General features: G+C 38.6%; 1 protein-coding gene, 1 non-coding gene and 2 pseudogenes across 3 annotated transcripts; 1 reads left to right on the forward strand and 3 right to left on the reverse strand.

Annotated features, from left to right (window-relative positions):
- Positions 1-24,808: 24,808 nt before the first annotated feature.
- LOC144251789 (transport and Golgi organization protein 1 homolog) lies at positions 24,809-110,910 on the reverse strand (annotated as a pseudogene).
- On the forward strand, positions 51,824-51,930 carry LOC144251794 (U6 spliceosomal RNA). Its single transcript, XR_013342751.1, has one exon. It is a non-coding gene; the product is annotated as a U6 spliceosomal RNA (small nuclear RNA).
- On the reverse strand, positions 56,279-57,588 carry LOC144251791 (transport and Golgi organization protein 1 homolog; annotated as a pseudogene).
- Positions 110,911-110,913: 3 nt separating the features above from the next.
- Positions 110,914-121,140, reverse strand: LOC144251790 (adhesion G-protein coupled receptor V1-like). 2 transcript variants are annotated; one of them, XM_077794517.1, is made up of 7 exons: positions 121,040-121,140; positions 119,418-119,559; positions 116,324-116,586; positions 113,671-113,846; positions 112,851-112,975; positions 111,101-111,259; positions 110,914-110,998 (listed from the first exon to the last, which is right to left on the reverse strand). In XM_077794517.1, exons 2-7 carry the CDS (start codon positions 119,512-119,514, stop codon positions 110,976-110,978), a joined length of 843 nt encoding a protein of 280 aa, XP_077650643.1. In that variant the 5' UTR covers positions 119,515-119,559; positions 121,040-121,140; the 3' UTR covers positions 110,914-110,975. The 2 variants fall into 2 exon arrangements, with proteins under 2 accessions (XP_077650643.1, XP_077650644.1); XM_077794518.1 differs by lacking the exon at positions 121,040-121,140 and adding an exon at positions 119,966-120,010.
- Between the last annotated feature and the right edge of the window lie 19,731 nt (positions 121,141-140,871).

The following is a 140,871-nucleotide window of genomic DNA, read 5'->3' on the forward strand; positions in this document are numbered from 1 at the left end:
TTAAAAGGATATTTATCTTGGTTTAATGAGGTTTATCTATGTATTCACACTTATTTTTGTATATAATTAAGTTACTGATGGACAGAAACCACAAGTCAACTCTGCTAACTCACTAGATATTATGACACAAATGATTAAGGCCATAGAGTGAAGTGACATGTGGATATATTAACATCTTGTTAACACTATTAGACTTTATTAGCAAAAACTCCTCCTCTGGCTAGTAATGTTTCTGATATGGGGCTCTGGCTCCAACATCTAAATGGAGAATCTCCATTGTGACCTGAGCTGCAGAAGAACAGTTCTTCCAGCTAATAAAGACTGAGCTGACTCAGAGCAGAACATTCAGTTGGGTTTCTTGGAGGCTTGTTTATAAAGACCATTCTCTGATGGAACAATTCCATCTTCAGGAAGCCAGAGAGCAGCAGGGCTTGCAGACTGGCAGGCTGTTGGTGAGGACAATTATGCCCATCTTCAGAGGAGTTACTAACACCCCCCCCAGGACTTTACCCTCCGTGTGCCTTGAAATCTGGGGCTTGGGAGGGGTCCCCAGTGGCATCTGCCTCCTCCTCCTCCTCTAGCCTGCCTCAGAGAGACTGGTGTCTCTTGTTCTCCTTGATCTTCAGAGAGGATCTTACAAAACCCTCTAATACTTTTTTTGGCATTTCTAAAAGGAAATCATTATAATGCCAACTTCTTCTTAGCATTCCTGTGGTTTTAAAGCCTGGGCATTTAGGCCACCTATTAGAGACTGGACCAACAAACCTTCAAAGAAAACAAATTTCCTCTTGGTCCATTTGGCAGAATTATACTGGTCTGGGCTAACAATTGCAAAGCAATGAACCCCCAAAGAAAATCATCAGAGTTCTCATGTAATAGAGATATTTTCCCCTTTGAACTACCTTTTTAGAAGGTCATCAGAACACTAGACAATCAGCTTTCTTCAACTACTTGCTCAATGTTTTTAGCGAGACTCCTTTGGTATGAGTTTCTCTCTCCCAAATAATCCTCTAGTCCTTTTAACTTTTAGTTCAGCACTAGCTACTCTAATATTGCTATCTGTGGATGTTACATTTTGCCTATTGAATTTCTGAAGGCCAAGTTCCTGATTTGTTTTTCCTTCTATTACACTCCAGTACCTAAAATAAACTTTCCTCCATTTGAGTGGAATTGGAAAGCCTGTAGACATTTCCCTTATTTATAGAGGAAGATGATTTAAAAGGATATTTATCTTGGTTTAATGAGGTTTATCTATGTATTCATATTTATTTTTGTATATAATTAAGTTTCAGAGGTCTCAGTCCATCGACAGACGACTCCATTGCTCTGAACTGGAAGTAAAGCAGAACATCATGGCAGAAGGGTGTAGAGGAGGAGAAACAGCTCAGGAGGTGACCATCAGGAAGCAGAGAGTGCTCTCACTGAGCAGGGACAGAGGCATACTCCAGTGACCTAGTCACATCCTACCTGTGGATTTAGTTACCACCTAGCTAATTCCTATTGTTAATATATCCACATGTCACTTCACTCTATGGCCTTAATCATTTGTGTCATAATATCTAGTGAGTTAGCAGAGTTGACTTGTGGTTTCTGTCCATCAGTAACTTAATTGTCCTCTGCCTCAGAGCATGTCACATTTTCCATCTTGTAGTAAAGCTGTGTATGTATATTTTGTCTCCCCAGTATAGGGACAAAAGATATTTATGGAAGTGTAGGATAGGTATTTCTGTAGTTCAAATTCAGAAGTTAAAAAGGGTAAACAGAAACTCTTAAGCATGACACCATAGTACCCAATTCCTTTTCCCCCAGACTACCAATGGGACCAGTTTCTTCGAAATTGTTGATGTAAAATAATAACTCAACTTTAAAGGAAATAAGAAAATAGTTTACTTTGAGCCAAATATCAGTGTGACCATGGCCTTGAAACACAGATTCAAGTTAGTTTGGATGACGTTCCACTGTGAAAGAGGTTACATGAACTTTCATAGTCACAGAATAAAAAGTCATGAGTCAGTGTACTTACTAAATACATGGGTGAGGTCCTCCAGCACGTGAACCCCAGTGAGATGGCGCAGTCTCCTCCACAGGGTTCAGGTGTCTCAGCTTTGAGGTTGGTGGAGGCTAGAGGTGTTTCAAGCTTAGCAATACATTCTGAGAGTTTTTTCTGTAAGTCACAAGGGTGTCAGATACAGAGGTTGATAAGAAGTGACTGTTAAAAGGGACAAAAGTAGCCCAAGATAACTTTGACTTCCAATCTACACCACACCTCTGATGTTCCACTTAGCCAGGGTCACATGTCTGTAGGGTCTTTGGTACACAGATGCAGCTTCTTCAACCTCAGTCCATAGCAGAACCGTACTCATCATGCCATGTATTATTTATTCCCTCTATCAAAAAGCAGAAATGCTAATGTGGAGGAGGAAAATGTTTTCTACTCATCTTGGGTTCATGATTAAGATCTTATAACCAAAAATCAAAACAGAAAACAGAAAAGCATACAAATTATAACTTCCGCATGACTTGAGAGCCTTTATAACAAAACGGGAACTCAGTTAAATTAAAGTGATTTTTATAGTGGACTTGATGAGGAACGGTCAGTCATGGAGAAATATGATTGAAGGCAAAAGGATATGAGGTACCAGTGATCAACAAGGGACTTAGGAAGGCCTGTTCGGATTCTTCTTGGCTCATAGTCCTGGAGGGAGGATGCTCTTTCCTCCAGGTAGCCAGGAGGGCACTTCCTATAGGAAGGTCTCATGACCTGTGTTTTAGTCAGATTTCTCACTGCTGTGACTAAAAGACCAGACAAGAACAATTTTAAAGGAAATATTTATTTGGGAGCTCATAGTCTTGGAGGTCTTAGTCCATAGACAGCTATTTTTTCTTTCTTATAGAAAAGGTAGCATATCATGCATGTTTTTCTTCACTTTGCTTCCCTCAACACTGTCCCCTGGCAATCACTGTAGTGAGAAACCCTCCTTGGTGTTTCTACAGTGTATTTTGCTGTGTGGTGGAAGCTCTGCCTATTTAACTATTGACCCATCGGTTCCAGCTGCTGCTAGTCTTTATCACCAATAGTGTTGCAATGGTACCTGCACATCTTGTCTTGTGCTATTCTTGCTAGTATGTTTTTGGGATAGTGTTGTAGAATTTCGATTCCCAAAAGACTAACTTCCAGGGTGACTGCTTTGTCAAATGGTATCTTTCTGCTAGGTTTGGCCAAGTTCCTCTTCATCTGAATTGTGCCATTCTCCCCTCCCTCCAGCAGTGCCAAAGGGCCCTCCTGCATCACGGTTGCCTCACCAGTAGAGCACGTGCCACATTTTAGTTGTTTGCCAACCTAACCGGCAAGCAATGGTATCTTACTGTAGTTTCAATTTACATTCATCTTGTGATAAGAGAAAGTGATATTGGGCACCTTTTCAAAGGGCTAACAGTCACTTTCACTTATTTTCTGTGCATTGCCTGTTCATATCCTTGATGAAGCTTTTCTTTTTATTTTGAATTATTACCTTTCTGTAAACAGTATCAAATCCTAGCAAAAATACTCTGTCCAAGAGACCTCAGCTCCTGTGAAATACAGTGGAAGGTGGCATGGGACTCTAGAGTGTAATAAGGAATATTGGATTTCTTGGGTATTTTAATTCACATAATTAACTAATCAATTCAACTAATAATGTTTGCATACACACTGTGTCTGAGCACTGTTCTCTCTCAAAGAGTGGTGGAGAAGAGTTTCCTCCACAATTTGTTCTTGTCAGGATTTTTGTCACATATAGCAACAAACCACAGGGTCTTGAGAGGGGAAATCAAAGGATCCCATCAGGACTTGACAGGGGCCTATTACACTCAGTGAAGAAGATCCTCTGAGGATCTTTGGAGATAGGGCAGGAAGAAGGGTCGCTCATGTTCTCCTGGTTGAAATCCTATATAAAGAGGTTTAACTGAATTTGTGACACAGGAATGAAAGAAAGGCAAATGTGAATCAAAGGCCCCATCCCATTATTCCCACCCTAACCTCAGATCCCCTCCCAGCGCCTCTAAATCCAGGGAAGCCATTTCACACTACTCTCTAAGACTGTCTTTAAGCCCACCCACCATACACATGCACAGCAATTCTCTCACACTCTCCAGATGAGCCACTTCTGGAGGGTAAGCCTGGCTCAGGGGATAGGGCTGTGGTGTACAATGGGAAGCCCTTTCCTCCCCTTCCCACTAGGTGTTTATGATTATGCACAGCTTCCCTCTGGAAAGGAAAGGCATGAAGTCATGTCTCCATTTAGGGTCTGTGTGGCTTTGAGCTCCTTCTCAGCCCTTCTCATACTATCTGTTACCCCAGACAAACACAGGACTGAGACTGCACCTGTCCTCACAAGTCTACCTGACATGTGGACAAGGACATTCTCACGCCCATGGGTTTCCTGGTCACTAGAAACTACTAGTGTTTTTTCAGCTACTTGTGGTGATAGGGACAATTGTCCTGGGCTGGGCTGGAGAATCATTATGCAGGAGTGAGAATTTATGTTTTTATGTATGTCTATTTCTCTATTTTTTTAAGGTACTGAGACTGAATTCAGAACCTCACCATACCAGCAGGTGCTCTACCACTCAATGTACTAGTGAAGCCAGACTTTGAGAGCAAACTCCATTCTCCTCTTCTCCTGGCAGGTGGAATCAGCTCAAAGTGTGGCACCTGGAAGAGCCAGCTTCTTCCTCTGGTATTGAGAGTGTGTTACGGCTCTCAGGGTGGGAGCTCAAGATGGTGGGCCATGCCCACCACTGTTGCCATGGACACCATTGCTCATCACCAACTTTTCCCTGGGTTCTTGTCTTACAAACACGACAACAGAATCCAAGGGTGGAAAGAGCAGGATTTATTCAAGTGTGAAAAAGAACAGAAAGTATATCTAAAATGAACAAATAAAATTAGAAAATAGAAACAGAACTCTCACAGGGACAACAGGTGAGCCTAATAGAGGTTGCCGCCTGAATGTGCTAGTCTAGGGGGCTTTTCTACACTTGGGTTAACACCATTGGTCCAAATTCATGCTCATCAGGGCTTGGGAAAGTGCCATGCTATTGGCTAGCCCTACAATCCCATTCAGCTCTGCCTCACTTGTTTTATACCCATTTGTTGGGAAGCGAGAGGTTCGTGAAATTGGGGATGTTGCAGGGTGTGGGTGTATGTAGAGCAGGTGTCCACACCAGGCCAGCCTGCCCCTGTGAGGTGACAGGTCTGCACCCTCTGGCTCCCAGCTCCTGAGACCCACACTGTGATGGTGGTTCTGTGGCCCTCCAGGGCCACAGCTCCAGGACAAGGACTTGGCTTCATTGTTTAAATATACTTCAGTGGCACTAGAAGGAGCTTCTCACCTCTGTGTTCAAGTCGTGTTCAGAGCACTGTGGCCTCTGACATTTTGTTTTGGTTGGGGGTAGGTTAAAAACAGGTCCCAGAAAATGAGAAAAGTTGAAAAAGGCTGTTGACAGCATTTGGTAGAGTCAGGGTCTGAGGTCATTAGTTAGAGGCCTCTTAAGTGCTTGCCAGCCTCCTCTGTGACCTGTCCAACGTTCAGGTAGCTGTGCTGAACACCAGGGTGTGCCAGCAGGACCTTGCTACTCCCATGGCACCCCTGGCCTTTGCATGTTGTCGTGTACAAATGTTTGTCATGTACATGTTTGTCATGTACAAATTTCCTGAAATATTTGTGCACTCAATTATCCTCCCTTAACTATCTGACTTTTATTCATCTTTCATATCTACTCTGAAAAATCCAGCCTGGGTTAAGTGTTCCTGCTTCCTGTTCCCATGGCGTCTTATACTCTCAGTGTCATATCATTGACCTCACTGCATTATAATTGCCCATTTATTTGTCTGTATCCTTCACTAAGCTGTAAATTCCATGACAGGGACTCCTTTCTATCTTATATGTGGCTGTATTTTTATAGCCAATCATGTCAGTAAATTATAGGCTTTTGGTTAAATAAATAAATATTTTGGAGACAAGATTTCTCTCTACAATATGTGATAATTCATAAGCATCAATTAAATATTTATTCTTATCAAATACATTTAATATTTTTAGTCACTAAAATGTATAGCTTCAAATTGTCACACACTTGAATTTCATTTGGAGACATTTGAGATGTTATAAATTATATCAAGAGTGACACTCTACTCCAGGCACAAATGCACACAGCCAAACACAAGAAGTGTTATTAGACACAGCACTGCACAGGAAATTGGGACATTTAAATTCAGATCCCCATTTCACCACAAACATTGTGTCTTTGGCAAATCTCATCCTTTTCAGGATTCATCCTCATTTGTAACATAAAGGGATTATATTAAAATGTTCCACTTGGTTCTCAAAGATCTAGCCTTAAAATTCTGAGTACTAACAATATTAGCTTTGAAATCTGGTATGTCTTAGTTCAAAATCTGGTCCTTAAACTTACTGGCAGGATTTCCTAGTCTGTATAATGGGGGTAATTGCTACTCAATAATGTTGTCATTGATGAATTAAATAAGATCAAGTTAGTTCTTGACCTGGATCAGGTACTTAGTAAGTGTTCATTTCTTTTCCCTTTAGGAAATGTGAAATATCATAAATAGGATTTAACTGGGATAAAAGAAGATAGTTTATGTAATAAGTTCTGTTTTTCACCTTGCTAACTGCTAACACTGCAGGTGTGACTAGGGAGCAAATACCACTTGACTTTTGGTTTCATTTTCTTAGAACCCTATTCTATTGCCAGACACCCTGGTGTTGGTCATCTTGCTTAGGAGGTAATTAAACCTGGAAATTTGAACATGACAGGATAACAAGTACCAAGCCGTTGATGTATGTATATAATGGGGGAAAGGAGAATCTAAATTGATGACCTTATACCACCTCCAAAGATAAGTAAAATCATACTTGATCATTCAAAAGAAGGACACAGATTAAAGTGATTCATAAAAAAAAGACCCAGATACTGGTGAAATCTGTTTACCAAGCCTTAAAATTTGGATACCATTATTAAGTCATTTCCAAGCAATAAGGAAATATAGGAAAAAAATGGTCTTCTGATTAGAGCCAGTTCCAGAAGATAGACACCAAAAGGGTTCCCATTGTCAGATTAGCAGTTGAAAGATATCAGCAAAGTTGCTGAATTTTTTTTTCTATTTTCAAGCTATTCTTAGTTTTATATAGTGATTTTAGCCTTTATTTATTTGGTAATATTGAGAGCAATTTCATGTAGAATGTATTTTTGCCTTGCTGAAGTTCCTTGTTATCAATAGTTTCCAGAGAGTCCCACCAGGCCCACCTCTTGGCTTTTGACTGACAGCAGGGTGACATCAGAATTTCAAGTCTGCTCTGCCATGACAACTCTGTCACCTTGGCCCATGCTGACTGGTTCTATCTGGATTCTTAATCATTTTTACAGGTTTTATGGTTAGGAGGAATTATCTTTATCTTCCAGAATCTGGTCTGTGAAGGGACACATAACTTGGGTTCTTCTTGTCAATGTTACTTCCTGCCTGAATTTCCTTGTAGATAATAATTTGCTGAAGAATAAGACATATCCTTTCCACTTTGGTTAGGCAGAGCTGCAGGTAAATTGTTTTTTGGCAAAGAAAGCATGTGGGGGTGAAGAAAGCATGTGGGAGTAAGCACAGTGGGACATTTCATAGAATTATTCTCTTAATGTGTGTTCCCACCCTCCTCATCTGTCTGTCCCCTAACAGCAATGGTACATCTATACATTTCTGTAGTAGCATCTATAGACTTCTGATCTTGGATCCTAGGCTCATCTAACTCTTGAAGATCCAGCATCATATAAGGGTATAAAGTAGGCACAAGTTGTTTACTTTCTCCGTAAAGGCAGATAGTAAGGGGTGGCAGGCCTCTGCAGGCCACACTATAACTGTCTCTATATCAAGTACTCATGAGAGCAACTGAAGACCACATGCCAATGAATGGGGCACTGGCATAGTTTTCTATGCCCTAGTTTTCTGACCCTAGATTAGGGTATCTCCTGTGTCTCCAGTGTTGGTGCCCATCCTTATGCTGTCTTTCCCAAGTGATTCTGCAGATGCATATTTTAGAGTGAGCAGCAGGTCTTATGCTCCTGTGGCTTCAGATGGTCTGGTTTTTAGGAGGGGTTCCTGTAGATTGAGGCCTACTGTACCCCCACCCACACTCACACCCTTTGCTGCCCAGTGGATTCTTCGGTTCATGTTGATTATAGGGTACACTTTCTAAAGCCACAGGTGTGAGCTCAAGGTGAAGTGATACACTTAGTAGAGGACAAATGTGTGTTCTCCAGGATGAGATACTATTTTAAGCATTGGTCTGGGGAAAGTAGTGTCAGAAGATTGTACTTGACCTTCTCTACCAGGGTATCCCTGACCCCACAGGTGACTCACTAAGTCCATGGATGATTCATTTCAGTTACAAATTCAGAGAATTTGAAATAACCATTGAATGGATCTGTGGCCCCAGACCTCTAGGAGAAGAACCTGGGACAGGTCCATTTATTCCTTATTCCTGGCCCCATGTGAACCTTGTCAGAACCAGGGGGCCATCATGATGCATCTTGAGACAGGGTCTCCCTATGTTGCTTAGGCAGATGAACTTCTAGTCCTCCTGACTCAGGGTTTTGGTACCTGGGATTACAGACACATGCCACCATAACAGGATCAACTTTTAAAAATTATTGTTATATACATTTTTAATGGTTGATTTTTTTGCCCATTTCATTAAACTCTTATTACAATATGATCATTTCTGTGTTTTTGTTTCTGATATGAGTGAGACATGATCTTTTTGTTACCTGCTCCCCATTCTTGGTATCTATTCCATTGTTGTGTAAGTGATAAATATTTATTAATATTACTTATTAATATTGAGTTGATTTAATAGTTTAGTAACAATGATCATGCAGAAGTATAGAAAAGATGTTCTTGTATTAAAAAATAAATAGTACTTCTTAGTGAGATAAGAAATATTAGGATTCTAGTCAACTAGATCAAGAAGGTCATGGAGAGAGTGAATGTCCATTTTAGATTTTCCCTTGCCATTTTGTATAAATTTATTTAGGCTGTAATTCTCTCAATAGCCTGTAAAGGAAGTAGCATTTTCATTTTAGAACTGGGGAGATTAGAGTATTTATGTAAATGTTCAAGTTATTGTTGTAATTGTAGGGCTAGGTTTTGATTTAAACCTTCTACTTTGATCTTCTGCTGCTTCCCCTTTGCTTGTCAGACTTAAGTTCCCACAGTCCTTTCTGTGCCTCGAATAAGGCAAACTGTTTCCTACTTGGAAACTTTGTTGTTGCTCCAGCCTGTTCTCTAATACCTGGGAAGCCCTTATGCTAGAGCCACTTGTGGATGATTCCTCTCATCTCAGGTCTTGGCTCAAATGTCTTCTTACAGTTTAGTTTTGAAAGGCACCCTGTCTACCTTAGCTACTCTACCAAGTTCTCTCTGCTTTTACACAGCATCCTGTTTGTATCCTTCATACCACTAATCACATCTTACATTATCTTGTTTATTTGTTGGCATATTTATTGTCTACTTTTCCTTAGTAAGGTCTAAGGTCCAAATATGAGTTCTTGATTACTGTGTATCTTTAGCACCTAAAACAGTGATTGGAACATTGTGAGTACTCGGTATGCATTTATTGAGAAGAAGAAAGAGATAAAGGATGAGGAAGAGCTAAAGGGAGAGAGAATAAGAGTGAGTAATGAGAATCTAGGTACAAGTTTCCAACTTCTTTCTCACTGGATGATTGACTCCTATTGGAATAAGTTATGTAATTACAACCTGTTCTTTTTGAATTTCCTTATTTAGGAATCCAATATGCCATACTCCTTTTAACTCAAATCTGCAAGACTCCAAAATTAAAGTCTGAGTAATTAGAGTAAAAACCATGGGTTGCACAATTAATAATGCTAAATATTCACCTTGAAATAATTGCAGGTAGTCACTAGAACCCATAAATTGGGGAATGAAACAATAAATTTCATAAAATACTTTTCCAGATACAGATAGAATTGTAGATCAACCAGGACACAAGAGGTGAGAGCATTATGTTGTTTGATGACTTCCCTGAGGAGAAAGTCTGCTGTGTGTGTGTGTGTGTGTATGTGTGTGTACACAAGTGTAAATATATATATATATATATATATATATATGCACACACATATATGCATGTATATATGTGTGTACACATATACAATAAATTTCATCATAAAAGGAATATTAGAATTATAACCTTGCTGCTACAAACCTTACCAGTGTGATAAGTATTGAGGGAAATCTACTTAGGATAAAGAATAAGATGTGATTATCTATTTCTCTTTAATTAGTCATCTTCAGTATCAATCTTTTAATTAAAATACTTCAGGAGAAGAGGTATTCTCTTTCACTGGTACCCCATATCACCTAGGAACTTGTACATTGGAGAACTATTTTATGGTTCATTTTCTATGAGGGCTCTGAGACTTTCCTTGGAGATCTTACAGTACCTGCAGTCCACAATGGACATTTTTATTTTGCTATGACACTCAGTAGTCAATTGCAGAGTCTTGAAATGATAGTGAAGCTCGGAATTTAAAATACATATATTAATGTGTGGTTAATACACTATAAAATATGATTAAAAGTATCAGTTTAAGATATAACATATAAGACTAACTAATATATAAGTCTTACATAACATGTAAGATTAAGATATAAGACTAATGTTGGTCTATGTCTTTATTCTAGTCCTAAAGAATATTCTCACATATAATAAAGAATTTCCATTTGATGTTCGGCCTGTCCCATTAAGGTAAATAAATAAGCATCCATATTTTGTCTTCTGATTTTATTATCTATTTTATGCCTGTTTTTCAAATATTTCTGGATTTTTTCCCTATCAAATTTGGTATTGGTGATATGGCTGATACCATTGGTAGCAATGAGATGATTGACATTGACATTGATATCAACATTAACCTAATAATCAGCATCTTATCTGGGAAGTTAGTGGCTCTGAGGGTTAGCTGGTATATTAAGTGGAGTAGCTCACTATTTTTTCTATCCTTTTTTATATAGGAGAATTTCAGCCCCTGGTGAGGAAGAGCATTTGGAATTTGAAGAAGATGAAGAAGAAGGTGGCGCTGGAGCAGGGTCTCCTGATTCTTTTCCTGCTAGAGTGCCTGGTGGGTACAAAAAATGTACATTATATAATTAAAGGTCAGGTGTTTGGAACTTACTTTTGTACTTGTTAGTGGCAGGTAAAACATCTCCAGTTTTGCCAATCTTAAGCAAATTATCATGGCCATTCTGTTAGCAGTAGCTATCGGTTTATTGTGAAAGTATCTTACTATTTGTGTCAGGGATCCTCAAAACATCCCGTGTTTAGTGATTGGCTAGGAAGAACCACAGGACTCAGCATATAGCTGTACTCACAGTTGTATTCTGAGTCATTACAACAAGAAAACACAAGAACAAAATCAGCAAAGGGTAAAGGCACACAGGCAAATTCCAGAGGAAACCAAACTTCTAAGAGTCCTCTCCCAGCAGAGTCAAATATGTACTTGATTCTCTCAACATTCTTTCACACCTGTGAAATGAAAAATATTGTCTATTGGGGAAACACTGTAGAGATTCAGTGCACAAGACACTTATTGGGGTTAGCATGAACCAAAACTACAGACTCCAGGAAGAAAGCAAGTGTTCAGCAGAAACCATATTGTTTGCATGGATGGTTTAGGCACAGTGATCTTCTTAACAGGGCATGATAGGAATCCTGCTGAAATCCAGGTTCCCAGATGCTAGCCATGGGCCAACATTGTAAGTAGGCTTTCTAGAGTAACTGTTTGCTATGTTAATTTTTTTCTTTATATATCTAGCTGTTCTTTAAATAATCATATATGATTGTGAAACCTGGACCTGGAGGAAAGGATACTAAACAGTTGCCCTTAACGGGGAAATAAAGAATACATAGCAAGTCCTTTTTATTTGTGGAAGATCTTGACAAGGTTGTAAAATACCCTGGTCAAGCACCCTGAGTAAATTTTTTGCCTCTTCCACTTCTATACTTTCTTCTGTTCTTATACAGTGCACAGTTTTTACTTCTGATGAACTAGTTCATTTTTTGGAAGTGTGGATATAACACTGTACTATTGTGATGCATTTTTTATGCTTTATGGTATAATTAGATATAATATACATATCATCCAGAAAACTTCATAATTAAAGTCATATTCCAGTAATTTAAATACTCTTTGGTAGAAGACGTTTGAAATATAAACAGTATAGGCTTAGACAAACAAGATACCTGCACTTTTGAGTCTATCATCTGCCAATCAGTAGTTAAGTGACTGTACGTAATTCTTTATAAAAGGAGATGTTGACAATGCCTAATTCATAGGGTTACAATGAAAATTAAGGCACCACATACAAAGCATTTGGCATGATACTTTTCATTTGCTGGAGTAGTGGTGGCTACTGTATTTTCATTATCACTTCTAAATGGTGCTAACAGTCCTACACCATAGGATTACTGGAAAAATTACAATCACTATAATATGTTATTGTTAGTGTTTCTTTGATACAAGGTAATTATTTTCAATCTGCTTGTCCTTATGAAGAAAGAGCTATATTTTACTTGTCATATTTGTAGGAAATTTCAAGATTGCTGAGATGATGAGGTAAATAAATTTGCTAAAATTTTTCTGTATTTTTTATTTCCTTTTCAAACCACATGCTGTACTTGAAATAGATTCCAGTTCTATAAATTTCTGGTTTGATTATTTGTTCACTAGCTATACTTCTGTAGCAAACAAGATCCTTGAAGCAGATGATGTAAGTCATGAAATGGACAGATTAAGGTCTTTATGGGTTTCAGGTTGCTGAGTTGAAAAGAAACTCTGTAAATTAAGTCTATTTGCTATGAAAGATTAATCCCAAAGTAATTAGATTTTTGTATTCTGATATAGCATTTTGGTATTTTATTTCAGAGATACAGAAAGCTCACTAAACCCTTCTATTCCCTGAATTATTTTCCTCAAAGTAAGAAAGAGTACATATAGTTCAATTGGCAATATTTGATTTGTAATCATATTTTCCAGGGCCTATGTCATTATAAAATTGAAAATGTCATTGAAGGACAATTTAACCTTTAACTTAATTGTAGAATGGGAAAAAATTGTTATACTGTGGACATCCAAGATTTCAGTCGTGATAAGGCTGTTGTGTCTATATTATCATGGAAGGGTGCTTCTAAGAATTATAACATTTTTATTACCTTTATTTTATGTAATTTATATAATTGTAAGTTTGTTGTACTTTTTTTTTTGGTACTGAGGATTTAACACAGGGGTACTTTACCAGTGAGCCACATCCTCAGCCCTTTTTACTTTTTATTTTGAGACAGGATTTCACTTAGTTGCTTAGGGCCTCACTGAGTTGCTGAGATTAGTCTTAAACTTGGGATCCTCCTGCCTCATCCTCCCAAGTCACCTGGATTCCAGGCTTGTGCCATAGCATCTAGCTTATTATGATCTTTTGAAAAAAAATATTTATTAAGGTGTCCCTTGCATATATAAAAGGCATCTTTTTTAGTGTGCAGCTTTATGAGTTTTGACAAACACACATGCTAAACACTACTACTGTTAAGCTAATGAGATGAAGTATAATATATGACTATGGTATGACCAAGAGTAGTTTATTCCCATTTAAAATTAAAAATGGATTTTTATCCAACCTTTCTTGAAAAGAATAAAAAATTGTTAAACCTTTCTTTGACATTAATATCATTTTCAAAGCCTTCAATTCTCATAAGACAAACAGTAACTTTTGTGTACTGCTTTAAACACTAACTGGCTTAAGTACATATAGTAGTTTAATTTTCTTAAGGTAATCTCAGTAGATTTCATTTAAATAGAGGATATAAATTTATAACCTATTATTTATTACCTGAAAACTTATTTATCATGTTGAATATTAAAGCTTCTAAATGATAAACCAAAGTAATACAAATTAAAAAAAAATAGCTGGCCAGGATTATATGCTTATAATCCTAGCTACTTAAGAAATTGAGGCAGGAGGATTGCAAGTTTGAGGCCAGTGGGGGCAATTTAGAGAGACATTGTCTCAAAATAGAAAGAACTAGGGATGTAGCTCAGTGGTAGGGTGCTTGCCTCACCTGTGTGAAGCCCTACATTCGTTTCCTAGTACCACATGCAGAAATAGCCATGACATAATTTTAGACAAAATTAAAAAAAAAACATTTCTGAGTGACCTAAACATAAGCCTAGCAATCTCAACATTATTCTAGATTTGTATTGGTTATTCATCTTTTATATAGTCTTAGATATGTACCAAAAATGTTTTTTTGAAACTCAAAATGAAGAGTGAATCTTACTTCTTTAATATCAAACCTGTACTTGTTTCTTTCCTGCATAAATATTCAATTCTGAGTTGAACTTGAGAGTTAAGCAAATATGGATTTCATTTTCAGCTAAAGTGCAGTTTTTTTCTTACCCATGCATATAGGAAGTTGAAAACTGCAACAAAATATTCATTGCTGTTCCATGAATATTAGGGCATCCTTATTTCACAGAATTTTAGAATATATTTAGGGTTAAGCAGTAAATACCCTCAAAGTGTGCAGTTAGACTCTGGCTCTCCGTGCACTTCCTTTCTCTCAAAGTCTCAAATTCTCAGACTGAGCCGAACAGTCAGAGCCAGAGTCCCTCATCCAGTCATGTACTTATTTTTTTTTTAAAGGAACAGTTTCTTTTTTTTTTTAATATTTATTTTTTAGTTTTTGGCGGACACAACATCTTTGTTTGTATGTGGTGCTGAGGATCGAACCCGGGCCACACGCATGCCAGGCGAGCGCGCTACCACTTGAGCCACATCCCCAGCCCCAGTCATGTACTTATATTGAAAGGAAAGGAAAATACCATTCAATGTTATCTGGTAGTTCTCCTAGCTGTTTTTCAATAGTTTTAAGGCTTGCTAATATTCTATTACTCTCAAGCAGTTTTGGAAACATTTTAAGATTTCTTTTTTATAATTTGTTTCTTGTTTGTTTGTAGTACTGGGGATTGAATTCGGGGGTGCTCTACCACCTAGCTACATCCCCAGCTCTTTGACTTATTTTTTTTTTTATTTTGAAACAGAGTTTTGCTAAGTTGCCCAGGCTGGCCTCTTCTGCCTTAACTTGCCAAGTTCCTGGGATTACAGGCATGCACCACTATGTCTGGCTCAGTTTTTTTTTTTTTTTAATCCATGAATCTTGTCACTTGAAGTCAAAAGGTTTTCTCCAGAGCTTTGCAGATATTGGTTCATAGGAAATGTCTATTGAGTAGGCTCTTCATCAAGGCTCTAAGCAACATCTGGCCTGCTTTTTCTTGAAAGTCCTCTGGCCACTCAAATTTTTAACCCAACACCTGTAGTAACTCTTCCTTGCATGCTAAATGGCAACTGCGTATGAAGCATATACCCACTGATTCATCTTAGGTTTTGTGAGAGTATTTATTATTTTTTTCCAGATATGATGGTGACACTTAAGAATTCAGCCATTATCCAAAACACATATTTCTGAACATAGAAAAATACATATTTCTAGTACCAGTCAATAAAGAAAATAAAAACAAGAATATATTCATATAACTTATATACAAGCAACTTTAATCAGGTATAATTTTTAACAGACCTAGAAATATTATTATTTGAATGCTAATGAACCCTAAGATTTTTATCAAACTTTTAATATAATTTCAAATTGAACAAACTTCTTATGATTTTACTCTTTATCTTGAAAGGTTGGACCAGTTTCTCAACTACTAATCAGTTACCAACCAAAAGAAATTGTGCATGTGTTTTCATATTTTCACACAATTTGTATGTGTGTACAAATTGCAGATGTGCAGTGCAAATTGCAAAATTTTTCTCTTGCTAGATTTTTAAGACCCATTTCATGTTTTGTGCCATCTACAAAATGTTATGACCAAATAATGATTTGACAATACCATTATTTTAAATTATGTTAAAATTATCCCAAAATAATAGAAAATATTATTTTATATATATCCTTTTTATTGGATTTTAAAATTACAAAGAAATGTGCACTTAAAAAATGTGTGTGACAGACTTTGAATTGGTAGTATCAACCATCTGAATTTAATTGCAAGTATGATAAATCTAAAACAAAGAAGACATAAATATATAATCACACACATATGATAATGCTGAGTTTACATTTTAGATATTAGGTTCATCTCTGTCCTAAAAGTATGGACAACAAATTTTGTACTCCTTATTCATGACATTTAATTCACCAAGCACCAAGGCAAAATGAAGACTGACTCACCTCTTATTGAAGTAAATGCCTGTGACAAACATTTGTACGATATCATGTAAAAAGCAAATAAATTCAAATCAGTGTTTTGAAAAAATATAATCTTTGGTAATTTTCCTCTTTTAATGTTCTGACCTAGACAATAATGTACTATTTTGGAACAAAGACTGTCATGCCATTTCCAATTTTGGACTAGAAATTGTCCTTATGGTATGATATGAGATATAAACAATAGCAATTTTAAAAAGCAAAAATAAAAAGTTGAAAGAAAAGAATGACTTCCTCTTCTGCATGTGAGGACAGGGTCTTAAGGATCCCACTGACCTTCATATCCATGTCACTCCAGACTCATTCTCAGGCTGGTGGTCCTTTCATTGTCTGATTCTCCATGATCTCTATGGCTACACAGAGACTATTGAATGTGAGGCCATCCTACTTGATACTCAGACCTTCATTTTTTCTCAGCATCCTCTTGTAACAAAGAAGTTGTGGGCGATGGGCGGGGGGTGGGGGGCTTCAGATGCTCTCCCATTGTTTTTCTGTACCTGTTGCAGGTAGAGTGGTGCTTCATTTCTTGGTCTGTGTCAGTGCTGTGGGGTGCCCAGCAGAGGCAGAGGCCTTACTTGCACAATTCCCTTTCCTCTCCACAGTGGCAGTGGCTGTAACATTCTTGGCTAGGTCAGACGCTTTTACACAGTTTTTAAAACATTCTTGAGCGAACTTGTCTATGTTTAACAAACAGCCATTTGGGGGATCCATAGCTACCTTCATAAATTGTTTTCCACAGATGAAGCACAATGAAATAGAGCAACTTGAGTTTTTACCCAAGTACCACCTGTTAATAAACAGTTTCCATCAACAAGATGGACTTTTTGGTGTCCCCTATTACAGTAGTGTGGTGAAATGGTTCCAAACCTTCTAATTCATTGTCATTACTTTATCAGAGTTGTCTTTAGGTTTAGGCTTAGAATCTTACTCTCGCAGAAAAATCACACTGAATTGAGTAATTCCTTCCAACTCTTTTTGACACCAGTGAGAGCATGCCTGCTCTGGTTGGTGCATAAGAGGTGGTTGGGGCAGATAAGTCAGAAAAAGACGTGCTTTCTGTGTTCAGTACAACTTGGGGCTCACCAGCTACCAATGGCTTCCTTTGTCTTGCAGTAAAAACTGAAAGTGGAATTAACCAAATGAACACAGTCCTGCTGCTCACTGCTATATGAGTGTTAAAGACCTATCATATTGCTATCTGGGCTACTCAGTCTCTGTCCATTCCTGTGAATGTGCATTGCCCAGTGTACAAAGTTCAAATGTTACTCTTTTTTAATCACTCCCTTACTTGGAGTTCTTAGTGACAGCTCAATAACATCCCTGGGATGTTATTGAAAACTTGGTTTGGACAGCAGTAGCCATTTAGAGTTTTCCATATTTAAAAGTATGAGGCATAAATAGTGGCCTCACAAAAATGTCTATATTCTAATCCTGGGAACCTGTGACTGTTATGTTACATGGCAAAAAGAACTTTGCAGAAGCTTGAGATGGGGAGGTTCTGCTGCAGTTCCTTTTAAGGCTTTAGGGACAATTAAAATAAAGATGTTAAAATGGAACATGATGGTTAAAAGCATGGACTCTGTAGCCAAACTGCTGTGTGATTATGGATAATTTGTTTTTCTATGTCTCAATTTTCACCTCTGAAAAATAGAACTAAACTATTGTTGTGAGGATTAGATGAGAGGATTAGGATAGTATGTGGCACATCACAAATACTCACAAGTGTTAGCTATTTCTTATTTACATAGCAATTCCATGTGGAAGAACATTTCTTCTGATCTTTGCTCTAGATCTGAGAGCAGATGATCTAGCTGGAATAGCACAGGTTACACTGGATTGTGTGTAGGGATTTCTTTCTTATCCTTGTTAGTCTTTGAATTTTATGAATGTAGTTGACTTGTTCTCATATTACACTATGTAATTGGATATGTTAATTCTTCACTTAGAAATCTTCCTTTTAATGCATTGGCTCAATTTACAACTATCATGGTTTTATCTTTGATGCAGAAACATGCACCCTTTTTCATCTAACCTGGGAGCTATTGATGGTATGGTATTATTTTAGTATTTGATCTTCTTTTATGTTTATTATTTCTTCACTCATTGATATAGATTTTCTAGCCATTTTTTTTTTTACTAGACAATGATAACCTCTAGAACTGGAAATTCAGTCATTCATTCAATAAAATATTTCTTCAACAAAGATCTGTTTAATCCTTGTGCATACTACAAAAGGAACAGTTCCCACACCTTTCAGGATGCTTATTGTGTAGTCAGCAAGACAGAGCCAAAAGCACATGATTATGATTAGAGATGTGTACCAATGTCATAGGTTGGCAAAAAGAAGGACTGAGGGAGTTCAGTAAATCTAGACAGATTTAGGACTCACTGAGTATATAGGAGTTGACCATGCAGAGAGAGAGCACATCATAGACCATTCTGAAACACCTAGGCACCTTTCTATGTAATCTATGATCTTAATTACAGTCAGCTTCCTTCATCATGAAGCACAAGGTTTGACATTCTACCTTGAATTAAAAAAGAAATTCAGACTTGAAATCACTGCCTCCATATTAAATTATTTGAAGCATAATGATTACATTAAACCTTACTGTGTAGTCTCAGGCAAAAAGATTGTTGGTAAGGAATGTAGCATCAGCCCTACCATTTCAACTGAAAGATCTAGATGATGATAGGTTATAAAATTGACTTACCCCAAAGTAACAAGTTTAATATCAACTTAGAAAAAATAATCTTAACATCAAAAAGACTTTGAAAGTTGTAAAGCAATCATCTTTTGACTGTCAAAAAAAGTAGTAAAGAGGTAAGACATAAAAGAGGTAACATTCTTGGGGGTTTCTTAGGGTGGGGTGGGGTGGGTTCTTTTTTTGTCTTTTTGGGAACTGGAGGCCGAATCCAGGATTTTGCAAATGCAAGGCAGACACTTTGCCACTGAGCTACATCCCAACCCAACATTCTTTTTTTTTTTTTTTTTTTTTTTAAAGAGAGAGTGAGAGAGAGAGACAGAGAGAGAGAGAATTTTAGCATTTATTTATTTATTTTTCTTAGTTTTCGGCGGACACAACATCTTCGTTTTGTATGTGGTGCTGAGGATCGAACCTGGGCCGCACGCACGCTAGGCGAGCGCGCTACCGCTTGAGCCACATCCCCAGCCCCCCAACATTCTTAATATATAAAGAAAAAATTTAATTGTAATAACCAAAGCAGAATACATGAGAGGAACAGACAACATGAGCGAGTGCGCACTCGTGCACACACACACACACACACACACACACACACATACACACACACACATTTAAAAATACCCGTTAAACATATAAAAAGATACTAAACTTTATTTTTAATAAAAAACATAAATTAAAGCTACTGTTGGTGAGTCTTAGGAGAAATAGGTACTTATTAATCACTGGTGGGAATAGAAAAATGGTGCAGTTTCTTTGGAGGGGAATTGAGCATTCTCTAACATATAAGTACATATTTTTATTTTTCCTTAGCAATCCCATTCCTGAGAATTTACTCTGAAGATGCACCCATAAAATACAGGAAAAAGAGGGGGAAACACTTGCATATACACCAGATTCTCTGTTGAGGTGTTTTTTATAATGATAAAAAGTTAGAAATAATGTAATTGCCATATGAAGATTGACTGAATAAACTATGATAAATAGGATACTGTAGAAAATAATTCAGAAAATCTCCATGAACTAATGAGTGATTTTTCAAAATATATTATTAGCAGAATTTATCAAGATAGTTCACATTAGCAGATTAAGGGGAAAGATTTCATAATGTTGTCAACAATGCAGAAAAAGTTTTCAGTTAAGTTTGAAATACAGCCTTGATTTTAAACAATTCTTGGCAAAGGACAGAAAAACATTCTTAACTTGATAAAACATGGCTACATGACATTTACAGCCCAAAATCATTTAATGATGAATTTGAACAAAACAAGAGTGTCTATTACTTCTTTTCATCAGCATTGTTTTGGAAGCCCTAGCTACTGCACTAGGACAAGAAAAATGAAATATAAAAGGGGGGATGTTCTTTATTTGCATATTTATGAATATATAGAGAATATGCAAAAAAACCTATTCATAACTCATTAATAAGATAATGCAGTTCCTGGATATAAAATTTGTACAGACAAATCAATTCTATCTCAAACAAGTAATAGTTGCTTAGAAAATGAACTATTATAATATTTATAGTAGTATTAAATAATATCAAGGACCTTATTATAAATTCAACAAAAGAAATATAAGAATTTTATGTAGAAAATAAACCTTTGTTGAAAGAAATAAAAGAATATCAAAAGGAAAAGGAAACTGGAACAATCTTGAAATTAGGGAAAAAGATGGAAGAGTGACTTAATAATTGTTATGGTTGGTGAGATGTTAAATTGTACATTCTCTTTTACTTTTTTCATTTCTCTCAATTGAATTGTTTATGAGAATGCATTTTATAAAAACAGTGAAGTCATTATTCTTTTTTTTCATTTGTTCATAATAGGTATTCTTGACATTAGATTTATTTGGACTAATTATAAATGCATGGAATATAATTTGCTCCAATTCAGTCCCTTCACCCTCCCCATCCTCCCTCCCACTGTTCCCTTTCATCCACTTTACTGATCTATTTACATTTTTTAAAATTAGTATCTTATAGATATTCAAAATGATGAGTTTCATTATAGTATATTCACATATGTGCATTGGAAAGTTAGTTTGGGTTTATTCCACAGTTTTTCCCTACCCACTCCCCATTCCCTTCTTTTTCTTTTACTGATTTTATTTTTTTTAAATACACGACAATGGAGTCTATTACAATTTTTATTACACATATAGAGCACAATTTTTTATATCTTTGTATAAAGTATGTTCATGCCAATTCACGTTATACATGTACTTGTTTTTTTGCATTACAATTCTTATTACACATATATACCACAATTTTTCATATCTCTGTTTGTATATAAAGTAGGTTGACACCCAATTTGTGTCTTCAGACATGTACTTTGGATAATGATGTCCATCAATCACATTCATTCCACATTCATTAGGAGGCTAATCCCCTGCCTCCTCCCTTTCCCTCACTCCCCTCTTCCCTATCTAGAATCCAACTATTCATCCCATGTTCCTCCTCCTTACCCTATTATGAGTCAGCCTCCTTATATCAGAGAAAACATTTGGCATTTGTTTTTTGGGGATTGGCTAACTTCACTTAGCATTATCTTCTCCAACTCCATCCATTTACCTGTAAATGCCATGATTTTATTCTCTTTTAAAAAAGTTCATTGAGTGTAATATATCACATTTTTTAAAATCCATTCATCCACTGAAGGGCATGTAGGTTGGCTCCAGTTTAGCTATTGTGAATTGTGCTGCTATAAACATTGATGTGGCTGTGTCCCTGTAGTATGTTGTTTTTAAGTCCTTTGGGTATAGTCCAAGGAGAGGAATAGCTCAGTCAAATGGTGGTTCCATTCCCAGATTACCAAAGAATCTCCATACTGCTTTCCAGATTGGCTGCACCAATTTGCAGTCCCACCAGCAATGTATGAGTGTGCCTTTTTCCCCACATCCTTGCCAACACTTATTGTTGTTTGTCTTCATAATAGCTGCCATTCTGACTATAGTTGTATCTTAGTTTTGATTTACATTTCTCTGATTGCTAGAGATGTTGAAAATTTTTTCATATATTTGTTGATTGATTGTATATCCTCTTCTGAGAAGTGTTTGTTCAAGTCCTTGACCCATTTTTTGATTGGGTTACTTGTTTTTTGTCAGGGCTTAGCTTTTTGAGTTCTTTATAAACCCTAGAGAGTAGTGCTCTATCTGATGTGTGAGGGGTAAAGATTTTCTCCCAGGATGTAGGCTCCCTGTTCACCTCACGGATTGTTTCTTTTGCTGAGAAAAAACTTTTTAGTTTGAATCCATCCCATTAATTGCTTCCTGGTTTAAATTCTTGTGCCATAGGAGTCTTATTAAGTAAGTTGGGGCCTAACACACATGATGAAGATTAGGGCCTACTTTTTTCTTCTGTTAGATGCAGAGTCTCTGGCTTAATTCCTAGGTCCTTGATCCATTTTGAGTTAAGTTTTGTGCATGGTGAGAGTTATGAGTTTAATTTCATTTTGTTGCATATAGATTTCCAGTTTTCCCAGCACCATTTGTTGAAAATGCTATCTTTACTCCAGTGCATGTTTTTGGCACCTTTGTCTAAAATAAGATAATTGTAATTTTGTGGGTTAGTCTCTGTGTCCTCTATTTTGTACCATTGGTCTACCAGTCTGTTTTAGTGACAATACCATGCTGTTTTTGTTACTGTTGCTCTGTAGTATAGTTTAAGGTCTCATATAGCGATACCACCTACTTCACTCTTCCTGCTAAGGATTTCTTTAGCTATTCTTGGTCTCTTATTTTTCCAGATGAATTTCATGATTGCTTTTTCTATTTCTATGAGGAATGCCATTGAGATTCTGATTGGAATTGCATTAAATCTATATAGTGCTTTTGGTAGTATGGTCATTTTGATAATATTTTGATTTGAATTAACTTCAAACTTTTGAATTGAAGTGGGTAGGATAGTACCAGATTGCTTTGAAGGGAGATTGGATCAGTTATGATCTGTCTTATAGGCTGTTCCTTAGAGCTGGCCTAAATTCACCCTCATCTGATAGTTCTACTTAGAAATAGTGTGCCTTAATCAGATCAATATCTTATATGGGAGTGTTCCCCAGATTGTAGCTGTGATTTTTTTCCAGATGACCAGATTGTTTTTCTGAAAGTGAGCACATTTTTAGTCATGTTGATTAGTTGTTCTACATCACATTGCTATTGTTTCTAGGGTTAACATTAATGATTCTAGGGTTAACATTAAAACCATCTCTCTCAGAATAATTACAAATTTTTGGGTGGTTTACGTCTTCTAAATCATGTCATCTAAAAATAATTGAGTGAGATGCTAATGAGATACTGCAGGAACAACTGCTGTTTTTCTGACAACTGATTGTGAAACCTTAAAACCTGCATACCTTGTCTTTATAAAGTGATGAGTATGCAAAATCTGGAAAGATATTCTATTTTTTAAATATAGGTAGATATGACTGCCATTTATTTCCTATTTAGATATATTGACATTCATATGAAAATATGCAGGTCATTAGCCTATTATAATTTCACTATTTACATTACTTTTAACTTGATGAGACATAAATAAAACTTTCATAGTACACAAGGTGGATATTTGATACACAGAACATAAAGATTTGTGAGGAGCTTTTTTGTGGGTTACATGTAGAACCCACGTATTTTAATATTCACTATTTTAAATGAACAATGCATGAAGGGAATGCAATACTTGGCCTATTTTTAAACTAGTGTAAAACCTAATGATACCATCCGTTTGCTTTTTAAAACGAATAACAGTTATTTTAGCCCTTGCACTTCAAGAGATCTAGTCTTTAATTTTTCAGTTGTCTGTTAGGTCAGTTTTGTTTACTAGATGAATGTTAACAAAACTATATGAGCCTGAAAGAATTATCAACCAAATTTAGTCTTTTCTTTCATCTGGATTGGGTTAATTTCACAAGTACAAAAGTAGTTCAGTCTACAGTAGTTCTAGGAAATGAAGAATTTGCCTTAATAAAATGTTCACTCAACTGAAACTCTGAGTAGTCAAAATTTCCAGACTCTAAACTTCTCAAGAGAAGGGCCTCATGTTCTCCATGTCATGTAAACTTTCCAAGGTGCTTGGCAGCACTCTGTACCCTGTGGAATACTCAGTACCTTTTTGTTTGATGTTACTGATGTTTGATGTTGCTCCCTTACAATCTACTATTAAAATGTAGCAAAACTGATACATTGTTCTTTCTGTTTTCTCATACTATAAAACATGTATATCAAAGTGATAATTTAAAAAAAACCTTTTTTTTTTGGTTGTAAATGGACACAGTACCTTTATATTTATATGTGGTGCTGAGGATCAAACCCAGTGCCTCACATGCAACCCCAGCCCCTCAAAGTGATAATTTATATGAAGAAACATTTAGCATCCTTCACATAAGAATGCTTTTTTAACCTCTATTTATTTATGTGGCGCTGAGGATTAAACCCAGGGCCTTGCCTGTGCTAGGCAAGTACTCTACCACTGAGCCACAACCCCAGCTGCCACCAAAGAATGGGATTATATGGAAAAAAAGGATGCTTTGTATGAATGTCTGTTTCATCAGCATTAAACAAACTTAAATTGAACATTGTCATCAGCTTAGCTTTAATTAAGATATGAATGACCAAACCTCCCCCCCAAAAAAAGGTGATTTTATCTTGAAGCAATTAACACAAAGCAATCTGTATCTCACAAATTAGTTGTTTAAATTTACTTTCTAGTGTGGGAGGGGATGAGTCACTGGACAATAATTACAACTATAGCAGTAATACTTTCAGGTTGAAACACTACTGCTTCACAAATGAAATGATTTTAGTAACTAAATTCAAACACAATTTGCTGGAGAGGACTTCTAAAACTTTTGATACAAAAGTATAATTGAATCAAGGGACAGTATTCTCTACACAACCTGTACGTGGGCAGCTACCTTGGGCTTTGCTACAGAAGTGGTACAATCAGATGGATGTAAGGAGAGGCAACTATGGGTGGGTTCAGAACTGCTCAGATAAACTACATAGAACACATTATAACTTACTAATAGAATAAATACAAAAAAGGCTTTAGAGGGAAAACTACTGTTGCTTTGAATAAAATAATAAATCTGCCTTTCCTTGAAAATCTATCTTCCTAGCTGACATCACCTTTATTTAAATGCTATTTTAAAATTAGGAGTTATAGTAACTTCAGCATTGCCTTGTGTCCTGTAGAGGTTGAAAGATACATTCAAAATGTGTTTGTGACTTAAATTTTATTTTACATGGTTAAAAATGGCATAAGCTATTATATGGTTTTCCTCTTACACACAGCTGCTGCTTCTACTATTAAATGGAGGTTATGTAGATTGAATTCTTCCTAAAGGACTCAAATTCTTTTTGATTCTGAGTTATCTTCAGTAGTTTAGAGATTTTGTTTCACAGAGATTTTGTTTCACACTGAAGCTTTTGCCCCTATTTTGAGAATACTTAGGGGACATAAAAAGAACAATGATATGTTATGTTCTAGGTTTCAACAATCCTATTACTTTCTAGAATTTAAAAGAATGGAAGAATCTGGTCTAGCAGTAAGCAAAAGTACCAGGCTTTTATAATTTTATTTAAATCTTAAACCTCTTTAAAATGTACTGTTAAAATTGCCGTAATTAAAATTACAGTTCTGGAGAGCTAGTTCTTAGAAACATTGTTTTAAAGACAGTAGTTACAGATTCAGGACTTGCTTTAATTGATTTTTAAATAAAATATATTTGAGTATCTATCAAAAAAAAGAATTTAATTCAGCCCATAGTTGCTGATTAAAGACATTATAAGCCTTAGAGTTTCATTCATTCTTAGAGGATTATACTTTTCTAATTTTTTTTATCATATTCCTTGAAAATCAGTGGCAAGGTATGGGAAAGAGAAGAGTGTGTTGTGTACATTTTTAAAAAGAAATTTCCTAATTTTTTATAGACACAACATACCACCTTATATTTTACTGTTATAATGCAATAATGGCAAAAGCAGTAGAACTTCAGGTCAAACAACTCTTGCTACCAATGTAAACTCATTCTCAGAAAACCATTCTCACATGGACAGTGGTTAGAAAAAAGTACATGAATGTGCTACAAAAATAGAGCCACAAGACTTCTCACAAGTAAAAGAAATCCTTTGTAGAAGTCCACAGTTGACCAAGGTCCAGCCTCCTTAACAGTGAGCAACAGGGAATATGCTGACAAGTCACCATCTTCAGTTCTGAGAGTGAGTTGACATGCTTCCCCAATGGCACAAAGTCTCATGACGATCCAATGAATCAACAGACACTTGGGAAATATTAATAAACATTTTTTATGAACTATTACAACAAAGAACTTCAGCAAGAAGGAAAATGAAGTTTATGATCTTTGAGTAAAAATTTTTAGTGTAGCAGTCTCTGCGACCAGATATTGAAAGAGAAAAAAAAATCAAGCTTATAAAACACCATTTCTCTGTTATCAACTGGAATACACTAAAAATAGGATAATGGAAATACATGTTCTTAAAGCATTTCCACAGGAAATGTCCATAATTATGACACTCTAAATCATTTAGCAATTGTATATGCTACATTAACTAAAACAAATGTATTCCTTATTGCACATTTTAAAATTGGAAGGATACTCTAGCTTAAGTGGGGGATATTTAGGGGGAAAATATTTTGGCTCAAAATGTATACTGCACCAAGGCAGCTTCATTCTAAAAACATAAACCATTTAAAATAAACTTTTATATTTTGAAGCCAATAATCCTTTAACTTGATGAATAGTTTATAGTCCATTTTCTGACTAAGTGTCAAAGGTTAATTTTATGGGCCCTGTTTTAAGGCCTGTGAACAGCCCTCACTAATCTGAGAATTAGGTGTAGGTGGAGGTTCATCTTTAAAGCCTGAAGGCATTAAGTCTTTTGCAGCAGGTGGTGGCCCATAGTCTTGGGGACCATGAGTTGGAGGTGGTAATGGGGCACCAGGAATGAAGTACTCTCTTGGGCCAAATGAGCCTAAAGGTCTAAATGGTGCTGGTGCGGGTCCTGGAAAAAAATCACGAGGGTCAAAAGGCAAATCCCATTTTCCAGGTGGAACACCTGGTGCATATTCTCTGAAGCCTATTGGTGGACACATACCAGGACCTGGAAAATAAAAAGGAAGTTATGTAAATACCCAGAAATTTCTGAACTAGGGTGATTTCAAGTATGTTAATATAGTCTTTAATTTCTCCCAAGCCTAGAACATCAACTGGTGAACATCCTGACTTGCCAGATGAGGCAAACTGAGATGGAACAAGTTTAGTTATAGCCTTTGACCAACCAGCCATGAAGCAACATATTAAGGATTTAAACATGGCTCTACCTAGCTCCAGGCTTGTCTTTTTTCTTTCCCTACTATATAATTGCAGAATTATTTCTATCTCACAAGAGCTCCATTTATATTTGGAAGTACTATATTACCATGACAAGATGATAGATCATGAAATAAGAACTTCACTACATCAAAGAAATATTGATAAAAGGAAATTCCACTATAATTACTGTATCCATTAAAAATTCATGAAGTATTTCAGCATGGACTTTACACATGCCATCAGAATCAAGGTGCATGCCCTCCTGAAAAAGGCCTTCCAAAGCCACCTAATTAAATCAGCAATATTTATTAGGTCACTGTTAAATCCTCCTCTTTAACACTTCCCTCTGACTTTTCTCAAGGTAAGGAGGGTTTGACTTTTCTATATTCTATAACCTACTGCTTATGCTTCCATTATGGGTGATTACAAACTTTATGTTATAGGATTTTCATATCTGTGACAAAATTTTAAGTTATGGCATGTGTCTCATCCACCTTTCCATCTATTGCAGTGCATATCAACAGATTTTCAACAAACATCTGCAGAAGTAATATTTCTGGCTTTTCTGTATATAGCCCCTTATCCTTGTCTATGAGAGATAGCTATTGCCTATCTCAGTATAAGATTATGTAGTGTCCCATATGTCCCAGAAAACTGGAGGAAAAGTTAAAATGTACTCAGCTTTATCCTTCCATTGTTAAGACCTGAGATAGCAACCAACTGTTTTAGCAAGCAATAGAAATGAAAGATGAATGTGATTTATAAGTCAATCACTACTGTTCAGATCATCATACCAAACGGTGGAGGAATTGGCCGAGGCCCAAAAGGCCCACCAAGCTGACGTGGCGGTCCATACCAAATGGGAGGTGGTGGAGGCCGTCCCATCGGGGGTCCCATGAAGGGTACCCCTGAGAAAGGAGGGGGCCCTTTCATAGCCATATGAACCTGCAATTTAAGATTTGAAAGCAGTTAAAAGTTTTAAAATTCCTATGTATTAAGACAAAGTACCAACACCGATAAAAGCTAAAACCCAAAACAGGCACCTGTCCAGAGAACACCATCAGTGCAACAAAACTACCCACCCCTCCTGTGTATTCCCACCGACAGCTTACAGAAGTTGGAAGGATGCCACAAGAGGGAGCAGTTTGTTACTGATTATATCTGCACAGGAAAGGGAAAGGCAAGAGGACTGGCAGAGGTTATTAACAGAGGTGATTTCTGACCAGTATGTCATGCTGTATTCACTACAATCTATTTCAAAGGGAGTCCCCCCCCTCCCCATCACTTCCCTTTCATCACAATAGCTCATTACTTCCATATTAAGAATGAACAGAATAAAATGAAAAATCCATTCTCTACCCATGTAATAATAGCTACTATTCAGAGTATCTTCAGTAAGTCTTTCATATATTATTCAACCTCTGAGATCTTTAAGTAGACTGTCTTATTTTAAATAAGAGGGAACAAAAGCAAATGGAATATCATAATTTGTTGAAGGCCACACTGCATATTAAAGGAACTCAATCCCAGGTTTGCCTCCAAGCCATGCTTTTCCCACCTCTACTCCTCTCTAACAATGGGTCTTTTCTCTCTTTTAAATCTTCTACTACAAAGGGATTTGGGGTCTTATCTAAGGTGCCCTTAGATTTCTCTAGAGATGTATATTCCTGGAATATATATACACTGGAACTTGAGAAGTATTTTCCATCACAGTGCTATATACACAAATTAGGAAGACAAAGCTTTAATATTTACATTCATTTACTGTACACCATTTGAGATATTGATTTATCATTTCCTATGAGTAGTGGGTTTGAAACTAAACAATTAAAATTTATTTTGTTATAGAGCTGCAGAAGACCTACCAGATATAATAGCAACACAGTTACAAGAGAATACACTTATGTGAACAAATGAGACCATTTCTTGGGACTGGCTCAAGAGGTCATTTTAGATGATCATTGTTTCATTGAAACAGTATTTCAATTTCAGAAAATCTGATACCAATCTAATTCAAATCACTCAAAATAGGGTTTGCACAAATGGAGGAATTCTTAAATAACATTCTTCCAAAAAAATAAAAAAAATATATGAATTATATAATTTATAATGAATTTACTTTGCCTTAGAACATTCAACACAAAACACCATATAAAGTTAGAGTGATAACTTTTCACATTCTGTAGTTCATTACAGTTGTACACACTTAAGCAACATTCCCAAGTTAAGGAGAAAAGTAAGCTCAATATTGCATGCAGTTTACAGCAAACAAGATCAGTGTCATGCTCTGAATATCCTTCCCAGAAATGCACAGAATAAAACCCAATTCAGTTCTCAACCTCTAAGCATCCAACTGGATGCTCAGTCAAAGAAGTAATGGTGGAGACTGAGGGGGTCTCAGGTTCTTGGGGAACAGTTTGCTTTTTAAAAAACAAATGGGATTGTACAAATAGAACACAAAGAAGGATAAAGCAAAGAGCAAGTACTGTAGGAAAGCTACATGTTCCTGCATGACCACATGATTCACAGTAACTACAGAACTTACCTTGCCCTCATTCGTAACCTTAGCTGGAGAAGAACTTCTGGAGCTGCTGTTCATGTGAGGTGGAACACATCCTGGGTCTGTTAGAGATCAAAGAATGGATTCAGACTTATTCTAACATGAAAAGAATAAAAATCATCCATCCACAATTACAGATTCTTTGAAATTACTTGGTCCCTTTACCAGAGGCAACAGGTTTCCCAGATGCCTCAGAAGACCAGTACGAGGTAAAGGTCCATCCATTGACCCTTGGGAAAGAAAGATCAGAGCCCTTGTATGTATTTTTCAGAAGAAATAAACCACTGGTGGACAGGTCAGGATTCAACAATACCTAGAAAGCAAAATGAAAAATGGGTTGCCCAGAGGTTGGGGTCATACCTCAGTTGTAGAGTGTTTGCCTAGCATGTGTGAGGCACTGGGTTTGATTCTCAGCACACATTTAAAAAATAAATAAAGATATCATGTCCATCTACAATTAAAAATATTTTTTTAAAAAAAATGGGCTGCCCAATACGTAAATCACAATTTATGAAGAGACTTAAGTAAAATAAAGAACTGCCTTGGGTTGATAGAACAGCAGATTAATAAGTATTGGTCCTAAACTTTAAGCTATAGACTTGAAGTATGTGTAGGCTGGCTTTTCTTTAGTCTGTATAACCTGACTTCCAATCTTACCAAGACTACAGTCCTATTTAGAATTGGAAATAAGACTCAGTATTTTCATGTAGGAAATAAAGTATGCTACATAAAGTTTAAGGCTACTTTTATAATATTTGGGAAAGGAACACCATAGAGATTTAATTTAAAGATAAAGGTTTACACTTCACAGAGTAAAATTTAAAAGAAAAAAACAATACAGAGACCTCCAGGAAAAAAAAAATGTTTTCTATTCTAGAACAGATTTTACAGAAAACATTCACTAAGATAAAGTAAGAAATTATCTTCTATATATTGTACAGGCCCAAATTATATGTTTTCATTAAAATATTCAAAAGGGAAAAAAAAAACCAAAACCTTGAAGCAACATGTGAATGCTAACCAAATCCGTTTCTAGGCATATCTTTTCGATTAAGAGTAGCAGAAGGAGGTCTCCCAGCTGGCTCTGCTGTCAGTGGAGGGGAACATTCACCACCACTCAAGGGGGATGGACCAAAAGAGCCATTATGGCTCAGTGGACCTAAAGACAACAATGCCGTGCTACTACTTTAAGGCAGCCTTCTCCCTGACACCAACCCTCACCTCCCGCTTTAGCAAATCATTCAGATTATTTCATAACCATTACACACAGAAATAAAAAGTAATTTACATACATTATGCACCAAGAAATAAAATAGCTCCTTTTACAAAGTGCCCCCTACCTCTCCGAGGAGGATTTTGTAAATTTGGTCTTCCCGGCATAGGTTTTACAATCACGGGTTCATCTTGCCGCACTGCCATCTTTTGGGTCATTTCCAATAGTCTTGAATATTGAGAAAGAATGGGCTGAATTATGAAACAGCAATCTATTCCTTCATAGATAATATCTAGGATAACCTTAAAACACTATAAAACATATAGTAAGATACCAAAATCACATACTTCTGTCTCAAATCAGCAGCTTCCCTTTTCTCTTCAGCTATAGCTCTTTCTGCAGAACGAGCTTTGAGCTATTAAAGAGAAAATATTCAAATTCAGTTGCGGTAGGCTATGCACAAAATAAAGAAAAGGGGGAAAAAATCTTACCCAATTATCATGAGCTTTCTTCTCATGCATAGCAATCTGAAAAAGACAACACATTAAAAAAATATGTTTTTAGGGACTCATTATAATAGCCTATAATTGTCTGTATTAGATATCAAAGAATTCTGCAACTACAGGACAGTATTAATTACTACCTGGTTTTTAAATGAGCGCTCAGTTTTCTGTAGTTCTTTTTCCATCTCTTCAATTCTCCGCCTAAGAATTACAACAATTGAATAACATTTGAAACATTCTGACAATTTTCCCTTTATTCCATCAGCTATACTTTTAAAGACGTTATCATACATAAGAAAAACATTTCTATGGTTATATGAATCCAGTGTGATCAAAACTAATACTACAGGCCAGGTGCAATGCCACATGCCAGTAATCCCAATGATTGGGAAGCTGAGGCAGGAGGATCACAAGTTCGAGGTCAGTCTCAGCAATTACGTGGGAACCTATGCAACTGAGACCCTGGCTCAAAGTAAAAAAAAGGTCTAAGGATGTAGCTTAGTAGTAAAGCACCAAAAATAAATAAATAAATAAATAAATAAATAAATAAATTAAATAAAAACCTAATACTAATAACTTCTTTATCATTTAATTGCTAGAGATTCTGAATGATAAATTATAGTTTCCTTAACTGTTCATGAGTGTGTTCTCAAGTAATTCTGCTAGAAATATCTTCCTCCTTAAAACTTTTTTTGTTTTTTTCAAATTATATCCATAGAAGATTTCCAAGGTCTATCAAATGCCACACTTTTGTGGGTCTTGATACATCACACAGCAAACTGATTTCTTAAAGAATTACTACAACATACAAAACCCCCAGAACTGTTTGCATTGACCAAGTTCCCTACGGTCTTGCCCATTAGGTATAAGTAAATCTTTGTTAACATTTTTCATTTGTTAAGTTGAAATTTATTTTTTCTCCTGTGTGAATTGAATGTATTCATATCCTCTCGTTATTTATACTTCCAAGCTATTTTCTTCTATCTACACAATGTAAAAAAAGATTAAAAAGAAAGCTAACACTAGTTCATTAGACACTGACACCCTCCTTTAGAAACTGAACTCACTTGTAATTTTTAACTTCCTGTACAGCGGAAACCACCTTTTCATCTGCAGCTGACAGCTGCTGCTCTTTTTCTAGTCTCTCGTATTCTTCTTGGCTCAGTTTCCTAAAATAAAGCCAGTTATCAAATCAAAAGTTTTTCTTTGTGAATATCACTTCCCACAATTCTATAAAATGCTTAGGCACATAAAATAGAAATTCAAACCTGCAATTTCGTAAATCAAACTCTGGCAAATCACTTACATTTTCTAACTTCTCCTCTTAATTCTCTACTTACCAGTAAATAAAATAAATGTGAAAACAACATGTGCCCCAAGGGCAAGTCTCCTGTGTGTAAGATAATAAAAACTCACGTTACTTCAATGTGGAAGATCAGGACTGATCAACCTAACATAATTAAACATATTAGGATAAAGCAGGGGATAATTCTTTTCTCGTTTCTGCCATGGGTAGGACATTAAGTATATCTTTGTCATGGGGGAACTCTTCTCAATCCAAGACTGGTACCATAATAAAGATATAGTCAGTCAAAGAAAAAATCTTCTAGAATATGTCTTTTAGCTATGCAATTTACCACAGAACATTTTTCACACTTTAGATATCTATTTCAAAAGAATTGTAATTAAGCAAAAAGACCAATCTGAGTTTTGATAATGCCTGTCAACCAGAAAAAGAAGCCAAACTGACCTACAATCAGAGTATTATCTACTGACAAGTTTTAACTCTGATCATGAAACTCAAGATGTTCATCTACTGAGACAAAGGTAGACACATTTAATGATTTAAAAAATACTATTTTCTGCTATCCTTGTACTACCCTCTTTAGCCATAGTTCCAATTCAAAAGATAATTAACTTGAAACTTAATTTTCCATAAATCAGAAGAACTATAGTAAAAAAGGATTATTGATACCAAATAGAAAAAGGGGATTATATATTCTTATATAGCTTCTCATTTAATTCTTCAGCAAGTATTTTATGAGTGGCTATAATATACTAGTTACCTTGTAAGATGCTAAAGAATAAAAGAGTTCACTGTTTCAGGTATAAATGATGCCTAAAGGAATATAATAATTTTCCCCACTGGCTTAAGAAGGAATATGGAGAAAACTAAATCTTGAAGGACAGAGAGAATTTTGTTTCCAATTATCAAAGAGTTAGTCTGAGGAGCACTAAGAAAAATCAAAATATCTTTATAAGAATATAAAATTGTGTTTGAAGGGATCCAAGCTAAAAAGGCAGTGGAGATATATGGATGTGGCCAAGATCCATTAGAAAAAGGAATCTCAGAATTACAAGTAAGGTTGGCACTTTAAGGTACTTTTCTCCTAGGTTTACCCACATATTGAACATAACACAAAGATATAATGAGTCTGAACTAAGCCTTCATCCAATTCTTGGGCTTAGAAGAAAAAAAGAAGTGTTTGGGGCTACAAATAAAGGGACCCTTAATAAAAGCCCTAGCCTTTGAGTTTAGATTAGAAAATACTGCACACTTAAGTGATGAACAGGCAAAAAATCCAAAAGGAATAATACTGAAACATTGAAAAGACAAGTCATTTTTGAATTATCTTAATTGCTGACTAAGTTTAAAGTGACAATCTTACTCAAGTAACCTCAACACTTTTCTATAAGAAGATAACTTCATCTTAGTCCTCAAATTTCATCTATAATTATCACAACAATGTTAGCCAATCAAAACTGACCAGGCACTCCATAAGACAAAATTCTGTGAGAAAAAATCCCACAGAAAAGAAAACCACCTAATGGGGTTATCTGCACATGTTTTAAAATCACTGTGCTTTATACAGTCAAAAAAGTAAAGTCAAGATTATGAATTTCAGGGCTGGGAATATAGCTTAGTTGGTAGAATGCTGCCTTGCATGCACAAGACTCTGAGTTCAAACCCACCACCACAAAAGAGGAAAAAAAAAGATTATGAATTTTGTCAAAGGATTAGAAACTATAAAACCAAGAAAAGGTTGGGTGTGGTGACCTACCTACAGTAGAAGATACTCAAGAGGCAGAGGCAGAATGATGAGATTAAAGATAGCTTGGAAAGCAGTAAGACACTAGTCCCTTATGAGAAAGAGCAAGGAGTCTGGGGAGGTAGCTCAATAGTAGAGCACATGGCTCAATGTCCTGGGTTTGAGCTGTAGTACTGAAATAGGACTGGGGTTGTGGCTCAGTGGTGAAGCACGTGCCCCACATGTGTGGGGCATTGGGATCAGTCCTCAACACCACATAAAATAAATAAAATATTGTGTTGGGCTGGGGATGTGGCTCAAGCGGTAGTGCGCTCGCCTGGCATGCGTGCAGCCCGGGTTCAATCCTCAGTACCACATACAAACAAAGATGTTGTGTCCACCAAAAACTAAAAAATAAATATTAAAATTCTCTCTTTCTCTCTTAAAAAATCCTATAAAAAATAAAATAAAATATTATGTCCCTCTACAACTAAAATAATATTTTAAACCCTGAACTTTTTAAAATCCTAAACTCAATGAATGATTTTAGCAGCAGATTTGGGAAGTAAAATAAATCCTAGCACTTTTAAGATAGGTCAGAAGAAAATATCCAGAAGAAGTAAATCCAGAATGTAGGAGGCATGGGAAATCAAATTCTAATATGCATTATTATAATCAGAAGAGAGAATGAGGTAAAATCAACATTTAGAAAAAGACTCGAAAATTCAAGAAATGTTTAATGGTCCCAAGCAACATAACTGCAAGAGAAAAAGTGGGTGGGGTGGGGAAAACTACACCTAGGCACTTCCCAATACAACTGTTAAAAAAACAGAGAAATGACTACAGGAACTAGGGGAGGGATAAGACCAAACAACAATGATAATGGATTCCTTAATGAAAAAATTTAAAACAGATGGTAATTAATTGGATATTTTTAAATTGCTAAAACTAAGTAACAGTCAAAATTCAGTAGCCAAAAGAAAGAACCTTTAAAAAATGGAAACTGGTTTTAACTCTAATCATGAAGTTCATGTCAACCTAACACAGATTATAAAGGTAGCAATATTTAGTGGATAAAATACTATTCTCTATTTATCCTTGTACTACTTTGATACACTAATCAAATCTATCATTAAAGGACAATGTTCAAATAGAATGAAAATAATTTCAAATAAGAAACCAACAGTGTAGAATGCAGAACTACAGAAACTTTAAATATGTGTATAAATTGAATGAATGTTTTGTGGAGTTCACAGTATATGAAGTACTAACATACAATGCCACAACAGTTATCTGATTCAGGAGCTACTTAAAGCCCATAAAAAGATAATAAACCTATTAATCTATGTCAGGTTGTTATTAAATCCAGAATATATACCATGGCCTTTAAATTATGAGAAGATGAATAAAATTATAATTATAATTATATAATTATAATTCCATTATAATTTAGGATTACATCAAGCTTATACAGGGGATGAGGAAAATAATTAAAAATATTTAAACTATTAAAAAGATACAAGGGGGGCTGGAGATGTGGCTCAGCGGTAGCGCGCTCGCCTGGCATGCGTGCGGCCCGGGTTCGATCCTCAGCACCACATACCAACAAAGATGTTGTGTCCGCCGAGAACTAAAAAATAAATATTAAAAATTCTCTCTCTCTCTCTCCTCTCTCACTCTCTCTTTAAAAAAAAAAAAAAAGATACAAGGAAGAAAAAAAAGAACAGGTCATCAAATAGAAAGCAAATTCTTCATAAACCACAGGCACATATTGACATGGACAGACTTATATTTTAGAAAGTCCACTCAAGCGGCTATAGAGAAAATTAATAAGAATATATTATATAAAAGAATATATATATTATATAAAGTAATATATATTATATATATTATATATTATATAAAGTAATATATATTATATATATTATATATTAATTATATATATATTATATAAAAGAATATATATATATAAATGCTGAAGAGTAAAATCAGGTGCAAATAAATAAAATCTGACACACAAACTATTTTTAGAGAATTCAAGTATTTTTGTGGATTAAAAACTTCAAATGAACTTTCAAAAAATAACTAGCTCCACACTGAGAAGATTAATATATAAATATATACTACAAACAAGTACTTCTGTAATCATAACTCCTAAGGTCCTTGCCACAGTTCAATTTTTAGTGTGAACATCTGAGATATTCAAGTCCAAAACTTGTACCATCAATAAGTAAATATTATTCCTTTTTGAAGTTTTTATTCTACTAAAACATGTCATTCCAAATCACTCAGTATTTTTAAAGGTCCAGAGTTAGAGATACAAGTTCAAAACATTAGAATTACATAACTGATCACAATGAAAGGTAATTAAAATAAGTAGTGGGATCATAGAAAGGGTCTAGATCTTTGAGAGGTATTTCCACATAAGTGACTGTTAATACCAGTTTACCACTTCCTGCCTTCATATGAATTTGACAATTGATTACGATGTCCTCACAGCCTTAGTTTATGGTTCCAACTACCTCAGGACTCTTAAGACTGACGATGGAAAGAAAAATGCAACTTATAGGAAACAAAACACAAAGGAAAAAAGACAAATCTCTACTTATTACAACTAGAAGAAATTGTAAATAATCTTAAGAAAAGATAAAATTATCTGTTAGTTCACACAGTGATAACAATAACAAACAATGAAAATCTTACTTTTGTAATGCCATCTCATTTTGCTGGTAGAGTTCATTTAAAATCTCCACTTTCTGCCTAAGAGTTTTGCATTCCTCTTCCAGTCCAACTTTAGAAGACCGTAGTGAATTGCAGTCACTTTCTAATTTCTTTATTTGGTCTGTAAAGGATAAAACAGTTTATCTCTATATGTGTACAAGGACTTAAGAACTTGTTTGAGGGAGTAGTGCCAAGAAAAGTAAGAAGCATGAAAGCAAGAAGCTTTATCTTTCCAATAAAATTTTAAGTCTTTCCAACATGGCAATTTCTTCTCAAGAAGAACCCACCTTCTAGATTACATTTTGTGGACTTCGAGGCTCTTAGCTCAAGTTGTGAAAGTTTTAGATCCTCTTCAACTACTGATATTGTAGTTTGTGTCTAAAAATTGCAGAAAAGAGAGGTATTCTTAAAAGTGAGGCACAGGAAGAATTCACAGGCACTATGGGACTCTTACAAAGAACTATACCCGAGAGACATCCATCATCTGCTTAATTTGATCTTTGATCTTCTTGTTCCGATCACCTAAAAAACAAAAGACTTTAGCTTTTTCTTTCCTTACTTTTAACTCTATATTCTCCTAACTTCCCCAAACTAAAGAATGATCGTGTTCAAACACCGGAAGAAAAAAAAATCAATTAAATAATTAAACTGATTAGACTAATGACTTTTAAGAGAATTGCAAGCTTAGATTTAAAAAAAGAGAGAGAGAGGTGAATTTCAGGTTGGGGTTGTGGCTCAGTGGTAGAGTGCTCACCTAGCATGTGTGAGGCACTGAGTTTGATCTTCAGCATAAAAATAAATAGAAGTAGAAACCAAAAAAAGGTGAATTTCTAGTTTGCACAACTAAAATGTTATCTCTGCTATTCTTGTAAGATAAAAGCTTTTCTTCTCTCTCAGATCTATCTTCACCTGGGCAAGTAAGTGTCTTATTTAGAAAGATTCAATCCTATATTTTCTCCCTGAATCTACTACCAGGTGTGGTTTGAAATACTTGCTATGTAAGCAATATCCAACTTGGGAGAAAACATCTGGAAATATTTTCCTCATCAGTAAACACTGTTACACTCCCTCTCTAGCTTTCTGATAGTCTCTAGCCTCTGTTCTCACAGCCTTAGTTTATGGTTCCAACTGCCTCTGGACTCTTAAGACTGACTGTGGACCTTAAAACCACAGAGCCATAGAGATGATGAGTATCAAAATCAAGTATCATCTGCATAAGTTAAGAAATAAATTTCTCTTACTGTACAATGTTCAATACTTAGAGGTATAGGATGTGACTATTGTAGCTGCAGTGTACTTACTAGTTTTCAATGGGATAGAAAAAGTCAGTGTTCTTCACATGCCTATTGCTACATTATACCGCAGCAACCCACCTCTGCCAATGCAACAGACATATCTATAGATCCAGTGATATGTGTCTACAACCCTGAAGCTTAAGAAGAAATTCATCCAGCTGAAAAGTGGCATCTGTATACTTAAAGACAGGAAAGCAAAAAAGGATTCAACCTCCCTGAGACTGATCTTACCTGCTCTCTCTCCATTGGTTAATTCATCTGACTCATCTTCTCTATTTTGATCCTCAGATTTAGATTCACATTGTAACCGATTCAACAGTGTGATATAATTAGTCAAAGCCTAGAAAAGAAGCAAAAGGTTGGAAGACTTTCGATTTTAATTCAGAAGATTTCAGGAGAATTCATGAGATGAAACATGTATTTGGAGTATAAACTTACTTTATTAGTATTATCTTCGTAACTAAGAGCTACTTGTAAATCTTTCTGGGACTTCTCAAATGATTTGATTTGTTCACTGAGCTCAGCATGTGATGTACTCCAGTCTTTGACTTCCTGCTGCAACTGAAAAGTCAAAACACATGAATTCCTATGGGTTAGGTAGGGGTTTCTGCACTGGATACATTAGGACTACAAGACTTAGACAAAGAAATAGAGAGCCATACTCCTCGGTGGCCTGCCTCAAACGAGGGGGTTGAGACCTTGGTTAAGGAAGAGGGCAGAGTGGCCCCAACTCTCACAGCTGCAGTAAGAACATCAGAGCTATCAGGAAGTTGACCCTGTTTTATTGCATTCCCCAGAAAATTGCTGTCAATTCAAATAATTTACCTCCAGCAGGAATGGCTGGGCACATATGACTGTCTCCTAAATTTAGATTCCTTATCATGTAATCTTCCCTTGGCCGGTGAATCAGTAACTACTCAAAACAGGATCATAAAATACTTAATTTTCTGTTTTAAAAAGTTTCTTTGAGGCTATGCAAGTTAATAACTGATTGATATTTGATAAGAAAAGCAATAATCCAAAAATCCAAAACAGATGGAGAACATATATATGCACTCAATTTGGGGAGCATTGTTTAAACTTTGCATATCTAGAAAAGGTCCTACATGAATATTCCTTACCTCAGAAACAGATCCAAGAAAGATTCACTTCTCTAGTTTACATTATGTATGACATCAAATTTTCTTTACCTGCTCTTTCTCCTTCTTAAGCATGGTATTTTCTTTCTGAAGCTGACAGCATTCCAACTTCACCTTCTCTTCACGAAGCTTAGTTTCATTGAGGATAATTTGAAGCTAATGCAAAACACTACAGTTAGTGAATTAGTTCCAAAGAAAAAACAAAGTTATACTTTCCCAAACCAGACATCATATAGTTCTTATTTTTTGCACATTTTAGCACACCTCAAATTTTTGGTTCGCAACAAAACTAAGATGTAGTATTAATATCCGTTAGCAAGAGTTGGCAGCTTTACCTCTGAAAGCTCAGAAGTATTCACTGAAATGACATCTTTAAGCTTCTCTATAGATTTCTTATTTTCCATTATCTGCCAGGTAAAAACAGAACACAAAATATGCATTAGGATTTCAGTAGAAATACTGATACATATGTGTGTGTGTGTGTGTGTGTGTGTGTGTACACACACACATATATATATATATACTAAAAAAGATAAACACAACAAAATATTTGTCAAGCCATCCCATTAAATTTCAGGTAAATGCAGGGGATCCAGCTTGGACTAAGCAAAAAATCAAGAAATGAAAGAGATGAGGGAAAATGAAGTCATAAATATTTCATGGCATCCACAACATTACTGTTTATGAGATAACCAGAAAAAAAGGACAAAGTATAGAAAACCATAATGCAATAAGTAAATAAAATGTTTTAAAGCATAGAAAATTAACTAATTAATTACTGTTTCAAATAAACCAGTTCAAATTAGTAATTTTTTTCGAGTGATAGAGAAAAAAATTTCCCAAGATCATTTTTAAAATTTTCTTATCTGAAGTAAAAAATGATAAAATTTAAGGAAGAATAGACTAATCTCACATACAGAAGAATTCCAAAAAAATTATAAAGATACTCGCTCCTTAAGGAAGTGGACATAACTCTGCAATCTTTGTTTGCAATGCCTGGGATTGAATCCTGGGCCTCATGCATGCTAGGCAAGTGCTCTACCATGAGCTGCATCCTGAGCTTGTAACTCTTCATACTTTAACTGTGGGCTGTGCATGGTAACTTCCAAAGAATGCAATATGACAAGGATTGGAAAGAATTTTTACAGTGGAGAAATCTGATAAATACTACCTCAGCTAGGTGATCAAGCTTACTTGGGGGTAGGATATTTCAGAACACACTCTACTATCTTTTGCAACTTTTATGTAATTACAGAAACTTATAGAAATTGAAAATGAAATATGTAAGTAAAATTTTTTAAGTGCAGAAAATTCATTAATTCATTACACTTTCAAGTAAAAAGTAAACAAATACTATTCAACTGGACAATAGTTTTTTAGTTGTTCTGCATGTTTCCAAGGGCAGAGCAAAGCAATATGAAAATTATCCAAGGTTGAGAATAAAAATATTTCCTAGGCCCATAAAAATAATTTGTTGTATCAGTACTTAAAAGTTCCACAAAATGGGCAGAAGTGTGTTCAACTTCCTTGACTCCTAATCTTACTTTAGTTAACAGCTGGACTAAGTTCAACTTAACCAATTTTACAAAATATTTCAAAAGCCAAATTGCAGTAACACTTAGCAGCAAAACTCATACCAAGTCCTGATTCTTAGCATTCTGTTCTCTCTCAGATTCTAACATAACAAGAAGACTTTTAGCTCTCTCATCCAGAAGTTCATTAGCTTTTTCAAGAAGCTTCATTTCATCCTGGAAAAAAAAGGTGTCAAGATCACTCACTCATTACATTTACTTTTGAGTTTAGAATGTAATTCCCCCCAAAGAAGGGATTTTTACCTTATATTTAGTTACTTCATCAGAAAGAATCATATTTTGTTTCATGGTCTCTTGGACCTGCTGTTTCTTTGATTCCTTCATCTATGTAAATAAAGCATTCAGAATTAAGATACACAAATTATAGTGCTACTATACAAGTTACTTCCAGACAAGTGACCCTTTCCAGAAGAAAGCAGTACTTAATACATATGACTGCTTAGAATTTGGATGATTTGTAGGAAATAATGAAACAAAAATTTTAAAATACGATTTTAAATTAAAACAGGTAGAAATGATTCAAGCTAGAACCAAGGGAGAAAGAAAAAGAATAATTATACCTTCTGTTCATAATTTGACAATTTCTGCATTAGTTCCTCATTTTCTTTCATGAAATTGTTCACCTTTTTGGAAATTTGCTGTTCATTGACTAAAAGGGGGAAATACACAAGATTATTACAATCACTAAATGAAATTCAATTACTCAATCTACTAAAAGCAAAGACATGTTATATGGTACTATGAGGAAATACTTCTTAGCATAACTATTATGCTTTTAAAAAGCAATCTATGCTTATTAGCAATAAGAGTATAAAAATTATTAAAATTTAAGAAAAATATAAGAACAATGATATTTTGCTGGGTGCAGTGGTGCACACCTGTAATCCCAGTGGCTCAGGAGGCTGAGCTAGAAGGATCCCAAGTTCAAAGCCAGCCTCAGCAAGAGCGAGACACTAAGCAACTAAGTGAGACTTGGTCTCTAAATATAGGGGGTTGGGGATGTGGCTCAGTAGAGTGCCCCAGAGTTCAATCACAGGTACCCCTCCCATCCAAAATGATATTTCAATTTAAGCTTATTTCACAGATGGGAAATACAGTAAAGTGTTGTAGCTTGATATTCCTCCCTTCTCAAAACACTTTCTTTTCAGAAAATGGAATCATTTCATTCTTTGCAAAGAAAAACAGAAATGAAAACATACTGATTCACATTACCATTCTTTAAATTATCTACTCAATTACTTAATGCATGATTAAATAATTAGCATAGAAATACTCTTCAAATGTAATACATCTGCATTACATCAATATTCAAAGTTAATCTGCCCCAAATTAAAACTTATCATCATCTCCCTATCCACAATTTGTTCCTCCTCTTTATCTCCTATCTCAGAGTTGGAACCATCATCATCTACTCTATTATCCATGCTAGCAACCTAGGAATAGTAAAATTTTCAGGAGGTAAAAAAGATAATAGACATTAAAAGTCACTGTATCTATTTCTAACATACATAAAACACACATCAAACACCAATACAAAGGGTTATTACAAGTTTAAGAAACCTAAAAATTTACCTTGATATACTCTATCTTTTACCTAGGAGAGAGAAAAAAGATTAAATTTGATGTCAAACATATGCTCAATAGAAACAGTAAAACAACAGTCAGAATCATAACCAAGTGAGAATTTAATAACATTCTGGTTCAGGATAATAATTTATAGGATTAAAAATAAGTAAAGGTTAACAAGCCTTTTAAATTTAATTGGTAGTGAGATTTCATAAATAGCCTCTGACATAAAAACACTAAGATATGTACCTTATTTCACAGTAAAGATGTGTGTGTGTGTGTATATGTGTGTGTGTGTGTGTGTGTGTGTGTGTCTTCAAAATCATTTACTTGACAATTCTAAATAACCAGGATAAAGTCTAGAAACAATGACTATTCAAAAGGAATCTGAGGAAACAATATTAAAGGCATAATCTTTGTACTAAGATATGCCACTTTCACTCACCAGAAAACATCTTAGAACTCCAATTTAAATTTGGCTATTGGCTGAATTTAGAAACTAAGAGGCTACATCATCTTATTTCTGCAAACCACTAAATATATAGCAAGAAATCTGAAAGGGAAGACTGCTAGAAGAAAATGCACAAGCAACAAGAGAAATGACAATTAACATATTCTGGAAAGGACAAAAACAATCATTTCCAAAAGACAGCAATAAACTGCCTGATAATAAAACCTAAGCAGAATTTTTTTTAAAACATCACTAAATTTCTTTGTAACTTAGCATATTACTTGTCCTTTCAAACTTATGTTATTAATGGTGATGGGATACTCAGATGTGTCCATGGATCATCCATGGGATCTTCGTAATAGGAAATTGCATTCAGAAAACTCCAACACAGAAATAAATGAACATTTCTTTAATGTCATAGCCTTGCTAACCTTTTACTCAAAATGGCAACAGAGGAAAATGGGAAGTAGCATAAAAGCAGTCATCTAAGGTAGGGACTAAAGTTCCAAAGTCAAATGCTGAAACTGAGGAGCAACAAGTTAGGAACCAGATCCCACATAACCTAGTGAAAAGAGAAACAGGTACCGCAGTTCTTGAAATGAAAGAAACAAGAGGGAGAAATATAAAATGGTTTCATGTTTTTCCCTTCTCTTTATCCTTCTATTTCCTTTTTCCTTTTAGCTGAGACAAAGTTCAATGAGATTAGAAAATTCCTCACAGGAATCCAGGCAAACGATTCTTCTATTTAAGAAGGGAATACTTTTTAAGAGATTTTACTCTCAATTGTACAAGGAGAGGAAACTTATCTTAACAATGATATGTCTGAAATAATTAAGAAATCAGAAAAAGAACACTCAGATTTGAAAAGATTTGTATCCAATGCTTTTGGCCTCTTTAAATGTTAGGATTTTCATATGCAAAGTCCATTTACCTAAAATAATTTTCTTCCAATTATGTTAAATAACTATGAAACAGAATAACCTACAGTACAAACATAAGTATGTATAAGCCTACACACACACACACACACACACACACACACTTATACATATATGTACACACATACACAGACATAGACTAATTCTGCTCAGGAAAAAAAAAAACTTAATGAACAAAACATTTAATGGATTTTTGGACAACACATAATCTATACTTCCAAATAAAAAGGTATTTTCTGAACATATGATCAAATCATAAAATCTGGGAAAATTTATATAAAAGACTGGAAAAATTATCTCATCTCCTTTTTCTCATTTTACTGTATTTCTTTGCAGCATTTCCCCCTGTTTATATGTGTTTATATTAACATACAGTTCATCAACATTTAAATCTTAGTTTCTGCTTTTTTCCCCACTTCACATTTAATTGTGAGCATTTTCTGTACCTCAAAGCTTTGAAATAAATAAATCTGCCTACTATTCCATTAATCAAACATACAATAACCCCTAAATAATGTTGTGCTAAGTCTTCAATCTAATACACTGTTCCATTGAAAAACATTACCAAAATCTTCAAAGCATAGTTATTTCTTTAAGATAGACTACTAGACATATATGCTACATAAAAGGATATTTATCTAACCTATCCCATCTTTTATCCCACTTTTAAGACTTCTGATACATATGAAACTACTGGTTAGGATGGCTGTAAGAATTACCAGTTATACCAACTGCACCCACACTAAATTATTTTATAAGGTTAGTTTGACTTAAACCACTAATTTGTGTTTTAGCAACTGAAAAAGAAAAAAAAAGGGGGGGCAGTGACTATATAAAATAATCCTTGTGCTTATGTGCTAAGGTATAAGTAAGTCAATTTACTCACAACAACAACAGTTCTCCAAAAGAAAATGAGAAAGGATACAATCCCAAAGAAAACAGTGAAAACTACAGGCTTCCATGGTAGTCCATAAAAATCAGGCCCAGGTTGAGTATCATCAGGCAATGTAGTAAACAGCTGAAACAGACAAATTAGAAAAAATGGGAAACCTTAAATTTATAACAAAACAGTCACAAAGAATCATGGCAATTCTAAACCAACCTCCTCATCAGAAATCCACCTCCTCAATATTTTCCAATAGCGTCTTCAAGAGAGAGGATACTGGCAGTCTCATATTTTTTGTTCTCTTGCAGTGTTTTCAAGTATAATGAATCTAAATACTTTTTTAAAAATATTTATGTATCTTTAGTTTTAGGGTGGACACATTGTTTTGTTTTTTATATGGTGCTGAGGATTGAACCCAGTGCCTCATGTATGCTAGGCAAGCGCTCTACCACTGAACCACAACCCCAGCCCGAATCTAAATACTTTAAATTGAGCATACATTTCCAGTTTGTAACAGGCCCTATATCATCACATTGTCTAACACCTGGCTAGAATCCCTCTGGATCATTCTTTTCTCTGATAACCTGGTTTTTAGAATTTAAAAAATTCATTTAAGACAAAAACTTAAATATATGAAAGAACTAATTAATTTTATGGCAACAAATAAAAACAATGATGATGTATGTATAAGATTTTATATCTTACTTCCATTCCACTCTTATATAAACAGATAAGTGACATGTAATTTCAGACAACTCTTGAAAACTGGCTTAGATAAACTTCTCTGAATTTAACATCCTTCTATAAAATTCAAAGCCTAATTTTAAATGGTTGCTCAAAGGCAGTGTAGTAAACACCTGCCTACTCTTCCCTGTTTTCACCGCCCTCTACAGGTAATACCAGATAACTGTCATCTGGGCCCAATTCCCCAGCAGTCTCCGTAGGGAAAAGACCTGTAGTAACATTAGCTGTTTGGATTGTTGGCTGCATTTCGGAACATACCATGAGGTTGTCACCTCTATTCCGTCAAAAAAAAAAAAAAAAGTGCAAGTGGGGAAAGCTCAAGTCCACTCTCACCGGCCTCGCTTAACAATACAGTCACATCCTGCCTGCCTTGGGCCTGACACACTCCATTTCTCCGTCGCCATGACAGTCAGTGCACCCACTCTGCCAGAACTCAGCCACCCGCCTGCCAGAGCTGGGGTCCCTCCCTGGGAATGGGACCGTCACCTCCAGTAGCTTGGCTATGAGGGCTGCGTAGAGCATGGACAGGGGTCCCAGGAGCTCCGGGTCCCCCGGGGAAGCACAGTGGCAGGTACTGTGAGTCCATGGTGTAGGGACAGGTGAGCAGAAGTGATGCTTCCCTGCAGAACAGCACAGGACCCTGTCTTTCACTGTTTCCTACTTTGGGAGGACCCAGCGCAGGGGGCGGGTACTGGGAGTGAACTTTGCCTTCCTCCACAGGCGCTTTTTGCCCAAAGCACGTAAAATGCGTCATCAGAGAAAGCCACTGGGTGGACTGCAGTGAGCAGATGGAGGATGCCGAGGGGCGGGGCTGGGAGCGGAAAGAACCAACTGCAGAGCCCAGCGGGGGACAGCTCAAGGAGAGCCAAGCGGAAGAGTCCAAATGAAAGGACTCCAGAAGGAAAGACACTTACCTGTCCCTGGATTACTGCTGTACATAGGTGTAATCTTAATATAATCTTCTATTTGTTCCTTCTGTTCTTTGTTCTTTTTCTTTTCTTTCTTTCTGTCTTCTTTTGCAGAAATACCACTATCGGTATTTTTAGTGATTCCTCTATTGGCTTATTATTCCTCTATTGGCTATAACTCTGTTTTCTAATCTTAGTGCTTCAGAGTTTAGAATATACATCTTTAATTTGTCACAATCTACCTTCAGATGATACTATATTACTTCACATATTCAATAAGAACGTTACAATAGTTACTACCCTTCTGAGATTTATACTGTTGTCATGTATTTTACTTTACATGTTTTCTAAGTCCCATACTACACTGATATTTGTCTTTAAACAGTCAATGACTTTTTAAAATGTTCAAATAAGAAAAATTATTTTAAACATTTATGCACACAGTAACCATTTTCTTTACTCCTTTATTCCATTATTTCCATCTGCTGTCTTGGTGCAAGTGTAGGGTGAATTCTTTCAGCTTGTATGTAAGTACAAGTCTTCATTTTAGAAAGATATTTCACTGGGCACGATATTATCGGCCAACATTATTGCTCTTCAAATATATTAAAGGTATCACTCCACTATATTCTGTGTTTCATTCGGGGTACTTCTCTTGCTATGTCTTCAAGTTCACTAACAATTTCATTGCAATGCTTATTCTGGCATTAATCCCATCCACTGTATTTATCATATATTTTCAACTCTAGAAGTCTGATTTTCTTAAAATATATCTTCTATATCTCTTTTTACCTTTTTAACACACGAAATATAATAGTGATAACTTTAAAAAAAATGCCATTACCTCATTCTAACATCTCCGCCAGTTCTCAGTTGGCTTTGATTGGATGATTCTTCTCCTCATCATTGTGGATTGTATTTTTCTTGCTTCTTTGCATGCCTGGTAAGCTTTGATTCGATGCCATACATTACGAATTACTGTTCTTAATATTTTGTATACAGTTAAATTACTGGAAACAATTTGAGTCTCTTGGGTCTGAATATTTGTTAGGTATGACATAAATTGTAATAGTCAGTCCGAGGTAACACCCTTCTGATTATTCTACCCAACTTCCTTAGATAGTTTTTTCCAGGTGCTATTCTGGTCCCTGTGTTAGGACCTATTCCTTCTAATCACTTAAGATTGTTTCTCTGACTTGCTAAGCAGTTTCATCACACTTATGTGCTGATCAATACTCTGCTGAACACTCAGGGAGCCTTTCACAAATTTCCAGAATTGTCTCTCAATGTAGAAACCTTCTTTTGTTACTCCACCCTGTGAATTCTAGTCACTTTGGTTTTCCTGGAATCTCAGCACCATCTCTCAATTCATGGTATCCTCTGGTTCTGCCCGACTTCCCCTTCTTTGTCATGGCTTGGGAATCTCTTAACATAGTAAAAGCTGGGACAACTATAGAGCTCATAGCATTTGTTCCTTATGTTTCCAGAACCATTCTTTGTTGCTTGATCTTCAATGTTGCTTGATCTTCAAATTTTATGTTTGTGGGGTTTTTTCATATTTATTTTAGTTGTTTCAGTTGGGAAGGTGAAGCCAGTACCTATATAAACCTATCATAGCTAGATGTAAAAATCATTTGCTTTTCTTTTTCTTTTTATGGTGCTGGGGATTGAACACATGGCCTCTTATATGGTAGGCAAGTGCTCTACCACTGAGTTACATATCCCTTTTCTCATTTGCTTATTTTTTTAATAGCAGAATACATAATGAAATAAATTTTTAAAGTTAACTATAAAAGAGAGTAACATCAGGATAGACAGAACTGGGACAAAAGCTAGAGTTCTTTCAAAATCAGGCAGGAGAATCACAAGTTCAAAGCTAGCCTCAGCAACTTAGCAAGTCCCTATGCAACTTAGTGAGAACTATCTCTAAATAAATATAAAAAGGCAAGGTATGTGGCTCAGTGGATAGGAGCCCTGGGTTCAATCACCAGTACAAAAAAACAGAAACAACTTATTTTTACAAATTAACTTTGGCTCTTCTAAATATTTAAATAATTGTAAAATAAATTAAAAAATCTTAAAAAGTAATACCTAAATATTGAAAGCAAAAATGAAACAACCTGTGATATCAACTTGGTGACAAACCACAGAAATGAGTTATTTCAAACACACCTTAGTGGGATATAGCTTAAAGACAAGAGAATTTCATTTCATTTCAGGAATACATTTCTGAAAGTATTTTAAATAATATAAATATAGTCGTATGTTGCTTAATGATGGGAATAAATTCTGAAAAACACATCGTAGGCAATTTCAGTGTGCAAACATCATTGAGTATACTTATACAAACCTAGAAAATATAGCCATTTCCACACTTAGGTATTCATATATGGTATATTATTGCTTTGAGGATAAAAACCTATAAGATATTATTATACTGAATACTGTAGACAATTGTAACATTGTAAATGTTTATATATCTAAACATATCAAACACAGAAAAGATATTAAAAATACTAGGTGACAAGAATTTTTTAGCTCCATTATTATGCACTAATGACCAAAATGTCATTAAGTGGCACAATACTGTAAACAATTATATTGATGTCATTGAAAACTGGAACTCCAACATCAGAGAAAGAAAACACAAATCTAAGATAGATGAAGTGAAGTAAAATCTCTAGCATCCTGAATTTTCATGGGAATTATCTAAATGACATGATGAAAAACCCCCACATATTTCTGAGCTTTGTTCACTAAAAAGGCCTACAAATGACAGTCAATTTGAGCAATAAGCAATCCTAGTACTTGGAATGTAGCCTCTAAATATGACTTCTTATTGAAAGGAACCAAAGTTATTTTAGAGAAGTAGTTCCTTCAAGGTCTGGACAGGAAATGTTTAAGATGAACGTGGAACATCTCATACTTCAAAAGCAAGGGAAATAGGTAACAATGACCACTAGGTGGTGGCAAAGGGTCCCAGGAGCCAAGATAAAGAGGCTTCTACAAGGCAAAAGGGGGGGGGGAATGGAGCATCAGGTAAGAACAATTACTATTCCTAATTGGATTAAACACACCAAATATTTTTAAATGCATGATAATCATATTGACAAATAAAAGTTAAAAAGATTTCAAGCCCCTTTGTGTATCATTTGATAATGCTAGAAGAATACCTTACTATTCTGAATTGAACCTAAACCTGACTACCAATTTGCAAGAAATATAAAGCAACAGACAGAGGCTGAGGTTGTTAGCTCAGCACTTGCCTAGAATGCATGGAGCCCGAGGTTCAATCCCCAGCACCACCAAAAAAAAAAAAAAGCAATAGAGAAAACAGGTTAAATTGTTGTACCAGGGGATGTCATTTATTCACCAAAACTATAATATATCCTAGAAGTCCCACAAACATATTTTTTCAATTATTGCAAAAAGTTACATATATATATATTTGGTACCAGGGATTGAACTCAGGAGCACTTGATCACTGAGCCACATCCCTAGTCTCAACCCCATTGTGTATTTTATTTAGAGACAGGGTCTCACTGAGTTACTTAGCACCTCACTTTTGGCTTTGAACTCGTGATCCTCCTGTCTCAGCCTCCCGAGCCGCTAGGATTAAGGCATGTGCCACCATGCCCAGTCAAAATATATTTTTAAAGAGCTATTTTTCAGATAGAAAGCCACAAGGGACATGCAACTGTCACCCCTAAGAGCAGGAGAACAAATAGGTGAGCATTCTACCTGGAGGCACCCTCTAGACCTCAGTTTGGGAAGGAGAACCCAAATGGGGCATAACAGTCTCACTGTGCAGAGAGAGACCAGAGTTCCAGGAGATTAAGCAGCCAAAAATATGTAGAGAAAACTACCAGAAAGATGGGAGCCACAAGAAAAAGAGTTCCAGAAATCTGCATGGAGGTGGTCTTCAGTTTGGGGCTACATTCTAAGCAGTACCTGTGAGGGCCAAGAACAACTATAAGCTAACCAATCCCACAGTTGGCACTGAGCTGAGAGAAGTCTGGATTCCAGCTAGCCAGAGAGAGTTGACATACAAAAACAGTATGGTCAACAAGCTCATGAAGAAGTATTTGATCCAGGCATCATGGCACATGTCTGTAATCCCAGCAACTCAGAAGGTTGAGGCAGGGGCTGGGGATGTGGCTCAAGCGGTAGCGCGCTCGCCTGGCATGCGTGCGGCCCGGGTTCGATCCTCAGCACCACATACCAAAGATGTTGTGTCCGCCGAGAACTAAAAAATAAATATTAAAAATTCTCTCTCTCTCTCTCTCTCCTCTCTCACTCTCTCTTTAAAACAAAAACAAAAAAAAAAAAGAAGGTTGAGGCAGGAGGATCCCAAGTTTGAGGCTGGCAACTTATCAAGGACCTAAGCAAGTTAGTGAGACCCTATCTCAAAAGAAAAAAAAGTTCACTCAGTATCATTAATTATCAGGAAATAAACTCACAAAGACATACCCACTAGAATGGCCCAAGTGCTAGTGAAGATGAAGTCAAGTGGAAGTCTCCTAAATTGCTGGTGGAAGTATAAAATGATTGTAGTCATTTTTAGCATGGCTTGACAGTATCACACAAGATAAAAACATACATTAAACGTAGGAGGCAATTGCACTCCTAGATATGAGTCCACTTATAGTGGCATATATATAAAATAGTACTGTAGGAAAAATGAATCTATAGTTAAAAAAAAAAACTTATCAGTGGTTGCCTGAAACAGGTGGTGAAGGAACTCACTGGGAAGGATCCCAAGGAAACCCCTTTTCTAGTGAAAAAACTGTTCTATATCTTGATTATGGTAGTTTTTATATGGGTATCTACATTTGTTAAAACTCAGAGTGTGCTTGCTTTGGCAGCACATATTCTAAAATTGGAACAATACAGAAAAAATTAGCATGGTCCCTGAGCAAGGATGACACCCACATTTGTGAAGCATTCCATAGTTTTGTGGAACCAACCCTTCAACAGATGAATGGATAAAGAAACTGTGGTACATATATGAAATGGAATATTACTTATAGCATTAAAAGAGAAAAAATTATGGCATCTGTGGGTGAATGGGAATATCAGGTTAAGGGAAGTAAGCCAATCCCAAAAACCAAAAGCTGTATGTTCTCTCTGAAAGTGGATGCTGACCCATAATGGGGGTGAGGTGTGTGGTAAGGGGCATGGAAAGAATGGAGGAACTTTGACTGGGCAGAGGGGAGGTAGGACAGGTGAGGGGGCATAGGGATAGGAAAGATGGTAGAATGAGATGAACCTGATTACCCGAGGTACATGTAGGACTACACATGTGTTGTGTACAACTAGGAAAAGTTTTGTTCCATTTATATTCAATGAATTGAAATGCATTCTGCTGTCATGTATAACCAATTAGAACAAATTAAAAAAAAACCTCACTGATATTGGCTATCAAGGAATTACTGTTAAGTTGGGTGATGGCCCGTGGGTTCATTATACTATTCTCTATGCTTTTCTTTAAAGCTTTTCTAATTAAATTTATTCTTTAACTAGTACATAGAAACAAACACTACAATTATTGAAGTAGGTAACATGACATTTTGATGCATGTATACACTATGTAACGTTTAAATCAGGTTAAATATATATCTACCTCCTCAAACATCATTTCTCTATGGTAAAACTTTCACAATCTTTTCTTCTAGTATTCTGAAATGGACAGTATGTTATGGTTACCTATAGTCCCCTACTATTCTCTCTGCTCTTATTTGAAAGTTTCCATGATAAAAATACTAAAAATAATTTTTAAATTAAGATATAACTTCAAATATTTAAAGGATTTCTATGTAGAAAAGAATTCAATTTTATAGAGAAAATCATGTGAAGGAAAATTTGGAGTCAATACAAGGATGAACTAGACAACAGAAGAACATATAGCCTTGTAAGAGAGTGACTCATGCTAGGAAATACTGGTGTACAGGCCTCATAACTACTCGTCAGGGCCACAGTAAAGAAAATTACAGCAATGAATGAGAAACTAGACTAGCTGACTTCCAAGGTTTCTTCTAACACTAAGATTCTACTAAGATTCCATTGATCAATGAATCTGATTGGTGCACATCTCCCAAACACATCAGAGCCTATTACTCTCCAGTCCTATCAGATATCATACTACTTGTTTAAGATTTTACATTGACTTGTTCATAATTTTTGCATATATTTGTTAAGTCCTTTTCTTAAGGCTTTCAAAAATCACAATCGTGCCTTATACCTGTTAGACTCTTTTAGTCCTCGCACAATGTCCTGTACATACTGGGCCATCAAAATGCCTTTTTGAAATCTCCTTTCAAATCAGTCTCCTAACATTGTGCCTCTCCTTTACCACTCACATCTATGTCTTACCTATCACCGTACAATCACTGACCATACCTGCACCACATTTGTGTCCCCCGACCTAGAACTAGAGGAGGGCTCTGTGCATACCTAAAAATATGAATAAAGTAATCCTTCCCATATCGTGAGGCTGTTAACTTTCCAAGTGATGCTGATTCATTCTGATAATCAAATTATGACTGTGGAAGACTGCTTTAATCACTGGAAATATCACTATTCTAACTGCCTGGCTTCTATATACCTCTTACTCAGGTGGCTGCCACCATCATGAACAAACATGGAGCCAACTGAAAAATGATTTGTTTCTCCCCACCACATCTTTTCCACCCTGGTGGTCTTTCCTCCCCAGGTATATTCATTGTCTTTATACCACCTTCTGACTGCCTACATGAGAATTAGGGGGTACGTGGGGGTAAAACCCTTCAAAATGCCAGACACCTCACCAGACACTTTACCTTGTCAAATCATTAAATTCTTATGATTGGAGTAAGCATTATCTACATTTTTCAGATGAGGAAAACTTTTTTCAAAAGTTTAGTTATTTGCCCAAACTTCTAAATGATAACCTTGGGATTTGAAACCAGATCTACCTGGCTACAAAATTTATACATTTTACAAGGAAAACAACATCATCATCTTTCTTACTCAAGCCTTGAAATAACACAATCTACAGGAAACAACTTCAGTTTAGGAGGATTACTGTCACAATGGCCCTAGGACCATCTTATCCTCCAACCTCTAAAAGCTTTCTCATTCCTATAATTAAATTCTAAAAGTCCAATATCAACAAATACCAATGGGGGGGAGGTAAGCCCTAAAATGCTTAGATAAGCTTCTAGACAGATTAAATGTCTTGTTTGGATCATGATTTTCTTTAGAAAGATCAGCCTTAAGTGACTCTAAGAAACAGATCTAACCTAATTCCTTTCATTCTTAAAACTTTCTAAGGATCCCCACTATTAATGGTCTAATGCTACTTTGGCTCATGACTTCCTTTAAGATTTGCTGGCCTCTCCAACAGACCATCCCCTTCCAACTTCACACTTTACAACACCAATTATTCACATTCTCCTGCCCTCCCCAAATATCCTTTTCTTGATGTTTCCATTTCTCTGAACACATTTCTTCTGACTACCAGCTTCCCCCTCCGTCTTCCTCCCCAGCCTGTCTAATCAACAACAAACTACATGTCAGACTCCTGTTTGCCCTTTGCCAGTGCTTCAAACACATCTCAACTACTTTATGACCTTATTGATCACCCTTCCAACCATAATAAATGCATTTATGGACAATAATGTTCTACCATCAAATAAATACCTCTCTTTCTGCCATTATCTTACTGTGTTTCAAGTGAATGCTGTTATCTCCCTGCCAGAAAGAAAGGTTCTGAGGGGAAGAACCAAGTTTTTACAGGTATGCAAATGACCAGCCTTGGTAGACAGCAAATCTTCCTCATGTGCTAAACCAAGTAGCCATTTAAGCCACACCCCTATGGCTTTTGTTTCTGGAGCTATCTACTCAAAGGGTCAGGAGTCATTTTCATAAAGACATTTTAAGTTCTTCACTTCATGACCAGAAGCCACTTACAAACTAATAAATAATCAACATTCTAAATGAAGAAACTATGTCAAACTTACCATCTTAGACAAATAAAGCAAGAATGAATGTAACAAGAAAAGTATGCTGTCCAAAAGGGTGGCATCTGCTGGCTCTTCTACCTTTATCGCTAGTTGGTTTTCTGTATCAGCAGCATCAACAGGAGTACCTTCTGTTATAAGTAGCTCTAAAATTGAAAGGGGAAATGGCTATTTTATTTTATGTTATAGAATAAGAATTGTCTCTCTTCAGTTTCAATATTCATCGAGTGTTTCACTAAATATATGAGTCACAGTGCCTGGAATATGTGGCTCTCCTAAAGACAATTAACACAGAGAAGAAAACTTCAAAATCCTAATTAGAGCTGTCAGACCCTTCAATTATAAAATGAACAATCTCAAGTCTACTCTCCACTACTTCCATGGCCATACAACTGCTACCAGAACAATATTAACTCAAGGAAAAATTTTAAAACCAGAGATATGTAGACAGGGTCACATTCAACAAACATGGATTTAGTGCTGGTGAAACTTTGTGTTTAAAATTTTAGGAAAGCTGAAAGAGAGGGAGTCTTGGTTTGCAGATTTGCAGGTGGAATGAGCCAAGGCTTAACACAGCATCTGGCACCTGGCAGAGATACTCAACAATTATGTATTGAATGGACAGATGACAGCTATTTAAAAAGAACACAGTAATACCAAGAGAGACTAAAGGGAATTGGGTACAGACCTGCATTGAGGCTCTGTGAATGAGGTAGAATTCCAGTTAGAACTGAGAGCTTGTAGGGGTGGAATTTCAGTATGAGTTACATGAGCCTGGGGTACGTTTGATTAAACAGCAGGAGTCCAACATGCAGTTATTAAGAAGTTGGACCAGTTGCTTCTAAGGTCTTTCTCAACCCTGAGATTCCATTCACTACTATTCTTTTAAGCTTTTGCCTAATTTTTTTTTTAGTTTTTTTTTTTTTTGAGAGAGGAGAGAGAGAGAGAGAGAGAGAGAGAGAGAGAGAGAGAGAGAGAATTTTTTTCATATTTATTTTTTAGTTTTCGGCGGACACAACATCTTTGTTTGTATGTGGTGTTGAGGATCGAACCCGGGCCGCACGCTTGCCAGGCGAGCGCACTACAGCTTTAGCCACATCCCCAGCCATTTTTTTTAGTTTTTGATGGACCTTTATTTTATTTATTTGTATGCAGTGCTGAGAATCAAACCCAGTGCCTCACATGTTAGACAAGTGCTCTACCACTGAGCTATAACCCCAGGCCCTCCATTCACTATTGGTCTATGAATTTGACTGCTGGTGAAGTCTGCCCCATTGCCTCAGCATCTCAGCACCTGAGACACATTAAATGACATTTGGGAAGATTTTACCTATAGAGGTCATTGACATCACTTTGTGGTGGAACCTAAACATCTCCTGAACATCTGTCTCTTTTCCTTTAATATGAAGTTCGATGTCCACTTTTGGCTCTTCATCATTATCTGTCTTAGAGGTTTCCACAAAAAGACCATATTCTGCACTTTCAGGATAAATATAATCTGTTGCTGCTTGTGGTTTCTTCTTTTTTCTATCTGGGACTAAATCTTCCTCATCTTCTTCTTCTTCTTCTGAATAAGAATTCTCCAAATCCATCATATCTGTTTTCTCATCACCACCTGTGCCAATAAATAAAGTATCCTCCAAGGTTGTCAGTATATTTTTATCATCATCCTTGATGCCCGGGGGCAGAGTTACCTCAGCCTTATCTTCTCCATTTGAATTCTGCTCTTCACCTATTGAATATTTCTCCACTCCAAACTCCACTGTGAATTTCATGTCTTCTTCATTTATAAAGGTTAGTAACGGGGGCTCCCCAAAGCTTTCCTCATTCTCCTCTTCTTCCTTATCAAATGCATAATAATCAGCATTCAATTCCTCATCATCAAAATCATCTTCTAATGAAGTCACCAGTCTGGTCGTCTCACCATCAGACACAAGTGCATCAGCAGTAGAGCCAAATTTGGTTTTCAAGTCGAATGTCATTTCTTTTTTCAAAAGTTTATAAGCATCAGTCTTCTCCTGTTCGTTTGAGACCTGAGAAATGTTGCTGGTTTTGTTGCTTTCACTTTCTGGCACTTTCAATTTATCTGGTAGTATTTCTTCAAAAAGTTCAAATGAAGTTTGTTCACCCTGAGCATTATCTGTTTGACTATCTGCATGAGGATGGTTCTTCTGAGCCAAAAATTGTTCCTACCATCCATAGTGTTTTCTGAGAATGCACTTTCAATGCGCTCTGAGTTTTTCCCAACCCCCGCCTCAGTCAGTAGAGAAAAATAAAACGCTGGCAACAAGTAGGAGGGCGCCGGCAGAGACGGAGGGGACACACACAGGGTCCCGAGGCTCTGTCACTCCTGCACCCCACCCGTTGTCCTTCGAACCCCTAGCCCAGACCACAGGGCTGGGGACCAGGGGATCGGAGCCCCATGCAGCCCCAAAGAGCCACCGCAGAGACCCCGGGCCGCCCACCCGCCTGCTCACTCACTGGTGCATTCGTAGTCTGCACAGAGTTTGTGCTTCGAGCAGCGCCTGCCGGTGCTTGGGTCCGGGTGGCCCGGCACTCGCCAGGTGGGACAGAGCACGAACAGCCAGAAGAGCAGCCCAGGCACCGCAGCCATGTTGTGGTCACCTCAGTGAGCCCCTGATGCGGTGGAGTAGGCTGAGGCAGGCAGTGGCAGGCGGCGCTGGAGGGGGCTCAGGGGGCGGGTGGGTAGCGAGGCAGGGAGGGGTGGTGGGTAGCAAGGCGGGGAGGGGTGGCGCCCGGGAAGGCTTAAGCCTTTCCCGGGTGACACGTCAGCAGGGATATCTGGGGGTAGATGCACAGACTCTACTGGAGAACTCACAGAGCCAGAGCTCTGTCCTTCTCTAGTCAAGACCTTCTCCTCAACTGAAGACCTTCTCCTCTAGTCGCTGCCTTGGCAACTAGAACTCTCCTTCTCGTCCAATCACCTGCCTTTGCTTCTATGCCCTCACAAGTCATCACCCACCCATCCCCCCCCCACTCCGCCAACCGGTCCTTTCTGGCTTTCCTCAATGTCTCCTTTCTGGTCCATCCTGAACTAGCCCACTCCACTCCACCATGACTCCCATCCCCCATTCCTGGTCTGGTACCTCCTTTTCTGAACTACCAAATCCCACCCATGACTTGTCACAGCTAGTCTAGGGTTCCAGGCTCCCTCCCCTTCAAACTCCTTGAGGATCCTTGAAGCCCCACCCCAAGATCCCTCTGATTAGGAAAGGGGAAGGTGAATGGAACTGTGAGTGAGGGTGTAAACTGGAGACAGTGGCCTGCTTTTTTTTAAGGCGGGGACAGGTGGGGGCAGAGAGATGGACATTAGTCTTCCAGCTAAGATCTTGAGATTCTTATCTTTATCCATAAGGGAAGAAATTATTTAATTCAAAAGCATATTTTTAACTCTCATTTTGTGCTACCATTCATGCCAGACGCTGGACAAGGCCCTAGAATGGTGTTGGAGTGGATGAAAATCAAAAGACAAGATATCTGGTCCTGGTCGGAAAAAGTCCACAACTTAGTGGGAACCAACTGACAAAACCGATTGTCAGAGAAGAAAGCTACTAGCTAACGTTTCTTGAACGCTTTATGTCCAGTTGTTATTCTGAAGGTTTTATATATATCAATTCATTTAATCTTCATAACAATAGTACCTTACAGTAGTAGTAGGTCCTATTCAAATCCTTATTTTAGAGTAAATTGAGGCAGTCACACATCCAGTGAGTAATGAAGCTAAGTTTCAAGCCAAAGGAGTAGACTCCTTTTCATCACAACCTATCAACTAACAAGCAATTGTTGTACTTTCTGACAAGAGGAGCAAAATCTGATTTAAATCATAATATAGCTGAATTATTGATATGTACAGTTAACAGGGGGAAGGCACAAGCTAGCCAGCCCAAGGAAGAGTGTCTGCAATGCTCCCGTCCTGGGTGGAGCCATTCTCGTTTGTCTGTGACCAAGGGCTTGTCACTATAGTCTCTGCTAAGGTTATTCATCAACCTCCAACAATGAACCCATCAGTTGTTTCCCCAAATTAACTGAATCTTTAAAACTTAGAGAAAAGAATGTAGTCCACCATGCTCATAATGTTAAATAAAGAAAACGATGGAAAAAAGGTGTGCACAAACATTTGTCTACAGGGGCCATGAGAGGTCCCGGTTGGTCCAGTGTACTTCTGCGCTTTCTGGAGAACCAGTGGATCATAGAGAGAAACTGTCTGAGTCATTCTTCATTTCTTTTCTACCATGTATTTATTATAAAATGTATCTAGTAGGCATCTCTAACAACATGTTGAAAAAACTGAACTCATTTTTCTCTCAAAATCTGCTCCTTTCAGTCTTCCCTATCTCAGAAATAAGAATGACAATTTAATTCCCATTTTCCAGGTGCTCAAAGCCCAAAACTTACAAACCATCTTTGATCTCTTTTCTCTCACATTCCAACTCCAGTCCATTAGACAATATTATGTCTTTATTTTTATAATTTTATTGAGATATGGTTGACCTACAATAAATTGCACGTTTAAGGTGTACGATTTGATAAGTTTTGACATGAGTATACCCATGAGACTATCACCAAAATCAAAAGAGTCTTTCATCGTTCTTTGTAATCCCTCCCCTCTCCTTTTCTGGGCTGTCTCCAAACATCTCCTGTCATTATAGATTGTTTTGCATTTTCTAGAATTTGATATAAATTATACAACATTTTATTTATTTATTTTTCTGACTTCCTTCTTTCCAAATAAGCATTTGAAACATGCCCCCAATCTGACCACTCCTCTGCATCTGCTAAGCCAATATACAGGCCAAACCCACATCATAAGTCACCTGAATGATTCCCTTAGCCTTCTTCTGTCCTTGCTTCTGCCCTCATTTCCCCCAATATCTATTGTACTGATGGCAACTAGAGTGATATTCTTAAATATAAATTTGATTGTGTCTCTCTGCTCAAAATCTTCCTATAGCTTCCCATTTCCAAATAAAAGGCAATGACTTTAGCCAGGCCTGGTTGTATTCATCTGTAATCCCAGCAGCTCAGGAGGCTGTCAGGAGGATCCTGAGTTCAAAGCCAGCCTCAGAAATGCAGTGAGTCCCTAAGTAACTCAGTGAGAGTTATCTCTAAATAAAGTATTTTAAAAAGGACTGTGGGTGTTGCTCAGTGTTTAAGTGCCCCTGGGGGTTCAATCTCTGGTATCAGGAAAAAAAGCCATGACTTTATTATGGACTGCCCTGGCTTATTATGGACTGCTCTTATTCAATGTGACTCCCCTCATCCTTTTCTCCCCATTTCCTAACATTCTTCTCTTGTCTGTTAGTTCCATTTAAATACACCAAGCCCACCCCTGCTTCAGAGCATTTACACTTGTAACTTTGCCTCAACCTTAACTCCCCAAATCATCTGACTAGCTAACTACCCCTTCACTTTATCATGTCTCTGTAACAGTGGCATTTCATGTGATAAAGGCCTTCCCTGGCCATCCTACACAAAATAGAGCCTCTTGCCATGACTATCAAGCCCATTACCCTGCCTTTCTTTCTCTTCAGACTTGCCTTTCCACTTTCGACTTCTCTTACCACTTTCCTTACATTTGTTTATCTACTTCACTGCTCTGAGCCAACCTCAAACACAATTTCCAACAGGAGCAGGAAATTAGTTGTTTTGTTCACTACTGTTACATCAGTGACTAGGGAAATGCCTAGAATGTATGAGAGAGTTAACAATTGATTTGTTGGGTAAACTCATGGTTCCAATGATATTATAAATATACTACACTATTAACCTAAACACCTATATTAACTATTAAGCCCCCATATATAAATAGTACTGAGAGGAAATAAGCTATGAGAACAAGGCATTTAAGGTCTACCTCTCAGCAGCATGCATCCTCAGCTCCAGGAATGTACCCCTGAATGTGTTTGTTGTTGAATGAAAACATACTTGTGTGGAGAGTAGTTGTTTGGTTACATGATACTGGAATATTTAAGTAGATCTTTTAAAACTAGCTTTAATTTTTTCTTATTTTTCTTATTATAGAATATGGTATGTTGTAGAATTTTTCTTATTGTAGAATAGAAATTAATGATAATTCATTGGTGGAAAAATCAGAATAGCAAAATGATCTAATTGCATATTATCTTCTTGATATTTACCTTGACTCATAATCAGATATACTTTTATATGCATAGTCAGTGCTTCCAGTTACTGAAGAACTAGCTTCTTATTCTGTAGAGTTTTCAATACTTTGATTTATCAGTATTATTTTTTAAACTTATTGCCTTAAAGACATATTAACTAGTCTGGTGGATAATGAGAAGAAAATTTCTCAACTGGCCACAATAAGGTAGTGGTAGTTCTTTCTATCAGGATACATACAATTAGTGGATGAATCAGCATTCACTTTTACTCATGGCATTTAAATTTGTGGCATTGATGTTTAACATGATGTTTAATATAAGGTTATATTAAAAACCTTCAGAAAAGGAACAGGATAGAATGTGGTGGTGATTGTTGGCATGGAGATAAATAATCTCAAGTGCATTATTCTTTAATACCTCAAAGGGAAATCTTACGGGGTAAGGGATGAGTAATGGTTAAAGGTAAATGTGACCAGTTTGGGTGGAGGGGACATAAAATTCTAAGATATGAAGGGTTCCTAATGTCAGAGTACAATCTAAATGAGACAAGAAAAACATATCTGAAACAAATAATTGGCAGCATAATAACATATACCATTGGAAACTTGTGAAGGCACTTGCCTAGGAGCATTCAGTAGGCCTAACGCTGCTGTTACCAGGAAGAACCTCATCTATTGTAAATGATGAGTCAGAAAATAGTGTTAAACATTTATGGAAGACTAAATCTCTCCAAGAGGGGCAACAGATTTACCCTCACATATAAAACATTGGAAAAAAGTGGACAAAATACAAACAACAGTTCTCAGATATTAGATAATAAGCAGCGTAAGAGTGACCTCTAAGATAAAGTTAAGCATGAGAGATGAGTGCTAGGATTATCCCAATTTACTCCCTGGAAAGAATTTTTTCAGGCCACATCCAGAGAAGGGAAACTCAAATAGAAAATCTCCTGAGTTGAAGAGATGGATTTTAAAGTCTGAAGAGACAGATGCAGCTAGAAGTCCCAGAGCAGAATAAAGGGGAGAGTAGGGAATTGCAGAGGGAGGGAGAGTGTGTACATGCACTAGCTCTCTAGACATCTATGGACGGTTCCCCTGAAGTCTGTGGCTATGTAACAATGGGCACACATGTAAGGCCAGAGAAAGAACCTTCAGAAAAGAACAGAATGGAAGGTGGTGGTGATTGTTGGCATGGAGATCAATTTTTGTAATCACCAGCTAGAATGGAAAATCTATAATAAAAGGGCATCAAGTAACATAGTCAGTAAAAGGGAAAAATTAGCCCAAGATTGAAGGTAACTCCAGTCTAGCAGAATCTTAAAAAGATAAAAATGCTTCCAAGATAGTTTAGAAAAAAAAGCTATACACAGCTCAAGAATATTTAAACGAATACAAAATATCCAGTACTCAACAAGGTAAATTCACAATGTTTGGAATCCAATAAAAATGTATGAGGCATGCAAAGAGGTAGGAAAATATAACCCATGTTGAAAAGAAAATTAATAGAAATGATCATTAATTACACTGTGATAGAGTTATTATACAAGGACATTAATACAGTTGTATACCATATGTTCAAGATGCTATGGAAAAGAATAAGCATGTAAAGGAGAAAAAGAAGATATAAAAATGTCTGAATTAGATAAAACAGATAAAATTAGATAAAATCAGATAAAACAATGGCTAAGGTGAAAATTACACTGAATGAGATTAACAGCAAATTCGACATTGAAGAAGTCAATATCAGCAAACTGAATATGCAGTGATAAAGACTCCAAAATCAAACATGGAGAAAGAGACTGAACTGAACAGAGCATCAGTATGCACAGCTTCAACCAGTCCAACATATATATATGTATGTTATGGTAGTTCCTAAAAGAGGTGAGAAAAACACATTTGAATAAATAATAAATAAAAATGTTCTATATCTGATGAACACTCAGATTCAAAAAGCTCAATGAATAAGAAAAATGATAAAGATGACACAAATATACACTAAATGCTTAAAACCAGTGCTAAAAATTGAAAAGCATCTACAGAAAACAGACACCATTATGTACAAAGGAGTGAAAGTAAAATGTCAAAATTCATTCAAGAACCATGCAGAAAACAGTACATCAACATTTTCAAGTTCTGAAAGAAAAAAACACTGACATCCTAGAATTGCATTCCAAATGAAAATATATTTCAAAATGATGTAGTCTTTAATGCAAAAGAATTAAGTTAAACCCTACCCCACATAAAAATTACCTGAAAATGGACCACAGACATAAATGTAAGAACTCAAAATGGACCACACACCACACACACACACACACACACACACACACACACACACACACACACATATATATATATATATATATATATACCAAAACTAAATGTAAGAAAGCATAGGTAAATCTTGGAGTAGACAATGACTTTGTAGTTAAGACACCAAAGGCCCAAGCACGAAAAGAAAAAAATAATAAAGTAATGAACTTCATCAAATTTAAAACTTTTAAAGGCTACCATCGAAGAAAGTGAAAACACAATCATAGAAGAAAATATTTACAATTCATGTAGTTAGAATATAACTACCTAGAATATACAAGCAATTCTTATTGTTCAATATGAAAAAAAATGGCAAGAAATTAGAATAGACATTTTTCCAAAGAAAATATGCAAAAGCAAATAAGCAAATGAAAGGATACCCAGCACCATTAGGGAAATGTACAACCTCAGTGAGATACTACTTCACATCTATTAAGATGGTTATAATCAAGAAGATAATAATAAGTTGGCAAGGATGTGGATCAATAGGAGCCCTCACACACTACTGGTAGGAATAGACTACAGACCTAAATGTAACAGCTAAACCTATACAACTTCTGGAAGAAAATATAAAAAGCTGCTTGGCAGAGACTTTTAAAATTAACTAGCTCTCTCTGCCTCATGCTCTCTTTTTTCTCTCTCCTCTCAGAAATAAATCAGACTTAAAAACTTTGTCTCATGCTGGGCGTGGTGGTACATACCTGTAATACCAGTTGCTCAAGAGGCTGAGACAGGGGGATTGCAAGTTCAAAGCCAGCCTCAGCAAAAGTGAGGCACTAAGCAACTCAGTGAGACCCTGTCTAAATAAAATACTAAATAGGACTGGGGATGTGGCTCAGTGGTGGTATGCCCCTGAGTTCAATCCCCAGTACCAAAAACAACAACAACAAACTTTGTCTATTCTATATTCATTGTTATGGAAATGGAAAGGTAAGCTGACAGACTAGGACACAGTATTGGCAAAACATATCTCTCTCAAGGGAATGATATCTAGGATATACAAATGATTCTTACAACTTATTAATAAGAAAAATCACCCAATTTGAAAAGATGGGCAGAAGATTTTTTTTTCTTCACCAAAGTAGATACAAATATGGTGAATGTGCACATGAAAGGATATCCAACGTAAGTTGAAATGTAAATCAAAACTGCAATGTTATTACACATACAGTAGGATGGACAAAATTTAAGACTGATCATAACAAATGTTGACAAAGATGAAGACTATGGTATCTCTCTTAGAACTGCAGACTATAACATGTAGTACAAACAATGGCACAAACTGTTAGAAAACTGTTTGGCAGTTGCTTTAAAAGTTAAATCACATCTGTCGAGATATTTACTCCAGAGAAATAAAAGCATACATCCACACTGAGACTTGTGCACAACTATTCATGGTGGTTTTATTTGTAATAGTCAAAAAATCCCCAATGTTGGACTGTGGGAACATGTCTGTCTTACATGCCTCAGAACCCTTATACTCATATTAACCATATAGTAGGCATTTGATTACTAACTTTTACATGAATGTAGAGACTGATTTTTTTTACTGTTAATAGAGCTTCTCTTTTATTAAATATAACAGACAAAAGAAAATCACGTATAGCACAATGAATTATCACAAAGTAAACATATCCACTGAACCCTAACCCAGGTCAAGAAACTGGACATCAAATGCACCTTCATGAGCCCTTTCTTATTGCTCCCCTAATTATTCCCTCCGCTCCCCCAGAGTTAGGCACTATTTTAACTTCTAATAACAAGGGTTAGTTTTGCCTGTTTTGTTACTTTATACACTGTAATCATACACATGTGATCTTTGGTATGTGGCTTTTTTTAGCTCCATATGTATTTTTATAAGATTTATCCAAGTTGTTGAATGTGAATGTACTTCTTATTTTCATTGCTTAATAATTTTCCACTGTATAAATATAACCTGGTTTACTTAAAAAAAATCCCCAATGTATATCAATAGGAAAATAGATAATAAATTTTGGAAACATACTTAGCAAGAATAAAGAACTATTGATAATAGCAAAAACAGGGAGATTCTGAATGAAATAAACTAGACAAAAAGTAATATGCATTGAAAATTCTTTTTTTTTTTTTGTACTCCCTAGTACAAATATCCAGGGGTGCTCTACTGCTGAGCTACTCCCTAGCCCATTTTATTTATTCATTTATTATTAATTTTTTTTTTTGCTATCAGAGATGGAACTCTTGGGAACTCAACCACTGAGCCACATCCCCAGCCCTCTTTTGTATTTTATTTAGAGATAGGTCCCACTGAGTTACTCAGGGCCTCGTTAAGTTGCTAAGGTTGGCTTTGAAATCCCAATTCTCCTGTTTCACCATTCTGAGCTGATGGGATTACAGGTGTGTGCCACCAGTTTAGTTTTTATTTTGAAACAGAGTCTGGCTCAGTTCCCCACATTTACCTCAAACTTGTGATCCTCCAGCCTCAGCCTCCTGAATATCTGGGATTACAGACTCTGCCACCACCTTCCAGCAGATTCAGTTATATTTAAAGGTAGAAAGTTATAAACCAGGTGAATCCTAGTAAAGGTCTTAGTAAAAAAAAATAATAAAAATAAAAGCACTATGCTTGGTCACAATATGGTAAGTCAGAAAATGACAACAAATACCCATTTTCTGTCAGGTTGACCAGAACAGTATCATTTCTCAATGGATTTCAAAGGGTCTCCCTCCCTCCCTCCCTTCCTTCCTTCGAGTTTTGGCGCGTGTGTGTATGTGTGTGTGTGTGTACATCATCTTCTGTGCCAGTGTAAGAGGTTTAGGCAATGGATCAACCTTTACACCTGTGCCGAAGGACCCCAATCTGGGATCTATCTCCAAGGGTGGAGGTGACTCTAGATCCTCATTATAATCCCGAGAGTGGGAACTCCTAAAAAAATAAACAGGTCTTTCTTGGTAACACCAGTTTCCTCCTTGGTAAAAGTTAGTGTAGTGGGGGGGTGGAAAGGGCACTACCCTGCCACAAAATAAATGCTAAAATGTATTTTGGTACAAATTGTAAACACTAAAGAGTTAAAAGTAAGAGATGAGTCTTGGGATTTGAGCTAGACCTGGATAAGTACATAGGATTCAGATTCTAAAAAGAGAATAAAAGGCAAGTGAATTAAACAGCATAAGAAAGACTCAGCAGAAAGAAGTATGTTTAAAGGACAGTAAGGACACCTCATTTTGCTAAGAGGAAAGGATTCTATAAAGGATGACATATTTGTGTGCTTAGGTCAGATTATGAAATTCCTTGAAAATCAAGCATAAGGATTTAGACTTAATAGAATAAAAATGCAGAAAATATTAGACTTTAAGTAAAGGGATCATATAACTTAAGTGGAATTTAAACAAGTATCTTGCCCTTAAATCCAGGGAAGATGGAGGTTTAGGCTGGGCATGACCAGTAGGGCTGAGGCACTCCCCACAATTAAAAAGTCATGTTGAAGTGTACTGTACTAATGGAAGTGAGTCATATACAAGGCAAGGTCTTCTGCCAGCATCTACTGTTTGTCTAGCCCTGAAATATTATTCCACTTTCAACTGTACAAAGAAAGAAACTCAAACATCTGAAATTGCCACTAATATATGGCATATATGAGTTCCTGTTTCTGGTTCTGCCTAATTTACCTTGGCATTCTTTTCACGGAGGTCAAATATTTGGTGTGTTGAAATAAATGCAGAACAGATGTTGGGGACTTGTGGCCTGCACATCTCAATTTCCACAGTGCACTGTTGGGCTTTATACATTTAGTTTTCAGAAATATAAATTACTTCCTTACTAGAACAGCAGCAGAAGTAAGGAATATAGCCAAAAAGATTGTAGTAAGAGTCAGAAGTCTAATTGTGTGACTATAGGGAAATCATTAACTTTTCTGAGTCTCAGATATTTCATCTATACAAATATGGGGTCAAAGTTAAAATTTTATAATTCACTTTTTAAGAAGAAAATGAGATAATATATGAAAGATTGCCCATTTATGTGGTTTAAATAATTAAACAGCAAAATCCTGGCGGTTACAGCCAATATAGACAATTGACAAAGCAACAAAAGTCTTGGCAATAAATGCTTTCATCACTAAGAAGACATTTTTAGATAGTGCATACTCTGGAAACTGTTCTCTTCTCACTGAAACAAAGTAAGGCTGATAACATCCTCCAAAAGTGTGCTTGGAAGATCACAAGCACCTCTTGGAGGAGACAGGGAGAGTGGAGGAGAAAATATGTTCTTCGGGATAACATATAGTCTACCAGAGCATACACTGAAGCAAAGCAAACCCTCCTGAATCTTCAGCATTTTAACTGATGCATGCAGTATAAAATTAGAAACAGGACCATAAACACTATTATGAAGACTATACTCAGTGGGGGACACTGAACAAATATATATGGGAAAGTAAGTTCTCTGTGATTAGCATGAAAGCTCAGTCTTACCCAAATCCAAATGAAATTTGAAATGGTTTGGAATACATAAGGAGGATCAGTGAATGACATCAAACGCAAATGATGAAATAGAGAATCTGAACATGATCTTTCTCTTATTTCTCACTGATCCCTTAGAACCACCAATAGAAATATAATATTAACTCTACATGTAAATTAAATTTTCTAGAAGTCATATTTTAAAAAGTAAGACAGATGAGCTTCATTTAATAATACATTTTACATAATTCAATATATTCAAAATGACATCCTTTTAACTTGTAATCATAATAAAAATATAACTGTTATTTTACATTCTTCATAATAAGTCTTTGATATCTGACTTATGGCACATCTCAGTTCAAACTGGGCACATTTAAAGACAGTCAAAGCATAAGAAAGTAGGGATTGTAAATTAACACTAGGCCATATCATATACTTGCACTTATTTTAAAGAAAAGCCAAGTTTAATAGCATGTTTTAGGTTTTAAAATATTTTTGGCCAACCTCTCTTGGTACTTACTCAGAAGTGAGAAAAGATGATTGAAGGTATCTCAACATCCCTCTTTTTTTTCACCCAGAGGTTAGGATTTCTGTTGCAGTAGCTAGGGATTGCATTGTCATTTCAGATGAATGTCAAGTCTGTAATCAAAAAGTGTAAGTCATCATTAGGTTCCTACACTTGTCATTCTTTTATTATTTTTCATTGTTATCTTAAATATATTTACTTCTTGACAAACATAAAGAAATAAAGAATTATATTTAAATGGATAATAAAACAATTTGACTGCATAAAATCCCTTTTCGTTTTAGGTAGACCTACTGGTACAAACAAATCACTTGGGTGGTCTATTTTTCTTTGGTAACAGGGATTGAACTCAAGGGCTCTAGACCACTGAATCACATCTCCAGCCCTATTTTGTATTTTATTTAGAGATAAGGTCTCACTGAATTGTTTAGGGCCTTACTTTTGCTGAGGCTGGCTTTGAACTCACGATCCTCCTGCCTCAGCCTCCAGAGCCACTGGGATTACAGGCATGAAGCACTGCACCCGGCACCTGCTCTGTTCTCTTACTTAACTGCAACTGTGTTTTCCTTGTTAGATTACTTCTTTGCACCAGGGTTTCTTGATAGAACTCTATTGGTACTTTGGTTTGGACTATTCCTACTAGCTGAAGGTTATATACTATCTATGGGCCTGGCCAAAAAATGTTAGTAGTTTCCTCAGTCATGGTGAAACAACAACAAAATGCCCCCAGGCATTTCTAAACTTCTCTTGAAAAGACTAGTATCACTCTCCCAGTTTGAGAGTCACTGCTTGAAATGTTAGTTAAACTCTGATCATTTAACAAAGCACCTTTAGTTGTAAGTATCCTATATTTTGTAGTTTGCAAGTATTCTGTATTTTGTAATTTCTCTTATCAGCTAAAAAGAAAGGATTATAAAATCAACATTTAAGGCTGGGCTTCATGATGCACACTGTAATCCCAGTGGCTCTGGAGGCTGAGGCAGGAGGATCTTGAGTTCAAACTCACCATCAGCAATTTAGCAAGGCCTTAAGTAATTTATGGATTTCCTATCTCAAAATAAAAAAAATGTAAAAAAGGGCTGGTGATGTGGATCAGTGGTTAAGCACCTAGATTCAATCCCCTGTGCCCATCCTCCACAAATCAACATTTTAAAAACCAGAATCACTAAAACATCAAAGAAACTCAAAGGCCCTTGTAAACACAACTGAATTTGCTTCAAAGGTTTTTTTGCTTTTTGTTTTCCACTTCAAGTTAACACTACCTTTAAAAAAATCACATTTTTGAATTTATTTTTTCTGACCTCTAAGAGGGATCTTACATTTTTCTACTTTCCTTTCCAAGACTATTCCCTCTTTTGCACTGTGTAATCTTGAATTTAAATCTGAACTAGTTGCATTGTGTTAATAGTCAAATTATGATACAATTTGAATTATTGAAATGCATATGGAGGGGTTTCTTTTCTTATTTTTAGTGAAAACTCACGTTTTTAAAATTAGCACCTAGGGAACTATAGGTGGAGACTTTACATATTAGAGTCATCAGCATGATAATTGTAATTAAATAAACACAAATCAGTTCATGATAGCTGATTTCATTTACTATTATAATCAGCTTTCTCCTCTATAAAACAGCCCAATTAGTCCTAAATTGACATTCACTAATTGTATATTAGAGTTTCAAGGAAAACAATGAAGAGTTAGTGACTATCATAATGATTGAGATGTGTTTTGACATCAGTAATTATTATTATTTTTAAGATGGGGGTCTTGCTATGTCGCCTAACCTGATCTCCAACTCCTGGACTCAAGCAATCCTCCTGGCTTGGCCTTCTGAGTAGTTAGGACTACAAGTCACCAAACCAGCCCAGTAATTACTGTTTAGTAGATCTCTTTTTGGACACTAAAATCACTACTAATATGATTGTATATGTTTGAAATTGGTTTTATGAGCAACATACAGATTTGATGCAATTCCCATCAAAATACCCACAAATTGGTGTGAATATACTTTGTATACAACGAGAGATATGAAAAATTGTGCTCTATATATGTAATATGAATTGTAATGCATTCTGTTGTCATATAAATTTAAAATAATAATAATAATAATAATAATAATAAATATCATTTTTCCAGAAGTAGAAAAAACAGTCCTGAAATCCATTTGGAAGAATGAAATATTCAGAATAGCCAAAACAATTCTAAGTCAATAAAGCAAGCTGGAGGCATCATCACAATACCTGACTTCAAATTATACTACAAAGCTATTGAAATAACCACTGCATGGCTCTGTCATAAAACCAGATACATAGACCAATGGGAAAGAAGAGAAGACACGGAAAAAGATCCAACACAGTTAACAGTCATCTGATTCTTGACAAAGATGCCAAAAACACATTGGGAGAAAAGACAGGCTTTAAACAAATGGTGCCAGAAAAATTGATTACCCATATGTAGACAAATAAGACTAGACCCTGTACAAACTTGAAAGAGATCAAAAGCCCAGGAATTAGACCAGAAACTATGCAAATCCTTGGAAGAAAATATAGGTTTGAGACTCCAGCATATAGGTACAGGCAATGACTTTCTTATTAGAACTCCTAAAGCTCAGAAAATAATGACAAAAGTTAATAAACAGAATGGCATCAAATTAAAAAGCTTCTGCACACAAAGGAAACAATTGGTAACATGAAGAAAGAACCTATGGAATGGGAGAAAATATATTTGCTAACTACTCTTTTTTTCTTTTTTTAAAGAAAGCGAGAGAGAATTTTTTAATATTTATTTTTTAGTTTTCGGTGGACACAACATCTTTGTTTGTAATGTGGTACTGAGGATCGAACCTGGACTGCATGCATGCAAGGCGAGCGTGCTACCGCTTGAGCCACATCCCCAGCCCTGCTAACTACTCTTTTGACACAGGATTAATATCCAGACTATATAAGAAACTTTAAAAAACTTAACACCAAAACCTCAAATATCCTAGCTTAATTGGGCAAATGAATTAAACAGATACTTCTCAAAAGAAGAAATAAAAATGGACAACAAATCTATGAAAATGTTCAACATCAATAGCAATTAGGGAAATGCAAATCAAAACTACAGTGAGCTTTCATCTCACTCTAGTCAGAATAGCAGCCATCAAAAATATGAATGATATGGGGCTGGGGTTGTGGCTCAACAGCAGATTGCTTGTCTAGCACGTGCAAGGCCCTGGGTTCGATCCTCAGCACCACATTAAAAATAAATAAATAAAAATAAAGGTATTGTGTCCAACTACTTAAAAAAAGAATATGAACAATAATAAATGCTAGAGAGAATGTGGAGAAGGGACACTTTTTTCTCTGTTGATAGGATTGTAAATGAATATAACCACTATTGAAATCAGTATGGAGGTTCCTCAAATGACTAGGCAGGAAACCACCATATAACCCAGGTATACAACTACTCAATGTTTATCCTAAAGAATTAAAGTCATAATACTAGAGTAGTATATGCATACCCATGTTTATAGCAGCACAATTCACAGTTGCCAAACTTTGGAACCAAACTAGGTGCTTATCAAGGATGAATAAATAAAGAAAATGTGGCATATACACACAATGGAGCTTTATTCAGCCATAAATGTGAATTATGTCATTTGCTGGAAAACGGATGAAACTTTAGAACATTCTGTTACACAAAATAAGCTAAACTCATAAAATCAAGGGAGCATATGTTTTCTCTCGGATGTGGAAGCAAGAGAGGAAAAAGGGAAAGAAAAGTGAAAATCAAAAGGAGATCAGTAGAGTGTAGGAAAGGGACCAGGAGAGGGAGGAGTGAATGGAAAATACTGGGGAATGATATTGGCCAAACTATAGTGTTATATTGTGCATGTGGAAATATGTTACGACAAATACTGCCATGATTTACGACTATAATGTATCAACAAAAAAATGGAAAAAATAAAAGAAAGCAAACAAAAGAACAAAATTGCTTTCATGTATATATGTATGTATGTATGTATGCAGCCTAGCCAAACATCTATTGTGAGCATAAACATTAATACTCTGGAACAGTGATGAGCAAATCATACCTGTCAGCCTGACACTGTTTTTTTTTAAATTGTTCTCTTTATTCCTTTTTTCTCTTTCTTTCTTTCTTTCATTCTTTCCCCACACCTTCTCTCTCCCTCCCTTCCTCCCTCCCTCCTTTCTTTCTTTCTTTCACGGTGTCCAACAATAACACTTGCGTTTGTAAACAAAGTTTTATTAGAATACAGAAGCTTATATTATTTACCCACAGTCTAGGCTGTTTTTGTGCTACATTGGCACTTGAGTGGTAATGAAGACTTGCCTACAAAGTCTAATATATTTATTATCAGTCTCTTTTCAGGAAAAGTTTGTTGATCCCTGATTAGATTATAGATTAAAGTCAGCAGAATAAATACATAAACATTTCTTTTCTTACGACTAAAATTGGCTGTATGAAATGAGATAAATGATCTATTAATTGCCAAGATAAATGTCCCTCCCCTATAGAAAGTGTGTATTCAGGACTAGAAATCTTGGCACTGTGTCATGTCAAATGTAGGAAAAAAACCTGGCAGTTCATTTTGATGAGACTTAAGAAATTTCTTTTCCAGGGCATTTTGAGGTGTATCTAAACTTTGTAGATAATACAGGGAAGAAAATTGTAATCTGCAAATAGATTATGTTCATTATTAGTTTGTAATCATTTCACAACTATCATATAATATTAAAGCATCATAAGAGACTGCCTATCATAATAGAAACTTTTATGACTCTAGCCATTAACTTGTATTTTTCTAGTTATTGTAGACCCATACTTTTAAGCTAGTGCTATTGGTAAAATATATGATTATTTAAGTCTGATTGCCTTACTAATTTTGACCAGTTTATTTTTCAGATATCCATTTTGGGGTTTACTCTTTCAATTAATTTTGGGTTCCATGGGCAATGAAATTGTTGTTGAGTATGTAAGATGTTGCAGTTTCTATGTAAGTTCACCTAAGTGCCTCTACCACTATTGATGGGCAAGGATATAAGTAATTTAGTACTTTTACTTGAAACTGTTATAGATCTACTGTACTGGATTTGTTTTCCTGACACAAAAGTGTATAAAACTAGGAAAACTAAACATTTTCAGGTATTAATTTCAGACATGACTGTAGGCCTGGTGCACAAAACACAATTAGGGAGATGAAGCTCAAGTAAGATGGAGGTCATACTGAGTTAAGGAGAAAATTATCAAAGTGCAAGATTATCATAGTGGTTGGAATTTTGTGGACAAGAATGTCTGAGCTATTTATGGTGGGTGCAATGTGATTGTGTGTGTGTGTTAGAGAGAGAATACTAAAAGCCTGGAGGAAATTCATTTTTCATATGAATGTACCAGATGAGACTCTTTAAGGCTTAGCAGAGTTTGACTGCTATAAAGGAGACTGAAGATGATGCTAAATGGCAATGTTGGAAGAAATTAGGTTTCCAGCAGAGTCAGGTTGCAGCAGCTTCACTAATATATCAGGTACTTAATTAAGAGTTCAGAAATAAGCCTTAGCAAAAAGAACCACACACAAAAGAGTAAAGGGAAAAAGGTAGACCTAAATTTGAAACCAAAATTGATTCATGCTGAAAATGTATGTGGCAGCCAGAAAGGAAAAAGAAAAAGAAAGGTGTGTGTGTGTGAAAGGAATCTGACGACAATCAAAGGGAGATCAGTAGAGGAAAGGGATCAGGGGAGAGAGGAAAGCAGGTAAAAGAGAAATACTCGAGAACGATATTGGCCAAGTTTTATCACTGTATTGTACATATGCATGCAAACATAACAACAAATCCCACCATTATGTACAAGTATAATGCACCATGAAATATGGAAATAAAGAAAAATACCAAACCTAGTGAGGCGCGGTGGAATATGCCTATAATCCCAGTGACTCAGGTGCATGAAGCAAGAGGATCACGAGCTCAAAGCCAGCCTTAGTAAATCGAGGTGCTAAAGCAGCTCAGCAAGACCCTGTCTCTCAATAAAATACAAAATAGGTCTGGGGATGTGGCTCAGTAATTGAGTACCCTGAGTTCAATCTCTGGAACCAAATAATAATAATAATAGTAATACCAAATCTAATATGATCAAAACAATTCACCAGTAATTAGCCTGCATGACAAATAAAACAGAATATCCTTTATAGGAAGACAACATAATCCAGACTTCCTATGATGTATCATCTATAAATGACCAGAATATAATTAAAAAAATTTTTTTTGGTACCAGGGATTGAACCCAGGGGTGCTTAACCATTGAGCCACAACCTCAGCACTTTTTTGCATTTTATTTAGATACAGGGTCTCACTGAGTTGCTAAGTGCATCCCTTAGTTGCAGAGGCTAGCTTTGATCCTCCCGCCTTAGCCTCCTGAGTCACTGGGATTATAGGCATGTAGAATATCATTAAATTTTGCCAGAATGCAAAGAAGATAGAAAAATGAGAACCACAAGAGAAAATATCACATATAAAAAAAGTTCCATGAGCTGACCCAGATGTTAGGATTAGCCGAAAAAAAATTTAAATAGTTTTAATAACTAATTTCAAGGAGTTAAAGAAAAGCTTAATCATAATGAATAAGTAGATATGGGTGTCAACATATAAATGAAAAAATTCTTTTAAAAGAAATAAAAAGTATAGTATTTGAAATGAAAAATTCATGAAACAAATCTATCATCAGATTGTACAGTGCAAAAACAGCAAAAAGTTAACTTGGAGATAGACCAATAAAAATTATCTGTTCTAAAAATCAGAAAGAAAAAAATAGAGACTTGGTTACTATCAGTACAAAGTGACCTAACATACATATAATTAGATTTCTAGAAGAATAGACGCATAAATTGTACAGAAAAAAATATTTAAGACAACGATGGCTAAAATTATCCCAAATTAACAAAAAAGATGTTAACAGATTTAGGAAACTCAGTGAATACTAAGGTTAGTTACAAAGCAAATCACACCTAGATGCATCAGAGTCAACTGTAAATAATCAATTAGGAGGAAAAAGGTCTTGAAGGCAATTAGAAAAAAGTGGTGTGTTTTACATTGGTAAAAATGACTAAAATGATAGCTGACTTCTTATCAGAAATGAGAGGTTAAAGTTAATGGAAAGGTTTAAGGTGCTAGAAGACAAAAACTGCTAATCCAGGATAAATACTCTTCAAAACTGAAAGCAGAATAGACTTTTTCAAATAAATAAAAAGAAAATTCAATACCAATAGATCTCTACTATTAATGCTAAAAGAACCTCTTCAGGATAAAAGGAGATGATCCATCAGGTAGAAACAGATGCACTGTGTGCTTTAGTTCACTGTGTAATAAACTTAATGGTTTAATATAAAAATTCTTTGTTATTTCTCCTTATTCTATGATTTGGCTTTACATAACCTGATGGGTCCTTTGCTCTAGGTATTTATTACTGCTTACGTGGTTTCCTTTAGCAGGAATTGTTTAACCAAAGGTAGAACTGACAAAATAGCTTCGTTTACATGTCTGCTAGCTCAACTGGTTGGGTCAGGCTTATCTCTTCAAATGCTTTTAGTCATTCAGTCATTCTAAAATTTTTTATTTGTTGATTAGATTTCTAGAGGATAATAGTAGAATGTATACACCTTCCCAGGGTGTTATGTCTAGGATTGGCATGGAATCACTTTCACCAAAAATATATTTTGTTCATTAAAACAAGACAAAAGACCAGCCCAGACTCAGTGGGTGGGAAAATAGATATTACTTCATAATGAGAGAAGCAACATGATACAGGAATGTGGAGAATTTGGGGTAGATATTTTTAAAGACAATGCACCATAAACAGAAATGAAAAGTACTAGAAATAGTAAAATGTAGGTAAATATAAAAGGCAATATGTATACATATTTATTCTTTTAATTTCTTGGAAACATGACTAAGGTAAAAAACATAGGGTATACAGCTGTAATATGTATGACGACAAAGCACAAAAGACTTGGGGAAATGTGAGAAAGTATCACAATTTAAACTATGAAAACTGTGATAAATTAAAGAATGCATTTCATAATTCCTGGAAACATTGCTAAAACAATAATGTAAAGCAATACAGCTAAAAGCTAGTGGATAAATTAAATAAAATTTAATTTTTATTTAATGTAATTTTATTTAATTACATTAAATAAAAATACATCATTAATAGTAAGCCAAGAAGAATGCAGAGGCTATACTAACATCAGATGAATTTAAATTCAAGATAAAGAGTTTTATAAGAGATAAGAAAGACATTTCATAATACTATAATGTGTTTTTTAAGAACACAGAAACATGACACCATACAACCAAACATTTATATGCCCCAAATATATGAAAGCTGACAAAACTGAAGAGATAAATCCATACTTTGAATTTTTAACAGCCTTTTAACAACTGATAGTAACAGTATAAAAAATCACTAATGATACACAAGAGTCTGAACAAAACTATCAACCACCTTAACCTTATTGACATTGACTGACAATGCCCAACAACTCCAGAATATATATTCTTTTCTAGTCCTCATGAAAATTTGCAAGATAGGTTATATTCTTGGCAAACTAATCAGTTTCAAAAAATTTTAAATATTGAATATCAGTTTGTTTGCTGATCACAGTAGAAATAAATGGGGTATTCTTTAATAAAACTGGTCATTAAATAAAAGCCCTGCAAATCATCAATAAACAGTGTTTTAGTTATCTATTGCTATATTTTTTAAAATTCCAAAATTTAGTGGCTTTAAAAAATAACCATTTGCCAGGAGTGGTGGTGCACACCTGTAATTCCAGTGGCTCAGGAGGCTGAGGTAGGAGGATCGAGAGTTCAAAGCCAGCCTCAGTAATGGCGAGGCACTAAGCAACTCAGTGACACCCTGTCTCTAAATAAAACACAAAATAGGGCTCGGGATGTGGCTCAGTGGCCGAGAGCCTCTGAATTCAATCCCCACTACCAAACAAACAACCATTTTATTTCTCATAATTTTGTAAGTCAAGACTTTAACCAAGGTTCTGCTCCAGTGTCACCTAGGCTCACCCATACAGCAAACGCCTGATTTAGACTACAAGGTCTGAGATGGCTTTGTATGTCTGGAACTAAGGTGCTGACTGTTGGCTTTATGTAGTCTCCCTTTCCATGTGGTCTTTCAAATGTCAGGGGCTTTCTTCAAATGGACTCTCCCTCTAGCAAGATAGCCTGGGCTTCTTTACAGTGTGGCACAGGGTACCAAAGAGAAGAAAAAACGAGTTTGTGCCTTTAAAGGATACAGTCAGTCCTTCCTCAAGTCTCAATCTTGGGTAGGATCTTGGTCCATGCATTTTGAGGGAATTTATAGTTGGATGACATTTTAATCTACATTACTATGTGAAATGTCTTTGTTTTTATGATTTCATTTTTGCTACATTGTTTCTTTTCCATACAATTAACTACAATATAGGATAATCTATTAACGATAATGTCTCTTCAATTGGTTGTGTGAAGCTTGCTCTATATTAATTTATATAGAAAGGACTCATGGGAATAATATTCTCTAAATGACAATTTCCTGATTTAAAAACATATAATTTGTAGCCAGTACAATAGTGCATGCCTATAATCCTAGCTACTCAGGAGGTTGACAAGTAGGAGAATGGTAAGTTTCAGGAGAGCCTGGGCAACTTGGTGAGACTCTGTCTCAAGGAAAACAAAAACAAAACAAACATTAAATGACTGCAGATGTAGCTCAGTGGTAGAGCACTCCTCAGTTCAATCCTCAGTGCTGGGGGGGAAAAAGGTCATTCATCACCATACTAAGATACTCCTTAGAGAAAAGTAATTGCAAGAACATTGTTCTCCTCCCTTGGGATATGTTTGTTTTTTTTTCTAGATTGGAATCTAGAAAGCCTTTTGTGTGCTTTGTGCTCTCATTATGGTTATGTGGCTTTTTAAATCTTGTTCATGCCATTGGATATAATATCAGATTTTTTTTTCTGGTGGTGCTGGGGATTGAACCCAGAGCCTTGTGCGTGTGAGGCAAGTACTCTTCCAACTAAGCTATATCCCCAGCCCCAGTGGATTTGTTTTTTTGGAGGGGAATCTCTTCTCAACACATTTTGTGCCAGATTGTACTTGAGAAAGGGAAGTGATATGTACAGCATGGAACGATATTACTTTCTGATTTTCCCACTTTTTTTATCTTTTTAAAAAATTTATTTATTTTTAATCCTAACTTGTTATATATGACAGGATAATGCATTATAATTCATATTACACATATGGCACACAATTTTTCATATCTCTGGTTGTACACATAGTCACATCAGTTGTGTCTTTTTTTTAAGAGAGAGAGAGAGAGAGAGAGAGAGAGAGAGAGAGAGAGAGGGGAGAGGAGAGAGGAGAGAGATTTTTAAATATTTATTTTTTAGTACTGGGAATTGAACTCAGAGGCATGAACCACTGAGCCACCTCAGCCCTATTTTGTATTTAATAGAGACAGGTTCTCACTGAGTGCCTCGCTTTTGCTGAGGCTGGCTTTGAACTCATGATCCTCAGCTTCTGGAGTCACCAGGATTACAGGTGTGCACCACTGTGCCAGGCTAGAAAGAACTCTTGAATTAAGAAGCTCAGTAAGGGTGAAAGATCTATATAGTGAAAATTACAGAACCTTAAAGAAAGAAATCAAAAAAAGACCTTAGAAGATAGAAAGATTTACCTTGCTCTTGGATAGGCAGAATTAATATTATCAAAATGACCACACTTCTAAAAGCGCTATACAGATTTAATGCAATTCCAATCAAAATCCCAATGACATTCCTCATATAAATAGAAAAACAATCATGAAATTCATCTGGAAAAATAAGAGACCCAGAATAGCTAAAGCAATCCTTATCAGGAAGAGTGAAGCAGGTGGCATCACTATACCAGACCTTAAACTATACTACAGAGCAACAGTAACAAAAACAGCATGGTATTGGCACCAAAACAGACTGGTAGACCAATGGTACAGAACAGAGAGAGGATACAGAGACTAACCCACAAAACTACAATTATCTTATGTTAGACAAAGGTACCAAAAACATGCACTAGAGAAAAGATAGCATCTTCAACAAATGGTGCTGGGAGAACTGGAAATCCATATGCAACAAAATGAAATTAAATCCCTATCTCTCACCATGCACAAAACTCAACTCAAAATGGATCAAGGACCTGGGAATAAAACCAGAGACTCTGCGTTTAATAGAAGAAAAAGTAGACCCTAATCTCCATCATGTGGGATTAGGCTCCAACTTCCTTAATAAGACTCTTTTGGTGCCAGAATTAAAATCAAGAATCAATAAATGGGATGGACTCAAACTAAAAAGTTTCTTTCTTCTCTGCAAAAGAAGCAAATCTGTGAGGTGAATAGCAAGCCTACATCTTGGGAGCAAATCTTTACCCCTCACACATCAGATATAGCACTAATCTCTAGGTATATAAAGAACCTCAAAAGCTAAACACCAAAAAAAAAAAAAAAACAAATAACCCAATCAATAAATAGGCCAAGGACCTGAACAGACACTTCTCAGAAAATAATATACAATCAGTCAACAAATACATGAAAAAATGTTCATCATTACTAGCAATTAGAGAAATGCAAATCAAAACCACTCTAAGATTTCATCTCACTCATCAGAATGGCAGCTATTATGGATACAAACCACAATAAGTGTTGGCGAGGATGTGGGAGAAAAAGGCACACTCATACACTGCTGATAGGACTGCAAATTGGTGCAGCCAATATGGAAAGCAGTATGGAGATTACTTGGAAAATTGGGAGTGGAACCACCATCTGACCCAGCTGTCCCTCTCCTCAATCTATACCCAAAGGACTTAAAAACAGCATACTACAGGACACAGCTGCATCAATGTTTACAGCAGCACAATTCACAATAGCTAAACTGTGGGACCAACCTAGATGCCCTTCAATAGATGAATGGATTAAAAACTGTGGTGTGTGTGTGTGTACACACACACATACAATGGAATATTATTCAGCAATAAAAGAAAATAAAATCATAGCATTTGTAGGTAAATGGATGGAATTAGAAAAGATAATGCTAAGTTAGCCAATCCCAAAAAACCAAATGCTGAATGTTTTCTTTGATATAAGGAGGCTGATTCATAGTGGGATAGAGAGTGGGAGATGGGAGGAACAACAAGCTCTAGATAGGGCAGAGGGGTTGGAGGGGAAGGGAGGAGGCATGAGGTTATTAAAGATGGTGGAATGTGATAATTATTATCCAAAGTACAGGTATGAATACAGGAACTGGGTGTGAATATACTGTGTATACAATCAGAGATATGAAAAATTGTGCTCTATATGTATAATAAGAATTACAATGCATTCTGCTGTCATATATGAATAAAAAATTCTAAAAAAGGTCAGTAAAACCCTCTCACACCAGCCCAGATTGACTCCCTATTGCTGATACAGGAAAACAGTCATTTTAAAAATAATCATGAGGAAAAAAACAAAACAAAACAAAACTCCTTTCAAGTCTGAAATTCAAATATTTCAGAACAGAAAACGGACAAAAAGATAAATAGTGGGGCTAGGGCTGTAGTTCAGTGGCAGAGTGCTTGCTCAGCATGTGTGAGGCACTGGGCTCGATCCTTAGCCACCACATTAAAAAAATAAAATAAGGGCATGCTGTCTATCTACAACTAAAAAAAAAAAATATATAAATATATATATATATATATATATATATATATATATATATATATATATAGAGAGAGAGAGAGAGAGAGAGAGAGAGAGAGAGAGAGAGAGAGACAGACAGACAGACACCAAATCTGGGAAAAAAGAAAAAGGAAGACAAAATGATCTCCTACACCTCATGGGTCTTTTTTTTTAATATGTATTTTTTTAGTTGAAGTTGGACACAATGCCTTCATTTTTACTTCTGTTTTTATGTGGTGCTGAGGATTGAACCCAGGCCCTTGCACGTGTGAGGTGAGTGCTCTACCGCTGACCCACCACCCCAGCCCCCCACCTCATGGGTCTTAAAAGACCTAAAGCACATGACATAGTCAGCACTGTTGATGAACACAATAAATGTCCATAAATATCATTTGCAATTTAAAAAACATTCTACTATTGAGAAGAGGTATCACTGTGCAAAGCACCATCATAAAGATAGCAGGTTTACCAAATAAACTCCAGAGAAGAAGTCTGTGTCAAGAGAGAAAAGGTTCAAATTTAATCCTTGAGACTGACAGGACCATAAACATTAATATCATCACTTGGATTCAAAGTCCAGCTTCAAGGGAACAAGGATTACTCTGGCAGTTCTTGGACCAGGAAGCCTTAAGAATGTCAACAGATGACTATAGGGCTGGGTAGGAAAGAGAGGTGCCAGAGCAGGACACAGGACTACCCGTGGGGACGCATCTCACTCACACCCTAGCTTGAGGTGATGGAGTCACTGGCTCACCTAACCCCAACTCACTTCCTTCCTCCCGCTCTCTGATCCCTCCTCCAGCTGCAGGCAGGGCATCAGAGGCCCACTGGCTGTTCTCTGTCTCTCCCAGGATGGACTCCAGGTCTACGTCCTCCAGGATGCTCCCCTCAGAAGACAGCAGTTTATCCAAGCCAAATTTCAGTATGTCACTCAACTTGAATGAAGAAAATGAGAGATCCAGTTAGTTCTCATGAAAACACAGATGAGGATGTGTGACTTGCTAAGTGTCTAAATGACACCAGGTAATTCTTTCCCTGATGGACTTTCTTCTCTTCCATCACAAATGACACCTGCCAGGCTGTTTTGGAGTTGGATGAGGAATAAGCAGAGAGGTGATAAATGATGATCAGAGATGTTGACTTTGACAATTATTTACAATACCAAAAAAATTTTTTGGCCTCCAATTTTTTTGAGGAGTGGGGGCAGATAAAATGATTCCCAGCATCTTCTATAGCACTTCTCACCAGCAATTTTTACAGGCACTTCCAGCAGTCCCCAGAGAAGTCAGAGACCCTGTTGGCTACCTTCTTACCTCTCCCACTGCCAAACTCTTATAAAGAAAAGGTGCCACTGAATACCTCATCTCACCATGAGCTGCCACCTGTCCTTGCCAAGCCGCTTTGCTACTACAGTGCTTTATGGGACCCACTTTGGCAAAACCATAACCACCCTGATCACCAGACCCAAAAGCCCTTTCTCAATTTCAATCTCCCTGGATAGTCCTGCGGCACTCCCCATCCTGCCCTCTTGCTCCACCTAGGGGATATACTCAGCCTATTTCCTACGGCTATTGGAACCAGAATCTTAGATAGTGTTACCTGGCTTTCATTTGCTACTTGCAACTCTCCACCTCCCTAAGTACTATCTCTTAGGAATTCTGAACCAATTGGGATCCACATCATGGGACTTCATTTTCATTTTGCCCTTTTAGATTTGGTTAGTTATCTCTATATTGCCTATTCTGTAACTTGGAAACTTTAGCTTGAAAATATCCAAGATAAAAACTATGACAAAAACTAAGCAAAACCATAACTGTTATATTTATATTTAACCTTGGTGTACATATATATATATGTATGTGTATATATATATATATAAAACCAAGCCAAATGGCTTTGGCATTTAGTACCCAAAACAGAAGAAAGCCAAGTATTTATGATGAGGCTCAGTCCATACTGGGACCCTTCACTCGTCCACTCCTTGGACTATGTCTCCTGGCTTCCCTCGCTACTGCTCACTCACAACGTGTCTTTAAGGAACTACCCATTTTTTAAATGAAAACCACTTTATTATAGTAACTAAGAGCATGTAGTTGGAAGTTAAAGAGTGCTCGGATTAGAGTCATGAATCTGATGTTTGGAAAATTTCTTAAGATGGAGGTAAAGACAACGTCTATCTCATTTTTTTGTTATTCTTCTTCTGAAACAACTGGAAAAAGTGCACGTCACACAATGCTTAGCACACAGTAAGCATTCAATAAGTGTTCACCGCATCTTTATCTGTTCTCTGTTTCTGTTGTGTTCTCCTTCTAAGACAAGGAACCTGCTCTCCTTTTTCAGGACTTCACTGCTCTATACTGCTTAGATTTATCAAACCAGAACCACGTCTTTTACTATTAGATTCTTTTAATAACTTAAAAAAAATGTCCTGCTGTATTTTGAGACAAGGCAGTGAGTTATCACCCTTGTTCCTGGCAACCATAAATAACTCACAGTCTGGTGGGGAGGAAAGAATCAAGACAGAACCAGAGTGTGATTTCTTGCCATGGCTTGTGCAGGAAGTCCCACCGAGGTCCTCTCCACCAGCCCATAGTTTGTACTGGCCCCAAGATCTGGTCCCATGGCAGAGTTTGTGCCTGTGCATTTCACAATGATGTGCTAGCAGCCAATGTCATAGAGAAACCCCTGACTGAATGCCTGGAGCTCCCTCCACTGGGGAAGCATCGAGCATCTGAGAATTTGTCTCCTCTAACTCCTGACACCTGTGCCTTCACAACAGCCCATGATGAGCTCCTCTCCCAAGATCCTGTGAAGAAGTGTATTTAGACACCTACAGTGTACATGCACCTCTCTCTCAAGCTTTCACCTTCCATTTGAAATTGCCTCTTCAATAGTGTGAAAATAAAATGCACAGCCTGCCCAGCCACCATGATAGATGAGCATGCAGAAGACTCAAAACACAAAAGGCCAAAGACTCCAGTTACTCTCTAAGATATACAAACGTCAAGCAAACAAACAAAACCTAGAGTTCTTCTTTCAGGTTCTAGTACCCCCAAATCTGTGAACCTTTCCTGCAGGTCAGTGACTCCCTAACAAAAACAGCACCTTCCCTGTCTGCAATGCTGATGTGTAAAGATACAGATGTGAGAAAACTGCCATTTTTAAACTCATGCTTGGGCTAGTTGTAAATTTGATGATTCTGCTTGTAATACTGTGTAATTTTTTCCCTTTCACATACCTCTTGAATTTTTTGTTTGATAAGCTGATCCTTTTAAAGCCTGGTTTTTCTTGCAAACTTTTCTAATTCCTTTCTTTTCTGAGTCTCCTTCTAACAATAATGTATATTGATTTTTACTACAAACTCTGTTGACTAAAGCCTACATTATCTTCATCCTTCTAATTTCTATCCCTATCTCCTACTTTCTACTCTCATCTTTCAGGCTTAAAGCCATCTTTGAACTTGCTCTCTCTCACTGCCTGCCTCAAAACAAGAGCCAACTCCTGTCATTTCTCTGCAGTTTCCTACAGCAGATCTTCCCACAGCTACTACCTTTTCTCAGACATTTATTACTCTCTTCATGCCTGAATCATACTAGATACTAGGGGTTGATCTCTCTGCATCTAATCCCTCAAAACGACCTGGGGTATATTATAATATAGGTTCAATTTTATCTCAAAGGCTGCTGCTAAGGAATAACTCCAAACCTCTTACCAAAAGAGAGCTCTCTAGGATATTCTAAGACAGCATTTGACTCCCATCTAATTTTTCCTTCTTCAACAAATTAACTCTAGTGCTTTCATCCCTATATCCTATGGCATAATTTTGAATTCCTAATCTTGTTCACTCATCTCTGAGTATGGAATGAGTACTGTAAGTCACTACTCAAAGGGTCTGGGATTAAGGAGGAGGTATGAAACTAATCATCACTGATTTAAAGAAAAAAAAAGAACTTAAACAAATTCTGAGGTAACTAGTGGCACACTCATCTTTAGAAGCCATGAAGAGATTAGATCCATGATGTTCAGTTACATGCTCAAAGTCATCCATCCAATAAGGGATAAGATGTGAATTTCAATCCAAGTTAGATGGTTCAAAGCTCATTTTCTTTATTCTATTTTCTCTGCCTTTAAATGCCACCCTCATTTTTAGCTTGTATGGCACCTTGCATGTAGTTAGGTACTGAGAGGGTAAGAATTAGGCCAATGAAAAAATGGGTAATTTGCAACAATGGGTGGTTAATGCTGGTCCTTTTTATTTGCATTCTCATCCACAGAGAGTACTAGTTATAAATCATGAGACTCTAAAAAGAATACATTTTACCTGGAGGTCAGGATCAGCCAAAGGTTTCTGGGCTCCCAGAGTAAAATGGTCTCTTTCTATGATTGTGTTGGTGAGCTGCAGTTTGGAGGCTGCTTTCCTATAAACTATTTCTTCCACAGTGTCTCGGCCAATCAGCCGGATCACTTTCCCAGCCCTGTACTGGAGTCAAATGAGAGCAGTGTTAGGAGTCTGCAAAGCTGGGGAAAAAAGCATGCCAGGAAAATACACCCAAAAGGAAGCAGAACCAAATGCCACATTGAGGGAAAAAGGAAAAAGACACTGCTCATTGGGACCTGAGCATTTGTTAGAGAAATCTGGCCTCAACTTCTTCCTGAACTTTTCCCCAAAAGAGGAAGAGGAAGGAAGACGAAGTGACCACTATTGGGCCTTCATCTGTAGCCAGGATAACCCCTGGCAGGCATGTTACCTCAAGTCAAAGGGTAGCTGAACACAACTTTGTTTCCTCTTTGTGGTACTGGGAACCCAACCCAGGGGAGCTTTACCATGAAGTTATAATCCTAGCCTTAAAAAAAAAAAAAGTTTTGAGACAGGGTTTAGGTAAGTTGCAAGGTTGGCTTTAAACTTGATCTTCCTGCTTGTCTCCCATGCTGATAATGATTACAGGCATGTGCACCCACTGGCTTTAACTTCATTTTTAAACTGAATTAGGATCTAATGTGAGAAACATGAACTAAATAAATTCTAAGTTTCTTCTAATCATTTTGGAATTTAACTGTTCTTTTCAACAAAGTGAGTCTGAACTGATCATGTGACCACTGATCCCCCAACATGACTCTACAAGCCAGTAGCACAACGGGGTTCAAACCCAGTGGTCTCTAACTCCAACGTGGCACTGTTGTCAGGACTACACGGTCCACCTTCCTCCCCAATCCACAGCTGCAAGCCAACAGAGCAGAAAGGTGCCAATGTCTAACTCACTCACTTGTTCTGGCCAATTTGGTGAGCTCTGGCAGCTGCCCGCAAGTCATTTTGAGGATTAAAATCACTGTCAAAAAAAATAACAGTATCTGCTGCTTTTAAGTTCATGCCAACTCCACCTGAAAACCATAAAAAAAAGGAACATGATGAGCAACACACAAATAGGGAACTAGAAAATACACAAGGCAGGACTAGGTCCTAGTGAAAATCAGAAATCAGTCCAACTGACTGGTTTCATCCTTCAAACTGACATTTCTGCCCCAGACTTCAGGTTTGACCACCCTACAGTGGTCAAAAGTGCTACCTCACCTTCCATTGCATGAACTGGGAAAATTTAATTATCAAATATAACAGAATGAGAGGTAAGCAGAAGAAAAGGATGCTTAAGTTAATTGCCTGAAGACATTTAATATTTGTTTGAAAACCTTGATTGGATTTTGCTTCAAACAGTCTGTGAATAAGGACACAAGTTCTTTCAGAAAACAGCTCCAAAAATAAGAGGTCTGGGGGCTGCAGTTGTAGCTCAGTGATAGAACACAAGTGATAGAACACGTGAGGCACTGGGTTCCTTCCTCATCACCACATAAAAATAAATAAAATAAAGGTATCATCTGTTATGGTTTAGATGTGGTGTCCTCCAAAAGCTCACATGTGAGACAATGCAAGAAGGTTTGGAGGAGAAATGACTGGGATATGGCTTTAACCTAATCAGTGAATGAATCCCTAATGGGATTAACTGAGTGGTAACTGGGGCAGGTGGGTGTGGCTGGAGGAAGGGGTTCATCAGGCACATGGCTAAGGGGTATATATTTTGTATCTGGACAGTGGAGTCTCTCTCTCTCTGCTTTCTGATCATGATGTGAGCTGCTACCCTCAGTCACACACTCCTGCCATGATGCTGCCTCCCCTGGAGCTCCAAGGAATGGAGTCGGCCTTCTATGGACTAAGACCTCTGAAACCATGAGCCCTCCAATAAACATTCCTCCTCCACAGTTGGTTCTGGTCACAGAGGTGAAAAAGCTGACTAAAACAGTGCCCATCTACAACTAAAAATGTATCTTAAAACAATGAGAGGTCTGCAGTGGGCAGTAAGAAACACACATGACCACACTTGCAGCTTCAACAAGGTAGGAAGACCTGACGCTAGCTATGATTAGAGCAGATGATACCTGCCTCTGAGTGGAGAAAACCTGAGAGTGTCTTCCTGTACTGGTTTCCACACTGATCAAAGAAGATGTCATAAAATCAGTTCAAGACAAGAACACTCAATGCAACAACTCTCTGCTCTTTCTCCAATGGTGCAGGAAAAGGCCAAAAGAGCACTTTGGGTTCAGGAATTTAGAGTACTAAGAAGCAAACTACAGGCTTCTCTTTGATAAATGTGGAAACTGTACAGAACACACTCTAGCCACGGTCGTTGGAGCTCATTGCTAAAACAGGCCTAAAAGGGCTTGTTCCAAGAACTGAATGAAGGGTTCCTTTCCACAAGGACTACTAACTCCCGGCTGGATGTAAGACAAGCCAGGCAGGAACATTCTCATTGAAGTCTTCCTATAAAATCAAAGTTGGAATAAAGAAATACTAATGACTGAATACGGAGAAAGGCTAAGTTATACCCAATAATAAGAGCTACACTTCTACTTTACTACTGCCAAGCACTGCTCATGGCACTTTACATGCATTGACTCTTTTAACTATCACAACAACCCTATGTCCTTGCTAGCACTATTCTCATTTTGCAGATGCTGAAATGGAAACAGCTAGATTAAGGGATTTATTTGAAGTTGCACCACTAGAAGATAAAACAGTCAGGATTCCATCCCATATTCCAGAATCTGAGGTCATTACTCCTGGGACAGAGACAGGGTCTCACAGTGTTGCCCAGGCCGGCCTTGAACTCCTGGGCTCAAGCCATCCTCCTGCTTCAGCCTCCTGAGTAGCTGGGACTGTAGGCATGCACTACTGTGCCAGGCTCCACAACCTTTTTATCCACTGTGTGCTAACTATCGAGGCAGTCATCTCATTTGAAAATGTGTTTGTGTTCCATAAGAATTATCTTTCTTGGGCTGGGGATGTGGCTCAAGCACAATTCACAATAACTGAACTATGAAGCCAATCTAGATGCTCTTCAGTGGATGAATGGGTAAAAGAAATGTGTCACGTATACACAATGGAATTTTACTCATCAATAAAAGAGAATAAAATCATGGCATTTGCAGGTAAATGTATGGCGTTGGAGAACATAATGCTAAGTGAAGTTAGCAAATCCCAAAACAACAAATGCTGAATATTCTCTCTGATATAAGGAGGCTAACTGATAGAGGGGTAGGGATGGGAAACATGGGAGGAATAGATGAAATCTAGATAGGGCAGAGGGGTGGGAGGAAAAAGAAGGGTAAGGGGACTAGCAAGGATGTTGGAATGTGATAGACATTATCCAAAGTAAATATATGAAGACACGAACTGGTGTCAACATAATTTATATACAACCAGAGATATGAAAATATGTGCTGTATATGTGTCATAAAAATTGTAATGCATTCTGCTGTCATTAATTTTTTTAAAAATCAATTTAAAAAACACTGGCAAAAAAGAAACAGAAAATGCAAAAAATAAAAATGAAAGAAAGAAAAAAAGAAATGAGAGAGTATATGCTAAAAACCAAAACCAAAACTAACAATAAAACCCCAGAATGCTTCCAGTAATCATACTGTAGAAGTATTGCAATTTTATTCTTTGACTGATATGTAGTATGGGACAAAAGAAATGAGCATTTATGAGACATGAAAATTAAATTATTCCCTCTATGCTTCCAAACCAGAGTTATCAATATGGAAGAAACAGTATGCAAAAAAATAAAGATGATAAATAGAAGCTCTACTCTCAATTAAGTATCAATATACACATGGAAGTATAAAGTTCATAAGCATGTATGTATATACACACATAAAATATATACACACATATAAAGACACGATAAATATGTAAAATATATACATATATACATATAAAGATATAATAAGTAAATACTTATATATACACATATTAAAGTATATCCTCAAATCCTCCCATCCCCCTCCAGTCTCTCCCAGGTCCAGTGGAACTGAGGGGTCCCTGAGTGCTGAAAGAAGGATGTAGTAATCACTGTGACCCAGCATGCCTGGTGCAGTCAGCCAATGACAGCACCTCCTAGCACCCTGGTGAGTGGTGCTGGTAGGTGGGTGAGAGGCCATAGGTCAGAATGGCCACTCCCCCTTGTAGACCTATGCTCCACTTCCAGTGGCTGAGAAAGTGAGTGTTGCATTTGTTAAAAATAATGTGTCTCTGGGCATTGGTCCCTAGATCCTCCCTCATACCATGGCAGGTGAACTGGTGCTTGTCTTGTATCTTCCTCTGATGTGGCTGGGACAGGAAGCTCCTTGCTTGCCTGCACAGGGTGAGTCAGAGTGCTGTCCGTCCACCCGTCTGTGACATGGGCAGATTACTGGAGAGTGACCAGGATGCAATATTTCTCTTTGTGTATTTATATAATCTAATATAGAAGAGTATTTTAAAGCCACAATTAAATATCAAACTTTTTTCACTAAAATATATTTCTTCTTATACACATCAAATTTTGTCTCTTGTTATTATTATCCCATAGATTTCTTGTGTGCTATATAAGCATTATGAACCTTCGTAGATTATTTTCACTTATATATCTTTTGCTAGTATATGCAAACAATTCATGCTAAGGTTTTATTAACATTGAAGTGAATTATATCTGATCAATATATTAGTTTTCTTTGGGGATGCACTTAAGTAATTTTAAATGATACAGAAAATTAAACTCACACTGCCCTTAACATAACACTTTCTCTTCTGTTATTTAGTAAAAATGGATCACAAAACTGTTAAATTTGTGCTGTTCTGCTGACAGTAAAACTTAATGAATGCCTGTATGCTATCAAGTGCAAGTTAAAAGAGTAGAGCTAAAGAAATTTTTTTATTGTATGTGAAATGTGAGTATTTTAGAAAGCGAATTGGCTAAAAGCAATTTAATGAGGTACCTTCTAAATTGAGGTGATAAGAAGGCTTTGTAGTGCTGCAGTCCGGCTGGGTAAAATAACCGGGAGGTGATAAACAACTTGAAGGTTGAAGCAGGAACTGCTTTATTGAGGAGAAACTCAGAGGGAACTGAGCACGAACTCAAGGTAGTGGGTACCCAAGGTAGCAGGCACCACTTTATTGCGGAACAGCAGAGGAATATATACCTGATTACACACAGCTTGACTCAATTAGCATTATCTAGATACAGCAGTCAGCCAATAAGGAATCCTTATCATCTTAATGGCTCAGTGGCCTTGCCTCACAAACCACTCCTCCTGGCAAACTGCCAGATGCCATCTTGACTTGATTTGTGGTCCCCAACATTGTAGAAGTTGTGAGAAAGCAATTTAGATGTTCCTGATGATGTCTAAGAGGCCTGGGTGCCTAGAATCAATCTAAATCTGAAACTACTTCAAGGATATTGAATAGGAACACTGTGTCCTGTAACATTTTTGTATTTATCTTTGCTTGTTGATCTGCAATCACTCTTAAGACATTAACTATTTATTGTACTGTTCCATTTAAAGAGTCAGAGAATGAAGACATAAATCTCCAAAGACCAAAGTGATGTTCCTGAACAGGAAGTTTCTCTATGTGTCCTATATCCATGACTACTTTTTAATTTTTCATTATATTTCAACTATAATTGGAAAAACTCTCATATTACTTTCAGGTCTATATTCATTAAGTTTTGACTTATCTTTTGAATGTCCCAACTTCAAGAGATAAGTCAAAACTAATAAAAATAATTTATTATTTACCAAAGACATATTTAGCCTAAACTTCTACGATAAATATGTATTTGGTAAATAATAAATTAAAACACCTCATTATGTATAAAGCCATAAATAACTTTCTGCATCATTTATTATTTACTACCAGCAAGACATCTGTTAAGAGTTTACACACATTATCTAATTTAACCCCTATGGTTCCTAATAGGCTCCATTTAAAGATACTCAAAGATCCCTGACTTTTCCAAGTTTTGAAATATTAATGGAGAAAATGGGCATTTTAACCCAGTTCTTCTCAGGCTGAAAACCAAATATATTATTGTTTAAAATATTAAATACAAAATCATAACTGTGTGAAAAATTTAATGAGACAATTTTTAATTTTACATTGAATTGGCTTTATGTAGAAAAGGCTAACGTAAGAAAAGGTAATGAGAGATTTGACTGCAAAATTATTTTAAATGACTTCACAAAAAAAGAATCCATAAATTGCAGATAAAATTAGTATTATATCTATCAAATAGTAAAAATTTACATGAAAAAGTGATATTATCAATTGAAAAAAAAATAATGCTTCTACAATTAGGAAGAGACAGGGCACATACCTTACTAAATAAGAAATACAGAGGCAGCATTAACATATAAGAAATGCTGAAATACATACTAAATAATATGTAAAATTTTTAAGGTGAAAAATCATTTTAGAATTTGGAGATGGGCAAGATTTTTCTAAAAAATCTAAAAATATTTGTAAAAGAAAAAAATTGCTTTGAAAGAAAGAAAAGGGAATTCCAGGTTTTAAATATGTTGAAAGGAAGAGAGAAAAAAAGGAAAAGGAAGAGTAATCAATATGAAAATCACTCAAATCAGTCAATGCAATGAAAAACCAAAAAAAAAAAAAAAAAAAAAACCCAAATAAAAAACACCAATGTGCAACAGAATGATCAAATTTACTGGATTTAAAGTCCACTACTTATGGTGAAAAAAGATAAATTTATTACCACCATATATTACAAAGGTAATATATTACCTTAGATTAGAAAAATGAAGAACAGTGTTACTTTATTAGATAATATACAACTTATGCAAATGCCTGGAATTTTATTGAGTTTGAAGCTGAGAATTAAACCAAGTGTCACAAAGAGATTAATAGATTATCTCTTAGTGATAACATTTTTTTAAAATTTTTTGCCTACTAAGAGTTGTTTCAGAGTAATGTCTTTATTGTTTCCACAATTAAATAGCTGAAAACAACTGTGTTGTAAAAGATGGAGGACAATGGGAAAAGTTTAAGCTGCATTTGGACTAATCAAAGAGCAAATTAATGTATTTTCTGATTTTAAAAAATACTAAAAAATATGAACACCTTTTAGCTCATGAATATTCTTCCAAAATATAACAAGTATCATATATATATATATATATATATATATATATATCTACTTATATATGAAGATTACTGTGACATTTTTTATAGCATCTGAAAATTGGGTGTAGATTCTACAAGTCTATATAAAGGAATGGATTTAATTTTAGCATATCCATTATGTGAAAAAAAATTATTAACTTAAAATTATGATGCCAATTTATTTACTCTAATAATAGGTATAAAAAGGTAATAAAGTTGAAAAACACATGTTTGATCCTGGTTTTGAAAAATGCTAATCCAGTAGTAATGATTCATAAGATTATACAGAAAATATTAGCCATAATCAAGATAATTCTTTTTTATTTTACACTGAACTTTATGAACATAAAAAATTGACATCCTATTCCTAAAGTATTGTTAGATGTTTGACAATAGGTAGAAATAACACAAAATCAGAGAATGAGTACTAATGCTAAAATTTAACCTACAACTTTATTTCCACCTATGTGAATAATGAAACACATTATTTTTAAGTGTTCCTCATTCTTTGGTCATTTGAAAATGTAAGGCTGTATATGAATATACTTTGAACATGAAATAATATTTATAAAATTACTTTTTTTCAGAATAAAGTTTTAGAACCCCTAAATTTTCTTATGCTTCATAAAAGCACTATTGTGGTTCTTACCAGGCCAATAATAATAACACTAATAATAAAAAATTTTTCAAGGCTGAGATTTCCCTTTCATGCTCAGAAGATAAACAGACAATTGGCACCAAATTATAGATTTGGGACAAACAAAACCTTGATCCGTCAGTACAAGTAGAGAAAGTGAAGCTCAAGTGCTACAAAAGGATTTGATAGTACAACAGTTTGTTTCTTTGTTTGTTTTGGTACCAGTGATTGAACTCAGAGGCCCTGGACTACTGAGCCACATCCCAGCTCTATTTTGCATTTTTTAGATATTTTTTAGTTGTTGATGGACCTTTATTTATTATTTATTTATATGTGGTGCTGAGAATAAAACACAGGGCCTCACACATGCTAGGCAAACACTATATTATGAGCCACAACCCCAGCCCTCATATTTTGTATTCTTATTTAGAGATGGTCTCACTGAGTTGCCTAGCGCCTTGCTGTTGCTAAGGCTGCCTTTGAACTCATGCGCCTCTAAGCCACTGGGATTACAGTTGTGCACCACCGTGCCTGGCTGATAGCACAACAATTTATTAAAGCAGAAGCATCTTCTGTGAATTTATTGGACAGCTTCTGCTAACACCCTTTCAAGTGCAATCATGGGTTTCTTTCATTCTAACTGATGACTGATTCCTTTCTCTTCTTCTGTCCAGATAACTTTAAGCTCCTCATCTTTATTGAATTTAACTTAGAAAACAAATGTGTTGTATTCTAACATCAAATATGAAACACATTTTTGTAATAGAATATTGTTGTCTTTGATTTTCCATATTATATCCCTAAAATCACAGACACTTCGAAAAGACATTACATTGTGTTTTATGAACATTCCAAATAATAAGTAGCTAAGATAAATATTTTCTGAACTCTGAATGTTAAAATCTGGTACTTCTTTATATTCTCATATTCTAAAATAGCTACTATTACTTCTTTGTATTTTCATATTCTAAAATAGCTAATATGATGGGCATAGGTGTTCAAACTGGAGAGATTGAGTAGGGGTTGAAAATTGTTCGCCTTGGTTTCTTCTACTTTAATTATCATTTTTAGTTGAGTTCCCCTTAATTTTATGTTGGAATACTATAATAATATTCTGACTCTCCTGTGTGTGTGTGTGTGTGTGTGTGTATTTTTCAATTTACTCTTTAAGCTCATATGTCTGATATCAGCACCTCCCTATATAAGCACCGTAACTGTTCCCAGTAAAAAGCAAAAGCAGACACACTTTAAATTTTGCATCTACAAATGTTACTTTCAATACATCATCATTTTGTTGTTAACAAGTTAAATATTCTCCAATTCTCCTTCTTCTATCCTCTTTGTTATTACCACAAATCAGTGTTCTGGGGTGGGAGACTCCCCTGAGAACATCTGAAAATGCCTAAAGATATTGAGATATTGTTATACTGGAGGTGAGGGAAATATTACTGACATCTAGTGAGTAGAAGCCTTGGTTACTGATAAACTACTACATTTTTACAGCAAAACCCCCAACAGCACAGAATTCTGCAATGCAGAACCATCATAATGCTGAGGTCCAGAAACTGCCTGAGATCAAGACATCATTAACTGGTAAGTAGATACCTGAAACAACAGGATGAATGAATGATCTCTCACTGTTGCTCTGGCTCCCATCCAAGACAAATTTCCACACTATAGCAGAGCCAGTCTGTCCAAAATGTAAAAAGAGCCTGTATTTTATACTTAAAACTTCAATTACTTAGTACAAGGGATGGAAAGCATTATAAAATTCTTCATAAATTATTTCCTCATTAACTCTTTAGTTTCTTCCCACCTCCCTTTTTCTTTCTTTACCAAACTTCAGCGCTACTGAAGAGTTTTCTATTATTTAAACGTTCATCTTCTCTCTCTGTTGTCTGATTTCTGACATTTTGATATGCTGAAGCTTCTGCATGATTGCTATGACACTCAATTGATAGGACTTGTTCCCTTTGGACATAGGTCCCCCTCTGAGGAAAAAATAGAATATAATCAGGAAAATGCAAATAACCACTGCATCACTGTAATTTCTGAGAGAGATTATTAGACTATTTTGGAAAATTAATTTAGTACATTTTATAATTGAGTTGGATTCTAAAAAACAAACACCCACCTCAGTTTGTTATTTTTGCCATTTTAACACACAATAAAATACTTCTGAGACAAAGTTTTTCTCCTGATTTGTTTTGGCACTGGAACCTGGAGTCATCCCCCAGGACAGAGTGGCTAAGGAAGATGGACTTCCCTTCATTTTCAGATGCCCCAGTTGTGTGAGCATTAAATATTATTCCATCTACTTAATAGCCAGGAAGTCACAAAATAATTGAGAAAAAATAGCAGGTTTTGAGACAGTGAGGAATTTTTCCTGCTTATACTTTAAGAAAGGCAAATCAATATGAACAAAATTTATAGTGATGTTAATTGGCTTAGGTAAGGTAGGGGATAGCCATTTGAACAAGTCACTGACATATGAAATGTTACCTTTTGGAATTTTAAGCAATTTTATGACAAAGGAAACTGATTTTGCCAATCTGAGAGACAGTGGAGACTTTTTCTCTTTGAATAAAATCATCCTATTGACTTAGATAGATCTCAAATTTTTGTATCATGCTGCTTGATTTTGCAAATGCCACTGTCCAATTTCCCTTAGATTTTTAAAGTTCTCCTGTGTAATATGTTGGAGTAGTTTCTTGGCCTGATGCGCCCAATTTCCCCTTTGTGACACAGTGAAAAAAAGGATACTGGTAATAGACATCAATAAGTTCCATTCCAATTTTAAAGAATTAGCATTTACATATTTAGCTTTCAAAAAATAAAAATCAAACAAATGTTATTCCTCATAAAAGACTTGTGACACAAAATATTTAATTTTTATATTTTTGCTGTTTCCTTCACTTATCCACAATAACATACTCTTTTTTAGATTGGAAGAGATAAAAGCTTTTGTGTTGATGACATATTAAAGAGAGAAAGTGAAATGAGCTTAAGTTTGATTTAAAAAATGTATTTTTCAGAATATGTGTAAGTTCAATTTTTATAAGCATTAAAACCAAGCATTTCTAAGTGATCAAACTTAACTCTTAAATTTATTCCATAGGTAATAGCAGGCAATTAAAAACTACTCCCCACATCCACAGAAGCATTATTTTACACTTGATAAACACAAGTACCTTTGTTTCATTATCTATTAGAGGATAGAGAAATAGTAGGCCTGACAAAAATATATGTATATATAATATATATGTATAATAGATGGGCATATTTAAGTATGTAAATTGTATCTCTGCCTGTCTTAAAAATTGCTAATTAATAAAGTGAATGCCATTCTAATTTTATTCTGTTTAAGAGGTAATTTATTCAAGAATATTCAGAAATCATCTATCTAATGGAAGGTTAGATTTTATTAGCATAATCCAAAAGTAGCATTTATTTCTGGGGAAAGTAAGTGGTGTGGGGCTTTCATTTGGGCTTTAAAGTTTATGTCCACCTGCACTGTAGAATTATTACAAGAAGTTCCTTGTCACAAAATATAGAATTAATATTATAGCTCTGAATATTGGATATAATACACAGTAACTAGAAACTTTAGATATATTTTATATTTAGATTATTCTTTCATTCTTCCTTTTATATACTAGATGTTGATGATATAAAAAATGATACAATATAATATCAATCCTGAAAGAATTTGCATCATAATGGAGAAGATATTTATTTGTAAAAACAGACAAAGCACACTTAATGTTATGATTAAAGCTTTTGAAAAAGTATATGGAAATTAGATTAATAAGCTCTCACTTCTATTAGGATGGGAAAGTAATGATGGTGCAGCAGAAATTCTTTGGGGCATGAAAAAAAGAGAATTCAATGTGGAACTTAAGGAGCTAGAGGCAATGGAGGCTATGTTGGCAAATGTTAAGCATAAATAGAGACAGAGAAGCAATAAAAATCAGAAGAGGTAGGAATTGTGTGAAGCGAAGGAATGATGTGAACAAGTATTAGTGGGGCTGAGTTTGTTCCTACAGGGAATTTGGAAGACTATTTGTGATCATGCTTGGAAGAGCTGGGGGACATATGAATAAATATTGAGTTTATTGCATAAATAATAGAATACTTTCTTACTTTTGTGGGTATGGCATGGTTAAATGTTTATTTTAGAAACTAATGCTTGTGAGAGGGGAGAATGGCACACTTGAGAGAGGCTCATGACAGGAAGAGTAACCAGGGGCAGGTCACTGTTCTCTAGGCCAGAGATAAGAGAAAGGAGGGTTGTAAGCACTGGCAATAATGACAAAATGAGAACTTATTTAGAAAGCAGAATAAACAAAACATAATAGTAAGGATTTGATTTTTATTTGGTTTGTTGTAGCTAAAATCACAAAATTTAGAGATTTAAAATTGCCTATAGTTATGTCTCAATTATGGTAAAAACTGAATTAAAATAATTGAATACTTGGTGTGTCACAGCAACTCATGTGGTGGGAACAGCAGCAGTGGCCAGGCAGCACAGTTTCAGAAGGTTCCTGAGAGCCACTGCCTGCAGCACCTGCATGAGCCTTGTGCTCTCAGCCAGGAAGCTCCAGAGGAAGGTCAGCTCTGAAGAAAGTGAGGCTAAGAAGAAGCCTAAGAGGAGGTCTTCCAGGCTGTCTTCTCCGACTGCTGCTGCCAAGGCAGATGCCAAAACCAGAAAGGTTTTCTTTCATAGTCAGCAAATGGAAATAGTGATGTGAATGAATAACTGTGATATGAGGTAATAAATGCAGTTTTGCAAATATTTCCAAAATAGAACTGACGGGAAGCAGCAAGTCATCAAGGAGACTGTATAAAGTGTATGTTCACAAAAGGGAGATTTTATAAGGATCCCAAAGAGGAGTTGGATATTTCCAGATGGAGCAGAGTGAGACTGAGAGGTCTGTGAAAAGAAAATAGGATTTCAGGAGGTGCATCATCATCTGCCTAACTAGAAATATATTAGACAGTTAAGGGAACTGAAAGACTTTAATTTGATTGAAATGCACAATATAATTCTACAACAAAGGGAAAATAGGCAAAAGAGAAATTAGAGAGTACATTGCTTGGTCCTTTAAAAAGCAAAGACAAGAATAACATGGGGACATTTATATTTTAGAATAATCTCATTGGCTTTATTGCTGACGATGGGATAACAGATGTAAGACCTATGAATGAGGGGCTCAGAGTAGAGTTTACTATATTTTAGCAGAGAGATGATACAAATTTTAATGTCATTATCAGTTACCAGACAATGTTATTTAGAGTCAACAAAATATGATTACATAGAGAAGTAAATTGAGAAGTAAAGTTGATATATGTTTGATTTGATATATTTTGACCTGGAATTTATATATTTTAAAAAACCTTTTATAATTTACACTAAGTGTTTACTGTGCCTCTATAGATGAAATATTTGAAGGATTTACTGAGTCTGACAATTTTAGTGTTTTAGCCTCCTGATTCATTAATATAAAATGTTACATTTTAAGTAAGGGAAGTATTTTTTGTTTGAATTACTGCTGTCTAAAAAAGATATTTAAATGATTATATCAAACAAGAATTTATTATGTCTGTTTTTATTATTTAATTTTCCTTTTAATGTGTTATGGAAAACAAAAGTTTAATAATGGAAAATTACATTTATTTTACATAATTTTGGAATAATTTTTAGCTAAGTTATCTAAGGCAAAAAATAAAAAGTAAAGTTTTACAAAGCCAGATATGTGGTAGGAGGTGGGAGAACTAGAGGTGTGCAAAATTTGTGGTTAGAGACTGATCCTTCCCATCTCTTCCAGATGCTTCCCTTATTCTTAACATTTCTCAAAATTTGATATTGATACTCTCTTCTCACATTTTTCCGAAGAGGCAATTACATTACTTTCTATGATTGCAGAAAGTTATGATTACATTATATTAGATTTTGACACTAAATTACACACTGGTGAGAAAGCCATGCTCTTCATTTGGTTTTTATTTTCATCACTAAGACAATACAAAGGTGACTCCCATTCTGTAGTCACAAGTTACTTCAATATTCCTAGTAAAACATAACAGAAACATATATATGTTTTATTTCATTAAGATCTCCTGAAGGGAGACAATTCTTTGTTGTATGCTAGAGCCTTTTTCCCCAAGTTTTGAAAAGCAAAATGTCTCCAGGTATTGTCAACTATCTCCTAGACTATGAATATGGGGAAGAGGCAAAAACTTCCGTGATCCAGATGCAAAAGAAACATTAAATGTTTAAAGATATTTCATCTTTTAAATTCTAATGAAATGCCCAAACAGAATTCTTTTTTTAAAATTTAATTTTTAGTTGTAGTTGGACACAATTAGAATTACTGTAATTATCAACTACTTTCTATAAGCAAATAGAAATGATAGCTAAATAATCTTTAAGTGAATAATATTAAATATCACAATTATGAAAAAAGTAAAGAATATGAGTTATTTAATATTTTCTTTCAAATTCCAACTCACTGTTTTGCCTGGAATTACACTACATTATGTTGAAGTAATTGGTAAACTATACTATTATGAGTGTAAATTTTACAAATATTGAAATTACTGCATTCTGAATAAAATCACAAACTCTTAAAATGGGATATTTAAAGAGGGGAAAATAGTAACTAATACAACTATCTAAAAAATTTATTATACTTTACTGGGCAGTCATAGTCATGGCATTCTTATAAATATTTTTTAAAACATTTTTTTGTAGTTGTAGATGGACAGAATGCATATATTTTATGTTTTTTTTATATGGTGCTCAGGATCAAACCCAGTGCCTCACACATGTTAGGCAAGCATTCTGCCAGTAGCTTCAGCCCCAATCCCAGGCATTCTTTTAAAGTATCATTAAGTTTACACATATTTTTTGGAAGGGATTGAGTATTTGTTCATCTATGATCAACACTTTTAGGCTAATTTTCTGTTTTAACTCAAGTTTTAAAAAAAAAACCTGCTTTTATTCACATTAAAAACAAACTGCTTGATATGTACTCAATAATTAGATGATGAATTAAGATGTAATTTTTCCAATAAGTAGGATGTGGATGCACTGGAGCAAACACCAGCAAGAGTGAGGGCATGCTGCTAAACTGTCTCACCTACTTTTATCATGCTGTATCCACTTTAGGGATCCAATTTATGTGGTAAACAAAACTTTCAACAAATTCATTTCATCCTCACAATAATTATACAATGGGGAGATCAACTTAATCTTCATTTTACAACTTGGAAAACTGAAGAACAAAAATATCCCGTAACTTATATAAAGTGGCATGCCAATAGTGGCACAGCATGGATCTGAACAGTCTGGCTTCAGTAGCAGGATTTTTCCAACCTCAATAGACACACAATTCAGTTAGCAATCTTATTAAATTCAGATTCGGACTCAGTACTTCTGGTTAGGGGAAAACAATATTCTGATTTTTAACAATCACACCTGTGATACAGATGTTGCTAGTCTGAAGATCACCCTTTAATTAGCAAAGTTCTAATCTACACTGGACAATAGTGAGAGATATGGCAACCATCAGAAACACAGTTTATACTCAGAAAATTACTCTTACGTGCAAATTGCCAACTTCTGATTTAGAACTTATGCTACTTCTTTTTCTTTCTTTTAAAAAGGGAAGTTAAGGGCTGGGGATGTGGCTCAAGTGGTAGTGCGCTCGCCTGGCATGCGTGCGCCCCGGTTCGATCCTCAGCACCACATACAAACAAAGATGTTGTGTCCGCCGATAACTAAAAAATAAATATTAAAAAATTCTCTCTCTCTCTCTCTCTCTTTAAAAAAGGGAAGTTAACAAAATTTGCAAGTATTATAGTATTTACAAGTATTATAGTAGCTAATTTCAGGTTTTGATAGTCAACATATGATTAATATAAACTTGAAACTGTAATATCTACCCCCCATAAGGCCTTCCATTCATCCAAAAAGGATTTACAATTACTCTTAAATATCTTCTTTAACATAGATTCAGTCCAAACCCATTAATATTTAGGAGTACATGTTTGTACCCTCTATACAGGAAAAGAAATTCAAGGTTAACTTAGAAATCCAGCACCTTTCCAAACTTTTGCTGTTTACACAAGTGCTAACTCTAAGTGGAAAAGGAAGCACATCCTTTGATAAACAGAACGTAAATGTCAACACATTACTAAACAACTCTCGTCCATAACTTTCTGTAAAACAAAGGGATGTTCATAATAATTTCCCTTCATGCTCACTGGTGAATTGATTTTTATACCGTAATCTAAAATATAGAATGTAAAAAGTATAAAAGTAAACCAAAAAACATATATTATTTCCCTGTGTTTAAAATGCATTGGCCCACAGGCCTTCAATACTTAAAACCTAAAATACCATCAAATCATTAGAAATTAAATCTTTATCAACCTTGTTTACTAAAAGAAAAAGAAGTATTCCTATTGACATATAATCAAACACTTTTAAAGTCATGCATTTAATTTGACAATGATATCTTTCAAAGGCCATCCTGGATGTGTATATTAGACCTAATTATGTAACTAAATAATAACTTATTAATTAAAACAAAAGATGGGATTTAAGACAAATCTCCCTAGTACAAGTAATTCTGGTTTTCCTATATCTCATTCAACATTTTCCTGAATGTACCCAGATACACTTAACATTTCTTCCCTGAGGGATAATTAACTGCCACATACTTTGACAAGTTTACACACACACACACACACACACACACACACACACACACACACACACCTTACCAAAAGCCATAATTAAATAATTGCACCTGGAAGTAGCAAGCATAAGGTTTCAAAGGTCTCATGCAATATTAACACACAAATTCTAAATATACTTATGACTGTGGAATCCCATTTTTAATTACAACATAAATTAACAAATCTAAATAATACAATTACCATAAAGCTAAAATTCTCATTTATGCAGCTATGAGTTAAAAGAAATATAATACCACAATCTATTGCATTTTCTGGCATGAAAGCAAAAACACAATACAAATGTAGGCTTTTCTATCAAAATTACAAGAACTAACCTTCTACCCAGAAGAATCCAAAGACACACAAAAGTATCTGCATTATTTTACATATGAGGTGTATGGAAAAAAGTCTCTCCCCAAAGTAGTAAGAAACAACTTCTAATTTCCTAAGAAACTTGTATTTTACATTTGTTTTTTTTTTCCTGAATCACTTACACAGCCACAAAGAAACTCAGATATTAAAGAACTAGAGAAGTTAAAAGATGTCCTTTTCAATAGCCAACAGTCACCAAAGACTGTGACAAAAGAAAATAGATATAAGTATTCCATGTTACTGTGCACAAGCAAGCCCAAAGTTTTACTGCTTCAATAGTTAAATCACTAAATGTTAAGCATTATTTCATGAACCTAAATGAAATCTGGTATATAAAGAGAAAAAAATATGCGATAAGTGAAACTTACTTTCTATTTCACAGAAATATTATTATTATTTTAGATTATTTTACTTCATCTAAAATAATCCTGTGACCTTGTGGAAACAGTCCTGGGTTAAACACTTAAAGTACATTCCTTTACCAAATGTACTAGTAAATTACTGCTCTGAAAGTATTCAATATGTCTACTATGTTCTCTAGATGTAAATTCATACACTGGTTTAAGCCATTTGCAGAAAATCAACAGAAATTATCAGAATATATTCTGAAAGTTAAGTGATTCTTCCACAGAGCAAATTTAACTTGACCTCCTAAATGGTACAGATTTGACACACCATTTAGAAGGGTAAAAGAAATACTGATTTACTTCTTCTCTAAAGCAATACTGTTCAACAAAATTATAATACAAGTTACACATGTAATTTTGAATTTTCTAATAACTATGCGAAGATGATAAAAATACAATTTTTAAAACACTTACTAAACATGCCAAATATTATTTCAAGATGTAAAAATCCAGTATGCATTTCACACTTACAGCATATCACATTTTCAACTAACCACAACAACCTGGTCCATAGTCAGAATGTGGCTAGTGGCTACACTATTGAGGAGTATACTTTTTAAGTAATATTTTGAGATCTGACATACCACTCTGTTTATAATTAGTTCACATTCATGTCTGCTTTTTAAACTGAAATGGCTGTGACTACAAATATAAGCAAAACTGTTAATTCACTGGATAAATCAGGATCAGATCCCCCTTATCTGGGAATCTGGTTAACACACACAATAAGTAGCAAATGGATTTTTCTTTATTATGTCTCAAGTAGACTTCAGAGATGGTGCTGATCAACATGAGCAAACACAATTTGTAGCAAAAACACAGGTTAAACACCAAAACATTTTTATATCAAATCATAACACTGCCTTAATTCTAGCATCCCTTCCCCTCTCATTCTTGAGCACATATTTCTATGCAATTTATTTATAATATTGCTCTCTAAATTTGATAAATTTTGTAAACCATACAGTCACCATTCAAAAATAAACAGAACACTATATAAGACACAAATGAAAAAAATCAACCAGCTACTTTTAATACAATTTGTCAACCAATCTTAAAGTCTGAGTTCCACTGAATTTGATTCTTCTCACAATTCCAATTAATTTACTTCTAAGAATTTTCCCAAGTCATTAGGATATTTGTTTAAAATGTAAATAATTCCAACAATGTGTTTTCTAGAAAATAACAACTACAACCATAGCTTAGCACATAAAATTTGTCCTTTAGGCAAGTTACTGAATAAATCAAACAAAAACAACTATACTCCTGTTTAATGCTTTCACATTTTGTAACACCATATTCAACAATTTCTAAATTTGGAAAATCAGTTCAGATTGCACTCAAACATTAACTTTAAAACTTAAAACCTTACAGGTTTCTACAAAATACTTGTGAATAAATGTATTCCACAGAAAAACAACAGAAAAATCAACACCACTCAAACAAATCTCAGCAAGAAGCACAAGATCAGTATATTCATAAGTACAGAATATATGATACATGCTAAACAGTGTTTTTCCCCTAATTTAATTCACCTAGGAAATTTTTGTTTAAAGCACTTGCAAAGTTTTAAGGAAGCAAACATAGCTAGCTAGCCTCTTCTGCTGCACATACATACAAGGATAATACATTCATCTCCTGATATCATTCCACAATTTAGAAATCAAAATAACAAAATTTGTTTCTTACCTGTAGTTAGGAGAGGGTTAAGGGTTATTTCAGCTAGCTCCTTCTGAATTCTATTAGTGAAATGGGAACAGACAAAAAGGATTTGAGACAGTCTACAGAATAACCAGAAAATCAGAATGCCCTCTACCATCATGCAGGTAACTGCAAGGCTGGTTTTGCCTTCAGTAATGCTAACATGGCTGCTTCCTCTTTGTTCTCAGAGGCATAACCCAAACTCCTTAACAGAAAATTGCAGCTTTTTTCTCACTTGGTACTGTAAATAGGTTTTACACCTGATTTGAGAAAGTCCTCCACTACTACTCAACAAAACGATGTAAAATCTATTTTAAAACTCTTTTTACCAAAGAAATTCTCTTTTCAAGCTTATATGCAAATGAGACAAAACAGAAGGAGGAAAAGCACTAGAATATTTTTGACAATGACTTCAATCCACTTTTACTGTGGTAAAAATTAGAAAGCTATTGCAAGAGCACATTAATAGTTTTGTCAATATTTTATCTGTTTAAAAAAAGTTTAAAATTTACAAATACCTTTACCAATGAAAAACTTCCAAGGACTATTTTAGCAATCTTACTTAACCATTTCTTTTCTCTGATCTTAGGTACAGCACGCAAATTTAAATTTCATACTCTTGGAGGAAAGAGGGCCTTAAGGTAAGGGGAAAAAGAGCATTTCTCTGATTTTCTTGAAATTTAAAATGTTTTCAAAAGTTGTTTAATGTTCTCTCCACAAGATTACAACATACTGAGAAGAATTTTAAATTATTTCAAAGACTGCTGCTATTCAATACAATATTCTCAAGTTCATTAGTGTTTGATTAATGGTGCAATGACTGTGAAAATGTATAGAAAAATAAGAACATGAATCACTATAAAATGCAATAATTGATCAGTTTTTATATTTCCTTTTTCTTTTAGTTGTGATCAATGAAAAACCACAAAACATCAACATTAGGTAATGCTATAGGTACACTTTATGTTTGATACAAGAGTTCTACTCAACACAACCACTATCACTGATGGAGTCCCATTGATGGATTTTTTTTGCCATAATAGAAAATAAAAGTCAGCAGGAAACAAATAATCTTTCACTTATAACCAACAAAAGGCCCCGCAGCTCGGGGACACTGGTGGCGTGGACGCCTGGCGTGAACCTAGCTGCTGCTGCCGCCCTAACTGCCCACCCCCCAGGACCCCCGCCCCGCCGCCCTACCTTGCCGCCTGAAGGAAGTTGCAGCCGCCCCTACTGCCCCGATGCGGACCCCAGGACCCTGCCTTACCTCGCGGCGGGAATGAAGCTGCCGCCACCACCTCCCCAGCCTAAGCCCATGGGGACACCATCCCCGCTGCCCTACTTCCTGGCGTGAATGTAACTATGGCCGCCGCTGCCCTAACTGCCCACCCCCCAGGACCCCAGCCCCGCCGCCCTACCTTGCTGCCTGAAGGAAGCTGCCGCCACCCCTACTGCCCCCCACGTGGACCCCAGCCCCGCCGCCTTACCTGCAGCGGGAATAGCTGCCGCCGCCACCGCCCCAGCCAAAGCCCACGGGGACACCATCCCCGCTGCCCTACTTCCTGGCGTCAAGGTAACTGCCGCCACCGCCGCCCTAACTGCCCACCCCCCAGGACCCCAGCCCCATCGCCCTACCTTGCCGCTGGAAGGAAGCTGCCGCCGCCCCTACTGCCCCGCACGTGGACCCCAGCCCTGCCGCCTTACCTGCAGCGGGAAAGAAGCTGCCGCCGCCACCGCCCTGGCTAAAGTTAACAAGGTTCCCATCCCCGCTGCCCTACTTCCCGGTGGGAAGGAAGCTGCCGCCGCCGCTACCACAGCCCTAGCTGCCCCCAAAGCCGACCTCAATCGTGGCGGCAGGAAGGAGAACGAGGCGGCGGCGCCGGCAGGAACGGGAACGAGGTGGCGGAGGCGGCAGGAACGAGGCGGCGGCGGCAGGAACGAGGCGGCGGCGGCAGGAAGGAGGCGGAGGCAGGAAGGAGGTGGAGGCAGGAAGGAGGCGGAGGCGGCAGGAAGGCGAGGCCACTGAAGTCGTCCCCTCCCCGCCCCCCTGGCTGCCACCCCCAAGCTGACCCCCCACGCCGACCCCCACCCTCCCTCTTCCTTACCTTGAGGAAAGAAGGAAGCAGCCGCCGCCGCAGCGAGGTGGCGGCAGGAGGAGGCGGCAGGACCGAGACCCCGAGGCGGTGGTGGTCCTGGCAGGCCGCTGAAGTCGCCCCCGCCCCCCTGGCTGCCACCCCCACGAAGACCCACACCCTCCCTCTTCCTTACCTCGCAGCAAGAAGGAAGCAGCAGCCACAGCGAGAAGATGCAGAGACAAATCCACATACTTACAGCCATCTGACATTTGAAAAATCTGTCAAAACTATATTTTAGACAGACAAAAGACAGCCTTTTTAACAAATGGTGGTAGGAAACTGGATAGCTATGTATACAAAAATAAAACAGACCCCTCTATTTCACCCTATACAAATCCCAATCAACATGGATCAAAGACTCGGGAATTAGACCAAAAACTTTACAACTACTAGAAGAAAACATAGGCTCCATAGTCCATCATATAGATACTGACAAGACCCCCAAAGTGCAAGAAATAAAATGAAGAATAAATGAATGCCATAAAACTAAAAAGCTTGTCTACAGCAAAGGAAACAATTAAGAACATGAAGAGAGAGATGACAGAAAGGGAAAGAATCTTGGCCACCTATTCTTCTGATAGGGGATTAATATCCAGAAGATTAAAAAAAGCTTAGCACCAAATATAATATAATAATAATAATAATAATGATGCAATCAATAAATGGGCAAAAGATCTAAACAGAAACTTCTCAAAAGATGAAACACAAGTGGCCAACAAATATACGAAAGAAATGTTCAACAGCAATCAGGAAAATATAAATCAAAATTACAATACAATGTAATCTCAACCCAGTCAGAATGGCACTGCTCAAGAATATGAATAATAATTGCTGGCGATGTTGGGGGGGGAAAGGTACACTTGAACATGGTTGGTGTGACTACTAAACCACTCTGAAGAGCAGTATGGAGATTCCTCAAAAACCTAGAGATGGAACCACCCTATGACCTAGCTATCCCACTCCTTGGTATTTTTCCAGAGAGACATAAGATTGACACACTGCAGGGATATAGCCACCTCAAAGTGTATAGCAGCAAAATTTCAATAGGTAACTTATGGAATCAACCCAGATGCCAATAAATAGATGACTGGAATAGAATGAAATATATATATATATATATATATATATATATATATATATATATATACACACACACACACACACACACATATATACATATACATATATATATTCTTAATATGTATCACAATTATGATACATACACACACACAATGGAGTTTTACTCAGCCATAAAAAAGAATGAAATGATGGTACTTGCTGGTAAATGGATGAAAATGGAAAATATCATGTTAAGTGAAATTAGCCAAACTCAGAAACTCAAAGTTTATATGCAGAAGCTAGAGTAAAATAAGGAAAGGAGGAGGTAAGGAAAGGATAATACAAATGAATCAAATATTAAATAATAGACAAGTGAAAGGAAGTCTAGCAGAGTGGAGGAAAGGGATGGAGAGGGGAAGGAGGATGGAAGGGAAAAAGAGGAGGGAAAAATGGATATCATGAACTAAAATAGATTTCCATGCATGTATGAGTTTTTCAGGATGAATGCAACTACTATGTATAACTATAAAGCTCTAATTTAAAAAAGAAAAATTAATAATTATGCAGTCAACAGTTAGGACTTTTGAGACAAGCATTAAGCTAGGAGCCTGGGTACACTGACCTCCTCCTTTATCACTCTTATTAACGATGAGGAAAAGGCAAAAACTCACATAGCAATAACTGAACAAATGATGACCATAAATTAAAACTGGTACTGAAGCCAAAAGTCAGGATGATATGATGAAAGAAATGTATGTATTAGGGGAATGAAGTTAGAAGGAATGACATGACAGTTTCTAAGATACAGATGGTTATGGTGCTCTGAATAAAAACTAGCCCAGAAAGCTGACAGTGCTAAGGGGTTGAACAGTCAAGACAGGAAAGGGGAGGTCATGAAGTATCCTTTCTTGGGTGACCATACAATTACCATTCATGTAGGGGTTCTTTAGAGATTGAAATATTAATAATAATTATACAAGGACATGGCATGATCCAGTGCTATCCTGGGCTAGAAGAAATATGGTTATCCTACATATATAGTATACTAACTAATGCTAAATTTATTATCATTGGGAATCACTAAATTTTTTAAATGAGTAACATGAATCAATATTTTTAAAAGATTACTCTCGCTACCAATAGAGAATGAATCTGAGGAGATCAGAGAACTTCAGAGACTTGCTTGGAGACTAGCAGTTCAGGTAAGAAAAGATAAGAACTACGCTTAGATGGAGATGAGCTGAGGTGGAAAGAAATGTCTACACTCAAAAATATTATGGAGACACAGATTCAAAAACACTTAATGATCAATTAGATGTGAAAGAAAAAAAAGGGGGTAATTCAACAAAATATATCACAGAATTCTCCCTTGAGCACTTGCATTTCTGAGGTTACTACTTCCCGAGATAAAAGCAAATACTCAAGCACAGTTTCATAGAGAAAATTAATTACAGTTCAGCTTGATATACATTATAACACACTCCTAAAATATATTTAAGTGGATGCATCAATAGGCAGTTAGACATTCAAGTCTGGACTACAGAGGAAAGGTTGCAGATATGATTTGAAAGACATTAGCCTACAGCTGATATGTAAAGCTAGCCTAATGTTCCTATGAAGAGCTACAGAACTGATGAAATTTCCCATAGTAGGTGAAAAGAAAGAAGAAATATGAACTAAAACTGAATTATGGAATACTCTAAGACATATTGATTCAGAAAAGGGAGGAGGATCCAGCAATGGAGACTGAGCAGACAGAGTTCTTAAGAAGGAAAGCCTTGTGGTATCACAAAGCAAGAGTAGAGGAGGATGAGATTTGGGTATGACTAAGTCTCATGCTGGTGGGAAGTTGTATATGACAGTGATAAACATATCCACTAGATTTGGCAACCCAGTCGCCATGGGTGAGCATGAGAAGTAGACAAAGCTAGCTGACACTTCTCTCACAACGTCCTACCGAAAAGGAGAGAAAATAAATGAAAAAAAAGAAATCAGAAAGGGAAGAGATCAAGGGATTTCGTTGTAAACTGAACAATTCTCAACTATTTATGCCAACTGTAATAATTTCGTGGAGAAAGAAATGCCAGCTATGGAGGGAATAACTAAACCTTATGAAGGCTGAGGGGCAGCCATGTGAAAGGAAGGGCTTCTCCAGAAGGACACTCCTCCGCTGCAGCAGGAGGGAGGGGCAACACTGGCTTTTAAGTGGAATTTTGAATTTGGTGTTGGGAAAATAAGTAATCTCCCTCTAGTGACTTTCATTTCACTGAGGTCATTAGTTGAAAATGATGCGATAAGAAGCATGTACAGAAGCACCAGAGACAAAAATTATCAATTAAGCATTAAGGAGATTATAAGATGTAGTGTGCTAGAAAAATGTGAAATTTCTGGGGTGATGCTGAGTGCCCAATTGGTAATGTTAATCATGAATTTTTAGTGATACCATCTATCTAGCTGTGTGATTTTCCTCCATAATGTTTTCCAACTCAATTAAATTCTTATTAAATGTTCATGTTTATGATTACATTTGCTTTGGCTCTTGAAGAACATATAATATTCATAACTGTTGTTTAAAAGTTAATTGGGACCAATAAATATTCATATTCTCCTTTACTACTTTACCACAAACTATGGTTTTCTTTTATACCAAATCTCTAGACCCTACCTCATAACTTTCAATTACAGTATTTTTTTAAAAGTTGGGGAGATCTTCATTTTCAAAGATTCAAACCTGAGTTAATTCGGAATCCTCTCTTTGACTTGCAACAATTAAATAATCTTGACTGTCTGAAGTAAAATATCTTACTTGGGAACTCTCAGAAATAATGATTGTTTGCACCTGCAAGGAAGACAGAAAAGTGGGAATAAAAATTTAAAGAGTTTAACTCAGAAAGTCACTAAATATTATACTAATGAGTTAGTATTTGATGTTTAAGACTCGATGTTTAAAACTATTCTGATCACTAGGTATGCATATATCATAAGCATACATCATTTCAAGCCAACAAAAATAGCCCCCGTTTAAGATACATGCTACAATTTGTATCAACTTGCAAAAAGTTCTGTTACTCATTAACATAGAATATACATTGTCATCCATTTAGATCAGTCTTACAAATCTGAATTTCTTTTAGGTAAAGCAATATAAAATGAAGATTTTGTTTTTACCAGGAATAACTGGAATCCAGATGTGAAGGTATACACACTGTTAACAGAAGACTTCTCTTTATTTCTTTCTTTATGAGTAATTACAAAGTAGGGGGAAAGACCAATATTAAAGGCCTCACAAGTTTTAGGATTTTGTATCATTAAATCCTAGAAAATGAGAATTACAAAAAACAGTTAACTCATAATGTATCTCACATTTACTTGTATATATTATTTTGTGCACTGTGGAAAAAAATAAGCAATGTTTACCTTTACTGGAATAAAAATCCCTTGCCATCGGTAAATAGTACATGATGATTTTCTTAACATTATACCATATACTGAATCTTCCAAAGTAAAGAAACACCAGCCAGAAACTGGCTTGTCCAAAAAAACTTTGAAATATGGAAAAGACAACATCCATTACCCCTAAAAAACATAAATCATTATTTACCAGTGCATAATTCCTTCTCAAACTTATCTGCTCTAATTTGTTATTTAAACATTGAGACTAATGACTTCAATACAAATGAATTCCCCATGGTGTGTGTGTGTGTGTGTGTGTGTGTGTGTGTGAGAGAGAGAGAGAAAGAGAGAGAGAGAGAGAGAGAGAGAGAGAGAGAGAGAGAGAGAGAGAGAGACAGGGACAGAGAGAGAGAGAGACAGGGACAGAGAGAGAGAGAGAGAGAGAGAGAGAGAAAGAGGCTAGAAAACTTAAAAATAGTAACTTAAAATAACAATTATGGATAACAAAAGGAGTACTAATACTTCACTCTATAGCCATATGAACTTTCCCAAGGTCTATTTAAATATAAATACTTGCTAACTGTAATTTTAAAGGGAAATATGCTAAAACATGTTTTATTTCTTTCTTTTCTTTTTTCCAGCACTGGGGTTTGGACTCAGGACCCTGGGCATGCTAGGCAAGCACTCTGACATTGAGCAATAGCCCCAGCCCATCTCCCACCCTTTAACACACTCTTCTAGTATCTGCAATCTACTGTTTTCTCCTGTATTTCTCACCAGGTCTCCAAATCCCCTTCGTGAGATCACTCTGCTATCCCTAGCCATTCAATCTGATGCTTTTCAATTTTCAGGCTGGGTCTTCTTCCCTTCTCTGTCTACAGCTCCTCTTCTCAGATTGTTAAATCAATGTCCATGACTTTAAAAACAGTAACACATGTCAGATCCCTAAGTCTATCTTGCAGCAGAGACCTTCCTTTGAGTATAAACGCCTTCTCAAAAGGAACTCAAACTTAAAATGTGCTAAAACAGATTTATTTTAATTCCCTCACCAAAACACCACCTAGCCTTCTTTCACACATCTCTTAGTCAGTGGCAAGACACTCTATCCTACCACACAAGCTGAGGAACTAGGAGTCATCTGGGTCTCACCCTCACCCTTGCACCCAGTTCATCACCTGCTCTAAACTTCCATCATCTGTTGCCCTTTTGCTCATCTCCATGCATCCTCTCTTCTCTGCTATACCAACCAATTCTTTACACGGTCCTATGAATAACACTTAAAAATGCAAACATGATCATACCATACCATCTTCCCCATGCCTAAACCACTCAAAGGTTTTCCATTAACTCTGGGATAAAAGATTGACATCCATAAAATATTTCTCAAGTTCTTCAATGATCTCTGCATCTCCCCTATTTCTGTACTCCCTATTCACTGAGGTTCTTCAATTATGACATGTCCTTTTATGCCTGAGTTTCCTGCCTCTAAAGCTTCCCCCTCGTGTCTCCCAGGTTCCTCCAACCCAGTTCTTTGCATAATTGATTCCTCCACATTGATTTTTACTTATTATTTTGGTACACCTTAAATTCTAAGCTCCATGAGCTCAGTAACATTCCTAGGCACTCAAATATTCTTGGATATAGTAATAAAATTAAATATCTGTTTCCCATTTTTAATAAACCCATAAATTATAATTCATGGAAATAATGTAAATCTTATACATGCAACATTTCTGAGTTACAGCATTTTTTTCTCATAAAAAACTAAACATACTCATGCCAAGGGCTGTTTCAGATATCGTCTCCCACTGCACACTCACAGCTAAATCAATGCCATTAGTACACGACACATTTAAGTATACCATTCTGTTGGTTTCTTCAATATCTATAGAAGTGGCTCTGAAATTGTGGAAAACAGAAAAAGAATATAATTTCTACATATTTAAAATATATGTCACATTACCAGTATATGCTTAATATGCTTCTACATTTATACAACCCAAATGACATGCACAAATTTGATACATGAATATTTTCAAGACAAATGTGTGCTTGAAAATATTCATTTATGGAGTTTTTTTAAGTACAAATGCAACACTTATAATCAGAAAATACTGAAGATCAGTAATTTAACATTACACATTTTAAAACTGTCTTTTTTGAATTTTTTCACACATAAATCAAAAACATCTGACAGGAAAAAACAGGAAATTCTTAGTATAAGAATAAAACTAAATCTCTTAATATACTGTATATAAATATCTGTCAGTTTCCAAAGGAAATTTTATAATTATAATCATTTTAATATGTTTAAAAAGTAATGTATTTGGATTCAGTGACCAAGTATATTTTATATTTTTTCTTGCTTTTTATTTCTAAAATCACAAAATAATGCAGGCCTTTTCCTAGAAGTGTGAAGTATGAGAAAATAAGAATTCTGATGACACCATTAAGCAGGCCATGGTTAAGTCTGGAATTCATTTTAAAAGTCCACTTTACATAATCACACCTCAATTTTCTTTTGCATTTTCTTATGTCAAAAATTATTTCTTCCTTATTTTCAGAAGTGACATTTTCTTATAAATAAATTATACCTATTTTCAATAGCAGAAATACTGAACAGCCCCAAAGGGGCCTGATTTTGTAATACTGTTATCAAGGTTTGAACCTGAGCCCCTAGTCTAGCACCTCCCGTCGGATTAAACAAGGTGCAAACAAAATGCTCATCCATTTCTGGTTCTGTGTCTAATACAGCAGAAATGTGCAGGGCCTGAAAACAAAATAAAAAAGTAAAGTTACTAGAATAGAATATATTTGCAAAACACATAGAGAAATTTACTAAACATTTTAGAAACCAAAATAATGTCTTTCAAAAAACAGCACCTCTTTTTTATTTAATAATGGTCCCCATAATGTGATAGCTACTTTTGGGATTTTCATGTTATTACTTTTGGGATTTTCAACACTGTGGTACACTACATGGAAGTGTCTAAAAAATAAATGACATTTTTAAATAACACAGAATAAAATATTAAAATATTAAATTCATGTCCTTTTTTGGGATACTTTTTTATCCTGCTCTGGCTATATAACTTCATTAATGTCTTTGTAGTCTAGGATTCACCATTAAAAAGCCATGGTAGAGGGGCTGGGGTTCTGGCTCAGGGGTAGCACTTCCCTAGCATGTGTGAGGCACTGGGTTGAATTCTCAGCACCACATATAAATAAATAAAGGTCCATTGACAATTAAAATATATATATTACAAAAAAGCCATAGTAGGAACAAATTAGAAAACAACCCAAATGTTCATCAACAGGAAAATGGATAAATAAATGGTGATCTGTTCCACAAAACTCTATTCAACAATAAAAAAGGATCAGCTACGGATGTCCGCAACCACACAAAAGAAGCATGAAAGAAGCTAAACACAAAATAATAGATACTATAAGGCCCTATTTATACAAAGCTCAAGAATCAGCAAAAATGAGTCAATTAAAACATTACAAAGTGGTTTCCTCTTGAAAAGGCAAGATGCCAAGAGAACCATCTGGGTAATAGTAGTGTTAATATCTTTAATCTGAGTGGAGGTATTATGTTTTGGATATGAAATGTTGTCCAAAGTCTCATCTGCTCAGAGGTAGACTTTTTGGAAAGTGATAAATCATGATGGCTCTGATCTCATCAGTAGATTAATCCACTGATGGCTGAATGGATTACTTGTATTAAGTGGGTCACAAGGGATAGAGGTTTTCCTGGAAAGGTCTGGGTTCTCTCTGGCACTTTCCTCTTGCTTTCTGTTTTCCCCGGGTGCAATAAGCTGAGCAGCTTTCCTCAACTCCACCCTTCCACCAAGATGATTCTACCTTGGAGCCCGATGACACAGACTGAATCCTCTGAAACGCTAAGCCAAAATAAATCTTTCCCCACTAAGTTGTTCTTATCAGTATTTTGTTCATAGTGATGAAAAGCTGACTAATACAGGTCATTATATGTGTGTATACTATGTTTAAAATCATTAATCCATATGCTTGGAATTGGTGCATTTTACTATTTATATGTCAAAATAAAAACGTGGAGCAAAAACAGTTGTGTGAGCCAAAAATATTTAATCTAATTTTCTCTAATGTTTAATTTACCAAATGAACAAAAGTTTTACTTAAATACACGCCGAGAAAAAGACACAAAATATTACAGTAAAAAAATTTTAAACATTTTAAATTACAAAAAAATTATTAAGAGAAAAATGTGAATAAAGCAATGACAAATTTTAATATACTTCAAATTTGAACTTTTGTATTTTTCACAATTTAAGTGTGTCTTTGAAGAAATCAAAGATTTTAAATTTGGAAGAACGTTTAAAAAATGAACAAAAAATATGTTGAACTTTACAAAAACTTAAAATTGAGAAAGTTATTTGATTGTTAGATGAATTAGTTTAGAGGAAAGGGCTGCAAATGTATTTCTTTTTTTTAAGAGAGAGTGAGAGGGGAGAGAGGGGAGAGAGAGGGAGAGAGGGAGAGAGAATTTTTAATATTTATTTTTTAGTTCTCGGCGGACACAACATCTTTGTTGGTATGTGGTGCTGAGGATCGAACCCGGGCCGCACGCATGCCAGGCGAGCCCCAAATGTATTTCTTTAAAGCAGTATTTTAGCTAGCTTGAAAAATGTCTAAAGATAATTCGATGAACTAATTTAAACTTCAACTATATTTTTAAAAATAAAGTTTAGTAGGAACAGAAAATCAATATACAGGAATGGAAAATATATAGAAAAATAAGTTGGGAAACTAAACTTATGTAAGGATAGATCACATTCATAATTAATCTCAAATCCAGGATTTTTCTCTTTAAAACACTATTCCTATTCTCAAACAGTTTGAAGCAGCAGTTACATGCTGCTTAATTAAAATATAGCAAAAAGAAATGACTGACTGAGGCTGGGAGCTTTTTTGGCTTATGCTTTACATATAAAGTGAAGTATACCATTTAAATAAGTTTGGAATTTAAAATTAAAAAAAAATGTGTATTTTTATTATTTCCATATTTCTCTATTAATAGTAAATTCCTTCAGTTGCCCTCTATACATATTATATAGTACATTAGCACTTGTCACATAATAATCTAATCGTGTCTTTATTTCTCACCTAAGTTGGAAATATCTTTTTCTTCTTTTGAGGATGCAGGAAAAAATATTTTGTAAATATTAGAGTTATAAGCTTCATCCTCATTAAAGTTGCATACTGTACCTTGAGTCGAACACCTTCTTCTAATACAATATAGCCTTTGGAAGGAGTCAGGTCCTTGGATTCTGTTGAAGAATTCACTTCCATGACAATGAACTGAACTGTCACAGTTCCAAACAGTCCTCGTGCAGGTTCCCGAACAAAGTACAAGACCGCAACGCTTTCCTGAACATAGAGAGCTGCTGGCTCTCTCAGGAAAAAGTGCTCACTGTTGTTAAATGATAGAACTCCAGGGCCATCATCATTAGCAAGGATGGTAATTACAGCTGTCAAAACAAAAATATTCAATGATAAGTGAAAATAAGAAGGGCTGTTATAAATGCTGAAATGAGTGTGGATATTTCATTGGAAAGAAGGTCAACTCTCGACCTCAAGTGATCATTTTAAGAGTACCTTTTCCTTTTTTTTAAAGAGAGGTCATTTTTAAAGCATTACATAAAATTTCATATTCCTTTATTATATGAAAATACTCTGCAATCTTAGAATGGAAGGTAGGTTTGTCAACCTGATGTGATGCTACCTCTCAGAAGTCAACAGCAGAGACCAAATTTAATGATGAAACAGTGAAAACATTCCCAGTAAAAACAGAAGTTAACCAATCCCTAAAACACAAATGCCAAATGTCATCTTTGATATAAGGAGAGCAACTAAGAACAGAATAGGGAGGAAGAGCATGAGAAGAAGATCACCACTAAACAGGGACGAGAGGGTGGAGGGAAAGAGAGAGAGAGAAGGGAAATTGCATGGTAAAGAAAGGAGACCCTCATTGTTATACAAAATTACATGTAAGAGGAAGTGAGGGGAAAGGGGAAAAAAACAAGAGAGAGAAATGAATTACAGTAGATGGGGTAGAGAGAAAAGATGGGAGGGGAGGGGAGGGGGGATAGTAGAGGATAGGAAAGGGAGCAGAATACCACATACACTAGTATGGCAGTAGGTAAAAAAGTGGATGTGTAACCGATGTGAATCTGCAATATGTATATGGGGTAAAATTGGGAGTTCATAATCCACTTGAATCAAATGTATAAAATATGATATGTCAAGAGCTTTGTAATGTTTTGAACAACTAATAATAACAATAAAAAAAAGAAAGAAACAAGATAATGATGACTGCCAGCACTGCTACTGCTCAACATGTCCTGGAGCTATCCGTCAGGCAAAGGTAATGGAAAAGAAGGTCCAGAACTTTCATCCTTAAATGAAATGCTTGTCTACTAACAAGATACAAGAAAAAAATTATCATATGATAAGAGTTTGAAATATAAATTTAGAAGAGATTCAAGATAGTGGAATAGAGGAAGGTTGCATTTCCAGTTGCTCCATGACTCCACACTCAAGCAGCAGGAGAACTGCTTCTCAGCAAGGTGGGTAAAAAAAGGGAACTAAAATTCAATTTTAGACAATCATGGTCTCTTAGAAACATAGAAATGAAGATGCATTGAACAAAGAACAAGAAAGAGTACATTGGAGCCAACTTGGTAGCAGCAGCAGCAGCAGCACTGATTGGCCACAGAGGGGAGGGGTAATATATATAGAGAGAGACACAACCTATTGGCATGGAAAAACCTATGGATGATAAAAAGTCATAATTTAGCTATCCAGAGGCTGCACAACAGGCTCTTGTTTGAAATGTGCTTGTTGTGAAATCTGTTTCTCTCAACCTGACATGGAAGTCATCTTGAGGAGGCCACCTTGCTGTTTGCTGCTGCAGAAGCCTGTAAGATCAAACAAGAACTGCCATAATGTCCCATCATGTGGCCCAACGTGTACCTAGTAGAACACAAATGCAAGAGTTATGGAGAATATTGTACCCATGGTGATTCAAGTAAGAAATACAGAGGGGAGTGCAACTCACTAACCCTTTGAGTCTGGTGGCTCACATAACCAGCTGAAGAGGTCATGAAACTGAACAAGTGGGTATGAATACACTTAGGGACTAAGTGTGGGAAGGCCATGTTTGTGTTTCACGTCTCTATAAGTGTGTAAGACTTATAGAGACGTGAAACACGTGGAGAGGACTGGCTTTCCTGTCCTACAAATAGAATTCTAGGGAGATTCCTGAGATCCTGGCAGCGATTGCCATCAGCCTGGCACTAGGAATGTGTGTTCTCCAGGGAAGATAATACTCAACAAAGTCCTTAAGCTCTGATTAGACCTAAGCCCTAGCCACCAGAACATCACTACTAGGACTGTGCAGAAGCTCCACACTCGGAGTGCATCAATGTTATCTGTCTGCACAAAACTGCAGTTGATACTACTTCCCGTTCCTTCCTGTCTTATAATGGTAAGCAGGGAAGCTGAAAGCTATTTCAAACAACTTCAATGTTAGGCCAACCCAGTAGGCAGTTTAGTGAACAACACAAAAAGAGGAAGTAGTTAACCCCCAACCAAGGTTGTGTCTCTTACTCTCAATACATAGCCCAAGAAGAAACAGAATGACAGTTGAGGATAGGTACCGACATCCACCTTTATCAACACTTTGAAACACCTAAGTGGAGATGATTCTTTAAGTGTGCATGTGTGTATGTATTCTTGCTGGAGTGATTCGTTGGTAGACATACATACATACATACATTTGTTTTTTTTTTTTATCTCAGTTTTAGCATTTTTTAAACATGTTTATTTTTCCTTGAATTGACCCTTAAGGGTCTGTGTTTTTGTCTTGTTAATTTTGGTTTTGTTTTGTTTCTTTTTTTTACTTGTTTCTCTTTCTCTCCTTTTTTTTCTTCTCACAGTCAAATTCTCTTATACATTCTTTTTCTTTCCCTTTATTTTGTTTTACCTATTTTTCTCCTCCTCCTTTATAGCCATCACTTGAGACATATTTTCTTTTTCTGCATTCTCTCTGTTCATGTTTTGACATTCTAAATTGTGGAAATGACTCAAATAGTATCTTTAGTACCAACTAACTCTTTTTTTGTTCTTTAGATAAATATACCCATTCAAAAACACTGACATAGAATTCCAAGATGCCTAATTTAAAATGTTTTTTTTATTGTAAGTAGAAATCATGAAGTCTCTCTAATCTGTCTCTCCCCCAAATTTAGGGAAACAAGCATGAGAAAGAGGTGGCTATGGAGAAGAAATTGTCAAATACCTATTGTCTGTTGCCCCAGTTCCAGTCCAGGAGAAGGATTTGTTAAAATGAGCTGAAATTTTTCATCTCCTTCTGGAATGTCATCATCAAGAATCATGATTTCTATATTTTTATGTCTTTCTCCATCAGAAAAATGAAGACTCTGGTTAAAAGTTAAAAAGGAATAATATCATTTAAAAAAAACATTTTTTAATAAAATGTTTGGGATGAAACAATATAGTTTCGAACACAAAGAATTAGCTATCTTAATTTATTTAAATTGACAGCCGCCCCCCAAGCCGCCGCCCCGACGGCACGCCCCCCCCCCTACGGCCCCCCATCGCCTGGCCCCCCGCCGCTGGACCCGCACCCCCCGCCGCCCGCCCCCCCCCCCCACGCCTGGCCCCCCGCCGCCCCGCCCCGCCTCCGGACCGCCACCCTGGCCCCCCGCAGCCGCCCGGCCCCCCGCAGCCGCCCGGCCCCGCCTCCCGGACACACGCCCCGACGGCACAGCCCCGCCCCCGCCGCCTCCGGGACCTCTGCACCGATGGCAGCGCCAGCCTGCTCACCTGCTACACTGTGTGGAGGACCCCACCCGGGCGCAGCATCCAAAGCAGCCCGACTGCTGGCTGGCTGCCGCCAACTGCCCACCTGCGACCTTGCGCCGCCTGGCCGGGCTCGCGCATGCGCCGGCCCCCACACCCGCCTGGCCCCGCCCCCCGCCGCCGGGCCAACCGCCGCCTGGCCCCAAGCCGCCACCAGGCCCCACCGCCGCCCGGCCCGCCTCATGGACCGCCGCCCCGACGGCAGCGCGCCCCGAAGGCAGCGCCCCCCCCCCGCCACCTCCGGGACCTCTGCACCGATGGCAGCGCAGGCCTGCTCACCTGCTACACTGTGTGGAGGACCCCACCCGGGCGCAGCATCCAAAGCAGCCCGCCCGACTGCTAGCCGCCGCCAACCGCCGCCAACCGCCCACCTGTGACCTCGCGCCGCCTGGCCGGGCTCGCGCATGCGCAGACCGATCAGGGCGCGCTGGCCCCCACACCCGCCCGGCCCCGCCCGCCCGCCGCCCGGCCCGCCCCCCCCGCCGCCGGGCCCCCCGCCGCCGGGCCCCCCGCCGCCTGGCCCCAAGCCACCGCAGGGCCACACCGCCGCCCGGCCCCCCGCCGCCCGGCACCGCCCCCCCCCCCCCGCCCCCCCCCCCCCCCCCCCCCCCGCCCGGCCCCCCGCCGCCGCCGCCTGGCCCCAAGCCGCCGCCAGGCCCCACTGCCACCCGGCCCAGCCTCCCGGACAGCCGCTCTGAAGGCAGCGCCCCCCCCCCCTCCCCCCCCCGCAGCTCAGCCCCCTGCCGCCGCCGCCGCCACGCCCCAAGCCGCCACCAGGACCCAAGCCGCCGCCAGGCCCCGCGGCTGCCAGGCCCCACCGCCGCCCGGCCCCGCCTGCCCGACCGACGCCCCTATGGCACCGCCCGCCCCCGGCCCCCCCCCCCCCCCCCCCCCGCCCGGGCCACCCCGCTGCCGGGCCCCCCGCCGCCTGGCCCCAAGCCACCGACAGGCCCCAAGCTGCTGCCAGGCCCCACCGCCGCCCGGCCCCGCCTCATGGACCGCCGACCTCTGCCCCGAAGGCAGCCCCGGCCTGCTCACCTGCTACACTGTGTGGAGGACCCCAGTTGGGGAGCAGCATCCAAAGCAGCCCGCCCGACTGCTAGCCGCCGCCAAGCGCCGCCAACCGCCCACCTGTGACCTCACGCCGCCTGGCCGGGCTCGTGCATGCGCAGACCGGTCAGGGCGCGCCGGCCCCCACACCCGCCCGGCCCCGCCCCCCCCCCCCGCCCGGCCCCGCCCCCCCCCCCGCCCGCCCCCGCCCCGGCCCGCCCCCCCCCCGCCCGGCCCCGCCCCCCCCCCCCCCCCCCGCCGCCCGGCCCCGGCCCCGCCGCCGCCGCCGGGCCCGCCGCCGCCGGGCCCGCCGCCGCCTGGCCCGCAGCCGTGTGGCCCCCTAGACGCCGCCAGGCCCCACCGGCGCCCGGCCCCGCCTCCCGGACCGCCGCCCCGACAGCAGCGCCCCCCGCCGCCCCGCCCCCCGCCGCCCCCAGGCCCGCCGCCGCCCGCCCCCCACACCCGCCTGCCGCCCGGCCGGCCCCCCGCCGCCGGGCACCGCCCCCCGCAGCCTGGTCCCCCTCCACCCGGCGTTCCGCCTCCGCCCAGCCCCCCGCCTCCGACCGGCCCCCCGCCAACCGGCCCCCCGCTGCCGCTGCCGGGTCCGCCGCCGCCGCCAGGCCCCAAGCCGCCGCCAGGCCCCCACCGCCCGGCCCCGCTTCCTGGACCGCTGCCCCGAGGGCAGCGCCCCCCGGCGCCCCGCCGCCACCGGAAGGAACCGCCTCCGCCCGGCCGACCCCCGCCGCCCGGCACCGCCCCCCCACAGCCCGGCCCCCCGCCGCTGCAGCCGGGCCCGCCGCTGCCAGGCCCCAAGCCGCCGCCAGGCCCCAAGCCGCCGCCAGGCCCCAAGCCGCCACCAGGCCCCACCGCTGCCCGGCCCCGCCTCCCGGACAGCCGCCCCGACGGGCAGTGCGACCCGATGGCAGCGCCCCCCCGCCGCCCGCCCGCACCAGGCCCCCCGCCACCCGGCCCCCCGCCGCCTGGCCCCAAAGCCACCGCCAGGCCCCAAGCCGCCACAGGGCCACACCGCCGCCCGGCCCCCCCCAGCCGCCCGGCACCGCCCCCCCCCCCCCCCCCCCGCCGCCGCCCGGCCCCCCGCCGCCGCCGCCGCCTGGCCCCAAGCCGCCGCCAGGCCCCAAGCCGCCGCCAGGCCCCACCGCCGCCGTCCGGCCCAGCCTCCCGGACCGCCGCTCGGAAGGCAGCGCCGCCCCGCCCCCTGCCGCCCCGCCCCCCGCCGCCACCGGTCCCGCCGCCGCCCGGCCCACGCCCCCCCCCCCCGCAGCTCGGCCCCCTGCCGCCGCCGCCGCCGCCGGGCCCGCCGCCGCCAGGCCCCAAGCCGCCACAAGGCCCCAAGCCGCCGCCAGGCCCCAAGCCGCTGCCAGGCCCCACCGGCGCCCGGCCCCGCCTCCCGGACCGCCGCCCCGACGGCACCGCCCCCCCCCCCCCCCCCCCCCCCCCCCCCCCGCCAGCTCTTTACAGGGAGCTCTCATCTGCTCCCGTGGTGACACAGAGGCAGCCCAGGATTGGCATCCTGGCTTTCTAAATGAGGGTCTGCTCAGGACAGGGTTAGAAGCTTCATTCACTCGACCAAGATTTGTGGTTTGCCTGTTAAGCGCCACTCAGGGTCCTAAGACCTGGAGACGCAAGTGAGCAGAGAAAGATGTCCTTAGAGAGCTGCCACCCTGGTAGGGAAGTCAGATGATAAACGTTACAAATAAGTAGATTATACAGTAACTCGGAGATGATAAGGGTATAGACAAAGAGCTGGAGCGGATAAGGGACAGGCAGGCCAAAGGGGACAAACTGGGGCATTAAGTAGTATTCTGGGGAGAGAAAGTGAGATTAGGGTGAAGACAACTGGTTGCGGGAGTCCACCGGAGACTACCCAAATAGTCCGGGGAGAAGGAGACTCTGAACCCAGGTTGCCTGTGTCTGAAGTCTGGGTTTGAGCAGCGTGTGACGTTCCTCACAGGCCCAAGCCCCAGGCCTCACCCCAGGCCTAGGTTCACAGTCTGATCCTGTTCCACCCCCTCTCCTAACCCCTTGTGTGGCCAAGCCTTTGCTCTAGCCTTTTCTTTATCTTCATTCGGTCACAGGCAGAATTAACCCACCTGGCCCCTTCACACCTACAGCTCCACTCCAGCCCCTGGACTCCCTCCATCAGTCATCCCCATCTCAGCCCCTACCCAGAGGGTGTCCTCCAGCCCCTCCCGCCCTCAAAGGGAGCCTTCCTTCCAAAGGCCTGCCCTGTAAGAAAAACCCTATTGTCCAGCAAACAGTGCCCTCATTTTGTCCTTATTTCTCAAGGGACTTGGGAGCATGCTCCGTGCTCGGAGAGGGAGCATGTCTCTTCCTATTCTCAGCCCTGGAGACGGCTGCAGGCCAAGAGGAAAGGTCAAGGCAGTCGGCTAGAGGCTGGATTCTGGAGGCCAGAGCAGACTCAGGCAGGCCCGGCCTGAGCAGCTCTGTGGCCCTTTCCAGAAGGCAAGCAGGAAAGAACCCATCTCTAATAACTGAGAACCAAGCTTGGCCGCGCACCAGATGGCAGAGAGGAGTCTCCTCCACCCGACTCCGCCCCGGGGCTTTCATCATCCATCCCTGAAGACCGTCCATCCTCCTGCCTGTCTGCCAGTCCACCTCCCTGCCTTCCCTGCACACATCTGAAACGGACCATGGTGAGGTGCCCATGGAGATTGTAATGATTAAGGTCCCACTTCCTGTTAGTGCAGAAGTCTACATGGCAGACTGATATGGGCCCTGTGGGGGTTACTATATACAGCACTGGCAATAGAACCCAGGACCCTGCACATCTAAGCACAGTTCCGCCACTGGGCTTCACCCCCAGCCGTACTATTTTGAAAGGCCTCATAGGCATCTGATCTATTTGTTTCCACTCAAATGCATGGACTAGCCACCCAACCAGGTGGCCTTGCCATGACTTTGTGTTCAGAACAGAACCTGGGACAATCTCTCTTCTGATAACTGGCCTTGGTCTCTGTGCCTGGCCCCCACACAGCCAGCCCCCTGTTAATAGATGGTCTCTAGTGCAGCAGGTCAAAGCCATGGCGGGGAAGGAGAGGTCTTACTGATCAGCCTCCTGTCTCCATCCAGCAGGAGCTGAGAAGAGGAGATGGGTCTCCTTGTTGAACAGGGAGCATGGGTCAGGATGGGCTCAGGAGGAACCTGAGGGGTGTGTGGTTTGATCTCCCGCTAAGTCTCCTGCCTCCTGGCCTCTGTTATACTAAACAGCATGGAGTGGAGAATTCGGCTTTGGGGCTGGACCCTGGGTACGTCATCAACTCAAAGTTCAAGACTCAGATGGAAAGGGCCTCTCTCAGCAGAGCCCAGGTCTTCCCTCTCTCCCTTCAACAAGTGCATTATCAAGGAAGCATGGCCCTTTCTGGTAAGAATTTATGAGGACACAAGAAGTGGCCAAGCATTCCAAACTCCTGACATTTCCCCACGAGGCTCCTGAGGAGCAGCCTTCTCGGCTCAAGTTTGAATCCCAAGACGGAGCGGGCTGCAGTGTAACCAACTCTCTCCCCGGCAGCTATTTGAGAATCCCAACTTCCCAGCCAGGAGCCTCGGGTCCACCTTCGGCAGCTCTGGTATCAGCTCTGCCAGCTCTGCTGGCGGGGGCCTGCTGCCCCCAGCCCTCCACGTCAGGTCCCAGGTTACCAGTTAGGAAGCTGAAGTAACAGAAAACCCAACTTCTGAAACTGGTTTTGAAAATCAAGGCATCTGGGGCTGGGATGGAGCTCAGTGGTAAAGAGCTCGTCTAGCGCGCAGGAGGCCCCCGCTCCCCTCCCCAGCACCAGGAAAGGAAGGAAAGAGGGAAGGGGAGGGGAGGGGAGGGGGGAACCTGTTGGCTCACTAAATAGAAAAGTCCACTTTCCCGGTGGCTCAGGGACATCATCAGGACATAGCTCCTCTCTTTCCATTTCGTGCCTCCTCTTCCTCCCTCCTGACCCTGTTCTCATCCAGGTAGAGGCTCCCAGGATATATGATGGATGTCATCTTTCATATTTTTTTTTAATGAAAATCTATTTCCTCAAACAAATATAAGTCTTGGAATTGAGTCTCACAGGCCCAACGTCCACCATGGGCTCCCTAAACCACTCACCAGGGGGACTGACTTAAGTCAATCCAGGCCCACCGTGGGTGGGGACCAACCCACCAGATCTTCCCCAAAAGAGAAGAGCAGAGAGGATGCTGGGGACGCAACTCACAAATGTCCCCCAAACATTAGACAAGTTCTCCTGCTCTTTGGCGTGTCTGGAGGATTTTATGTTTGCCAAAGCCTTTCAAAGTAAATATTAAAAAATATTTCCTATGTGTAAAGTCCAATACGTTTTAAAATATATAAATCATCTATGTTCAGGCAAGAAAGTTTACATGCAAAAAGAAAAAGTAAATTGAAATACCTGGCAACCTATCACACAGAGCTATCCCATTTAACTCCCTGATATTTATCTTCCCAATTTTAATTTTAAAAATCAAACAAAAACTTTGAGGGCCCCAGACGGAGGGCCCCTACTTGGCTCACACCATACATCAACATTTTCCCAACCCTGTCCAGGTTTCCAAGCCCTTTGGAAGCATCGTCTCTGTACTGCTCTGGGTAGGGGTTGTTTTAATCCCCACCTGACAGATAATGAAACGGAGGCTCAGAGGCCCGGCCAAGGTCAGCCAGCTCATGACTCCCGGTGGAGGCCCCTAAGCGAGGCCCTGTCTCTGAGAGGTACAGAAAGGCCAGGCCTCTCATTCCGGGATACCCAGCAAGTGCTTCCAGGTGAGAGTGACCTTCCCAGATGGCCCAGTCCCCTCTCTACCCTCCTCCTGGGTGGTCCCTCTGGGCACTCAGAATAAGGAAGGCCAGAGGGTTTAATGTTTACCACCCAATGCAGAGTCCAGGGACTTTGGACTCTCCCCCTGCTTCCAGAGACAGGGGGTGGTCAGGGCAGAGGGGACAGAGGGGACAGAGAGCAAGGCCTCCTTCTCGGTCAGCAACTCCTGACCTGAGTGAATGTGTGCTGAGGTGGGCTCAGAAGGGCCTAGTCGCCACCTTCCAGAAGTCTCCATCGAAAAGGGCTGTAGCGCCAGGTGCGATGGCACACTCCTGCAATCCCTCAGGAGGCTGAGGCAGGAGGATGGCAAGTTTGAGGTCAGCCCCAGCAACCTAGCAAGACTCTGTCCCAAAGTTAAAAAATGTAAAAATGGGCTGGGATGTGACTCAGTGGTTAAGCACCCCTGTGTTTAATCCCCAGTACCCACCCCCAAAATAGGAGGGGGGCCCTATATTGAAAGGTCATGGCCAGGAATCTAAAGCTGAAGTCAGAATGCTGGGTTCAAGTCTGGCCCCACTAGCTATGTGATCTTGAGCAAGTAATGCTCTCTGTGCCTCAGTTTCTTCATCTATGAAACGGGAATAATGCCACCTCCCACATAGAGCTGTTGAGATGTTTAAATAAGATAATACTCACATGCCTCTTGGAAGAGTATGTGGCACATAGTTAGCATTCAGTAAATATTGGTTATTACTGGTCATATTTTATTAAATATCTACATTAATAAAGATTTTAGTTTCAGGTAATGAAAAATCACTCCTGCTGGACTAACAGAAGGGGAAATTTATTAAGGGGGCACGATAGCCAGAGCACCAGAAAAAAAGACAGGGAGCAGGCATTTGGTGAGCACCAGTCCAGTCCATTGTCTGTCTCTGGGTGTCTTCTCTCAGCACCGGCTTTGTTCTTCTTTCCTGCAGCCTTGTTCTTACCCCCTGGTCTTTGCAGAGGCACCGGCCACTCCAGAGCTCCCCAAGCAAAGGCCCTGTAATTGCAGAGTCCAGGGGAAGAACCGGATTGGCCCGGCGGTGTCACGTGTTCGTCCCTGGACCAATCAACTGCGGATGGGGGTGGGACCCTGTGGTGCCAACGTGGCAGGCGGCTCCCAGGAAAGAAGGGCTTGGCCCATAAATGGATCGGACGTCCCAGAGAATGAGGTGACCCGTCTACTTCCTTCTGTCACAAACTGGTTTTGCTCCTTCCAACGAGAGGACTCACGCTCCTACCTCGCAGGGGACTGTGTCGGGGTCCACTAATCCCCACTCTCAACAGGGGGAGCCTCCCAGTCGGATGCACCATCAGAACCTGAACCCTGAGGGGAGGGCAGTTGTCCACCAGGAGCCAGGCGAAATCTGGTCCTCCTGGGTGTTGGGGACCCACTGGGGGGGTCACCCAGAGAGACGCGGAGTCAGAGCAGCCACCGCAGCCAGCCCAGGGGGGAAGCTCCAGGCCCCACTCGCCTGTTCCCACTTGCAGTGCTGGGAGGCCCGCTCGCCTGGAATTCCCAGCTGCAGCCTCACAGTTCTGCCAACACAAAAGTTTGTTTTATGTCACCAAAAAAGGCCCTACTCAGAAAAAAAGAAAGAAAAAAAAATCCTTTCCTTATTTCTCCATAAAATGAAACACAAGGAATTCAACTTCTTCATTCCTCCAGGCACAGAAGACCCAGCCAGCCCACGCCTGTGCTTCTCCTGCCCAAGGTCCAGTGGACACAGGGGTGGGCGGTGTCCCTTTCGAACCTGCAGCGCGCACAGAATCACACCCTTTTAAGGACACTCTGGACACGGGTTCCCACCATAATACTCTCCTTGTCCCCGTATCGCCTGATCTCCGCTAGATAGGGGACAGAAGGCAAGCTGCCCAGAGAGAGCTGTAGAAACAACCATTTTGGCCACCAACTCCCCGCAGTGGGCATTGTGCCCCTGAGGGCAGGAGGGGAAGGTCCCCAGTTCGCCTGGGAGAAGGGAGGATTCTCCAGGCCTCCAAGTTGGGCCGGTCATGACACGTTAAAGTAGAGCCGGAGTAGAACTTTCAGGAAAGTATTTCCCTCAAAGCACCGATCTTGGTGATTCTGCACTTGGTTAGACACAGAAGCTGCCCACAGACCAGGCAGCCGCAGGCTGGGAGAGGGATGGTTCTGCACCTGCCTCCATCACCACCTGCGAGCTCTCTCCCGCTTCCACCTCCCACCTCCCGCCAGGCCTAATGGTGGCTCACTGAGACCAGGTTCCAACCTGTCTCTCCTCCAGCAGATCAACCAAGATTTGTTCTGATACAGTGAAGAGTTTCTGAGCACCATGTGTCAGGATCTGTCCATAATTAAATCAAACACCAACTCCTGCCATCCCTCCCTGACGGGAGCCATGGGGAGCTGAACTCCCATTTCCTTATTTGTAAAAGGATAAGGTGGGACAAAGCATGCTGTGCCGCCCCAGGAAGGTCTCTCACTGCCACTGTGCGTGACACGACAGCGGCTGGTAGACCATCCTATTCCTTATTCATAGGTCACTTTCTACACCTGTGAAGGCAAACACCGTGTTTGCCGATGTCCCTGTGTGGATCCGTGCAGAGTAAACTCTCAAAACTGCTTGTCTCTGGGCCCAGATGGGGTCGGGGAGAAGGGGGCGGTTCCTGACCCGCTGGCTGAAAGGCTGACAGATGACTCAGGGCACAGAGTGACTCTTGACAGGTGGCATGACCACATTCTGCGCCTGGGCACCGTGGCAGCCCCTGGACTAGGCCAGCCACACTCCCACCACACTGTCCCTTAGCAACCAGTGGTTACTCTAAAAAATGCACCCAGTGCACCAGGGGAGTTGGTGGCAGGAGGGGGGACAAACAAAACCTAAAAACAAAAGTTCATTGTGACAATCTTATCTAGAATTTTGCAATCGGTTAGTTTATCAGAAGTATAAACTAATTTTAATTCTGGCATACATGTTAGGATGTGTCTGTGATTTGGTTTATTTATATTTTGCATGACGCAGGAAGGGGTGAGAGAGAAGCCTCCCTGCTCAGGGCATCTGAGGTCTCATGCTGGCCCTGGCAGCGGGTGGGGTGTTGTGTCCCAACCTTCGACCTGGTGGCCCCTAGCTTCACTTCTGCGTCTGTCTGTCTCTCTCTAGAAGACCTTGTCTCTTTTATCACTGTCCCTTGAAATATCTTGAGGCCTTAGTTGCGAAACAATGTCCGGCTTTTTGTTTTTATTAATTTATTTTTCCTCAGCGGGTGAGTTGGGGGGGAGGGAAACCATCCCCCCCCACCCCCCGAAGACAATATCCAAGTTGTTCATTGCTGTCTTAGCCCAAGCAGGACCTTTGCCAGTGGATCCTGGGCCAAAAGGAAAGTCCTCTAATCTTGAGGGTATTTTGGAAATAGGTGGGACAAGGATTCCATAGGGCTATTCGGAGTCCGTGGCGCTGGGTGGGAGGCGGTTTCTTTCCTCTCTAGAAATTTCTCTCAAATGCGAGACAGCCACGGGCAGGTCTCCACCGGTCCTTAATCTCGGTGGCTATGTTCCTTGCCACGGAGACGCTTTTGATTTTCTGATACCAATAAACTTATTTTAGAAAGAAACGACCATCACAAATGGAAAACCAGCTTCATTCACTGTAAGTAGAAAGTTTAATGGTGAGTGTAGATTTCAGCGAACGCAAAATGGGTCATAAATTTGAGCCTGAACCTGTTGTCTACCTGCCGCAGACTTGGAGCAAGTATGGGGAGTCACTGGGGGTCCACTGGCTTAGAGAGAGTGGAATAGAATTGAACCATGAAAGCCTTCCAGCCCGTGATCCAAGGCTGTTTAAGGTCACTTCAGGGTGCCGTCCCAAAGGGCTCTCCACTCCGGGGTACCGAGAAGGTGAGCTCCTTGGGGTGGGTGGGGGGGGAGGTGAATCCATGTCCTCTTTTCCCTATTAAAGCATCTCACAGAACATCCCTCACATCCCGAATCCTCAGTAACTACCTCCTGCATGTTGGATGTCCTGTGCACAAGGACGGTCTCCCAGGACTGTGGCAGGCAGCCTCCCGTGGATGGCTGAGTGCTGGGGTCAGTGTCCAGCTGCTCTGGGTCCTGGGGTCTCCTAAGCAGAGGTGGGACCAGGGTGAAGCGCCCCCCTTGCCTCACCCTCAGCTGCCGCAGAGGGCTCTGGGAGGAGGGGGAGACAGAGCTCTTGGGTACAGAACAATGCCCCCAGTACAATCCATGCCTTGTGGATATTTGCAGTTTTAAAAGAACAATCATTTGTTGCCACTTCTCTCATGACCCCAGCCAGCATTTGCTCTCTCCTGACTTCTAGCATTCAGTACCAATTACCCTTTGGGTCAGGTTGCCAGTGTTTGCATGAGATGTATTCATTTCCCCCAACTTGGCAATTATACCCCCTCCAGGGGATGGATGGAGAAATGGTTTGGAAATTGAAATTAACTTCTGACAATTATATTAACATCCATGTCACTTTTTTTCCTTCAGATTTCTGAATCCTGGGGAAATTCAGAAAAATTCAAGGCTGACCTCCTTGTCCCAAGTTGGAACCTCACATACTGGACTTGGCTGTGTGTCCGTGAGCAAAAGTACTTCCCTCTCTGAACCTCAACCTCTGGTTTTCTTATCTATAAAATCATTCGGCTTCAAAGCAATCTCGCTGTAGGTGGAAGGGCCTAACTGGCAAGTATTCAAAGAATGTCCCAGAAGTATTTTTAAAAGCACCCAGGATATTTTTGTGAGCTCAGGAAACCATTCTTGGTTTCGTTCTCACCAGCTCTGTCTTCCATATGAGGTGTGAAGTTCTCTTTCCAGAATAGCCGGATGCCAGGCTCCCAGTCCTTCAGCGAGGGGACACTTCTAACTGCCCTACAGGAAGTGGCCCTTGGCGCAGCAGGTGTCTGATCAAACAGCATTGTGCGCCCCCACCCCCAACTCCCGGCCATCGCTTGAATCTTTTTCTGGCAGAACCTCAGCTTCTTCAACTCAAAATGAAGATGATGGTGCTCGGCTCCTCCCCAGCCCCTCAGTCCTGTCCCCTCTTGGAGTCCCGATGTCACTGGCACCACCTGCCTTCCATGGATCGTGCCTGAAACCTGGGCGTCCTGCTGGTCCTTCCCTCCCTGGGTCCTGTTGATTTTGCCAGTAAGTGCTAGGTGCTGAGTACCCCCTCCAGCTCCTCCACCTGGAACGAGGGGCTCAGGGTGTCACACTGCTCTCTTGTCTCAGGGCACATCTGACCATATCGTGGCTGGACCCCACTCCTGCTGAAAAGCCATCGCTATGCTGTGGCTCTTGAGGGTCCCCCGAAGGTCTAAGTGTTAAAAGTTTGATCCCCAGCCTGCGGTGCTACTGGGAGGTGGGGCCTAGTAGAAGTTAGGTCAAACGGGTGTGTCCTTGAAGGACTCTCTACTTCCTGTGAGGTGAGCAGCTTGCTCTTCCCTGGACTCCTGCTGTGATGTGCTGCCTCACCCCAGGCCCAAAACCACTGGAGCAAGCAACCTTGAACTGAAACCTTTCCTCTTTGTAAGCAGATTGTGTCAGGTTATTTTGTCACAGTGACGGGAAACACAGCTATGGCTCCTCCTAGTTCTTGTCTGAAAATCGGATTTCTAAGGATGACTGGGCCCTGCAAGGTCTTGTCCTCACCACCTTCAGCCACTTCTTGCCCCTAGCTGTAGCTACCTGAGTCTTCCTGCAATTATTTGAATGCTCCATGCTCTCTCCTGGCACAGGGCATTTGCATATCCTGACTCTCCTGCTAAGAAAGCCCCCCACCCTCCCTAAAACTTTGCCTCAGTTCTATTCTATTTACACACTCTCAGCTATAGGCTCTCCTCCTACTGTATGCCCTCCCCGATTAGCAGCCCCGAGTCAGGCTCCCATTATACCCTCTCAGAGCCCCACAGAGGGTTATTTGATTGACACCATGTTCCAACTTCCCCTCTTGACTTCATCTTCGGGACCGGGATTCTTTCACCTCACAGTGTTCCCCAGAGCTTAGCGCCTGATTCACAGCACATGCCCAGCAGGAATTTGTTGAATGATTGAATGAAGGATGTTTGGAGGATCAAATAAGGAGGAAGAAGGCAGAAAGGGAGAGGGAGTCAATGTCGGCCAAGTGGTGAGGATACATTGTTCTAACCACCTTTTACACGTGGCCCCCCTGGGACTTAGAGAGGTTAGACAACCTGCCCACCCCTACAGCCAGTAAAGGGTCAAGGTAGGTCATTACTCACCAGCTGCCCCTTCCCCGTCCACCCCCATGTTAACAGAGGAGGACGCGTTCTGCAAATTCTAAGTTGCAGATAATTCCTTATTCTTTATGACCGTGCCCAGAGCTACCTGCGGTGACAACAGGTGTCAGAGGATGGGGCCTCCCTGGAGGGAGGAACTCTGAGGAGCGGTAGCAGTGCTCAGGGTCTTGTTTGGGTGGTGGCCGCACAGGTGTATTTATTGTGGCAACTCGTTGACGTGTGCAGCTGATATCTGTGAGTTTCACTAGACGTAGGTTCACTTTCACTCCAAAAGCAAAGAGCGTCGTTGACATGACCAGGGAAGTTTAAATAGGTCCGCATTAAATGATATTATTGGGTCAGTGTTCAGTTCTTGGGTTAACCACAGAGTTACTGTGAGGAGGACGCGTCCTATGATTCAGTCCTCAGTGTGGACCCAAGAGAAATGGGAACAGACACCCAGGTGACAACTCACACACACACCCGGAGGCCCAGGCCTGCACAGCACGCCTCAGAGGGCAACCACGGAAACCACCCGAGAGCCTTTCAGTCGATGAGTGAGTGGCTAAAACAGAGTAGGAAAAAAAAAAAAGTATTGTCTTTTCAAACAAATGGTGCTGGGACCCGTGGGCCTCCATGCAGAAAGAAGAATCCAGACCCCGGCTGGGCGGGGCTCAGGGTAGAGTGTTTGCCTAGCCCTGGGTTCCATCCTCAGCACCACATAAAAATCAATAAAAGTAAAGGCATCGTGTCCGTCTACAACTACAAAAATAAATAAAAAAAAAAAGAATCTAGACATAGACCTTACGCCCTCCACAAAAATCAGTTCAAAATGCACCAAGAACCTAAGGGAAAATGAAAAACTATAAAATTCCTGGGAGATAGCAGAAGGAAACCTAAATGACCTTGGGTTTGGTCTGACCTTGGGTTCGACTGATTTTTTTTAACTATTTATTTTTTTAATTGTAGTTGAACCCATTACATTTATTTATTTATTTGTTTGTTTATTTTAATGTGGTGCTGAGGACCCAACCCAGCGCCTCCCATGTGCTAGGCGAGCGCTCTACCGCTGAGCTACAACCCCAGCCCTCGACTGACTTTTTCTAGACAGAACATCAAAGGCATAATCCGGGAAAGTAAAAAATTAATAGACTGGCCTCCATTAAAATTTAAAAAAAAAAGTCAAGAATGGAAATATAAGCCACAGTCTAAGAAAATATTTATGGGAGACACTTGATAAAAGACTGTTATTCAAAATATACAAAGAGCTCTCAAAACCCAACAAGAAGGAAAACAAACATCCTGAATTTAAAATGGGCCAAAGATCTTAAAAGTCACCTCACCAACGAAAACTTACAGATAAGTATATGAAATAAGTCTTCAAATAAGTGTAGGAAAAGAGACTGCTCAGGAAATGCACCAGGAAAATGCAAATTAATGAAGAGTTCCCAGGGTGCTGCCCGCAGGCCCTGCTGCTCAGGAGGCCGAGGCTGGAGCATCCCTTGAGCCTAGGCATTGGGGACAGCCTGAGCAACACAGCTAGACCCCATCCCCCCCAAGATAAAAATAAGTCTGGGTGTGGAGCTCAATAGTAGAGCATTTGCCTAGCATGCGCAAGGCCCTGGGTTCAATTTCAACCCTGCAATTAATTAATTTAATTTGTAAAACATTTAATAAAATCAGATACGACCATGTATCTATTAGAGTAGCCAAAATCCAAAGCGCAGACAACACCAAAAGCTGGCAAGGGTGTGGAGCTGGGAGGGCTGGCAGGTTCCTACAAAACTGAACAGAGTCCTCCCGCAGGGTCCATCAATCTATTCCTTGATATTTACCCAAAGGAGCTGAAAACAGGAACCTGCACGCCGAGGTCTCCCTCCGGCCGCTTTATTCACAATCGCCCAAACTTGGAAGCCACCGAGACGTCCTTCAGCAGGGGGACAGAAGAGCCGTGGTTCACCCAGAAGATGGAATATCGTTCAGGGCTCAAAAGTAATCAGCCATCGAGCCGCGAAAACCCCCGGAGGAAGCGTAGATGCCTGTTGCTAAGTGAAAGAAGCCAAGCTGGAGAGTCCCTGTGCTGTTCGATGCCAACTGTGTGACATTCTGAGCAAGGCAGAACTGTGGAGGTGGCACCGAGGTGGTGGGTGGCAGGGTGAGGGGAGGAGGAGGAGGAGGCGCACGGGGATCCGCAGGGCAGTGGTGGACTCGCAGCACCACGCGCCTGTCCAACCCACGGGTGTGCAACCCGAGGCTGAGCCCTGCGTGGACCAAGGGCCTTGGGTGGTGATGAGGGGTGACGTGGGCTCTTCAGCTGCAACCTATGCACCACCCTGTTGAGGGTCTGTGGAGGGAGTCTGTGGGCCTGGGGACACATGGGGAATCCTACCTTTAGCTCTCTTTTGCTATGAACATAATCCTGCTTGGTTTTTGTTTTTGTTTTTGTTTTGGTGGTATTGGGGATCAAATCCAGGACCACTTTACTACTGAACTATATTTTCAGCTCTCTCTCTCTCTCTCTCTCTCTCTCCATATATATATATTATTTTTTTTGAGACAGTATCTAAGTTTCTGAGGCTGACCTTGAACTTTCGATCCTCCTGCCTCAGCCTCCTGAATAGCTGGGATTCAAGCATGAACCACCACATCTGGCAAAGGTTTCACTTTAAAATAATCTTTATGCCAGTTCTTGGGGGTCCCACAATCTAAAATCCATACCCTAACCTTCCATCTTAACCAGAAAAAGAACTAAGTTACCTCAAACCAGCATGAGGAAGGGAATGATGAAGACTGGGGTGGAAATAGAGAATAGAATAACAAGAGAGAATGAATCAAACCAAAAATTGTTTCTTTGTAAAAACCAACACAATGGACGAACCTTTGTCTAGACAGACCAAGAAAGAAAGGGAGAAGATCTGAATGACTAAAATCAGAAATGAAAATGGGAACATTGCTACCAACTTTATAGAAATAAAAAGGATTGGGGGATAATACTGTGAACAATTGTATTCCAACAAATTAGTGTGGATTAAATTAACAAATTCCCAGGAAGACACAAACCACCAAAACTGAATCAAAAAGAAAAATCTGAATAGACCTATAATAAGTAAAGAGATTGAATCATAGGAAACAATAAAAACACTCCAAAAAAAAAAAACACCTCAACTTTCAACAAAGAAGCACCTAGGACTACACAATGTTACTGGATTACATCAACCATTTATGGAAGAATTCACACCAATCCTTTTTAAACTCTTCCCCCCCCAAAAAAAAAATAGAGGACAAGGAGGCTTCCCAGCTCATTCCATAAGGTCAGTATTATCCTAATTGTGAAGTCATAAAAGACATCAAAAGAAAAGAAAACCATAGACCAACGTCCTTCATGAATTTACATGCAAAAATCCTCCACAAAATACTAGCACACTGAAAATAGCAACGTATTAAAATGATTGTTACACCACAACCAAATGGAATTTATCTGAGGAGGTTAATTTAACCATACAAAAATCAACGAATATAATATACCAAATTAGTGTAATGAAAGAGAAAACCACAATATAGTGAAATTGCTGCAGAAAAACACTTCTAAAAAGAGTCAACATCTTGTCATGATTAAAAATCCTCAACACAAAGCTGGGAGGTAGCTCATTGGTCCAGTACTTACCTATTATGTGCAAGGTCCTGGGGTCACTCCAGCACTGTTAAGAAAACAAAACCACTACACAAAATAGAAAGTGAAGGAATTCTGCTCAACCTGACAAAGGGCATCTATGAAAAAACCCACAACAATAAATACTGACTAGTAATTCTTTCTCCCTATGATCAGAAACAAGACAAGGATGTTTATTCTTACCACTTTTATTAAACACTATACTAGAGGTTCTAGCCAAAGCAATCAGGCAAGAAAGAGAAATAAAAGATCTTCAGATTTGAAAGGTAGAAGTAAAACTACATCTATTCTCAGATGACATGATCTTACATATAGAAAATTCTACAGAATCTGCTATTCTGCTTTTAAAGAAAGCTATTAGAATCAATAAACAATTTCAGCTAGGTTGCAGGATACAAAATTGAACTAAAAAAGTAAATTGTATTTTTATACACTAGCAATAAACAATCTCAAGATGAAATTGACAAAAAAATTCCATTATATTAGCATCAAAAAGAATAAATTAGGAGCTGGGATTGTGGCTCAGTGGTGGAGCGCTCGTCTAGCAGAGGCAGGACCTGGGTTCGATCCTCAGCACCACATAAAGAATAAAAGGCATTGTGTTGTGTCCATCTACACCTAAAAAATAAAAAAAGAGAATAAATTACTTAAGTATAAATTTAACCAAGGATGTGAAAGACTATAAAATCATTATACCCTTCCTCCCCTTCTTCTTCTCTTCCTTCCTCCTCTAACTCCTCCTCCTTCTTCTTCCTTTTTTTTTTTTTTTGGTAGTACTAGGGGTTGAGTTCAGGAGCACCCTACCACTGAGCCAATCCTCAGTCCTTTTTTTTTTTTTTTTTTGAGATGGGGTTTCACTAAGTTGCTGAGACTGGCCTCAAATTTATAATCCTCTGGACTCAGACTGCCAAGTCACTGGGATTACAGATGTGTGCCACCATGCCCTAAAGTCAGTGGTAGAGCACCCTTGAATTTAATCCTCAGGTTAAAAAAAAATCCTTAACAAAAAGAAAAATAGCCCATGTTCACAGATTAGAAGACAATATTTACAAGGCAGCAAATACTCCACAGATTGCTATAGAGATTCAATGTGTTCTGTACCAAAATTTCAACCAACATTTTTTTCAGAAACAGACAAGCTCGTCTTGAAATCTTCATGGAAACCCAATGGAAACAGAATAGTTGAAGTGGGCTGGGGGTGTGGCTCAATGGTAGAGTGCTTGCCTAGCATGCTTGAAGCCCCAGGTTCAATCCCCAGTCCCCACCCCCAAATCTTCAAGACAAATAGTTGAAACAATATTGAAAACAAAATTGGGAGACACAATTCCTTATTTTAAAACCATTCAAAGGCGAAAGAACAGTCTTTTCAATAAACGGTGCTGGGACAGCAGGATGCCCTCATCATACAAAAGAATGAGCTAGACCCCTACCTCACACCATATACAAAAGTTAACTGAAAATGGATCAGAGACCTAAAGTAAAAGTTGAAAAGTAAAATTCCTAGAAGAAAGCAGGGCTAGATCTATATGACCATGGATTTGACAACGGATTCTTAAGTATGACACAAAAGCACAAATCACAAAGGGAAAAAAAAAAAAAAGATAAATTGAACTCTGTCAACATTACAAACTTCTGTGTATCAAAGGACACAATCAAAAAAGTAAAAACAAAACAAAAAACCACCCACAGAACAGGAAAAAATATTTGTAGACCATATAACTGATAAGGTTCTGGTATCCAGAAAATACAAAGAACTCTCAGAAGCTGCATGAACACCTGGAATCCCAGTGACTCTGGAGACTGAGACAGAAGAATTGCAAGTTCAAGGCCAGCCTCAGCAATTTAGTGAGGACCTGTCTCAAAATGAAACATAAAAGGGCTGGGAATGTAGCTCAGTGGTAAAGCACCCCGGGTTCAATCCCAAGAACCAAAGGAAAGAAAGAAAAGAAAAGCTCTTACAATGTAACAACAAAAAGACAACCCAATTGAAAAATAGGTGAAGCACTTAAATGGCCATTTCTTCGAAGATATACAAATGACCAACAAGCGTGTGGAATGATGGTCAATATTGTTAGCAGTTACAGAAAAGCAGGTCAAAACCATAATGAGGCCAAGAGCAATGGTACAGCAACTCAGGAGGCTGAGGCAGGAGGACTGTAAGTGTGAGGCCAGCCTCAGAAGCCTAACAAGGCTGTCTCCAAATTTAAACACACACAAAAAAGGTTCAAAGCCAGCCTCAGCAATAGCGAGGTGCTCAGCAACTCAGTGAGACCCTGTCTCTAAGTAAAATACAAAATAGGGCTGAGAATGTGGTTCAGTGGTCGAGTGCCCCTGAGTTCAATCCCTGGTACACCCCCCGCCCCCCAAAAAATGGATCCATTCTACAAAATGAATGGACTTTAAAAACATATGCAATGGAAAGAAGCCAGACACATGGAGTGTGATTCCTGAATAGGCGAGTCCCTAGAGGCAGAGCACAGCTTGGTCTGTCTGTGATGTGTCCTGACGCCTGCCACTCCTTTTCAAGTCGTTCAGCAAAATCCAAGAATCACGTAGAGTCGCGGGGTCCAATACCACAGCCACTGGCCATGTGTAGTTCCTTATGCATACATTAAAATTAACTAAAAATAAATACAAACTAAAACCCAGTTCCTCCCGTACAGTGGCCACATCTTAAGTGCTAGGTAGCCACATGTGGTCAGTGGCTCAGGCGCTGGACAGTGCAGGTGGAGGACGTTTCTGCAGGGGCTGGGGTGCAGCTCAGTGGTCGAGTGCTCGCCCCGCATGCGTGAGGCCCTGGGTTCCATCTGCAGCCCCGACGAGATTTTTCTTTCCATCCTCACAGAAATTTCTAGTTTCCTGTGCTGCCGACACAGAGAAAAAGCAAATGTGTTCAAATGAAAGCAGGTGGTAAATCTTGGTGCTGCCCCTGGAGGTGCTGATTGTGCTCCTCTTCCCAGGGACAGGAGGTAAATAAAAGGGCAAAAAAAAATTCCTGATGTGACCCAGACGCCGTGCTGTGTGCCTGTGGTCCCAGCTACTTAGGAGGCTGAGGCAGGAGGCTCACTTGAGCCCAGGAGTTTGAGACCAGACTAGGCAACACAGCAAGATTCCATCTCAAAGGAAAAAAATAAAATCCAAACGTTCCATTTCATTGGAACAAGAACCATGTGGGGCTAAGATCTTTGGAAGCTTCCAGACTCTTGTCCCAACAGTTTGTTCTGCTGTCCATTATGCTTTCCTAGGGTTCTCTCCCTAATGTGAACTATGTGCAAATTATAGGGTGCTCTTGGTACCCCCTCTCCATCCACATCACAGGATAGTAAGTTTGGAGCTAAAGACTCAAGTTTAAATTCTTGCCCTATTACTTAATTAGCTGTGTGACTTGGGTTACATTATTAACCTCTCTGACCCACCCACCTCTCAGAGGAGGCTGAGAAGAGATGATTACCTCTTGGGTTATACAAGGCACTCAGCTCTGATCCTAGTACAAAGCAAGTGTTTACACCAGACTGCAAGGCTTGGTCTAGGGGAGGGGAGGGATAGATGGGCTGGGACTGTAGGTTACCCTGGTCTGGCTTCTTAGCTTGATGAGTTTCCGGTCTAAAAATGGAAACCAGCCATCTGCTGAGGGACGTGGGTGGCCGTGCTGTTAATTGGGGGCTTACTGTCTCTGCAGTAGCAACAAGACTGTCATGACTATTTAATGAAACTAAGTGCACGTCCCCAGTGCTGGCGTTAAAATGCTCTTGAAGAGCTGGGGGAGGGCCGCGGAAGTTGCGGCTATTTAGCGTCCTTCCGTCCTTCCGTGGAGATCCTGCCCCAGTCCCGCTGTCTCTTCTTGAAACTCTGTAGGTGTCCCTGGGAGAGAGTGCAGAGAAGGTGGCCAGGCCAGGATGCTCTCTGCTGGAACCCCCGGCCTCTGCAGGCCACGGCCAGTTGGTGCAGGTGAAGACCCTGGACAGTGGGGCGAGTCCCTGGGAAGGAATTTGCATCATCTTTTGCTCATTTGCCAGAGCAGCTGTTTCTCGGGGCTGGGATTTTCCTCCTCTGCCCCCCACCCCCGCCCCTTGTAATCCAAACTTGGGATAAACCAGGGTAGAGGAAGCTCTGGATTGTAGGGGAGGCAGGGTCAGGGAGGACTGGGCTGGGCTAGACCCCCAAGAGGGCTGGGGTGCCTTCTTTCAAAGACAGACTGCTTGATGGCTCAAAAATCCTTCCCTCGTCCTTTCTTGATGTGTGTCCAAAGCCAAGTCACTTCACCTCTTCTTTTTTTCTGTTAAAATAACAATCTCCTCCCAGTGTGGGATGGTTTCTGCTGTCATGATCAAGTTTAAGGCTCAGTTTCCTCAATCATAAATTGGGCATAAAAATTACATCTAACCTTATCAAATGGAGGCAAAGATTAACATTGGCAAGATTCCTGACACAAGTAAATGCTTAATAAATGCCAGCTAATATTGCCCTTTCACTTTTAATACAGGGTCATAATCCCATATTTGCAATCTGAAATTCCTCAGACTCTGAAAACTGAAAGTGATTTTGTAAATTGTCCCGCAAATTCATGGGACAACAAAACCTGACCAGAATGATGCCAAGCTATATATAGTTTGTGTCAGTCAGCTCCCTGCTGCTATAACAAACACCCAAGATAATCAGCTTATAAAGAGGCAAGGTTTTCTTCAGCTCACAGCTGTAGAAGATTCAGTCCATCATTCATTGGCCCCTATTGCTTTAGGTGAGAGAGCAAGTACATCATGGCCAGAGTGCACTGCAAAGCAAACCATTCCACTCATGACCAAGCAGTGAAAGAGAGAGAAGAAGAGGTCAGGAAGCCGGGCATGATGGCGCACCCCTGTCGTCCCAGCTGCCTGGGAGGCTGAGGTAAGAGAATCCCAAGTTCAAGACCAGCCTGGGCAACTCAGTGAAACCCTAACTCAAAGTAGATATAAAAAGGGGATGTAGCTCAGTGGTAGAGTTCTTGCCCAGTATGTACTGAGTTCCATCCCTAGTGTTGCAAAAAACACATAAATGAGGAGACAGGGACTGCTGTTCTACAATCCTTGGGCGGCTACACCCCCAATGAC

Source organism: Urocitellus parryii, unplaced genomic scaffold (genome assembly GCF_045843805.1).
Source record: "Urocitellus parryii isolate mUroPar1 unplaced genomic scaffold, mUroPar1.hap1 Scaffold_216, whole genome shotgun sequence".
Taxonomy (NCBI): Eukaryota; Metazoa; Chordata; class Mammalia; order Rodentia; family Sciuridae; genus Urocitellus; species Urocitellus parryii.

What these genes read in the sequence shown, in the direction of transcription:
- LOC144251790 (XM_077794517.1), bottom strand. Translation starts at nt 119,514, where the DNA reads ATGATTCTTGATGATGACATTCCAGAAGGAGATGAAAAATTTCAGCTC. An exon ending in ATTTCTGCTATTGAAAATAG is followed by an intron (nt 112,976 to 113,670) that starts GTATAATTTATT and finishes CCACAATTTCAG; the next exon opens with AGCCACTTCTATAGATATTG. An exon ending in TGAAACAGCCCTTGGCATGA is followed by an intron (nt 111,260 to 112,850) that starts GTATGTTTAGTT and finishes TATGTTTTTTAG; the next exon opens with GGGTAATGGATGTTGTCTTT.